This window comes from Melitaea cinxia, chromosome 23 (assembly GCF_905220565.1).
Source record: "Melitaea cinxia chromosome 23, ilMelCinx1.1, whole genome shotgun sequence".
Lineage (NCBI taxonomy): Eukaryota > Metazoa > Arthropoda > Insecta > Lepidoptera > Nymphalidae > Melitaea > Melitaea cinxia.
Window position 1 is genome coordinate 8,432,456 of NC_059416.1, and position 144,179 is coordinate 8,576,634.

The window sequence follows — 144,179 nt, forward strand, 5'->3', positions numbered from 1 at the left end:
TTACTTTCGCCCCCAAAACGAATGCAATTGACAATGTTAAGAGATCGTTGCGTTTGTTATTAAGCATTTGTTGGTTATCATTTGCATTTACTTCATAGCCATAAGTCGCATGTGCATCATCATCATCATCATCATTTCAGCCTATCACTGCCGGACATAGGCCTCCACAAGTTCACGCCAAAAATGATGTGAACTCATGTGTGTTACCCCTAGTCATCACGCTGGACAGGCGGGTTGGTGACCGCAGGGCTGGCTTTGTCGCACCGAAGACGCTGCTGCCCGTCTACGGCCTGTGTGTTTTATTGCCAGTAAATTGGATGGTTATCCCGCCATCGGTCGGCTTTTTAAGTTCCAAGGTGGTAGTGGAATTGTGTTATCCCTTAGTCGCCTCTTACAACACCCACGGGAAGAGAGGGGGTGGCTATATTCTTCATTGCCGCAACCACAGAGCATGTGCATACTTATAAATAATTTTTAAATCTCGACGCTAATTTTGTACGACGTGTATCAATAGTTTTCTGTATTATAATGGTTTCAGGATTTCATTGGGTGCTGTGTGGCTACGGCACTAAAGAATTTAGCCACCCCCTCTCTTCCCGTGGGTGTCGTAAGAGGCGACTAAAGGATAACAAGGTTCCACAACCACCTTGGAACTTAAGAAGCCGACCGATGGCGGGATAACCATCCAACTGCTTGCTGGCTTTGAAATACACAGGCCGAAGACGGGCAGCAGCGTCTTCGGTGCGACAAAGCCAGTACTGCGGTCACCAACCCGCCTGCCCAGCGTGGTGACTATGGGCAAAACACATGAGTTCACTGAGAAACTAAGATACAGCAGGCATACAAAGTAAAAAGTACCATTTTAACTTCAGTATCGATTATTGAATATCGTTAAAATAAAAATTTTCAAAAAACATTTAATATAAAAGTATACATTTGGACTACTGCGGTTTTAAAGGTCATGTAAATTTTGATCAAGATCTAGGCGTTTGTATTAATGTTAGTTGGGTTTTTGGGAACCTCAACACAGGATAGTGAAAACATTCGAGTATTAAACATTGTCATTATACATTTACGTATTCATCCACCTACTCGTAATTTTGCACGTACGCCGGACATTGAAACAACAATATATATAATTATAAAAAAAAATCTAACATATTTATGAACTACATAAAGAATATTACAGTTATTGTTCGATGATACGCAACAGTTACTCGTAACGAATGTATAAAATGCAATCATTCTTATAATAAACGTTCAAAAACTTTCGTTTAACAAAACGACAACGACAACAGACAGATAGATACTGAGTGAAGTTGTCAAAATCGACAAAAAAAAAGTTCAATTGCGCGGGCTTTCTACTATTACACTTTCACTATCAAATGCGTATCTAGTTTTATATATCTGTCTCTTTCGTTTTCGTCGTCATTTTATGTTCTCTGTCCCTGTCTTACAATGTCAATAAAGAAATAAAATAAAATTAAGTGTTACACAATTTTCAGTTACGTTACAGAAATAAATGAATTATATTTTAAAGAGAATAATTTTTATATGATATTGTGACATTATTCGCGTGGATTTTAAAATATCCTACTGGTTTTAAGGCAAAAATTTAACTAAATGGTTGTTAGTTATGTTTTTTTTTTTTGGATAGGTGCATGATGTTTTACATCCTATTGCAATGTCAGATTTTAACAGATCAGCTGTTTAATCATCAAAATCTTTAATAATTATTTTTCATTATACCTTTAAAACTGACTATCGATTAGCCTTGATACTTCAGTGACATTTGAAGATTAGTTACTCGGGAATAAAGATCTTTTTGGAAATTCTGGAGGATAAGGAAGTCTTATAGGAGATATGGACGTGTTATCTCTTACATAACTTAATAACCCTGGCTTGCCATCTAGCCTATAATAAATTTAGAAATTGTTCTATGCGATAAGGTCGCCTTTTGTATATTTTTTGTTAGTATAATATAAACAATAATAATGAATCCTAGTAACTATTCAGTTCCTGAAGTGCAACTTAAGTAAAACATTAAGAAAACCAAGATATTCTTGTCTGAAAATGTAATTAACCTAATTATAAAACTGTGCGTAATCAATTTTGTTTTTTAATTAAGTTCTTTATACTAAAAAATATCAATTACTTCTATTTCCGCTACGGAACACACAGAGACAGGGTTAATGTTAGCTAGCACGACGTCTTCGTTACGTATCGTTAGTTCTTGTCAAAGAATATCATTATATAGTTTGCAGATGTTAAATACCAACATAAAATTAAATTTATTTATTTATTATTATTAGATGTACCTATACAAAGTTTAACTAAAAATTTGATTTTTTACTAAACGAAAATAATATATACAGTCTTCTTTTATAAAAAAAATTGTAACCTAAGCATTAAGACATGTTACCGCCTAGGTCGTCCCTTAGACAAAAAACCCAGACCGGTTGTTGTCAAATTTACGGATGTCGCAGTTCACGATATGGTTTGGTTTACCAAGACTAAGCTTAAGGGTACCGGGATTACTCTGTCCGAGTTTTTGACCAGGTCTCGTCATGAGGTCTTTTTAGAGGCAAGACAACGCTTTGGAGTAGTCAACTGCTGGACTCGAGATGGCATCATACATATTATTGCGGCGAATGGTGTACGTCACAAAGCCGAGTGCCTCTCAGACCTTGAAGGCATCTCCTGTTCAACACCTCAGAAATCTCCGTTGCTTGAGAAGACCACATCGACCAAGACTGTCGACCTAAAGAGACCGGTCTCGCGCACAAGAAGAATCGCAAAACAAAGTAATACCTTAAGACTTTTTTTCTATTTTCCACTTGTTACATTTTATTGTTATTAATAATTGTATACCTTTTAGCATTGTTCTTTATTTTCTTGTGGCGGTATACAAAAAATTTGTTTAACTTCATTCTATTTACATCCTTACTTTACGGTATATTTATAATTCGTGTTTGTTTTGTTTCATATTCTTAGGCTTCTTAATTTACTACTGTTGTTGTTCGACACTGACAATGACAGTTTGACAATGACAGATGTCAGTGATTCGGAAATCATATAATGTCTTCCTTTCCACTACGCTACGCTTCGGCAGTGCATATAGTACTAAATACTTACTACATTATTTAATTATTATTTATTTTTCTTTTTTATTATTATAATTTTATTTATCAATTTTTATTATGATTTTTCTCTCGATCTTTATTAATTATGTGGTTTTGCTTTATTAAATCTGTCATCGTCTTTCACTTGTTATGTACTAAGTGTATAACTTATTTTATTTTTTTCCAATAGCTGGCGGGCGTTTGCACGGTACCTTAGATGCTTATAATCTTTTATTTACATGCTTATATTAATTTATTATATATTTAATCATTTATTAATTTTAAAATTTATTTTATTTTTATAATTGTACATATTTTAATTTATTTTATTTATCGTCAATGGCAATTAATGACAGCGACAACTCTTTTCACTCCTTTTCTTCCTCTACCGAAGTACACAGTAATGACTCTAGTTTCCACAGCCTACCATCTCTTAGCGATAATCTCGAATCACACTTTCGCGATCTATCTAAAAACCTAAACATAGTACATATTAATGCGCAAAGTATTCCCGCTCACTATCCTGACTTATTAACTACATTTCAAAGTAACTATGTTCATGCGATCTTGGTATCTGAATCTTGGCTCAAACCTTGCTTACATTCTACTTCCTACTCCCTCCCTGGATTTCATCTCATACGTAGTGATCGTATAGGTCGGCCAGGGGGAGGCGTTGCCATTTACCTTCGTCCTTATATTCCTTATACAATCATTAGTAATTCAATATCCTGTGACGGACATGGACCTGATCATCTCTTTGTCGAAATCACTCTTTCGCATACCAAGTTGCTTTTGGGCGTATATTATAACCCATCACTCACTGTCGATTATTTTGCTTCATTTGAAAACCTTTTGGAAATGTATACGCCTCTTTATAGCCATACGGTGGTGATGGGAGATCTTAATACCTGCCTCCTTAAACGCGACGGGAGATCTTCACGTCTTTACTCCCTTGTTAATTCCGTCAATCTGCATATCCTACCCTTGCAAGCTACCCACTACCTTCCTAATTGTGCTCCATCCCTTCTAGACCTTATCCTTGTTTCTTCACCTGACCATGTTGAAAAGCATGGTCAATGCTCAGCCAACGCATTCTCCTACCATGATCTCATATATATATCATATAAATTAAGACCCCCTAGAGCAAAGTCAAGGATCCTTCTGCAGCGTAATTTTGGTGGCATGGATTTGGACAGACTTCGTGAGGATGCTGCCGGGATTGATTGGTCGACGGTATTTAACGCGTCTGGGGTTGATGAAAAATTGTCAAATTTCAATTCCCTTCTCATCAAATTATTTGATATTCACGCCCCTATACGCCCTGTTCGTATCAAGCATCTTCCTGCTCCTTGGCTGACCGACGAGATCAAAGCTTTGCAGGAGCAGAGAAACAGGGCTAAAGCGAGGTACAAGTCCGATCCGAACTCACAAAATTTGGAGAGGTATAGGAAGGTTCGAAATCGCTGCAACATGGCTTGTAGAGACGCACAACGACGCCATATCCATAAATCTGTCCTCGAGGAAGCAGACTGTGCCAAGGTATGGAAATTCCTCAAGTCACTCGGAGTTGGCAAATTCAAGCAATCCATTCCTACAGATTTTATTGACATTAATGGCCTTAACAGTTACTTTACTAACCCATGTACTATCGATAGTACCACTAAATCTGATACCATTATCAAACTTTCAGCCTTACGTACTCCTTTTGAGTTTTCATCTTTTAACTTTAGTCAATTATCTGAGTGTGGTGTTAAAGAGCATGTACTTGCTGTCAGCTCCAATGCTGTGGGCTGTGACTCCATTAGCCGAAAAATGATCATTCCTATCATTGACTATATCGTTCCTGCCTTAACTCATATCTTCAACTATTCCTTCGCATCTAGTACTTTTCCCTCCTGTTGGAAAAACGCCCATATTATTCCTTTACCTAAGAAATCCAATCCATCTGGCTTCTCCGATTTCCGCCCAATATCTATCCTAACTTTCTTGTCCAAGGTTCTAGAGCGTCTTGTTCACCAACAGTTAACATCATTTCTTTCCTTAAACAATCTTCTAAATCCATTTCAATCCGGCTTTCGGAGGGGTCATAGCACGGTAACAGCACTTGTCAAAATCTCTGACGACATCAGACACGCAATGGACGATCGAAAACTTACGGTTCTGGCTTTACTTGATTTTAGTAATGCCTTTAATACCGTGGACTTCGATATACTGTTGTCTGTGTTAGGTTCCTTTAACATATCTCCACCAGTAATTGACTGGTTTCAAAGTTACTTGTATGGGCGTCGGCAGCGTTTGCAAGTTCAAGATACTTTCTCTGACTGGGCTAACGTATTTGCTGGCGTACCGCAAGGTGGCGTGTTGTCTCCTCTTCTTTTCTCTTTATTTATAAATTTAGTAACTACCAACTTATCTTCTCTCTATCACCTGTATGCAGACGATCTTCAAATATACACTCACTCTAAGCTGGCTGATCTACCCACGAGTATCCACCAACTAAATAATGACTTGGACCTTATTTTTAAATGGAGTAACGCGTACGGGTTAAAAGTTAATCCTGCTAAGTCTCAAGTGATTATCGTGGGTAGTCCAAAGCTAGTCAGTAGCATTGATTGGTTACTTTTACCTCCTGTACTCTTCAACAAAGTTGTTTTGAACGTCAGTGATAAAGTGAAAAATCTAGGAATAACTTTCGATCGTCATCTCTCTTGGTCACCTCAATTAACTGAGCTAAGCCGGAAATTGTTTGCAGCCGTCGGTTCACTCCGTCGACTCCAGTACTTTCTTCCCTTGCCTACCAAGATTGCGCTGGCACAATCACTACTTTTACCAATCCTTGACTATGCAGATACGTGTTTTCTGGATCTCAAAGAGGAGCAACTAAATAAGCTTGAGCGTCTTCAAAATCTCTGTATAAGGTTCATATTTGGTCTTCGTAAATATGACCACGTCTCCGATTTTCGCAGTAAACTCAAGTGGCTCCCAATTCGCCTTCGCAGGAATACCCATGTACTTACTCTACTCTACTGTGTTCTTTTTAATCCTAATGCCCCTCATTACCTTAAAGAACGGTTTACGTTTCTTTGCGATTCCCATGAGCGCTCCCTCAGATCTGAATCCAATTTGCTTCTGAAAATTCCTCCCCATTCTACCTCCTTCTACTCCAATTCATTCACTGTTAATGCTGCCCGTCTGTGGAACTCTCTTCCGCTTTCAATAAAACAAGCTCCAACTCAAGCTTGTTTCAAGCAACGCCTTAAAAAGCATTATATGTCGCTCATTAAGTCATAACTGTCGCGATTTGTAGTTTACTTTGTGTACATATATGTATATATTTATGTGTGTGTGTGTGTGTGTGTATATATGTATATATTTTTATATGTGTATGTATGCATGTATGTATGTATGTATGTATGTATGTTTATGTGTGTGTATATGTATATTATATAGTATACATTAAAATATTTACTTATTTATATGTTTTTTTTTCTTTAATAATTATGTAAGTCTATCATATCGTAGTTTTTATCTATTTATTATTGATTTTTCCTCCTTAATTTGTGCACACTTCTAACCGCTGCTACTGTATCGTGTCCAGTACCCAAAGGTTATCTGGAATAAATCGCTATTTAGCGATAAGATCGCCTTTGTACATCTTGTATTGTATCTTTCTTTATATGTGTCTGTATTTTGGTGTACGTTAAGAATAAAAAAATAAAAAAAAAATAACCTGTTTAAATGTAACTGACATTATTATCATTTATTTAAGATGCGTGTAGCTTTGGATGAATTCGTAAAACTATTTTACTCACACTTTTCGCTTATATGTAATTTATATATTATACATACATGTACAAGTATGAAATTCAATGATGACGGAATGATAGAGAAGTTATGCATTACTAATCATAGAGAGATTAACGGTGTACTTAATACAAGTATGCCCCGATAAGATGACTATTTGTAAAAGATGCCTTTTATTAAAAAGTAAATGTCGAATTTAAATGAGACCATTAAACAAGCATCAAATTTTTATTAAAACAAGAAACATCAATATCGATATACCAAGTAAAAATTATTTATTTATTTATTTTTTAAAGGTTAACCAACAAAGGATACATTAATAATAGTTTCTAACATATGAGCTTACAATAGGATGTCTATGTTCTAACATAAATGTCGTGAGGTATAATACAACGTAATTCGTATAATAATTAAATATGTTGATTAATTATGTCTTTTATCGTTCCTGACTTCATTCTACGTATACAAGACATTTCACACGATCTGCATTAAAAGTTTGTAATTTTTATAAAGTACTCTACAAATAATTAGCTTTCCATAATATTTTGCTTCTTGTAATATACTACTTTACGTGTAGGTATAATACTGTCATAGTCCAAGTCACTTCTGTATATTTTATTCTTTGAAGGAAATCGTGCATTAAGTGGGCGAGTGTCGTGTTACTTTTCATTCCTACATTTATTTGCACTTCCTAATTAACCATTACGTGCCATATTATACTTAATAGATTTTAAATATAGTTTATTAACGTAATGTATGGTTTTAATGGGTGTTACTTAATTACCCACTTAAATTGAATTAGTTATGTAAATGGTATCAAAAGACAAATATTTTTATCGAGATAAGAATTGTATAAAGCAATTTTGATATAAGGTAAGATTTTCATTTAAATAAATATATGAAAATTTGTTTTTTTTTTGTTATATATATTTATATCTTATTGGAGATATTTCTTTTTGGAGAGATATAATTTTGCTGTTAGTTTGTTTTAATTCGCGTTAATTATAACGTTTTCACCATTAATAGGTCTGCGAAGGAGGTCTGATGTTGTACTGATTGTAATTGTATTGTCTCACTTTACTGTTCGCAAATTGAAGTAAAATCTGGGACTCGCTGTCCCTAAAGTTAACGAGAAAATTAAAGAGGGCTTACAAACCAGGCCAAGCATAATCAGATGGCGTAAAAAGTTACTTTTGGTGAATTGAATAAATAATTATAGCACGTGATTGTTTTGATCGCTTATCTTCTATAAAAAAAAGTAAATGACGAAAAAAAAACATAACTATTCAAAATAGATTTATTCAAACCTTCCACACCACCTTCAAATTGTTATCTTACAAATTAATTTTTTTATTGTAGTTAAAAGTGAACTAAATTAGTGTATTAGTGAAACTCTACTCAAGACTCTAAGTAGAGACTTATAGCAATAAAATATGTATAATAAAGTTGATTTTTGTGTAGTCTATATAATAAATAATAAATTAATAAATATCTTATAACATACACGGTTATCAGTTCCCATGTTACCAACTTAATGCTTGTGTTACAAGTAACAGCCTAAAATCTAAAACTGTTATAAGTATGTTTTTGATAAATATACACAGAATAAATACATATATAAACACACAAACATATTATATACACATATTACTACCGGACACAGACGGGAATCAAACCCGCAACCCGCGGAACAGAAAGCAGGGTCAGTACAAACTGCGCTAACGGGTTAGTCATATACTATTATTATTATTATCGGTTTTGCGTAATTTTAAATAAAGGAAGTAAGTTATCATATATTAAAAACGAAATACAAATATCTTCAAAGTATTTTTAGAAAGCCACATTATCTTAAATAAAATAGGCTGTAAAATATCTCGTTAAAGCTGTCGGTAGCGGAACTAGTAGCCATAAATGTAAATAGAGTGAAATTACGAGTTATCGCGGTTAAGTATAATTCAAACGTTATATCTATAAACTAGCGACCCGCCCCGGCTTCGCACGGGTGTATAAACTATCAGTGTTTCTCTACTATATGCATGTATTATAGACATAAGCCAGAAACATAAGTTAGAAACAACTATTATGACACTCCATTTACTTACTTAAACTTTAATTAAAACTGAAAGCCAAGTTAAAGTTAAGTAAAGTTAATAAGAAACAAACCGAAGTAAAATTCGTATATGGTGGGAGGTTATTTTATTCGTGCAAATTGTAATTTATATATTTTTTAATATTTTTTTTAGTATTAAATTCCGTGGGCCTTAAGGAACATACAAAAAAATAAAATCGCCGAATTGGTCGAGCCATTCTAGAGTTATGCGCTTAGTAACATTTATTTTTATTTTTATATATACAAAAGCGTAAGTATTTACTGTTTTCAATTTTTTTTTTGTTTTTCGAGGACGTTTGACACCGAAGTCCTCCCATGACTATAGTTGCTTTAAATTATCCGAAACGTCAGGCTTTAAAAACTTAATAATCCGCGATAAAATCCGAAAAAGTTGTATCATTATAATGACTGAAATTCGCGAAAACATTAGAAAACACTATGTGAGCGTAGGTATATTTCTAACAATTAATTATCCTCGACAAAACCTTCCAATGAGTTGGGAAATAGTCCGGTTTAATTGTCAGTCTTAATTTTTTTGTTTCTTTTGCTTTAAAAAGATTTTATGGCAAAATTATTAAAGTCTGGAAAATTTACTATATCGATTTGGAAGAAATAAAAATGTCATAATATACCATTTCCAAGACACTTTGTCTATTGCATTAATATTTGTATGCCTAATGACACAAAGACTTTTTTTACAATGATAAATGTTTTTCGAATCTAATATAAATTATTTAGCAATAAGAAACTATAATAGTAATCAAAATATATCATACACATAAATTGGTAAGCACACATTACCCCTTCACCACAGCCGGTTAGTTATTAGCCATTATGAAAACCGTATTGTATGCAGCATCTGATGCGGTGATAATCGTAACTCCGGCAGGCAAAAGTTAGCATAATTTGGTTACACAAACAAACGGCTATGACGTCATAAAAGCTCTATACTCGCAGCTATGCGTGTACTGTTCAGAGAGTAATATAATTAAACAAAGAGGAAAATTGCCAATTTCTGTTTACGTAGATAGGTATGTACTCTAAAGTGACGGCGCGTTGGCGCAACGGTCACAGCACTGGTTTGTGGCTGTTCGGCTGGCGGTAGCGGGTTCGATCACGGCACATAACAAACGTTTGTATAGGCCATACATATGTTTGCCGTGGTCTGGGTGTTTGTATAGTCCTTGTGCACGTTACGCCATCGGTCCCGGTTGTTTTCATGTACACCTGATAACGAGCGTTACTAATAGTAGGGAATATATCTGCCAACCCGCGTTGGTGGATTGGAGTTCTGATCCTTCTCCTACATGGAGAAAGTGGCCTATGCTGATACGTTCTATAAGTTAACTTTTTCATCTTGAGAGATTCTAAAAATTCGTGTCCCTTTGAGAAATGACTATTTAGTTCTTATTCTGTTATAGCACATTTATAGCATAAGTTTTCATTAGATTATAATTTTATTTTACTTCTCGCTCTATACAAGTTATACTAAGTTGGCGTACAAGCATACGATCCCGTAGCACAGCTTATAGACTTCAGAACAACCATAACAAGAGCGTGGCCGACCCTAATTCTGACAGCTCCAGGAGCTCTGGCTACATTACTCAGAATAGGAACATGATACTACTTAAAGGTAGTGTTATTCAGCTGTAATCTACTTTAAGGTTGTGGTACTTCTTCAGTCGGGCTGCTCCAAATTTGAACAGGATATTTCCTGCTACAGCCTACCTCAAAAAAGCAATTATTTTGAATAATATTTCAACCATACAAATCTTATTAGATAGTAAATTTTGTTCTATTTAGAGAATATCTAGGTTAAGTCAATAATGGTAGTTCACCGTAATATCGGAAAAACAGTTCATTAAGCTTTGCTTCATTCTGATTTGTATTTATAATTTTCAACATATTCATGATTAAAAGGATAATAGATAAAAACTGGGCAGAGAAAGAATTAAAAACGTAAATACAATAGCTTTATTATTTCCAAGTCACAGTTATATTTTATAGGTTAAGCATAATTTATTGATATGTGCATGCAAAAGAACTAAAGTAGTAATTTTGACTTACTATATAAAATGTGTACTGTGTGGCTACGGTACTAAAGAATATAGCCACCCCCTCTTTTCCCGTGGGTGTCGTAAGAGGCGACTAAGGGATAACACAGTTCCGCTACCACCGTGGAACTTAAAAAGCCGACCGATGGCGGCATAACCATCCAACTCCTGGCTTTGAAATACACAGGCCGAAGACGGACAGCAGCGTCTTCGGTGTGACAAAGCCAGCCTTGCGGTCACCAACCCGCCTGCCCAGCGTGGTGACTATGGGCAAAACACATGAGTTCACGTTATTTTTGGCGTAACCTATGTATACAGTCCATATATCCATGGATTGTATAGGCTGTAATAATAATGATGATATAAAATGTAATGTGAGGTGAAAATGTAACAAATCATACTACAAGCACGTAACTTAAAATACTAACACTAGTGTCGTCTAGGCATATCAAAATTTTGCAGTCAAGTTGGGAAATTCCTCCTAAATTTGATTCTCATAAAAGATGAAAACATATCAGAAAATATGATTATGCATTGGTTATAGCCACTTGATCAGCAGATCCAATTGAAGTACTAACATCGGTTAAGCTTCAGTTTAATGTAATAGGCTTAAATCTTGAATAACGTGCAGTTACTTTATTATGTATCTTAATTTGGTTGTGAATAAAATATATTAGTTTATATTCTTATGCGTGACTAAAGATGGGTAACTAGGCGTGGCTTGAATAATCTCTATATCCATGTAGCGTTAGAATAGAAATTACTGTCTCAGGGAAATAATAATAATAATAATAATGACATTTATTTCGGGACTAGCCTATATAGTGTTAGTAACAATGTTTCTTATAACCTAGTGTTAGTACAATACCAGAGAATAAATTTAAAATAGTTTTTATATTTATACATTTTTTTTAAATCACACGGAGTTTTATCCAATGTCACAATAATAATTACACAGATAGTAAAAATAATACAAGGGTAGGCTGAAAAGTTCGTAGGCACAGACGCCGCTACTAGTATTCAATCCATATGATTTTTAGTTAACTCTAGCCTTCAAAATACACGTGATAAAAATGAGTTACTTATTGTATGTATTGTATTACACCGTATAACTTTTTATTGGGTGTACCGATTTTGGTGATTTTTATTTTCATCGAAAGATGATGCTTGTCGTGTATTTCGATTTAAATTTCATCGCGATTTGATGACTGCTTTTTGAGTAATATTTGTTAGCGCGTATTTACTTGACTATTTTTTCGTGCACCTACTTTTTATTACTTGTCGATGTAATTTAAATTAGTTTTTTTTTTAATTTACGATCAAACACAATTTAATATGTTGCAGAATATTTGTGTTATAATGACAGCAGTGCTATAAAATGTAGGGTACAGTAAAGTGTCGACGCTGCTGAACTTCAAATATTTCAAATGTCAAAGTAAAGACGACGATATTAGCTCTTGATTAACTTGCATAAGCATTGTGGGACACATTATGCGTATGTCACAAATAATAAATCGAAACTATACCCAATACCATTGAAATTGATTCAATCATTTTGAAATGTATGAGCAATGTTCGCCCACCAAATATATTACAGGAAAATTTTCTCAGAAAAATACACCGTCAAAATAACTTTATGAAATTCCGATCAGTAATTACATAAAAATCGTAAACATATACTAAATATAATAAAATGCATTTATTCTGCAATGAGGCGATTACAGATTTTTTTTTTACAATTTATTTTACATTTTTTTTTACATTTTTTAATTTTTTTTTACACTTTTTACATTTTTTTAAACAATTTTATTATAATTTTTTTGACATTCATTAAGACGAATGTAAAAAAAACTAAATTAAAAAAAAAAGTAAAATAAAATAAATTAAAAGCTCCTTATTCGCGCTTCCTTCATTCCAGTTTTCACTATTCGCGGATTAAAAAATTGTTACCCAATTCCTTTATTCGCGGCTAAAGATTTCTTTATTCGCGGATCTAAGCGGTACGAAAAGAATTCTAATATGTATTAAGAATGGCCAATGAGCTTTGTGATTTCTTTATGAAAATTGATCTATCTATGGAACGAAGTCTTATTTTTAAGAGGCAAATTGCTAATGCCACTGCTGAATATGAGTTTGAACTGAAAGAGCTTTTAAAAACTGCCAAGCAAGAAAAAATTACAAAATTCTTTAAGCCGTTGCTGACGGCTGAAGATAATAATTGATTAGTATGGTCAAAAACTTCAATTAAATTGTTTTTTTTTATATGTTTGTTTTTTATTTTGTACGTATAAAATACCATGAACGTATATAATCCCATATAAAATACCATTCCATATTCACGGTTTCTGTATTCGCGGCATATTTACGGAACATATACCCCGCGAATGAAGAGCTTTTACTGTACATCATAAAAAATGAATAATAAATATTAAAAAAATAATTAAAATAATGAATAATAAATAAATAATTAGTGAATATATGTGAATAGAATGTGTTTGAAAATGTCCTATTACATATTACATTATATTAAATTAGGTTTCATTTTGTTTCAAAGTTCTAAATGATTACAAGTTAGTAGTACTAAGTTATTACTTTGAAATATAGCTGAAAACTTATTCAACTCTCTTAATATTAAGAGTTGGCGTATGTCTTTCAATATATTACACGTCCCTTTCATACAAATTATTTAAATTAAGTTCGGATACAACTACGAAATCATAACTCGTCTGTTATTAATGAATGTTTTTATATTAAAAAGGGCTATCTTGTGATAGGATTTAATTTTATTAAGCCGTTTGAATAGTATAAATTTACATTACACATTTACAGACATTTAAATGTCCTAGTACTTACGTCTGAATATATTCTCTACGTATAAAATTAATTAGAAAATCCGAGACGGTTTAACCCCGGTTCTACTTGCACGGACTCCATTAGTTTCTCAGTTCATTAGTTGATACTATAGTACCTTGCGATGATTTATAGCCCAAATTAGAATCTTATAAGTTGTGATATGACATTCTTTTAGATTTGTCCGTGAATACAAAATACGAAAGAATAATTATACTGGCTCAAAAATGAATGAAACATACACCATAACTAGCTTCTTTAAAATTTTGAAAATTGAATGTATAGATTTTTTATAATATTAGTATGTACTCTATAGTGTATGTAGAAATATACATATGAATTTTTCCCTCCTGTAATAGTCCTCAATGAAAAATCCTCATGTTTTTTTAAAAACATATATTTTTGGATAGCTCTCGTAGCTTAAAATTTTAGTGCTAAGTTTATCGGATTGATTGAATTTGATGTTTTTTTAAGATACATAGCACTAAAGAAGACTGCTGACTAAAGATAATTAATTGGTCAAGAACTGTTAAAAATCTAGTTTAAATATATAAATTTTTTGAAAATATTATTACGATATATACATATATTTGTATTTAGCATGGAGTGATCACATAGAATATTGTGTGAAATATTTAAAGCGCAAATTGAAATAAGAAACGTTGGAAGTGTGTATTAGGATATTTTAGTACTTCGAAGAATCATTCAAAAGACAAAAGCATAAATTGTGGGAAGTTAGAGTTGCAAAGTGAATAAAATGTTCAAAGTCGTATCAATGGAATTCTCATCATTCATCATATATGGTATGTAACGATGTCTGTGGATATCTTGTAACGCGTAAAATTAAATCTAAAATGCCTTTATTCATAATTTTCGAAATTTTCCTTTGAGTAATGTATGTACTAAGTGTGATTGTATTTGATTAAACATTATGTTACAAATGGAGAAATAAAAGAATAAGTATGAAATAAGCCGAATGTACATTTATTTTTTTGTATTTCTATACTTACGTAAGTTATTCATAAAATCTGTTAACTTTTTATATTGTCTTTTTAAAAATTCTAATTCTGTCTTAATTTTTTTTTTATATCAAAGTTTGGATATTTTTTTGCAACCAGTACTCTTGAAAGTAAAATGCGATTTGACTAGACCTATTAAATGAAACCATGTAACGCGTAATGCGATGTTTTTGCGACGAATCGATCCTCAATATTGTACCTTAAATTTATACAGATTAGATCGATCGCACACGAAGTGGAAAAAGTATTTCAAATACTGATAAATAAATAGGAACACACAAGTAAACGGTAAGTTAAAAAAATATCGCACACACGGTTCATGGAGACCAGTGCAGCGTGACGGAGAATAAAAATCATAGACGGATCAGAACAGGACTCATTGACGAACAAACCACCGATGTAGGTGGTCCGCACCCGTGACCCACAAATGGATTTGGTGACAACGTGTGAGTGCTGGTGATAAAGACAAAGTGACAATATGATTCCTTTAATATTTGTCGTCGCGTCCGCGCTGCTGGGACAGGCTCGATCGGGTCCTGTTGAACTTAACTGCAGTGATAATGCCACTTGTATAGATCACATGGCGAAGGAGTTTGTAAGAAGTTTGAGAGAGCAGAAAACGATAAAACTCTTCGATTTGTTTACGATTGAACCGTTAGGTAACAGGCAAGGGAGGTCTAATAAAGATCCCTTAACAAGATTGATAACAACACACGCGATTAGTTTCGACTGGAACGATTTCACGTTCAGATTCTCCAATCCTGAAGATAGGAGCGATGCATTGGATTTAGAAGTTTTTGAAAGCAGAAGTGTCAAAGGTTTGTACTTGCTTAGAATTTGTCAACCCAAAAAATATAATGACTAACAGAAGGATAACTACCATTTATCTCATTCCTAATTTTGATTTGCTTGAATTTAAGAATAGTCTACTACTAATTTGGCAAATAAAATACAGAAATCATATACCAACTTTCATAAAATAAAGTTGAATAAAAATTCCGGTTACATTTTTTTCTTGTTTAATAGGCTATAATTTCAGTCTTAAAAGACTTAAGATTTGATAAAAATAATTGGTAGTTATCAACTTATAACTGACTTAATATTTTGTAGGCGTAACGTATCTTCATTTTCTGGAATGGAAAAGCGTAAAGATATAATTGTGATAAAATATTCACTTATGATGATAACATCACAAGTAAAAGGTAGTAAGTAACATCATAATTAATGATGGAAACTGTAATTCATATCTTGCATGTTAGATTACCTATCACGTCAGTTTTTATTTATAGCCTAAAATGTTTAAGATTTTAGATATTTTAAGAGCATATTAATTAGTTACTGTTTTAAAAACAGATATACGTTTTGTCTTCATTATTATTTCTTAGGTATAATAAATCTTAAGATTTTGTAACGCTTAAAAATCTTAAAAAAAATATGTTAATTTATTTTTCCATTTCCATTTTTTGGAATACCCAAATTCGAAATTTATCCGTTAGTACCCGGTTGACCGAGCTAAGCTCGGTATTTTTAGTAAATCGTGTTTTTTGGAAATCATAAAGTATAAATACGAATTACATATTGATAAAATATGAATAATATTTTTAGATTTTACCGACATAATAATAAAAAATAAGAACAGTCTATTTAAATAAAAAATAGCGAGTGCAATTAGAAAAAGAAAAAGAAAAAATAATTGATCAGGGACATGTGGATTTGAACCATGATCTTCTCGGTTGATCCCGAGCGGCCGATTTCCCACCGAGCTATTTCAACTACATTGACTTATGCGAAATTTACCTTCGTATTCTAACGATATTTTTTTCAATTCCTAAAAACAGGGATAAAACGACATTTCCTGAAAATGAATCCTAGCTAGATAGATTTATCTCCCCCGAAAACCCCTAAATACTAAATTTTATGAAAATCGTTGGAGCCGTTTCCGAGATTCAGATTCTATATATATATATATATATACAAGAATTGCTCGTTTAATAGTATAAGATAAGGGAAGTTATGTGTTATTTTTGATGGGCAATATTTCTTCAACTGCAATTATTTTTGTTCTTGGTATAAATAAAGCAAATGATTCGGTTTGTGTTTAAAAACTAAAATTAATTCAAGTTCCAATTCGAAATTATGTTACTGAAAATTTCACGAATATATAATATAAAACATTTCACATACAATCTCCGAAAAAATGTTTGGAGATCCGTGTTTGGCATTAATACATTTTAAATCAGATTCCATTTCGTGTTTTCCAATAATATTTCCAGGTAACGCGATGCACATAATTAGCACAGTTAATTAATGATGTTCCTACTTTCTTTAGCGTGAATTCCGTTTCAGCGGTTTTCTCATATCACGTGGAGAGAAATCTTTACGCGTCTGACTTTTGATAATATTATTTGTAACGGAACTACAGTACTTTAGTTTTGTTCAATATATTTCTATTATTTTATCATTCAAAGATTTTAGACCATGAATTGTTTAAATTAATTAAATTGGTGAAAAAATTTCTAGGCTACGTGTGAAAATTTTAAAATATTTTCTTAGTGATTCGACTTTCTTTCTTTCTATGTCCAGTAGTGGGATGCTACAAGCTTAATCAATCAGTCGATAAAACAATTTTTGGGCATATTATAGCTGCCATTTCTTTCCATTTGATTTTCTCTAATGGTTAAATGATGAAAATCTACATACCTATTCACAGGCTTTTTTACTTTAAGTATTATAATTATCATAGAGCTTTTTTCACTTAAGAAATATTTTAAAATGATATTTCAAATTGCAATTATAAATACTTCAATGATTTTCATAATCTTTAATAGGCTAAACTTTCTACGTAGGCATAAACACACATTTAAAATTAACATATTAAAAACGTTTTTGGTTTTTTTTTTTATTTGCAACCAAACACAATTATTAGCTAAACCTGTGTGAAAAATTATCGTTAAAATTTTATTTCTTAACGTTTTGATAACCTTTGATATTTTTGTTTTTTTTTTATATTTATAAAAAAAAACTAGTAATGAAGACAACGCACGTCCTTTAGCGCTGTTTTTTAACGATAAAAAAAACACAGAAAGGGAAAAACACAGTTTTGACGATTTTTTTTTTATTTACATCGAAAATCACAGTAGACCTTATGCCATGTAACGACAAAGCAGATTATTAGATTTCACAAAAAAAATGAAATCATATTAAATATAATAAAAATGAAGGTAGATAGGATAGAAAGAAAAGAGGAGAATGATATTACGCTGTGAATGTTTACGTTGCACAACATTAAACTTAATTTTCAATAAAAATTATATTATTTTGATTTTTCATTGCACAAATATTTATTATTAATCTGATTTGGTAAAATTATTTTTAACTTTTGGCATTTTCGTTACACATTTGTATATTCATTATGTGGATGGGCTGCTTATTATTCTAGTCTAAGGGATTGAGTCTTTTGGTCCATCCTATATACTCCTATTATTATTTATAACGTTGTTACGATTTGAGTAGTCAAATAAACTTTTTAAGTGTTTAACGCAAAAACTACAAATTCAATTCAAATGACGATTAATAATGTAAATTGCTGATAATGATAAAAAAGCAACTACCTTTATCATCAATATTCCATCAGATCGGGCATAATGAAGGCGAAATAGCAAAAAGGCAGACAGTAAAACAGCATATATATTGTATACTAGCTGACCCCGCAAACGTTTCTTTGCCATATATGTTATTAACCCGCTTAATCCCCCCCCCCCTTATAGCTTAGGGGTATGAAAAATAGATGTTGGCCGATTCTCAGACCTACCCAATATGCCCACAAAATTTTATTAAAATCTGTCGAACCGTTTCGGAGGAGTTCAATGTTTAACACCATGACACGAGAATTTTATATATTAGAAGATTGAATATTGTTACGATATACTAAAGTCATACTTATTCTAGTAAATACATACCGTATAATCTCTTTAAGGGTGAGCCAACACACGGGTTCTAGGTCATATTGACTCAAGACCTACTGTTGACAATACCTGTAGCTAAACATCGGAGCTATGTCAATAACTACTACGTACTCGTATCAAGGGTGTTATGGATATGATATTCCGTATTTGAATATATTTGAAGTTACGGCAGATTTTCGAAATGTCTGTTATTTTAGGACAGTTTCGGTTACGGATATTATAGTACTAAGACACCAGCGACCCGCCCCAGCTTCGCACAGTTGCAAAAACACAAACAAACAAAACCATCAGTGTTCCTCTACTATATTATGTATGTATTTTATATATACATATATATATATATATATATATATATATATATATATATATATATATATATAAACCTTTCTCTGGACTCACTCTATTTACTAAAGAAAACAGCATCAAAATCCGTTGCGTAGTTTTAAAGATCTTAGCATAAAGACAGCGAAAAGCGACTTTGTTTTATACTATATAATGATTATCAAAGTAAGAGAAAATAATATAAATAAATAGTATTCAACTCAAGGAATGTGCGCAACTACGTCGGTGTATGTTGTTTAGACGGGGCATAAAAAATATTTCATAAAAAGTTTTATTTTGACTCCGTTTATATCTATCTAGGTGTTTGTGCAGTCTTTGAGGGTCTACCCACCGTGCCTCGAAGAGCACTTTAAGCCGTCGGTCCCGGTTGATATTATGTACACCTGATAGCGATCGTTACTCATAGTAGGGATATATATCCGCCAACCCGCATTGGAGCAGCGTGGTGGATTAAGCTCTGATCCTTCTCCTACATGGGGAAAGAGGCCTATGCCCAGTAGTGGAATATTACAGGCTGAAGCGATATCTATTAACCTGTTATATCGAGTTTGGTTAAAGTTCTCCATAACATACTTACTACGCATGTAGACTACAAAAATCATGATACTAGTGAAAATCTAAAAATAAATAGTGCTAAAATACGCGTTGAAAACGGATATATTTCAACAAAAGTATTATGATATGAATAATTCACAAAGTTTTCTAACTATTGCATTTTATCACGCAACTTTGTTACAATATGAACACAAGTAGTACACTGATCTGACAATGTTACATCCGGTATCTAAACTATCTTTGTTTGAACGTTACAAATGAAAATAGCATAATTTTTTGACAACATTTCGTTCCTATCTAATTATCATGTCATTATTCTATTTTTTTCTTTCTTTTTTGTGACTGGCCTGTCTCTAATTACTAGGTATTTTATGTCAAAAAGTCGTAGTTTTTTGTATAATATTTAGAATGCTTCTCATTTTACAAATTATAATCGTATGAAATATGTATATATTTCAAATCATGTCACTACAATGGTATATTATTGTTTTACAATCTTAGCAAGCTTAGAGTATTCCATTTACTATTTGTAATTTATATGGACTCAGGAACCTTTTTGGCTCATGCAAAACACTTTGCTGTAGATCATGACATGATCAAATGCATAGTTTACGATTCTATAAAGGACACACAGGGAAACATTCATTTTATATATATATACATATAGATATGAAGCTAATTAGATATGTTGATTCTGCTGACAACAATCAGAAACTCCATAAAGTTTGTCACGTCTTGCATGAATTTCGCAGTTTTTTCATGAAATATATTTTAAAATTTAAAACGAATGCAACGGATGTCATTGTGTCTGAGCTTTGCTTCTGAAAGGTTTTTAAAATATCATAAACTACTGATAGTAAAATTTAACGATGTCGTAAAGCTTACGAGCAATACTCTAATGTTAGCGTTAAGATATTGTCTTGATCTTTTGTAGACACGTTTTAAAAGTTCACCAACTGGTTATATATCAATTTAATTTAATATATTTTAATTTAGATTTATAAGTGAAGTTATTTAGCATTTATCTCGTATCACATTTCCGACCGTGATGCCTCTGATATGTACGCGCCTAACAACCGGAAGTTGCGGGTTCGATTCCTGCTCGGACCGGACATTTGTATTTCTTCAGCAAATTTCTTTCACGTATGGATGTCTGTCAATGTGGTTCTCCCCACCGTGCCTCGGAGAGCACGTTAAGCCGTCGGTCCCGGTTGTTATCATGTACACCTGATAGCGATCGTTACTCATAGTAGGGAATATATCCGCCAACCCGCATTGGAGCAGCGTGGTGGATTAAGCTCTGACCCTTCTCCTACACCGGAAAAGAGGCCTTTGCCCAGTAGTGGTGTGGTAGGGATCCACATACGTTTACTTTATTTTTGAATTTGAATTTAGAACACATTCCGTGTAAACTGGTAATAATTCTAAAGAAATCAATAACAAAAATAGAAATATGATTGATTTTATATTAAGAAGACTTAGTCATCACATTTTTAATCTAATATTCTTTTTAGTTCATCTGTGTTAGTAAAATTTTCCTTTGATATAAATTTTAATCTCGTAACATAAATATTAGCTTTTCTTTCTCGTGTAGTATTAAATTCTTAAATTTGTAATCAAATTGTAATCTAAATTTCACGTCTATACAAGGAATTCTTAGTAAAGCGATCACATCTATCTCTGATGTTTAGCTAAATCGTTTGTATGTCAAGGATACCCTTTTAATTAAATTGTTATATACGTCTTCGATATACATATTTACAATAATACATATCATCATACTTGTTATAGTATATAAAGCTACTGATATTGTACTGATTTTACATACGTGTAAAGGTTATTAGCGTACGTATTACACGTCAATATTGACCAAGTTAGAATCAACTAAAACACTAAATATTTCTTACTAGTTTTAAAATTTAAAGGTGGATAAAAAGAAATTTCCAGAACTTTCCAATATAAGATACTCACGATCGTGTCTATCTGTGTTCTAAATTTCACGGCAATCATTTAATCCGTTGAGGCGTGGAAGCACGAACAAACAAACTCACTTTCAAGTTTTTAGTATCGAAGAGTTAATTATGATAATCTTATTACATGTTAACGCAATGGTCACAGAACTAGCTTATGGATTTTGCGCTGGCGATTATGACCTCTACTCCCGCACGTGGCATACATTTGTATTAATTAGTCAAATAGATGTTTAAAATGGTCTTGGTGTTTATGCATATTGTATGTTTTTGTACCCTCGATACTAAATCCGAGCGGGGGCCGTTGAGTGCAAGGCGTTTATTTAGTCATTTATTTATATTACAGATGTTTCGGATGAGGTTCCGAAGAAATCAAAAGGCAAGGATGAGGAAGAAGTAATTGAAGACAAACGAGTTCATATTCGGCCGATCAGTAAGTACTTTTAAAAATAAACAAATATGTCTAACACAACACACACGCCTATTCCGATTTATATACATAGAGATTTTTGGAATGGTGTACGTATAAATAAGACATATAATACATATTATACCTAACCTCGGGTGGGAATTTAACCTAAAACCTTTAAAGATAACTTTCAACTGGAAACTTCCTGCTCAAAATGTGCAGCTAAATAATATTGTTTTCAAGCAGTGTTGTGTTTCTATTGGTGGGTAAGGTGACCAGAGCTCCTTGGGGAAATTGCGGATGGGGACGGCAACGCGCTTGCGATGCCTCTGGTGTTGTAGACATTTATAATCCGAGCCGTGCCGAGCGTGAGCCGTAAGCTTCTATGGGGACCAAGGTAGATAAAAAAAAGATAAGGGTCAAGACAAACTGCATTAACGGGCCTGTCAAATATTCAGTCTAGATAAATAATTGAATAGTATACTTATTAAGAGTGACTTATTCCAATTTCAAATTAATTTTAAGAAGCATTCGGAGACTAATGGTGTTTATCAAAAAATGGTTTAAAAAAATAAATAAAAGTATTTACGAAGTAATAGACGTAAAATTTAATGATATTAGAATTACGTTGAAAAATTCAAGATTAAATAAAATTAAAACTTGTAATTATGTAAATTGGATATTGAAACTATGATATATTTTATCGGATCAATCGTTCGACCAAAGACAAATTAAAGATGCTCGCGTATAATGATTAATGACATTCCTCAGAATTTGATTATTAGATCGGATTCTAGTGATTCAGCGGATTCATTTTTCTTCATAGATTTAAAATCTTTGCTCAACTTTACTTTTTACATTAAAATATAAATCTCACTTTTTCACATGTTTTTTCACACTTTATCAATATCAGTATTTTTTTCTTAATTAACATTAATATTAATGGGTCCCTATTTTTTCTAAGTTATAAGTAATAAGCTATTTATAGACACAATATGAATATCGATTAATTTAAATGGTGTATATCCCTTCTTAGTTATAACTGATTTCTTAACTACTTATAGTTAGAGTTTTAGCTTAAAACATATTGTTTTACAAGTCTTATAAGTGTTTTTGATATCTGATATCTTGTACTTCTGTGTTTGTGTTTGTGATATTACAGTTAGTAATATTAGTCTTTGTACTAAAACAAAGACTTGAAAATGACTTGTTAATAGGTTTAGGAGTATCGAATCGTTTGAACTTCTTTGTATTTTCTGTAAATTCAGACAATTAAAATAATCTCGCTAAACTATATTGATAATGTTTTGTTATCATGATTACAAAATTGTATTGAAGCGTTACAAAGGCAAATTTACTTAAGTTACACTTTCATACTGATATACTGATAAACTAGAATATATAACATGGGGTTACAGTCAATTACAGTGACAAGGTTACAGTGTGATTTGATAACAATAACTATATATTATATTTCTAGGTATAATAATAATTATAAATATCTAACACTCAGCAAGCCAGATTAAGATTAAATTATTTGGTAGAAGTCGAACCTGATCCGCGATTTCTTAAAGCAATAATCAGTTACTGTGACTAATACACGAACCCATTATTAAATTTACCTAAGAATCATTTAATCCTACAAAAATGATATTAGATCTAAAGTCTAACACATTGTCTTTTTATAAATATTCTTCAATAAAAGAACAGTCCTACTAATATTATAAATGTGCGCAAAAACTACTGAACCAACTACTGATCTAGAATAATATATAGGATTATTTTTGTCTCGAAATCACTCGACACTCTTTCCACGAGATCGGAAATTACTCGGATGAAACCGCGTAGCCTAACTAGTCAAAAATATAGCTATAATTTGGTTGAATTTTATGTTTTCTAATAAAGAGATTAATTACTTGTACCTTTATCTAACTAAATTAATGTGTATGTGTGTATGTTTGTGTACAGTTAATTATAAAGTGTGCGTATTTACAGTCTCTAAACTGAATTACGGTCAAATAAAGAACATTTAATATAACAAATCAATAGCAGAGTTTAATTACAGGATAACACCTCAGGCCATTAGTTACACATTAGTAGAGTCCTTTACAGAACTGTGAACATTAAATCTTTTGCTAGAGTGCAAACAGTTCAATAATTAAGTGCTAGCTTGCTTTTCACGGTTTAGTTTTCAAGTCATTAAATTATTATGACTTGTGGATAGAAAATGTAGATCACTATTTTATGTTACATTACAACAATTATTTGTACACTTCCTAATCGCTTTTCTATGCGCTGTCCTATACCCAAAGGTTGTCTGGAAGAAATCGCTCTTTTAGCGATAAGACCGCCTTTGTACATCTTCCTCTAATTGTACTACTTTTGTTTGTATCTTTTAATGGTGAGCAATAAAGAATATTATTATTATTATATACAAACAGGAATTATATGGCTCATAATTTTGAGCAGCCCAACTGGATAAGTACTTTGACATTACAGAAGATTACAGCTAAATAATACTGATCCCAAGTGGTGTTATGTTTCTGTTGCCAGTAAGGTAGCCAGAGCTACTGGCTAGGCTTGGGGTGAGCTTTGGCAATGCGCTTCCGATGCTTCTGATATTGCAGGAGTCCGTAGACTACGGTATCTGGTTACCATCAAGCGGATCGCGTGGCTTCTTTGACGTTACCTGTATTAAAACAATAACCGCTGTGTAGTACTAGTATGGGTGTCGTAAGAGGCGACTAAGGGATAACACAGTTCCACTACTACCTTGAAACTTAAAAAGGCGACCGATGTCGGGATAACCATCCAACTGCTGGCTTTGAAATACACAGGCCGAAGACGGGCAGCAGCGTCTTCGGTGCGACAAATACAGTCCTGCGGTCAGCAACCCGCCTGCCCAGCGTGGTGACTATGGGCAAAACAAATGAGTTCACGTTATTTTTGGCGTAAACTTGTGAATGTCTATGTCCAGCAGTGGACTGTATAGGCTGTAATGATGATGATGATGATGAGTACTCGTGCGTGTAGGTGCTTAAAACACCGACGGTTTGTGGGTTCGATTCCCGCTCGGGTTTGGATGTCTGTCCTTATGGGTCTCCCCACCATGCCTCAGAAAGCACATTAAGCCGTCGGTTTTCGCCATAAATTACCCAAGAGCTATCGCTAGACGTAGTGGGGAATATATCCGCCAATACGTAGTAGAGCAGCGTAGAGGATTAAGCTCCACTCCTTTTCCTACATGGAGAAAAAGTTCTATTCCCAGCAGTGGGATGTTACAGGCTGAATCGTGTAATATCGTATAAAAAAAATGTCGATCTCCGTTTAATTTTGAGGTCAGTTCAAAATTATTTTATAGCTCTGTAAAGAAAGATATTGTAATAAACTAGCAAGTCCTATATTACCTAAGATGTTAAGCTCACTAATCTACAACGATACAATGTTGTTCCTATTATTTGTAGAATACTATGGAAGAAAGAAAGTCTGTTTCATGGATGGTTCGATGTCTGTTTGTTTAATGGGATAGGTACCAGGTGATATATATATATATAGTGCAGAATGATTTGTAACTATCAACGTAAAATCAAAATTATGATTGTGTCATCAGTGTCATTATTTTCAGAAATACTTCGTGAATCATTTATCACAATTATAAATAAAAATTTTCACGTCTCCCTCAACATGTATGTAAAGAGAGTTAGATTTGTAACAAAAAGCCCTGAATCATAGTTTACCCGCGTTCATTCTGATTTCACTGAAATTTTTCGAACACTAAATTTGTCTTTAATAGTCTAAGTATCAAGTTTTATCGTATCTCTTCAGTTACTTTGCCAGAAAAATTTCAACAATCATTTATCCATCAACTCATTATATTTAGCATCAGAAAGAATTATTGTTTTATCCCCAAGAGTTAGATGTCTGATGATAAGTTTTTAAGTGTAGAAAAATCAACTTATATATTAATTTTCCAAATATTCCATTAAGTGATGTTATGAGTTAGTAGTTAGTATGTAAATTTGAAAATCTTAGGATCTCTAAATTTAAGTTAAATGAAAATACTTTAATTCATGTATGTATTAAAGCTGTGAGTCGTCAGTTGATAAAAGCAAACTTGAAGTTTTTATGTGGCCTTGTGATACCACGCTGTTTAAGTTTGATCATTGTTTAGTTGGGTGGCATTTTTAAGTTGCCCCCCTCTAATATAAGCGTGGTTTAATGTAACTTCCACGTTCGTATAAGTCCTTACTTTTAAAAAATTGCAGGTTATTTCATGTTAACACGTTGAAACAAACATATTCTTAAGCTTTATATTAGTATAATCAAAACAAGCCCTTTAATTAACTTTATCAAATCTTTGAGATTCCCTTTACAAGGAAACTATTTAGTATTCAGTCTACAGGACACACAACATATTCAGTATTCTAAGAAAACAAACTCAGAGGAGATATGCTATGTTTTACGAGTTTGAGATGAATTCACTTAATTGTATACAATATTTTACTATTACGAGTATTATAAGATAATTATAACAACTTTAATGAAATATTGTGCGTAGTTGCCCTATATTTATTGTTGATCTGTGTGTATATAAGGACATGCATGTGTATTTCGTTATGGTTCTTGGATGTGGAATTGTGCTCCAGTAATGGGTCATATGCAGGCTAATTTAGTTCGTTACATTTTTTTTATGTAACTAGGTTGGAAAACAAGCGTACGATTCATGTGATATTGATGTGATAAAAATGCGATCACCGTAGCTTATAGACGCCTGCAACACCAGAAGCATCGTAAACGCGTTGCCGACCGTATCTCCGATTCCCTCCAGGAGCTCTGGTCACCTTACTCCCCAAAAGGAAACCAACACTGCTTGAAAACAGTATTATTTAGCTGTGATCTTCTGTAAGGTCGAGGTACTACCCCAGTCGGGCTGCTCCATATTTTGAGCAGAAAATTTCCTACTGTGCTCTACCTCAGTTGAACAATGTGGCTTAATTAACGTGGTTCTTATTAATAAGAACTTAAGTAATAAACTATTCTTCGTATATTAATGTATTTCAAGATATAAATAAATTTTTATAAGTGTAGAAACACAAACTAAAGTGCACTTTATATAATAAGTATATGGTTGATATTTGTCTGTCATTCAATGGACGTTTAAAGTATGATATACGACGAATAATGTTATGTATACTAACTCGGGTGAGACATGGAAATCTACTCAACGCCTGTTGGTTTAGGAAAATCGAATTGTTTGTAAGAATTATGTGATAAGTCTTCTTGACGAGACCAACGGCTTGACGTGCTCTAGAAAAAAGACACAAGACATCAGTTAAACGAACATTAGTAACTATAATAAATAGAACACAAAGTTTTTGTGTGTTCAAAATGGTTGTAAAAATAATCTTTCGTGATCGTTTGAAAAACGGTAAAAGAATTTATTAAATTAAACAAGTTCCAACTTGTGATTGTTGTTCAACAACTAACAAATACACTATTTTCTACTATATATAGATTAACTGAGATGCAGCTAATCTAGCAATTTACCGTTCACAATCTCTTTTATTATTTTTACAACCATTTTGAACACACAAAAACTTTGTGTTCTATTTATTATAGTTACTAATGTTCGTTTAACTGATGTCTTGTGTCTTTTTTCTTGAGCACGTCAAGCCGTTGGTCTCGGTTGTTATCATAAGAACATGATAGCGATCGTTACTCGCACTGGAGCAACGTGGTGGATTAAGCTCTGATCATTTCCCTACATAGGGAAAGAGGCCTATGCCCAGCAGTAGGATATTACAGGCTGAAGCGAAGCGAAGCGTATCTCTTGTGTATACAGATAATTTACAATTTTATCGTGCCCGTATAAACAACCGAAGTTTTACAAGCCAATGATTGTAAAACAATCAAGTCTATAAATATTGCGTTTACGATTGCGATCATGATTTATTTATAGGTAACACGGGATAGATATCATTTTTTTTGTATGTCAATTTTAGAGATCCCTCTCTTAACACTTTGATAGTGGTACTTATCGGGTAGAAAAAAAAACGTAAAAGCTTGACTGTCTTGCGCTAAGGCTATCGTTATATATTTTTTCATTATCCAAGTTTACCATAAAAGATTAGATATAGATTAGATTAGATATTTAAAAAACATTACTGATGACAAATATTAAAAATAAATTAAGGTTTTTTTATTGTCACATTTTCATTCTGTCTTGATAATTATTCTTGTTATAAATAATATTCATATTGTAACCGAAACAGTAGTGGACGTTTTTTTTTTATCTTCAAAAAAATTATATTTCTTTTCGAAAAAAATTACACCCATTTTCATTTACAATACAAAAAAGAGCATCACTTAAAAACCGATGAAAAAAAAAACAATTTTCTTATACAAAACACAAATATTATTAAACCGTTACGGAACACTTCGTACGTCAATACAACTCGAGTTGGGTGATTTTTTATTGCCGTGTTTGCTGCTTTTGGAGTGTGAATAACAAGTTAATTTATAGGCTTTGATTCAGTTCTCTTTCCTTTTTTATTTTTGTTATTTGTCAGTGATTTATATCAATTTGATTTTGAAACAAAATATACGCATCACAGATAAAAGAGAAAACTTCGTTAAATAATATTTCTTAAGTTAAGAATTAATTGTAATATTTTGTTATAATCATTTAAAAATATTTTTGAATTGGCGTAAAAAAATCATATAAATTCCTACTGTTAATGTCTCTTCATTATTTCCTATGCGCCTGTCTACATAGGGCTTTTTTCTTATAACTAGTTAATTTGAATACATCATTTTCATCATCGTTTCAGCCTATCGCAGTCCACTGCTGGACATAGGCCTCCTCAAGTTTACGCCAAAAATGGCGTGAACTCATGTGTTTTGCCCATAGCCACCACGCTGGGCAGGCGGGTTGGTGACTGCATCGCTGTATTTAACCGAAGACGCTGCTGCCTGTCTTCAATCTGTGTATTTCAAAGCCAGTAGTTGGATGGTTATCCCGCCATCGGTCGGCTTTTTAAGTTCCAAGGTGGTAGTGGAACTGTGTTATGCCTTAGTCGCCTTTTACGACACCCACGGGAATAGAGGGAGTGGTAATATTCTTTACTGCCGTAACCACACGGCAGGCACAATTTGAATACACTGTTTATTTACTATGATTTAATTGATCAATGGTCGTGGCGAAATACCTTACTTCACAGCATGTTTGCTATCAAATATAGAGACAGTTGTATTATAATATCGGTTACTGGAGCGTCACTAATCGAAGTAATAAATAAAACAGATTAATTTAAATCACTTTAAACGAATATCACTTTAGTTACCTATAAACAAAAGGTCGTAATTACTCGCGTCGCGTCGTTATCTTTTGTTTGAATAAATCTTTTTACCTCATTTATCTGGTTTAGTAGTTGCGTTTATTGTTTTCAGCTTTACTGAGATAGGGCACAGCAGGAATTTCCTGCTTAAAATATGGAGCAGCCCGACTGGGGTAGTACCTTGACCTTACAGAAGATCACAGCAAAATAATACTGTTTTCAAGCAGTATTGTGTTCCTGTTGGTGAGTAAGGTGACCAGAGCTCCTGGGGGGATCGGGGATTGGGTCGGTAACGCGCTTGCGATGCTTCTGGTGTTGCGGGCGTCTATAAGCTACGGTAATCGCTTACCATCAGGTGAGCCGTACGCTTGTTTGCCGACCTAGTTTAAGTGTCATAAAAAAAAACCATTCATTATTGAAATAACTTTTCAAAGCAAAATCACAGGAATACCATATTTTTAAATTTCAATGTAAGTTATTTTTAAGTGTATTATTGTAAACATTTTTGAATATCATATCAAAAATTGACCGCTCCAGCGGGGTTCGAACCCGCGCCTCCGACATACCGTGTCGGCGCTCTAGCCAATTAAGCTATGGAACGATGCACCCGCTCGAGCGAAATTTTCGATATGATAATTTTTAATTTCGGTTTTAAGCGAACCGTGGCGCCGTCTATAGTGAGCTCTTTACAGAAACCCGTAACTATTCAAAGTTTCATATTACAATGAAAATCTTTGACAGGAGACGACACCATGCTATTTTTAATATCGAAGATTTTATTTTTTTGTGTTACCCACATTAGGAATTCTAAACATTTTTGAATATCATATCAAAAATTGACCGCTCCAGCGGGGTTCGAACCCGCGCCTCCGACATACCGTGTCGGCGCTCTAGCCAATTAAGCTATGGAACGATGCACCCGCTCGAGCGAAATTTTCGATATGATAATTTTTAATTTCGGTTTTAAGCGAACCGTGGCGCCGTCTATAGTGAGCTCTTTACAGAAACCCGTAACTATTCAAAGTTTCATATTACAATGAAAATCTTTGACAGGAGACGACACCATGCTATTTTTAATATCTAAGATTTTATTTTTTTGTGTTACCCACATTAGGAATTCTAAACATTTTTGAATATCATATCAAAAATTGACCGCTCCAGCGGGGTTCGAACCCGCGCCTCCGACATACCGTGTCGGCGCTCTAGCCAATTAAACTATGGAACGATGCACCCGCTCGAGCGAAATTTTCGATATGATAATTTTTAATTTCGGTTTTAAGCGAACCGTGGCGCCGTCTATAGTGAGCTCTTTACAGAAACCCGTAACTATTCAAAGTTTCATATTACAATGAAAATCTTTGACAGGAGACGACACCATGCTATTTTTAATATCTAAGATTTTATTTTTTTGTGTTACCCACATTAGGAATTCTAAACATTTTTGAATATCATATCAAAAATTGACCGCTCCAGCGGGGTTCGAACCCGCGCCTCCGACATACCGTGTCGGCGCTCTAGCCAATTAAGCTATGGCACGATGCACCCGCTCGAGCGAAATTTTCGATATGATAATTTTTAATTTCGGTTTTAAGCGAACCGTGGCGCCGTCTATAGTGAGCTCTTTACAGAAACCCGTAACTATTCAAAGTTTCATATTACAATGAAAATCTTTGACAGGAGACGACACCATGCTATTTTTAATATCTAAGATTTTATTTTTTTTGTGTTACCCACATTAGGAATTCTAAACATTTTTGAATATCATATCAAAAATTATTCGGTTTTAAGGAGCGGTCAATTTTTGATATGATATTCAAAAATGTTTAGAATTCCTAATGTGGGTAACACAAAAAAATAAAATCTTAGATATTAAAAATAGCATGGTGTCGTCTCCTGTCAAAGATTTTCATTGTAATATGAAACTTTGAATAGTTACGGGTTTCTGTAAAGAGCTCACTATAGACGGCGCCACGGTTCGCTTAAAACCGAAATTAAAAATTATCATATCGAAAATTTCGCTCGAGCGGGTGCATCGTTCCATAGCTTAATTGGCTAGAGCGCCGACACGGTATGTCGGAGGCGCGGGTTCGAACCCCGCTGGAGCGGTCAATTTTTGATATGATATTCAAAAATGTTTAGAATTCCTAATGTGGGTAACACAAAAAAAATAAAATCTTAGATATTAAAAATAGCATGGTGTCGTCTCCTGTCAAAGATTTTCATTGTAATATGAAACTTTGAATAGTTACGGGTTTCTGTAAAGAGCTCACTATAGACGGCGCCACGGTTCGCTTAAAACCGAAATTAAAAATTATCATATCGAAAATTTCGCTCGAGCGGGTGCATCGTTCCATAGCTTAATTGGCTAGAGCGCCGACACGGTATGTCGGAGGCGCGGGTTCGAACCCCGCTGGAGCGGTCAATTTTTGATATGATATTCAAAAATGTTTAGAATTCCTAATGTGGGTAACACAAAAAAATAAAATCTTAGATGTATTATTGTAATTAAAAGTAATCATATGCTAAAACCACAGACCACAGAAATACTGTTGGCTACGCTTGTTCTGAAGCAAAACACGTACGATGCCGTCTCCATATACTCCGTGGCTAAAACTCATATAATACTTTTTCATACATGATATATGTATAACTTTTATATTTCTACGCTTTTGATGTACAAATATTAGATTGAGGAAAAACTTCTTCGTATTTTATATAGAAATTCAAGGTAAGATTTCACAAAAGTTTCTTTCAATAATTATAATACTATATAATATATACGATTTCATCAATTCCAGTCAAACTTTCTCAATTCTATTAAAATGAAACAACTTTTTCGGATTTTATCGCGGTTTATTAAGTTTTTTAAATGCCCAATGCTTCGGATACTTTACAGCAACCATGGTTACGGGAGGACTCTCTTTCAATTTTATATAATAAAGTGGCTAAAGATGTATGTAGTCGGACGTTGTCGAGATGAAAGACACATTTCCTTTTTTAAAGTAAAACTTTGAAATCTACCGATTTTTTTTCTTTGATTTACCTATTTCGGCGGACAGAAAAACGAATGAAAAGTGGCGGGAAACCTTTATTTCCAATTTTTTATATATTTGGTTTTTAAAATGTCACTTTTTCATAACATTATGAATCACTAGCTAATAATTTAAAAACCAGCCAGTAAAAACACTACAACCAAAAAGATTTCATTGCAACTTTTTACTTGAAAATAAGAAAATAATTTTCCCCGACCTATTATATCGTTTAAATGCTTTAATTTAAAAATATACCACGGCGACATAGAAACGCAGACAAAGGCATATGTTTTATTTCTATACGACTAGGTCGGTAAACAAGCGTACGGTTCATCTGGTGGTAACCAGTTACCGTAGCCTATAGACACCTGGTGCTGTACCAGAACTCACTCATGGTTCACTCAACACAGGAACAGCACTACTTAAGATCAGTATTATTTAGCTGTGATCTTCTGCAAGACAAATTTGTTAATCAAAGCGGCTGCTCTAGATTTTGAGCAGGATATTTCCTACGGCGTCCTATCCAATGATATCTCAATATTTGAATATTGATCAAACTTTTTGATTTTAGAAGAATATAGGCTGCAAAACAACATTACGTGTTTGAGTAGGTTGGCAAACTTAAACGACCGTATATGGATAATGACATATTAAAAAGGCAATAGTAAGCGAACCACCCGGCACTATCGAATGAAAACATATATTGAGAGACGTACGAGTATGCAGATAAAATTAAAAAATCAAATCAAATATATACACAAAGTATTAATCAAAACTAATCAAATTGTTTTAATTATACAGTTCCATAATTGACAGTCAGTCTGTCAGTTCAGCCTATTGCAGTTCACTGCTGGACATAGGACTCCCCAAGTTCACGCCAGACATCCCTGTTTTCCGTAATCCTCATCCAGCTTACACCGGAAATCTTACGCAGATCTTCGGTCCAATGAGCCGGAGGACATTCCACACTACGTTTGCTAAGACGCGGTCTCCACTCCAGGCCCCGTCTGCTCCAACGGCCATCGGTCCTGCAACACAGATGACCAGCCCACTGCCACTTCAACTTGCTAATTCTATGGGCTATGTCGGTTACTTTCGTTGTCTCGCGGATAGTCTCATTTCTAATCCTATCTTTGAGAGAAACTCCAAGCATAGCCCGTTCCATTGCACGTTGAGCGATTTTAAACTTGCTTACCCAACTCATCCAACGTCTCCGCAAAGATGACGACATCGTCGTCGAAACGAAGGTGAGAAATGTATTCACCGTTGACGTTGATGCCTTGTTTCCCCCAATCCAAGGTCTTAAAAACATCCTTCAGCGCAGTGGTAAACAGTTTCGGTAATATTAAATCTCCCTGTCTTACCCCACGCCGGAGGGAAATAGGTCTTGTTCTCTGGTCCGGGATATGAACGGTCATCGTCGCCACGTCATACTTACATCTCAGTACCTCGATATATCGCCAGTAGATATGACATCTCTGCAGAAAGTCCAGGACAGCTCAGGTCACGACAGAGTCGAAGGCTTTCTTGTAGTCCACAAATGCCATACACAGTGGCTGATTATATTCTTCTGTATTTTGAATAATCTACCGAACGGTATGGATGTAATATGTTGTGCTGTAGCCATTTCGAAACCCAGCCTGCTCTGGTGGATGGAATTCGTCGAGTCCTCTGGCGAGACGATTCGCTGTTCAAATACGAGAGATATTGCTAGTCTTATTGAGCAGAATAGGGGGTCCAAACTTTTCCAAAGACCACTGGGGAGAAGCCTTCTTGCAAAGCGTTAAACAGCGGATAGCAGAACCGTTTGCTCTCGCCTTCAGATCTGAGAGGAGGTTGAAAATTTTTATGGACAGTTGTACTCATCGAACGCACGCAAGCCTGTGACTTCTGACACCGAAGATCCACGGGCACCGTTGTTGCGGTATTATTCGGAGTGTATCCCGGACTTCGAAGAAGATGAGATTAGTGCAGCGCTCGGGCAGCTTAAAAACAGAATGGGCCCCGGGGGATGACGGAATTACCACTGAGCTCCTTAAAGCCGCAGGGCGACCTGTCCTTATCCTCTTTTCAGATGAATTTTGCTTTGTTCATACACACTATTATTATGTTTATTTTTATTTTAAAATTTACACCCACGGGCTCAAAATGCCCATGCCTTTTGTTAAACATGCATTATAATTATATTAATACCACAGGTGATTTGTCATACAAACTACAGGTCGACAGTCCTGTGACTGCCTAGTAAAACTAGGACGGACCACTACTATTATGTTGCAGTAATTAATTCGCTTCCATAAATAATGTTGATCAGTTCTATTCGCATTTAATTAAAATCGAAAATACCTTTATATAAATTACAAAACGGTACCTGCCATTTTGTTTGAATAGAGATATTGATATTATCCTATACATAATGTCATATTATAGAACACATTTTCTTTGGAGCGGGCTCCATAAATTTAATTAAAAGAAAACTTAGTAAATTTTTAAACTTTTTCTCTCTAAGTATAACTATACTATTAGCTGGTACCTGCTACGTTGTTTGCTTTACATTAGTACATAGTAGCATAGAAATTGTATATCCCATATCTTAACCCCTTCAAACATTTTTCACAATAAAAGGAAGCATGCCATTTTCTAGAGTCTGCTCTATTCCTGAACCCATTAAAATCCATTTAGTGACAGAAAGAGTTAGCATTGCATTAATAATATTAGTATGGTTATAATCTCCAAAGTCCAGTTATAAAATCGTCACTTAATTATTTACAGAGAGAAGGCGACACAGGCGAAAAGTGATACAGGCGGTAATCCCTCTACTCTTCGGCATGAAGTCAGCTGCAGTAGTCATATTTGCGTTGTTCATGGTCTCAGTGATCACCATCAAAGCGTTCTTAGCCAGTAAGATGGCACTGATGGTCACGGTTGGAATGGCCCTGAAGAAGTTGTATGAAAGCTATGGTACCGGGTAAGTGTCGCGCAAAATCGTTTTTATTTTCAATCAAAGAATATTATACATTTCGCATGATTTAGAAGTATATGCTTAGATAATGATTTTAATGTAATGATAATTTTTTGTCTGGGTTTATTGGGAACAAGTTTAAGTATATCTTCTACATTAAAAAAAAGAGAGACATTAAAAAAATCTAAGTAAGACAGATTTAAATGTTTTGGACTATTGAGCAAATAATTTCTAAAAACCATAAAAGAGATATTTGGATATAGAGATATTGATACTTAAAAGCTATAATTAATAAAACTGAGTCTGTTCCTATAACGTACTAGCTTTAATCATATCTAACAGATGGCAATTTGAATCTTTTTGGAATTAACTATCTCAAGTACAAAATTAAACGATAAATTAATAATAAATAACACACTTTTTTCTCGAAGAATAGAAATTTCTAACAAATCATCCGTATTGAAAACGGAAAACTGCAGGAAAGTGGATAAAAAAGATTCATGTTGTTGTCTATATTTATGGAATTTTAATAAGTTGCTTGCATGACTGTACTGACTTTTTTACCGTACCGACTGTACCGATTTGCAGACACGCACAGAGTGTAAATACATACATATTTAATCAATGTGATTTCACCGGACTTGTTGAAGTGTATACTATTTCTTGACGAAATAATAAAAATAATTGCACAATAGAAATTTATTGGCTTTTTTAACTATGAAGACAACTTAATTATTTGGCTTCTTGTGGTGATTACTGTTGATTAACTTATGTCATATTTTATACATATATATATATTATATTGATACAGTAACAACTGACATTATAAATTCTGTCAATATAATATCAGCCAGCTCAGGACAGATTTTTCAAGGATTTTGGACTTTGACTTATGAAAAAGGTGATCGACCGAGACTTGACTGGTGAGCGTGTCAATTCATGTTGGTCAATAGCCAACACCACTCACGTACATTTATTTGCATTCCAGCGTCGGTTTGCAAAACCACCCATACCTTTACTCACAATATCCCATCGATTTTCCGAGCGCCTCATCGCACGCATACTCCGTTAGCGGAGTGAGCCCACAGTTCGCATCTCCAGAGATGTATAGCCCGACAGGATTGGCTACACACTCGCACTCACACGATTTGCTTCAAAACGACGCGAGTGCTCAGCAGTCGCAACAGGCGCCCTCTGTACTTGTGAACTCGACAAGAGCATCGGAAAGATGGGACGGTAAGTCGAAACTGCTCAGATATCTTGAACCCGTCGTTGACAAAATCCGGAGCTTCGTCGATCCAATTGCGAGTGTATTTTACGACGCGATGCCAGCGACTTTCAGAGGTCTCAATTCTGATGTGTCTACAGCAAAGAGTGTAGAACCAGAAGTTGAAGAAAAAGTAAAGCGCCCAAGGGAGATACTAGTACCACAACCTAGACACATAGCACAAAGGAAGATGACTCAAAGAAAATCACCGAGACAAAAGACAAAGAAATATGTAGAATTTAAAATAGATTTAGATAAATTGAGACACAGTAAGGATTTTCTTGATTATATTAAAACTAAAAAGTATAAATTTAACTATCCACATACATATTATTACCCTCGAATCAGATATTATATCAACCCGAATACGTTTACTCAATTACCAAATAATAATAGACTCATCCCTAATAGAAAACCAGTCTTGCGCAATATTTTAATCAATAATATCCGCAACAATATCTCTGCAACTACTCCTAGTGATATTATACCTTTAGAACCGAGTGATTGGAAACCAATTGTTGTATTTAATGTAAATAGTACTACTAATCAAAATACCAATAAAACTGAGAAAATTCGTCGAAAGAAAGTTATCAAAAAACGCAAGAGAATAAAAAGAAGCTTGGATACACATACATCGATAAAATCATCTGATGTTTTATTGGGAAATACTATTGATTCAAATGACAAAAGAGACTTTGTTACAAATAGTGCTACAACAAAAAGAGGTTTTTGGGAATATTTTACTGATCCTTTTACAGCTTTTATAAAAGAAGCAGACGGGTATACTAAAAAATTAATACATAATTCATTAAAGTCTAAGAAACCACCGAAATACTACACTATTACTTATAATTTATTAATGTTATGTCTAGATGCTATTGACGGTTTAGTCGAAGTTCATGAAGTGATTCATAACCATCTAAGTGATGATGATGATGACATAAAACTAAAAACAAAGAAAAAGATTAAGAAGAAAAAGAAACCGATTTTAACGCCACACAAAAATAATACTTTAATAATACAATAGCCATAAATCATTTTTAATTTCTCAGTTGATTATTTACGATTTTCAAAATTTTTATATTTTAGTATTATTGGTGATGGAGTTTTGTTGCTAACAAGAATATTTGTTTTGTAAATGTGTAGTATTTATGGGTCTTTTGTAAATATCAATAAAAATGTACGTCTACTTATTTGTAATTAAAAATTATTTGATTACACTTAATAATTTTGATTATTCAAAAATGCGATTATGGAGAAAACTATTGAGTGTAATTGTGTTTCTCACAAATCAACCATTTTAATTGATATTTGCATCGTTTTAAATTTCTGTTGTATTATGCAGGGTTCCGGCGACGTCCAATGTTTTATGGAACCTCGCGCGCTACTTCAGAATCCTTTTCGGGATACCAGAATCGCCGCTAACCGCTCCATCCATGACTATGCCTATGTATGCTTTGCCTCAAATGCAGAACGATTTGCAAAGCCACATGTTTAGCCCATCGATGGCTATGCCAACAGCTCAGTAACAAAATTGGACATTGCATCAAATTTATCGGATCAAGTAGCGTTATTTAGTTCACATTCTGCTAAATGTCAGATTACCACGTAGCTTCTGCTTGATCCTGATAAATTTACGATAATACGTGGTGATCTGACATTTAGCAAAGAGTTATCGCAGGCGCAGTGTTTTAAGTTTCTGGACTGAACTTAAAAATTGGACTCTCTCTTAATTCTTGAACTTGAATGTCCAGATAATTTAAGGTACTGCGTTCTTGTTTGAATATTTTGAGACTGAATCTAAATCCTGTGGTTTATTAGACTAATTCTGAGGTATTATAAGCGCGAGCCCGTCGACTTTATTTTTAAATAGTTACAATAGTTAATTTATTTTAGGTTATTGTAATAAGACTTATTTATTCAGCACTTATGTGAAATAAAAAATATAAAATTGAAATTTGTGTTTTTTCTTCTATTCTATATATAATATCATCTTATGATTAAATAATCTTAGGATTGAGATAAAGTAAATCACAAAGCGTTTTTACAATATAAGGTATTACGATATCTACTCGTAAAATCGAATATGAGATCATATAAAAAGTGTGTTAGAAAATAAAATCTTATTTATTTCAAATTACATTTACTTGATGTTATTATTATTTTTCTTTGTGAAAAAAATAAATATTTCCAATAAGTGAAATATTATCGTATCTATAATATTAAATTTATCCTAAGGTTGTTATTTGAATTCGAATATTTTGTTATAATAGTGATTTTTTTTTTATCTTGTTTCTTTACCAATATTAAAATATTTTGTCAAAATTATTATGAAAAATTTTCTTTTACTGAAAGATTGAGAACGTTATTTATAGCTTCTGGGAATACTTCTATAAACGAATAAAATTGCAATTTTTCGTAGAAAATTATCGTCTGAGAAGATAAAAAGTATATATCGATTTTTCTTGAGCTAACAAAATTAAATTGAAGAGTTTTCTGAAATAAGCTTAACCTATTGATAGTTTTAAAGAGCTCTGAAGTACTGACATTTTTATATTGAATATTATGACAGAGAAACTATTAGTAAATATAGATGGAATTTTCACTGGATTTTATTGCGAATTTATAAATGAATATTTAACGTGTTTTGTTCTTTAATTATTATTTTTTAAATAAATTTAGGAAATGACAAAAAACATAGGGTATATATACTTACAGTTTTATTATACCAATAAAACGAATTAATAGTTGCAATAAATCCTTTATTCAAGGTTTAGCGTAATTACCAATTTCTCCCGAATCATTTTGCTCAGCCCACTCTTCGTTGTGATACCGATGGGAGTCAGTGAACACCTCGTATTTGACGTCATTTAGCTGTGATCATAATTAAATTAGAAATCTCATTTAAGTTCCAGAAAGAAAAGGTCACTTCAGAGTTTAATAAACTAAATAATTAAAAATGTGTCGAGAAAAATTCAGACCTGGGGCCGCTAGTTTCTTATATTACTTACTTTTTCCGAAAATCATTTCATGCTAATAGTTGAAGAAAACCTTGAGAGTGCTCCAGAAGAAATTTTGACAGTTATTTGTAAACCTATGCGAAACAACATGAAAGTTAGTGGTCCAACTCCTCCTTTTACGTTAGAATCCTCAGCCCAACATCGGAACACCAGACATAAGATTAGGATGCGGATTGTTAAAGTACATACATACAATACATTGGGCTCCTAGCACGCCTCCTCGCTCTCCGAGCACGAAAGTATAAATGCAAGGTACAGTCGGAAGACCCACTAAGACAGACACTGAGACCGGAAATAAATATTTTTACAAATTAATTTGTAGGTACACGACAGGCGAACCAGAGTGGTCGTCGTACTATGCAGTCTTAATGAACTTAATTATTTACTACATTCGTAATTACATAGTTGTAACTAGTTTAATTAATTGCTATGATAAATTACTATTTTAATTAATTTCCTCGCTAGGATAACATGCAAGGAACCAGTTAATAATGAAAATATTTAGATATTATTTTTATGAAAAATAAATAAAAATTAAAGGAATTTGTTTTTTAATTTTACATAAAATAATTAGATAAGTTTAATATCTTTATACTTAGTTATTTAAATAAGAATCAAATAATTTTTAGATTTTATTAGATTTTTGAAAGTGAAACCCAACAATAAGCATATTATTTGAAAATTATAAATATTATTGGAACGATTTTTTTTGTAATCAAATATTAAAGTCTTTGATAATCCTTCAATTTTAAATTTAATTTAGGTAGGTAATATACACATGAAGCGTGTAATACAATTTGCCAAACAAAATAAAAAAGCTAAAATTTTTTTTAAACATATTGATATTGAAATATAATTCATATCAATTAAACCCGATGAGAGCGACTAACCCGGATGTAAAAAACTGTAAAGCGCTATTTTATTGTATTTGAAAATATTCTGAGGTAAGTAGGAAACATGTCGTTCAAAATCATAGTAGACTACGATTTTAGATGCACCTTAAGCACTCAAGCAGTGTTGTGCTCCTGCAGTGAGTAAGGTAGCCAGATCTACTGCAATGCTGGTCGGCAAGGCGTTTGCAATATTCCAGGTATTGCAGCTGTTAATAGGTCATGGTAACCACTAGCCATCAGGCAGAACATACGCTGTTTGAGTACCTTATTTATTTTGGTTTTTTAAGCATATAAAGCATGCAACATAACATAATGCATGTCATATTGCGGCTTCCATGACGGTCACATACAACCAAAATATTTCGTGATATATTTTGATCTCATGAGAAAAAATTCATTTGATTATTAAGACTAGTAAGTAAGGGCGAAATTTGACCACAATTAATTTAATTTTTTTTTTTGCAAATCGTAACATTTCAATATAATATTGTTATTTTTAAATTTAATAATATAATAGAACCAACTAAATCAAACATTATTTTTCTAAGAATTATACATATTTACAATTAACAACTTAAGAACTAAACACAGATACTTACAGATAGTTTTAGTACAAATCAAGTCCGCGTGGAAAGCGCGTAGTGCCAAGAATAATCATTATAGATACTTACAGATAGTTTTAGTACAAATCAAGTCCGCGTGGAAAGCGCGTAGTGCCAAGAATAATCATTATAGATACTTACAGATAGTTTTAATATAATATGTAATAATAAACAAAAGAGTATATATGCGTGTGTGTGTGTGTCAAATACATGGTAGTGTGTTTAACGTTTTCTATTGATTTAATGTATTTTATGCATAATTTAAAAAAAAATTAGCATTCTGCACTCCTTCTCTATATAAACTATAAGAGTGCGAAATTTTATACGCCTCCGTCCGCGAAATTTTCGTAAAAAGGGGTACAAAGTTTTTCTTTCACGTATTAATGTATAGAAAAAGATTTCAATGTTGCAAGTATCGATATTTTGATACATTGTAAGTAAACAGGAAGTATCTTCACAGATTTCGTTGAGCAGAACCGTTTTCAAACGTTTCAAACGTGTTCCGTGTAATGATAGTCAGCACGTGTATTGATAGTCATACCAAAAATTCGCAGAATTCAAATGGTAAGGTTACTACTACTTACTAAATTACATATTTAGAGAAGGTACTATTGAAAAATTCAGCGTTTACTTTACACTTAAGGTTAAACACTATTTTAATATGAATTCAACAGCTACTCGCGGTGTGGCCGCGTACATAGTTTCGTGATGTTCTTTTCAATTTAATTTTTAATAGTATGGTTTTAGTTTACAGGCTGTTTTCAACTTTACGTATTTTTATACCATACATATACTTCAAGAGCGTGTCAAATATTTGCGATTTTATCATATTAATAGCTGAACCTGCAAACGTTGTTTTGTCATATATGTTATTAACCCCCTTTATCCCCCCCTCCCCTCATAAATTAGGGGGATGAAAAATAGATGTTGTTTGATTCTCAGACCTACCCAATATGCACACGAAATTTCATGAGAATCGGTCAAGCCGTTTCGGAGGAGTTTAACTACAAACACCGCGACACGAGAATTTTATATATTAGATTATAAATAACACTCTTAATAAATTATAGCAAATATTCACCGAGGTAACTTTGCAAATAATTTTTAATTGCACAGTTACCTCAGTGAGTATTATTATGTTATCATTGAGAGTGTTATTTATATTGAATTTATTTTCATTAATAATTAAGGTCGCATTTTATTTTGAATTGGACCCTTTTTAAATCTAGTGGTGAGTTTTTTCGAAAAAGAGTTCTGTGTTATTAATTTAGAGTTGCATAACATTATTATTCATTTTGATAAAATATCCATGTGACGATTTAAGAATATAATAATAATCTATAATATAAAAATGAGTCGCTGAATGTGTTGCTAAGTGCAAAACTCGAGAACGGTTGGACCGATTTCGCTAATTCTTTTTTTTAAATATTCCTTGAAGTACGAGGATGGTTCTTACGGAGAGAAAAATTCTAAAAAAAAAAATTCAAATTTCCTGAAAAAGTCTAAAAACAACACTTTTCTATACTCCCATACAAAAGATTTGTGATAATACTTAAAAGTCAATTTGAACTTTAATACCATACGATAAAGTTTGTGTTAGGCGATACGAAGTTCGCCGGGTCAGCTAGTAATAAATAAATAAAATTAATAAACACGATTGTCTGTTCCTATGGTAAGCAACTTAATGCTTGTGTTATATAAAGGTAACAGTCGACTGACATAGCTAAATAAAATTTTTAAAATTTTTTTTTTTTTTTTTTTTATATATTTACACAATACACACACGGTCGTCTGTTCCTAAAGTAAGCAACTTAATGCTTGTGTTATAGGTTACAGCCGACTGGTATATAGATACATATTTTTTTTTCGATAAACATACTTATAAATAATACATACATAAATATATAAATAAATATTTATATTACACCCAGACTCGGGGTGGGAATCGAACCCACAACCCTCGGAGCAGAAAGCAGGGTCACTACAAACTGCGCCAACGGGCTAGTCAATTATAAACAGTTTAATAGATATATTCATAAATAAATATAAACATTACACCCAGACTCAGGTGATAGATAATTGAACCCTCAACTCAAAAATTGAACCAACGGGCTAGTTATTAATATTTTCACTAATTCTTCATAAAATAATTTATCTCGCATATATCTTACTGATAGGCTATTGGCAGAAGGTTAAAGAGGACCTTAGGACCCGTTTCACTTGGACTAATAAACTAAGGATTTTAGATTCACAGGTTGAAAATAGAAATATTTAAATATTTGTCAAATAAGGTAAGGATTAAATGTTAAAAAACAGGCCATTGATATACTCGTAGTAATTTTATAATTCTTAAAAAAGTTTGCCTGGTGGAGATTATTGTAGTTAAATCAAATCACATCTCTGCGTTACACTTTTCAGTTACTTTTATTTATTTTAATCCATAAAAATCAAAGTAATTACAACAAAGTTTTTTTTTCTATCTATTTGTTAGTCTTAATACATGGAAAGTATAAAATGTTTGCAGTTACAGTCCCTAGAAGTGACCCTTTGGCTATTTTATTCTTTTAAACTATTATAAGTAAGTTGTGAATAATCATAACAAATCGACAAGTAATACCCCATATACGCTTACTATTTTGTATTTCGAATAGATCCTGTTATTAGATAATATACAAATAGTGTTACTCACCCACATGCTTTTACTATACGATCACGCATTGTGACGTGACAACAGACGCGGAAATTTGAAGATATCATTGTTGGAACCACTCAGCTGAGAATAACTGAGATATATTTTGGTAATCTTGAAGGGCTTACATTGTGTTGCTAGTTTGTATTTGAGTCTTATTTAAATTATATTTCACTACGAGTTTCGAGGGTTTCCCTCGATTTCTCTGGGATGCCATCATCAGATCCTGGTTTTCTTATCATGGTACCACACTTGGGATATCTTCTTTCCAACATAAAAAGAATTATCAAAATCGGTTCATAAACGACGAAGTTATCCCCGAACATACGTAATATACCGTGTATATATATACACGGTCGAATTGAGTAACCTCCTCCATTTTTGAAGTCGTTTAAAAATAAATGTCATTACCTACAATAAATAAACAAATGAACAAACAATCACACTCAGCGGCTCTCACCAGGATTTACTCGTGTGTTGAGGATCTGGAAACATACACGACACAAGCACAAATGTATATCAAGACAAATACCTTATTGGCATATTTAAATGTTTGCTGTGATCGTGAATAGAATCAAGGACTGCCAGCACAACAACTGATGCTGGGTCCGCTGCGCTAACGTATCGTCAAATAATATGACGTTAATGATTAAGATATATAGAAATTAATAAAGTGGTAAAATTTAACGTAGTTTTTAATTTTATAAAGATAGTCGGTATTAGAAAGTATTATGTTAATGTAAATTATGGTACTTACGTACAAATTCATTCATCTATACTAATATTATAAAGAGGAATGATTTGTTTGTTTGTTTGTTTTCATTGAATAGCTCCGAAACTACTGAATCGATTTGATAAATTCTTTCACTTTTGGGAAGCTATCCTATCCGCGGGTGACATGGGCTATACTATATTTTCAAAAAAATAGTGGAAAAAAATATATTGATTTTTTTGTTAAATACCCATGCGAAACCGGGACGGGATGCTAGTTACATATAAATTCAATTTTAATATAAAGTCTATTTTAATAAAATAACGTTTAATATTAAATGAAGTAAAGTGCAAAAAGAAAATTATTAATTTCTGTCACGCTATTAAGATTGGCCACGTGCAAGACAGAAATTAACTTAACACGCTACAATATACACAAATATAATACGTGAATGTGTGGCACGTGCCTTTAATCATTATAATTATGTTAATTATAAATTTTGAATTTCAAAAGAAAGAAAACTTACCTAATAATATTTTGTGTGGTTACACAACGTAGTAACTGAACGATAATTATAAAATACCACGCAAAAGTATCACTTATTATTTTCATTACAAAACATAGTATCCTACGTTTGCTTTTTCGATGCTTTAAAATTCGTTGCGGAAAGCATACAATTGTTACGTCAAGTTACTTTTATTCCTATCCTTTTCCGTTGCTCATTTAGAACAAAAGGTTAAATCCGAAACTGAAAAAGATCGTTTGGGTAAATCTACAGAAAACTACAGCAGATTAGCAGGATTATTTTTTATAGTATAAAATTGGCAAGCAAGCGAACGGTCCATCTGGTAGTAGACGGATACCGTAGCCTTTTGGCACCTGCATGCCCGAAGTAAGCGTGTTGCCGTCCTTATCCTCAGCGGAGCTCTAAAGCAGTAATATGTAGCTGCGATCTTCTTTAAGATTCAGGTGTGCCACCAGTCGGGCTGTTCCATACTTTGAGCATGATATTTCCTGATATGCACTAACTGAATGTACTGTGTACTACCTCAATTAGAAGATCTAGAAATATTTACTACTAATCATTAATAAGTAACGTAAGCGACATCTATCATAGACGCATGTTTAAGAGAAAAAAACTAAAAAATAATAAGTCTTAAGTTGTCGTAAGGTCGTTGTAGTAATTTTTTCGTGAAAGATAAATATATATATTTATATATACCGTAAATTTCGAAGACATCTTTACAATGTCAGATAGATTATTTAATTATATTTGACCTTTGATAATTTTAGACAGACATCTGACAATTGAAAATTCACTATCATTAAATTCTGTCTCAGGTCGTTTCGTAGGTAGTTTATAAATATAACGTCTAGCCTGTTTTTTTCGATAATTTATTTTATAGTGCTTGAGAGACATTAACTTAAGTATATCAAATATCAAATGGAACGTTATTGCTAGTCACTACAAATGAAATGAAAAAAAAAATCTTCAAATGAGTGCTTTATAAATTACTAGCTTCACCCGCGTAGGTCGCTCCCTTTACTCCTATTAAAATAACGCCCCCCACTCAAATTAATCCGTAAATAAATTTTTATTTATATTTATTTTTATTAGGTATTGTATAATATGTACATTATGTATGTCTTTTATATAAATATGTATTTAATATGTATGTGTATATTCTTACATAAGTAGTGATGTGTATATTTGTATTCTGTGTGTGTGCAGTATATATTGTATGATGTTATGAATATTACTTTATTAGCTCATTATTTACTTTTTTGTAATTTTTTTGTACTTTCTTTGCCTGCTACATAACATTAGTTCTCACTATCGCAGGTTGGCTGGATGAGATTTCTTCTAGAGATAAGTCCAACGTAGCTAGCTAAATGTGTATACAATAGATTTACAAAAATTTTAAGTGCAAAACAGAATATAAAACATATAGCTTATATCACTCAGTGATAATGTAGTATTCTCCTGATGTAAAATTCTTTATTTTTAAAATCGGTCCACCTATTTTTGAGTTCATACTGTACAAACAAAAAATTAAAAAAAAATCTTAAAATATAATTAGCTGGTAGTGACTGGATGGCGTAAGAGGGAGATCGGGACTTGCGGGAACCCTGGAGAAGGCTTACGTCCAGCCTCAGGGAAAGTTGCCGGATCTCCTACTGGGTGCGTCCCCTAGGTGGCAGATGGGGGAATGCCACTCGCCTGGTTCCAGCGAGTGGTTGCGGTCTTAGGTCCTGGACCCCCGTGGACCAAAAACTGGCGGACGGATAGGGTGGGTGGTTCGGTCGCGGTAATAACCAACGACAAAAAAGGAGATTCATGTTAAAAATGTACGATTAGTGTTTTTATATACCTATTCGCTGATATCATCGTCTATTGTAATTCTGTAAACAAGGAAAAGGATTAGGTAAAATCGTATTTCCGTTTTGAAAGGCCTCTCCAAACATCGTTGGTGCCATATTTACCTTATCTGAACACGTTGATGGAATCTTACGAAATTCGAGGAAACTCGCGAAATTCCGTTTATTTAAAGGTATGTATAGCGATTCATCTGAAGATTTTAAGCGTTTTTTTAATCATTTGAAATGCATCATATCTAATTAGTCTCGTAAAAACATGATGGTCGTACATAATAAAAAGTTATTCGATATTTTTTGTTGCTGTTAGTTATGACTACGAATAAATAGTATTTACAACTTTTTTAATTTGTAATCAACTTCAGAAATCTGTAAGTACATAATAAAATTTAGTTTGTTTTATTAACCGACTTCCAAAAAAGGAGGAGGTTCTCAATTCGACTGTATATTTTTTTTATGTATGTTAGTTACATCAGAACTTTTGACCGTGTGGACCGATTTCGACAATTTTTTTTTTTTAATTGAAAGGTGGTGTGTGTCAATTGGTTCCATTTAAATTTATTTGAGATCTAACAACTACTTTTCGAGTTATATCTAATAATGCGTTTTTACTTGACGCTTTTTTCGTCGACCTACGTTGTATTATACCGCATAACTTTCTACTGGATGTACCGATTTTGATAATTCTATTTTTGTTGGAAAGCAGATATCCCTAGTTTAGTACCATGATAAGGAAACCAGGATCTGATGATGAAATGCCAAAGAAATCGAGGGAAACTCTTGAAAATCTGCAATAACTTTTTATTGGGTGTACCGATTTCAATAATTTTTAATTTAATCGAAAGCTGATGTTTGTCATGTGGTCATATATACATTTTATCGAGATCTGATAACTACTTTTTGAGTAATCTTTGATAACGCGTAGTTACTTGACTATTTTCGTCGTATATTTCGTCGTATTTCGTCGATCTACGTTGTATTAATCGTCGACGTAATTGAAGTCGGTTTTTTTCGTTTGCGAGCAAACACAATTATATCTTAGAAACTAGTTTATATCTGCATAATTTAGCTCGATATTAACAAGCAAGATGTGTTTTCAGACATCCTTTGTATGTATTGTTAGGTAATTTGTTTATCGAATAATTGTATTTGCAGGCAAACGAAAAAAAATCGACTTCAATTGTATCGACAAGTAATACAATGTAGGTAGATGAAAAAATAGTCAAGTAAATACGCATTATCAAAGTCTAAACTTTATTATTCCAAAAGTTGTAATCAGATCTCGATGAAATTTAAATATGACCACATAATAAACATCGGCTTTCGATTTAATTAAAAATCATTAAAATCGGTACACCTAGTAAAAAGTTATACAGATTTTCGAAAGTTTCCCTCGTTTTCTCTAGGATCCCTTCATCAGATCCTGGTTTCCTTAGCACGGTACCACACCGGGGATATATCCTTTCCAACAAAAAAAAAAATTATCAAAATCGGTTCATAAACGACAAAGTTATCCCCGAACATAGATAAAAAATATATATATATGTACGGTCGAATTGAGTAACCTTCTCTTTTTTTGAAGTCGGTTAAAAAGGTACTATTTTCGCCGAAAATATATAATTACGCTGTCTCTGTATTGTTTTGTTAAATTTAAGGGAAAATCTTTTGTTATATTAAATTGTTTTCTAAATAGCCCGTTAGTGCAGTTTATAGTAACCATGGTTTCTGCTCCGGGGGTTGTGCGTTCGGTTCCCACCCAGATTCTGGGTGTCATATATATATTTATTAATTTATGTAGTCTTTATATGTATGTTTATCGAAAAAATATGTAGCTATACCAGTCGGCTGCTACCTATAACACAAGCATTAAGGTGCGTACTTTAGGTACAGACGACCGTGTGTGTATTGTAGATTATTATATATATTATTATTTATATTTATATATTTTTAATCATATACTAATATTAAAGTGAGGTTATTGTTACATCAGGAAATTAAAGGACAATTAATATGTTATTAATATAGGATAAAATAAAATAAAAAATAAATTAGTGAATATTAAATTTAATCCACAATAAATAACCATTAGTATATAGCTTATGTTTTTTTAAATATAAATGCGTTAACAGCTATGTACAAGTTAGTAAGTAAAAGTATATAAATAAATAAATAAATAAATAAACATTATTTACAATCGTTACCAAGTCGTGTACTATGACGAAGTTAACAAGAACTAATTTTTAACTGCAAGTCTTCGGTGATCATGTATTGCGACTAATTTTTTTTCCGTAGGTATATTAAATTTAGTTTCTGTTAACTTTGCCAAATGGCTGTTGTTCCTTTGTTAGTTGGGGGTTGAACCGTTATGGTTTATAGTCTCCATCAGGACCCAATTCACCAATATGATTTAGTCCTTTTTGATGATAGCCTGAAAAGTATTCGTATATTAGTTCTTACAAAACAAAGGTTACCGTATTAGTTAAGGTGAGGTTAAATTACTATTACGTTAAGTGACTTATTTAAAATGTATTTTAATATAAAACTCGACGTGCTGTATCGTATTTGCAATATTATTATAATGATCATAGTACATAGTAATATAGAGATATGACATACGTACACAGATATATCTACAATAGCTAAGTGCAAAAAATATAGTTATTTTCATGCACTCGGATAAAACAGAAAATTTTCGAACAGTGCGTAAAAATAAAGATTATATACAAAGGATTATATAAGTAGGATCTAAGACAGGGACGTCAAAGATACGGCGCGCGATCGTAATGTGTCCCAGAAAGAATAATCATGACTTCACTGGATTCCTCTACGGACCTGGCCCGCCTACACATTCTAAATTTAATATTTGGCCCTCTACAAAATTGATTTTGACACGACTGATCAAAGATTTTGTATATTTAAAGTAAATCGAGAGCATGCATGAGAATCATTATCTATTCTTATTTAAGATGTCAAATAAAAAACAATTATTTTTAAACAGTAATTTACTCATGCATTTTAATTATATATTTCAATAATCCATGCAATCGACTGGTAAAAATAGAATATTTGATGTATCCACGACTAACTCAAGATTAGTTGTGTACATTGAATAAGATATAGTAGGTATTACTAATACTTTCTAATTTAATGTAAATAGGATTTTTTCGTTTATTATTTTCTGCTTTTCTGGGAATAAACAGATTTTTGGGTAACAACTGTTTTATTTGTAACCCAAATGTTACCGTTCCTCTTTATTAATATAATAAAAAAGATACGGCATGATATAAATATGAAACTAGAAATACTTACAAGCTAAAACATTTTTACCAGTCGATGTTATTAGCAAATGAACACTTAATTAAATAAGTGCATGCAATAACGGGCATTCCACATCATGCTTAAAAAAATCCATGCATATCTTTAGTCGGTCACCTGAGGAGAGAACAATTTCTTCAGGCCGATGATCGTGGCGAGGAGAAGGGCAATCTTAGAGATCAGAAGGGCCTTTCCTACCATCAGGTAGAGACCCTTGAAGGTCAGTGCACCTAGGAGACCGAACTTCATTGCTGCAGCCGCCAGGAACGGACCAATATTCTTATTCCTGGCTCTTCCACTCTCAATTGCCTTGTGGGCCTTCAGTGATACTCCTGTGAAAAAGGATAGCTTTATTATAACTAAAGTTGCACAAATGTTTGGTATGACATACATCAAAGTAATCTAATATAGCCTGCTATATAAAATATGGGTGACACCCCTACGTGTCTTAAATACAAAAATACAAGTTTCTGAAATATTATAATTAAATACATGTTTACACCAAAATAATTTCTTTAAGAGATATACTGAAAAGCACCTTCTACCGCATAACTAAAGTTGTTATATTACATTTTGTCGTCACAAAGTTAATTAATGTATTTTCGAGGTAAGTTTTCGTACATTTTACAATAAAATTTGTTGAATTTTACTTTTCCACTTAAAAATTTTATTCTACCGAGCTCTAGAGATCAGAATCTAATATTCGTACAAATGTTCGTTTCCAGCAAACGTTCGTAACTAGTGAACCAGAACTATCATGATGACGTTTTAATGTGACGCCATAATTATATAGTTGGAACTTAAAACTAGTTTTTGCCTTGGAAAAATGTTCAGTTCCCGTGGGATATACTTTGATATAGATTGGATAGAAATTGAGATTAGTAGCTAGTAAACTCGGCACCAAATAATGAATCTGTAAGCACGTTTTCGTAATTAGTGTACCTAATTAAAGTAGAAAATTGATCGTATTTACTCGTTGCTTCATTATATGTTAGTGGTTTGATTTTCGTTTAATTAGCAGTTAGAATTATTATTATTTACAGTTTGACGCCGCGTTGGCGCAGCGGTCACAGCCATGGATTGTATCTGTTGCGCTGGCGGTTGCGGGTTTGATTGCTGTGGTCTGGGTGTTTGTGCAATCCTAGTGAGTTTCCCCACCGTGCCTCGGAGAGCACTTTAAGCCGTGGGTCCCGGTTGTTATCATGATCAAAACTGATAGTGATCGTTTCTCATAGTAGGGAATATACCCGCCAACCCGCATTGGAGCAGCGTGGTGGATTAAGCTCTGATCCTTCCCCAACATGGGCAAAAAGGCCTATGCTCAGTAGTGGCATATTACAGGCTGAAACGAGTTCTTAAATTTTAATACTGTAAGAACCTTTTATAGAGTTCAGAAAAATCCGTCGCTATGATCCATCCGACGCTATGAGTATCTTTTCTTTTTGACAATAGGACTATTCTGTTTCAATATTATTTAAACCGACAATAGGTAATAATTTATATATATATCACTAGCTGACCCAGCCACCCGTTGTTATGGCTTTATATTTAAACGCGCCATCTACCGGATATCCGTGCAACTTAGATGCCAAACAGCCATCTATTAGGATTTTATAGAACTAACCGATAAATACATACTACAGTCGTATACTAAACTTTTAATTTGCAATAATAGATCAATAATTGAGATAAAAAACTACCTTTTCTCCCAAGTTGGATCAAATTACAGATTCTTACGAAATTTGATAAAAATTGGTTCAGTAGTTTCGGAGTTTATCGCTAACATACACCGTGAAACGAAATTTTTATATAATTATATAGATATATAGATTTGTATAATTAGGAATTAAATTCTTGAAAACCTCTGAACCTGTAATGAATAGGCAACAAAGCTAATGCTGATATTTATTGAATATCTTTTGTAAATTATATTAAAATGTTCCTTGTTTATAAATGTGCTTTATTCAGAAAATAAATCCAATTTGCCAAAACATTGAATTTAGTTAAGCCCTTAAAATGCTTGTTACAGCTATAAATGGCCCTTGACAGCTAATAATTCAAGTTAACTGAGTAGATTTAACAACGAGAGGCTTATTGAAAAACAAATTTTGCAATTTTTTATTTTATTTTAATGACAACGGCGTTTCGAGTAAAAAAAATATGGTCAGTTATTATATAATGCAACTTATAGTTCGAGTTAGTTTGATTGTTTCAACGCGCTGATCTAACTACTTGTTCAAATAAAAAATATATTTTTGTGTTTGATAGTAAATTTACAGAGCATATCTTATATATAAAATTTTCGTGTCACAATGTTAGTTACAATACTCCTCCGTAACGACTGGACGATTTTGTGTGCATATCGGGAAGTCTGAGAATCAGCTAACATCTATTTTTCATACTTCTAAGTTATAAAGAGGGGATAAGGGGACTAATAACATATATGGCAAAATAACGTTTACGGTGTCAGCTAGTATTATATATAATATTTTAACTTACATACGTAAACGTACTAAAACACATTAAATTAGTTTGTGGTTTTTCCTCAAATAAATGCGGGTTAAGCTTTTTTATAGTAACAGTTTTATACTTTCGCGGCGACTATAAACACTTTGACTTACCGTATTAGTTTTTTCTATTTCATAGTATCAAATAATTCTACAAATTTTAGGCGTGCACTACTCATCAAATCGGTCAGATATATTAAAAAAAAAAAAAAAAAAAACAAGCAGTTAGTTCTGGTAGTAAATAAGTTCACCTAGACGCTAGATTTTATTATAAATATTTTTTTCAAATTAATTATCTTAAAAATTATGTGCTATGGTCTAAATGTTCCTAATCACGCTTCGTATACCATGTTAACGTATTTCCCTCGTTATACTAACCGTTAACGCCAGAAAGTAGGCTCTAGTTCATTGCAACTTTGAAAACAAAATTATAATACAAAATTCTCGGACAATTCTAGACGTAATTTATTTAAAAAAACATTTTTAAATACTACCCGAAAAAGTTTTTCCGTTTGTCTAACTTGTTACGATTTTTCAACTTAAATACTTTCGTAGGTCTTTTTTAAATATTTATTTAAAAACAGGTGTTTCAATTTCGTTGCTAAAACTAAACGAAATTTTAAATACTTTAAGTTTTTTTTTTGTTTAACTAGAAAAACTTTGCTAATTTTTTTCTTTTCTTTTTAAGCCTTAAAAAGAGGCTCGACAAGTTTTATTACAACATTTGAATACTTTGAAAGAGATAAAAGCCTTCGTAATTGTTATTATAAAATTTATGTTTACAGTTTATGGATTTTTTTAAAGCTGATAAATATATATAACTGTTATGTATTTTATTTATTACTATATTATTTCGAATAGTTAATTAAAAGTTACAAAAATCATAAACACCAGGGTTGTCAAAGCATTAGCGTTGTAAAAATTTCATATTCGTGTTTTATCTTCCTACGTGACCGAATTTTTTTTTTTTTTTTTTATGTCACTAGGTCGGCAAACAAGCGTACGGCTCACCTGATGGTAAGCGATTACCGTAGCTTATAGACACCTGCAACACCAGAAGCATCGCAAGCGCGTTGCCGACCTAATCCCCAATCCCTCCAGGAGCTCTGGTCACCTTACTCACCAACAGGAACACAATACTGCTTGAAAACAGTATTATTTAGCTGTGATCTTTTGCATTTGTGTGAATTTGCGTGAATTTGCATGAATACTTTTTGGTTTTGTTATTGCATTACATACCTACTTATAACATGTATATGTGGTTAGTATAGAAAAAATTAGTCCGTCTAAAGAGAGATCTCTAACCGTAACTTTTTACTTTCCATCTGATAAATCAATATCAAAGGTGACCATAAAAAACATCAGAGACATGGTTTTGTCATTATGACACAACTTAAAAAATTTGAAGTATCAAATACGCACCAACACCCAAAGTGCCATCCTTTTCTTTCTTGCCAGCAATGACAACGTCAGCGTTGTCCAAAAGTCTGTATCTCAACGAACGGGTTGTGGCGAAGTTCCAGAGCTTGTCTAGGATAACCTGTTGCGCCTGGTCTTCTAGTGTGGTACCAGCCCGCGCCAAAGTCTCTGGCCTAATTGGCATCTCAGCTGCGGCACCGTTGCTGAAAAAAATCGAATCTTAAATTAAAATATGATAAATTTTTTTTTTTTCTTAATTTTATGCATTATTCGGTTGTTAGGGCCGTGTTTTTATAACATATTTACTTTTTATTATTTAACTATTTTGGTTTTGATTTTTTTAAGTCTATTCTTTGTTTTTACTTTTTTAATTTTTTGTTGACTTTTCAATTTGTTAATTGCTTTCAAATAAACGCGAATAATAATCATAAATCTGCGAATCACAATCAAATACGATTCCGAATTTAAAACATTTGGTGAATGAAATCATTCTTTTTGATAAATAGAAACTACCTTCAAAATGAAAATAAAATTACTATCGCAATTTTTAAAAGAACTTTTACTTAATTATTCTGATGAATTTGATTTATAATAACATTTGTGTATTGAAAATGGTATAAGTATAATTATAAAATTAACAAGTCTATAAATTGCAATTAATTTTTTTACAAACGTTTTGTTACATAAATTTACCAAAAAAAAAAAAAAAAAATCGTCATGATCATATAGACAGATATAATACAATGAAAACTATGTTTTTTTATTGCGTTTACAAGGCGCAACGTCACTATTCAAAAAGATTTTATTTTTCTTCTATTAAGGGAAAAAACTCTGATTGGTTAAAATTGAAACACGATAAAAGCCTACAATCAAGTTAACAGTAATTGTAAAGCTGAAAGTTTTTTTGTGTCAAAGTAATTGGTAACCTTATACGAGTGTATGTACAATTGCACATACAATCTGAATATTACTTGCTTCAAATTGATACTAATAGTTCTAGCTCACTTCACACACATCAGCCTATCGCAGTCCACTTCTGGACATAGGCCTCCACAAGTTATGGTTATAGAAACTTTATTCTCATAAAGAATTATAATAAATTCAATTGATTCATGAGAAATTTACCTACATAAACAATTTGCAATTTATAACATTAGTATTACTGCGAATCCAATACAAAAGAAAAAACAATACTAAAGTGGGTAGAAATCTAACATTCAGCGAACACAGCGATTGATTGCGTGGAATATACATGGATCAAACAAAGAGCAGAAGTGACATGGCATTTCAGGGCACTTAAGTTAATTTATAATTTTATATATGTTTTTAATTTCTAATAATTTTAATTTTATTCAGCAATTGTTTATTATAAGTTTTTAATATGTTTGTAATGATTGTCAGTTCTTTACATCACTAGAAACTATTATACAATTTGACGCCTTCAAACAAGATATTTTTTGCACCGTAGTTAGTTCTTGGTGCTCGACATATAAGGCTCTACGCGCTCCTCAAGGGAATATTTCGTACTGGCATTTTTTAGTGAACTTAATTTATGTATGATTGTTCGTTAAAAATTTTCTCATGAATACATGAGAAATGAATATCATCATGAATATGTATTGTACGTTTAAATTTGAATAACATTCAATAATTTAGTTTTTTCGTATAATTTTTTCGTACGCGTTAAGTAGTTAGGATTAAATATTACCTTCTACAGTTTATTTTGAGTTCTTTGCATTAAATTTAAATTGGATTTTGCAGCTGCGCAAAACACACACTTCAGCCTATTGCAGTCCACTGTTGGATATAGGTCTCCACAAGTTTGCGTCTAAAATGGTGCGAACTCATGTGTTTTGCCTAGAGTCACCACGCTGGGCAGGCGGGTTAGTGACCGCAGGGCTGGCTTTGTCGCACCGAAGACGCTGTTGCCCGTCTTTGGCCTTGATTTTTTTTTTTGATAATTATTAACACATCACACTCAACGGATCCTCAGTGAGATTTTCTCCTGTGTTGGGGGTCCGGAAACACATACAATACACAAACACAACGCCCAGACCACGACTAACATCTGTATGGTCGATACAAATGTCTGTCGTGAGGGGGAATCGAACCCGTAACAGCCAGTGCTATTACCACTGTGCTAACGCGCCGCAGTTGGATAGTTATCCCACCACCAGGCGGCTTCTTAAGTTCCAAGGTGGTAGTGGAACTGTGTTATTCCTTAGTCGCCTCTCACGACACCCACAGGAAGAGAGGGGTTGGCTATATTCTTCATTGCTGCAACCATATAGCTAGCTCACTAAAATTATCGACTAAAAATACTATAGATAATCACAGATACAAAATTATAGATAAATTATCATGGTATGAAATACTACATTACTCGCTTGTTACCCTCGATAAGATTTCAACTTGTAACCAGAATAACCTACGACTATGATTGTAATATTTTGTGATAGACATTCAATATTATAGTATTTTAAATTATTTTATTTTAAGCCTTATTTCACAATTTGACAAATTAAATAATTTTTGTGAAAGAAAATATAATTTCAAGTGACAATTAGTCTTTTAATTGTTTTATCAAGCAAATTATTTTAGAAAGAAACATTTCGTAATCATTAATAGTTTTTAGATGTTTTTATTTTTATCTTGTTAAATAATTATTTAACCAATTATAATTGTTTATCTTATTTACGTAAAACCGAGTTACATTTAATAGCTAGTTTAGAAATTATTATAAATAACAATAATTGATACAACAAAATTTGTTATTACGGCAATTTTTCTTCATCGGTTTGAAGAAAATGACCAAGGTACCGAGAAAAAGATTTATTTATTATAGTTAGTCGATCCATTATCTTAGATAAAATTTCAAAGTAATTTTCTTTAATTTTGGTTTATAAAATATAAAAAAAAAAAATTTCATTTTAATTTTAATGATAATAATGTTCTTTATTAAACAACACGTCATATTTCATACACGTATTTTCTAAATATTATAGATAATCTGTATATATATATATATCATTCATTTATATGTGTATATATATATATATATATATATATATACATAAAAATGAATGTTTTTCTGTATGTCCTTTATACATAGAATCGTAAGCTATCCATTTGATTATGTCATGATATTCAGCAAAGTGTTGTGTATGAGCCCACAAAGGTTTCTGAGTTGGTATGACCAAAACAATAATAATAATAAAAAGGGTAGCAACGCGCGCAGGGCGCGAAAAAGTTGTTTTATTATAACGAGTAAAATTCGCGTAAAGATTTGAAAACAAAAATATGTTAGTCTTCAACTTGTACTCGTTCTCGTTATCGTAGTGACAAATTATTGAAATAAAACTCTTAATAGCTGAAAATAGTTATACCCGTCTGAAATAATTATAAAGATCCACCTTTTGAACAAATAATATTTGTTACAGTTGTAAATCTATATAAATAAAAATTAATGTTACTAAGCGCATAACTTGAGAATCGCTCGACCGATTCGGTTAATTTCTTTTTGTCTGTTCCTTAAGGCCCAGGGAAGGTTTAAATATGGTAAAACCGGGAGAGATGCCGCAGTAGGATAGATGCCTCATGTTCTAAAAACGTAACATCCCGAACTTACAAATAAAAATTAATCGCATAAGTAGGAGTCGAAGTCACCCCGTACCTCAGATATCCACAGATATTCGTGTGGCAAGGACGCGTTCGGATCGTGTGTGCAATTTTCTCCGTGGCGAAATTTACAAACACGTCAAAGTTTTAAAGGTTAGTATTTAAGGTTGTATAATTTTATAAATAGTACTAAATTCCGTTATATTTTTTATCACGTCTATATACAGTGTCATTGAGTCTGCATATAGTTGTAAATAGATGCTATTTTGTTTATAATTTATTTAAAAAATACGTGGGCATCTATCCCAATCACAAAGGATAGTTGCCCTAATGTTTTGAGGTATAGGTGCTCTTAGGGGCATATCCCTTCATTCACCATATATAAAGTAAGTTTATATGTATAATTTTTTTTGTGTCTGTTATATTTTTTATGTATTTACGTATATTTATGTTTGGATGTTTTACTGATTCTAGCAGAACTATGCCACGAAAATATAAAAGAAAGGAAGAAATGCGAGCTCGAGTATGTTCTTGGACTATAGAAAACCTACAGTCAGCTTTCGATGAGAAAGTATGATTGTGTATGTATTGTGTATATATTTTTTTATGTAGTATATATGTATATATTTATTTGTATATATGTATGTGTATGTATATTGTGTGTATATGTATGTGTATATGTATATTTACTTCTATTAATATCGTACTGCTTATTAACTATATGCCAATTCTTTATCAACTGTTTGTACACTTCCCTACCGCTTCTCTTTTTCTTCGCTATGTCCTATGCCCAAAGGTTGTCTGGAAGAAATCGCTCTTAGCGATAAGACCGCCTGTGTACATCTTTCTTTTCATGTATCACTTTTGTTGTAATGTTTCTTTGTGGTGTACAATAAAGAGTATTTATTATTATTATTTATTATTATTGTGCAATGTGCATGTTGACATTTGATATGAATATTTTAGACCAACAATTAAGAATTTATACTTTTGTTGAATAAATGCTTGTAAAATTTAATTAAATTTATATATATATATATATATATATATATATATTGTTGAAACTTAAGAATTTATATTTTAGTTAAACAAAAGCTCTAAAAATTTAATTATGTATAGTAATCTGTGTGATATAAAAATTATATTCTAATTATAACAATTAAAAGATATAAAAAAAACACAAATTTTTTTTTTATTGCTATGGCCCATGTTTCTTGGAGACAATCGATGTTTTAGGAGTAGAACTAACCTAACCTAACCTAACATTTGGTTTGGGTTTTTCGTTTACACGGCTTAAAGGGCACCTATCCTACTCACTATTTTCATGACGGGGCAACTATCCATATAGGTAGGCATCTATCCTCAAAAAAAAGGGTTCACGAAAAGCTAATTTCTGCTTAATCTGCATTGGCTAGGTTGAAAAAAAATAGTCATAATTCAACATAAAGAATTGAGCTAGCTACATTAATAAAAACTATTCGTATAAAAACCATATTTTTAAAATTAGGTGACTATTTCAAAAAGTGAGGCATCTATCCCGGTTTTACCGGTTTTAATTTTTTTTTTTAATTTTTACCATTAACTTTGACACAACGAAGTTCCCATACCTTTTCATCATTAAGGTATTCATTGATGTTATAATAAGCTTTCTACATAAAGTTCGTAAAGTCCTCAAAGGTATTGAAAAACTTTTTGTGATAAATTGATTTAAGTAGAAATATTTGAATTCAAACTCCAATTAGTGTTTTTTAACAATGAGGAATTGCTCTTTGGTCCTCAAAATCTCTTAAACTTATTGCAAGGATATCGACGTCTGTTCCACAGGTTGGCAGTAATGCCTTTTTTAGGTAACAGCTGGCTGATACAGATACATATTTTTTGTAATAATCGTTCACATAAATAACACCCACATAAATAAATAGGTACACATATTATTTACGACCAGACTCGGGGCAGGAATAAAACCCACATTCCTCGCTGGAGAAAGTATTTTTGTTCCCAGGAAAAATACTGTTCTATTTTAATTGAAAATTTGTTGGTTTATATCCTAGTATCAAATCTTTGTTCAGCACTTGAGCACGTACATTTGTTTGTTCGCTATTGGTACTTGGTTGCATTTGGCCAAATAAAAAGAAAAGAAAACGCAACTACGAGATAAATATAATAAGTACAAAATATTTCAATATAATTTTTTTAACGTCAAAAGTATAGTAAAGTAGTAATGTTTTTTTAAAGTCACTTTGAATACTTCTTATTTTATGATACCAACGCAGTAACATCAAACTCGCAGCTCATTAGTCACCCATGAGTTTAGATAGGGTCCGCATCGTCACCGAAATATTTGGAGTCCCGTAAAATGATACTTAAAATTAATATATAACTAATAATAATTAGCAATGGTCACACTGGATTGCGGTTGTTTCTCTGGCGGTCAAAACCCGCACATGGAGTACACTTGTATTTGCCATACATACATACATATATGGATGTTTGATGTGGCCTGGCAATTTGTGTTTTGTGTATTTCCAACCCCATGATACAAGAATAAATTGGGCAGTCGAGTGTAAGGCGTTTATTTATTATTTCAAACGTACCTCTCATCAACAATCATCAAGTCATCAGACAGCTGGAAGGCAGCGGTTCTCAACATTCTGTCAACATATCCAACGAGCTCAATCGCGATACAGGAGGATGTCTCCCGCGACGCGCATTTGTTTGCCAGACCGTGTTTTAGCGTTTCTTCTGATGTTGACATCTGGAAGAAAAATTTCAAATATTATTAATTGTTTTTAACTGAGTTCCAATAAAAGGAGAAACTGCTCAATATGACTGTATTTTTTAATGTATTTTACCTCAGAACTTTTTACTGGATAGACCGATTTTGATGATTCTTTTTTTAATCGAATGGTAGTGCTTGTGTGGTTCCATTTTATTTTAATAGAGATCTGATGACAATTTTTTCAGTGATCTTTGATAACGCGTATTTACTTGACCATGTTTTCGTCTACCTACGTTGTATTATTTGTTTAATGTAGTGCGTGTAGAGGCCTGAAACACCGACGGTTTACGGATGTACGTGTTACGGATTCGGTTCGATATTTGTATTCGTTCAAATATTTGTTTCCAGTTTGGATATCTGTCCTTGTGGGTCGGCCCACCTTGCCTCGGAGAGCACATTAAGCTGTCAGTCCCGGCTATTATCATAAATACCTGATAGCGATCGTTACTTATAATAGGCGACATATCCGCCAATCCGCAGTGGAGCAGTGAGGTGGATTAAGCTCCAATCCTTCTCCTGTACGGAGAAAGAAGCCTATACCCAGTAGTGGGATATTACAGGCTGAATCGTGATTGATTTTGATTTTTTTGTTTGCGAGTAAACATCAATAAAATAGGTATTTTAACTAAATTTTCTTTATTACAACGTTGGCACATCACATTATATTGTACAATAACGTAGACGTAACTAGTAACTACATTTGTATGGGTTTAAATAATGTAATTAATTTAAAATAGTATAGTTTTTGTAAGGAAGATTAATGGAGAGTGAAATTTGGTACCTACTAAGTAGTAGGTACCAAAGTAAGGTAGTGGATTTGTTAGTTGTCTAGTTGGGTTAAAATAATGTAATTAATTTAAATTAGTGTAGTTTTCTTAAGGAAGATTAATGAAGAATAAAATTTGTTACTAAGTTTATTAAATCATTAAGGACTGTTATTATTTTCGTTAAAATTACGATGATAATATAACAAAAAACATAAGCCCTCATCTGTTTGTATAATATTTAATTTTGCTCTTACTGAAATTCTATTTTCAAATTCCTTTTCAAGATATTAAAGAGGGTAGGTATTATGTATAGATAATAACGAATACAAATTTGTATTAAATTTGTATTTTATTTTTACATTAGATACAGATAATATACTATTCTGTATATATATATATATATATATATATATATATATATATATATATATATATATATATACAGAATAGTATATAAATATATAAGTTATATACAAATTGATTTTATTGAAGTTTATTTATATCATACGAAAATCTAATAAAGGTTGATGTCTATATTAATTTAAATGTGAACTTTAATTCATCAAACATTAAAATTTAACAAAAATTAACAAAAAATATAAGTTTGAACATAATTAACGGGTTGTTCGCCTTATGCTAGTATTAAGTCTAGTAGCGAGTAATTTAGTAGCTAAAATACTCGCTTCTGCATCAAAATCGTACGCACTTCGTTCGAGTATAGTTTACAAGTGAATGGTGTTTCTTAAGATGAACAGCTTACAGCGCAATAAAGTAAATAAATTAATTAAGTTAATCTTAACGGCGATTTTAGAAGAGGTAGATGAGGAAATTTGTGTGATTAATAAAAATAAGCTATGGGTTCGAAAATAAATAAATATATAAATAAACGCCTCACACACAACGGACCCCACTAGGATTTTCGGATTATTTATGTGTCGGGGTCCGAAACGACACAAAATACACAAGCACAAACGCCCAGACTACGGCAAACATCTGTATGGCCAATACAAACGTTTGCCATGCGCACGGATCGAACCCGAAACCGTCAGCGCAACAACCACAAACCAGTGCTGTGTCCGTTGCGCCAGCGCGTCGTCGATGGATCAATGAAAGGAATAAACTAGGAGCTACTAAATATCTTCTGAAGGAACTAGCACTGGAATATCCCAAAGAATACTCCGATAGTTTGAGAAGGTCTGAAAGTTGTGTACATTTTCTGTTAATGAAAATACACTCTCAAATTTTTGCCGTAACTAATGAACTCGGCTAATTCGACAGGATCGGACTTGTTCAGCCGGTGTAACGTGTAACGTAACGAGTTCATTAATTTAGTAGATTTTCCTACTCACATTTTTGCAAACTGGGGGCCTTATATGAAAATCGATTCTTAAGGAATAAACTCTTAAATACGCACATAAAATGTTTATTTAACACTTTTTTTATTTTGAATTTGGGAAAACAATAAGTAACTTATCCAACATTTAATTTATATAGAACATTCTTACCAACACGCACCTTAACAGTAAAGATTAACATGCTTAATGCATACATAGACACTCACACAAACATAATACACCTACATTAATTTTAATACAACTACGAGCATACGGCTTACCGGTATAAGCGGTCACCGTAACCTATAGACATCTGCAACACCAGAAGCATCGCAACCCTAACCCTAATCCCCCCAGGAGCTTTGGTCACCTCACTCACCACAGGAACACAACACTGGCTGAAAGCAGTTTTATTTGCCTGTGATCTACTGTAAGATCGAGTTACTTCTTCAGTCAGGCTATCCATAATTTTGAGCAGGATATTGCAATGAATTCACAAGGGCTGCTATTGCTTTATTAAACTATCTAAGTGTGTACTATCACATTATATAATTAACCTGAAATGTTAGTATGTATATGACAATAAATAATAAAAAAATAAAATAAACCGGGTGCCTAGATCACTTGTTTATTGCACACACAAGTTTACTACATATACTACAAATAGAAGTTATAGGAATATTTTATTTGCACAGGTTTGAATTATGGGAATATATTTCATAACATAATATCATAAATTTTACCACGAATATAAGCGCTGCCAAGTTTCATGAAAGTATTATTGGAAAATGTCTTAAAGTATGCCAAAAAGCTTCATATTTAGTATTTAAGTGAACGAAAATTTTACTTATTACTTTAGCTTAATATTATTATTTTTTCACGACAATAATTAATTTCAAAAAAGTTCGTAAAAAATATTTTATACTGATTATTAACACATAAACATTTTTACCTTTCAAAATTTTACAATATTACACATATTTAGAACACAGAGCTTAAAAACTACTACTACTACTATACTATTTATCCTAACCAAACCGCCCACTTACGGTCACTAACCCGCCTGTCCAGCGTGGTGACTATGGGTAACAGACATGAATCACACCATTTTTGGCGTGAACTTGTGGAGGCCTATGTTCAACAGTGGACTGTGATAAGCTGAAATGATGATGATGATGATGATGATGATGATGATGATGATCATGATTTATCCTAATTTTTAATAAACATCTAAACCACCACAAATATTTTTCCTCTTATAATATGCCTAGTTCTACACGGAAAAAGAAATTCTATTCAATAAACGCATATATTAATAAGATTAAATTAATAAAATTTTGATCACTTATAAAAACAATCACACCTAAATAGCAAACGACAGATTCATTTTCAATTTCGAAATAATATAAGCCCTAATAAACTAATTTTAAACCAGCATGTTTCGAATAGCTTGTTGGGATTGCCTTTACTGTCAATAGAAGAATGAATATTAGGTATCTGAAGATATTATCGGTCTAATAAAACTCAAATTAACTTTAGCACAAATTTATCCATCCTCAAAAGCACTTTTACGAGTTCTAAAGTACGGCATGAAGAAAATTAATTCGATTTAAAAGATACTCTTACGTATTTTAAATTGAATGCAAATGTTTGAAAAGTCTTTTAAATTTCTTCCTTAAACGTTTTCCTTTCAGATATATTAATTTCCTGCTTTGCGTTCCTTTTTAAAGAATTTATTCATAAAAAACATATAATTTGATAATTTGATACTAAATATCTATCTTACTAATATTATAAATATCTTAAAGAAAAAAAAAATATAACTTTTATAAATATAAATATATATATACGGTCACCAACCCGTCTGCCCAGCGTGGTGACTATGGGCAAAACACATGAGTTCACGTTATTTTTAGCGTAAACTTTTGGAGGCCTATGTCCAGCAGTGGACTGTATAGGCTGTAATGATGATGATGATATATATATATATATATATATATATATATATATATATATATATATATATATATATATGTGTGTGTGTGTGTGTGTGTGTGTGTGAAGGTGTAATGTATAATAAAAAAATTCATAGAATATGTTATTTCTTATTTAAGAGATATTTAAAAAAATGTCGTCAATACAATCCCAATATTATAAGTTATTAATCTAATCTTTACAGGTTGGGTGCACAATTTTTGGATCTTCCGGAAGTTGATTAATAAATTCCCGACAAACTGTGTCTTTTATATTTGATGTTATAGCAACAAACATAACAGCTTTAGTTTTAAAGGTAAAGCCCTAAGTTGTGAAATATTGATTTTGTACTGTATTTAAAAATGTATGTTTAAGAAAATATGCCTCAAGAGATACCTGTTCTGGGTCTGTGTTCTTTCAAGTCAAAATATTGCTTTAGGCTGTGTCAAACTCAAATTCATTATCGCCTGTAACCTGCAGCCAAAAGTAACGTTATCGAAAAATATTTTTTAAATCAGACAAGAAAGTTATCAAATATTTGAATTTATATAATATAACTTTATTTACCAACCGTACATAGCGAATTGCGTAACCGACTTCATATAATTGATTACAATAAAGGTTCTGGTAAAAGCGCTAACAAATGACAACTTTATTCGATGAAGGACTAAATTCCATTGACAGTATTAAATAAATTAGTTGAGACGTTTTCAGATTTACAGAAGCGTCTAGTTTCAGAATTGGTCTCCTTTGATAGATCGATGGTTAATAAAAGTTTATAAAGGAAAAAATATAAAAATATTTTACACATTTTTATATATCACTAAAGTAACAAACGAGCGTACGGTCAGCAGATAATAAGCAGTTATAGACTCCTGTGGATGCCACGCTGGCGGTTGCGGTTTCGATCACCGCACATGACAAACATTTGTATTGGCCATACAGGTGTTTGCCGTGGTCTGGGTGTTTGTGCAGACCTTGTGGGTCGCCCCACCGTGCCTCGGAGAGCACTTTAAGCCGTCGGTCCCGGTTCTTATCATGTACACCTGATAGCGATCGTTACTCATAGTAAGAAATATATCCGCCAACCCGCATTGGAGCAGCGTGGTGGATTAAGCTCTGATCCTTCTCCTACATGGGGAAAGAGGCCTATGCCCAGTAGTGGGATATTAAAGCGTGGACTCCTGCAACATCAGGTGCTGCAAAAGCGCGTTGCCGACCCTATCCCCGATCTTTCCCAGGAGCTCTGGCCACCTTACTCACCACAGGAACATAAAACCACTTAAGATCATTCTTATTTGACCATGTTCTTCTAAAATATTGTGGTACTCCTCTAGTGAGGCAGATTATGAGTAAGATATTTTATGCTATTCCTTCCCTAAGAGAGCTTTTGAGGTAGTACTTGAGGTACCTACCTCAGTAAGATTCCCTTATAGCATGTATGCCTTCATTCATTGTGATCTGAGCTTTTGTGTTGGTGTTGTCTATGTTTCTGGTTTCCTGACACAGAGTTCTCATCTTACCAGAAGGAATTTAGTACTGAGCCTTTATATTTATAAACTGTATTCTTCCTTTTTACTACTTAATTCAAATCCATACCAATTCTATAAAACTAGTTTTAAACCCGCTATCTTGAACTGAATCGAAACTCAATTCGTTTAAGTCTTTGTACGAATTCCTTTATAGTGAGTTAGCAGTTAAAGTGTTTAACGTGAAACTAATATACATCACGTATCTGGTTTATTTATTGACAAAAGCAGGAGAATATAACTTTAATTGAAAGAAATAATTTTAAAGAGAAAGGCGTGTTAATTACTTACTATACAGATTCTTAATATTTTTTTCTAGTTGAGTTCTACCTGGCTACAAAGTAGTTGGCCAATAATATTTTAAAAAAATGTACTTAGTATTTTTATTCAATTAAATAATTGTATATGCTTGTAAATGAAAAAAAAAACTGACTTCAATAATAATAATAATTAATTAAAAACGCATTATTAAGGATAACACAAAAAAAAACATCCGTTAGGTGTCGATAAAATTTAAACAAAAGCACATGACAAGCACCAGCATTATTTTCATAAAAAAAAAGAATTGTTAAAACCGGTATACATAGTAAAAAGTTATTAAGTAATAAGCGCACATAAAAAAATGTAGTCGAATTAAAAATAATTCCTAAGGGAGGACCTTTACCCAGTCCTAAAAGTATACGAAACGCCAGGGATGTAAAAAACCTAACAAATCGGGATAAAATCCGAAAAACTTATTTCATTATAATAAAACAATATCCTCTCAAAATTTCAAACTTTCCTTAATAACTGGTTTAGTCAATTATCAGTCCGTATTCATTACAAAATTGGTTGTAATCTAGGGTAGTAAACGAGGACACAACTTTAGCTGATAGATATATAATCAAGTAAAAGTTAATCCCTATTGTCTTCGAAGTATTGACTGATTTCCAATCTCAGTGATTAGAAATTATCGAGAGTTCTTATAAATACCACAATAAAATACTCTCATAGTTCACTTCTTTTATTGTGGTTAGCAACAGTGAAGAAAAACATTTTTCTTATTAAAATTAAATACTTATTGAGAGACGTAAATATAACCATATTATTTGTACAAATAAAAATTAATTGCCGAAATGTATATACGCGCGTAACTTCCAAACGACTCCGCTAAATTGTATAATCATTTTTTGTATAAATGGCAAACAAAAAAAAAACAGATTTCAATTACATTGACAAGTAATACAACATAGGTAGACGAAAAAATAGTCAAGTAAATACGCATTATCAAAGATTACTCAAAAAGTTGTAATCAGATCTCGATGAAATGTGACCACATGATAAACATCGGCTTTCGATTAAATTAAAAATCATCAAAATCGGTACTCCCAATAAAAACTTATGCGGATTTTCGAGGGTTTCCCTCGATTTATCTGGGATCCAATCATCAGATCCTGGTTTTCTTATCATGGTTCCACACTTAGTATATCTCCTTTCCATCAAAAAAGAATGATCGAAATCGGTTAAAAAAAGTAAAAATATTTTTGAAGTCGGTTAAAAAAATTATTACATTTAATATGTTTTTTTTTTTTGAATCAAAGCCTTCTTAATCAATTCAAAATCTTTAAGAAGAGAGGGTGGAGTATTCTGTGGTATTTTGAATCCACCAGTGTGTCTTAATAGACAATTCCCATAATATAACTAGCTAACACTGTTGCTTTGAAAAGTTAAGTAATTTTAAATTTATTTTCAATTAATATTTACTTTTATAACTGATAAAATATAATTAACGAAACGACATAGTCTATGCTGGGAATAGAGGAGTTCTAGTTTTCCACTTTCCACATGAATGTGACTGTTTCATAAGGTTGCAAGGCTTAAGAGTTAGCGAATTGATACCTTAAAAAAAAAGAAACTAGTGTGTCTTTGACCACACGACTGAAGTAAAGCTTCTGCATAATAGGCCTGCACTGTGTCTTAGATATGCGAAACGTAATTGGCTCTGAAACAAAAAAGAGAAAAAGAAACTGTGTGCTCGCACCTCTCTCTTTTGCTCCGTTCACCTCATCTGATCACACTCTTCGTAACGTTCTCATCACGCATTCATCAGCTTACTCCCTAAGTCAAATGTGCATAAAGTCACAAATACACTCGAGTCACTCCCATAAGCGCCGGTAGGGATATACTTAGCAGTATTACGTTTTACACATAAAAAATAAACAAAAGTATTTCCCAATTATACTTAAAAACAAGTGATTTTTATTTAATTTCCGCTACGGCGTGTGGCTTTACTCTTGGCGCTCAAAGTGCATCTCTAGACTTTTAATTACGGGCGTCAGTAACGACGTATTAATATAAATTAGGTCAATGGAGAAAGCGACATTGGTATTACATTTCAACCGTAACCCATCGATTACCAACTTTCGTGCGTTTTTTTTTCCAAGTAAAAAGTATGCCTTGGATACAAAACATTACGTTATAATCAACTCTATGCCCCTTGCGTTATCTGCGATCGAATTTCACATTTACGATGCTTATTGGTATGAGAAGCTAGAAAATTTCATTTTTTAAAGGATTTGATAGAATTGGACAAAAACCTTCATAAATAATAATTATATTTGCTCGCAAACGAAAAAACCGACTTCATTTACTTCGACTTCTTAATTAGACGCTCGAACAGTTAGTTAATCTTCGAAAATAAAACCATGGTAACACGAAATTCGTTCAACTAGTCAAATATAATTAGGCATGGCATTGGTGTGTGAAATATATAACTACTGTTGTATATAATATTGTGTAATAATTATGTTGTTTTATTACATTTATTAGTGATTGAACCTCTAATGTCACTGTGTAAATTATACTGCTCTCAAGCACTAGCAGTATTGTGTTCCTGTGGTGAGTAAGGTGACTAGATCTCATAGGGGAGATTGGGGCTAGGGTCGACTACGCGCTCTATATGCTACGGTAATCGCTTACTGTGAGGTGAGCCCTACGTTTATTTGCCGATCTAGTTATCTCTATAATAAAAAATATAGAACATAAACATTGTTCGATTTTTTTTCGAGGTTAACTTTCTAAAAAAAAATGTTTTACCTGATACTTGTGCTAGTAAAAAAATTAAATCTACTAAAGTTAGTCAAACTGTAGTCATCATGATACGTACCTATTTTTAATAATAATTTAATTTCATATATGCAATTTAAAATTATTTTTAATTTAAAATACTGATTGTTATACAAAACGTGATATATTTTTTTATATGAAAGAAAGAAAAAAAAAACTTTTTTATCGCCCTACCAGTACAAATGTTAAAATGACACATACATTATAACATATAATAATACAGAATAATATATAATAACACACACACACACACACACATATATATATATATATATATATATATCATACATATTTAATAGAACAGTCTCAGTAAGTAATTACAAACATAATCTCATAATCCATCGTGACCACTCAATTTGATTAAGAGATTACGGCCAAATAATACGAAATACTAATAAACGTAGCTTTATTGACATAATAGCTATCCAGTGTTTTTATTCAATTACTAGCTGTGCCCGCAACTTCATCCGCATGAAATAGTGACTTGGACATTTTTTTTGGGTGTATCTTTTGGTTTATTTCAAATTATAAACACCTTCGTTCGGGTTCACACATTCAACGTGTTCACATGTTCAACGTTATTCTTTCAATTGGCATAACTTTTTTATTTATAAATCGATTAACATGAAATAAACACTAAATATTAAGTAAAGCTTATTACAATATATAAGTGAAAACTGCATCTAAATCGGATTAACAGCTTCTGCGTTAACGCGCACAAACATATTACATTGACATTTTTATTATATGATATACCTATAATAAAATCGTAGCAATTATTGTACATTGAAAATTTTATGAAAAAGTTTTCAGTACCTATATTCGTGTGGTATTTATAATCCTGTAATTTTTTTTTTATTATTTTCCGTATAAACTTTCGCGGTCATTTAAACATCACATCACTCCTTGTCGCCGATTGTATAACGATCGCGGTAGCAAAGTATTGAACTTCAACAAAAAATACTATGACAATTGGTTATAGACCAGATCTTAGTGCTTTGAAACGTAATAGTAAGATTTAGTTGAAGCAGTTATTAATATGTAGTGGTAGATAGTAGTAGATGTTTTAATGGAAAAGTACAAAAAAACTACGCGATTTTCCTAGTTTTGTAATAACAGTAATTGAACAATAAAACAGTGATCTCTTTTATTATTGTATAAAATTATTAAGCGTAGTACGAATAAAATGAACATCAAATGGATCATAGAAGTAATTGTTGTTGGATGTGACAATCAACAAATTATATTACAATATAATATTAATGGAAATGAATGTTTGAAAGATTTATCACTACACATATTATGTCAGTAATGTCGTAAACATTTATTCATATATCTGTAATTTCGTATATATTTTACACTTTCGATAACTTTTGCCGTGTAATGGGGTCGGAAAACAAATTGGACAAAATATGGCGATTGAAGCGAATATTAAAAATACGAAAAATCATACCAATCAAAAAATGTAAACAATTTTCTTTTGTTCTACTGGTTCGAGGTGAAAAATTTATTTACATTTGATATATTAAGTCTGTTAAATCGATGAAGTTTATAGGCTATATTTTATCATACTTAAATAAAAACAAAGCACCCTTCTTAAAGCCAAAACCATTTCCCAGACAATCGTGTGCTAGTGTTTATTGGGTTTTTATTTTCAAACTATAAAATTTTTAATTTATGGCACTTAGATGATAATTGTATAAATAAGTTAGGTAATACATTTTAACCACTGTCATTAATTTTATTTCCAATGCTTTTTATTCAAGTGGCTTAATACATATATATTGTTACTAACACAATACAAAACCCAACTTAAACTCTCAAACAATGAAGGGATAGAGAACTAAGACAACTATCGTTAATTAAGTCACGTATTGTTTCTTCTTTTCAATGGATGCTTGAAAACCTTGGCCGTCGTATCCGTTTGGTGAAAAAACAAGGTAATATTGCCAAAATAAGATTTTATCAATATTTGTATTTTTTAACTATAGAATTTTAAAAAGACATATATGAATCAGAACGAGGATCTACGATGTGCTATGAAAATAAATTGGAGCTTAGGTTCAATAAATGCAAAAGCATAAGCTTCACTAAAAAAAAAATGGTAAGCAGTTTCACGTATTTCCTTTGTGACTCAGATATTGATAAAGTACAAAATATAAGAGACCTGGGTGTAACAATAGACGATAAGCTACACTTGGACCCTTGCATATATAACATTATTAGTAAAGCCTTTCAAATGTACACATTCCTCTACTGAATTCAGAAATCCATCCACACTCGTGTATTTTTTAGGCCCTTAATAAGATCACAACTTGAATACGCCGTTGCTATCTGGAATCCATTCTACATTAAATATGGGATAAGCTTAGAAAAGGTATAGAAGAAGTTTTTACGTCACGTGAATTACAAATGTTATCCTAAACGTATGCCTTATGAGTTGCTTGTAAGGAATTACAAACTGCTTGACTTGAAATCTAGACGACTGCAACTAGAAGCTATTTTTACGATCTTTGTAATAATAAGTATGATTGTATGAACATTGTAAGCTAAATTAGATAGTCTGTGCCTTCGCGCGCTCATTTGCGACCATCCTGCCGTTGACCGCATTTATCTTTATATTAGAGCTTTGATTGATACTACAACAATCTTTTCAGCTTAGTTATTATCCTATTTAGTTAACGCTACACTACATAAATCTATACTAATATTATAAAACTCAAAAGTTTGTTTGTTTAAACGCATGTCTCAACAACAACCGGTTCGAAATGAAAAATTATTTTTGTGTTGTACCAAGTAACCTGTTACCAAGATTGGCTTGGTTATTGTTTTTTTTAAGTAAAACTTCTTTAAGCACACTTGACTTGGGGAATAAGCTGGTAAATGTATGACGAGAGCGTTACGATTACTAAAAGTAGTTGAAAGGGAGATATATATTAGTGAAAATAGAAACAGACATATGTTTCGTAAGTTTTACTTTAGTCTGGTCTAAAGTATTCTCGTTTTTTTCCTTAAATGAATGCGCATGGAACCGCGGGGCTATACCCTATACCCTAGTACTTGTATTAATTAACTTGAACTCATCATAAATGTCGCAATATTTACAGAAAATTATAATGAATTACGTTACAATAATTAAGTAGAATTTAACACGATAAGCCTTAACTAGCTCGTTCGTCTCCCCACAGTTACGCCCCAACGACCACCTGTATGATATCTACGATTACTGACTTTCATCTGAAATAAATTGTAATACATAATCTTAATAAAACTGTGTCAATAAATTTTTATTTAGTTATTATCTAGCTGTGGCCGTTATTTAATTTTTATAGAAATAATTTCTAAATAAATAAAATAACCAAAAATCCTGACATGGACGCTATGGATAGATATGAATATATATATATATATATATATATATATATATATATATATATATATATATAAAATCAATTGCTGTTCGTTTGTCTCGCCAAAACTCGATATTGGCTGGACCGATTTGGCAAATTATTTGCTCTTTAAATATTTGTTAAAGTTCTGGAAATGTTTAAAAGGTGAAAAACGTAAATTATAATTAATGGAAAATACTAAAAACGACAATTTAATTTTCCAATACAAAATGTTCCTAGCTGTGAAACATCTGTCTTTTGTCAAAAGAATTGTCACTTGGTTGTCAAATATTTAAAGGAACGTTCAGAAAGTATTTAGTCCATATTTTATCACTATATATGCAGTAATACTTTTCACAAATACATGTAGATGGTACAAAGTCCACCAGGTCACCTAGTTGCGTACTATATCATTTTTTTTTACTTAATGAGTAAAAAAAAAGTTACAACTAATTAGCGAAACTAGTTACAGCTTAATAATGTTTAAATCTATATATGTACCAATATGTAATGGAGATATTGTCTTATCTGCGTTAATTTCTACATAATTTTACATGTATAAATAGTCGTGTATTACATTTAACGACGCAAAGAAATATTGTATAATTCATTAGTGAAAGAAATCTCAGTAAAATGTCTCGTGCCTAACCACGCGTTGGAAATCAGTCATTGTTTTTATACAAGATTTTACATTTTAAACAGACTATTTTATTGTTACCTGGTAACTTCGCTAAATAGAATTGATTAATTATTACAATTACATTGCTGGTTTTATTTATTTTATATTTTATTTTAAATATGTGTGTGTGTGTTTATTTGTGTATGTTTTGATGAATCAACGGATAGAAAAAAATGTGTCTTAATCAAAAGGTTTACCGTGTCATCAGCAACGTAAGAATACCGCAATATATCGAAGAAACCTTCACAGCTATAAAGAAAATGTAAGTCCTGTATGTATATTTATAAATCCGCTGAGGAGCTACACCGATTGTTCTTATCCTTATTATTATTCCATAGAAGATATTTAAATCTTTAATAAAACATAGAACATTTGTATGCTTTTATATTCATTTAATTATATATTTTTTTTATTGTTGTTTGAAATAATTTTAAAGATATAATGATTCTAAATATTTGTTAGTTACTATAAACAACTAGTTTATCATTTCAACTATAAATCAAAGTTATTTTTTGTAAGTGCTGTGTACTTCTTTAAGTGACAAATAAATATATAAATGATTAAATAATAACTGTGTTTGAACACAAATGAAAAAAACTGACATAAATTACATCGACAAGTAATATAACGTAGGTAGAAGAAAAAATAATAAATTAAATAGGCGTTAAGATTACTCACAAAGTATTAATTGGGTCGCGATCAAATTTAAATGGGACCAGATGAAGAGAATTAGCTTTCGGATAAAAAAAAATATCGACATCGTTCCAACCAGTCAAAAGTTTCGAGGCATAATACAACATCGGTGGATAAAAAAATAGTCAATACGCATCATTAGATATAACTCCAAAAGAACTAGTCAGATGTCGATTAAATTTAAATAGGACCACATGACAAGCCTTTTCGATTAAATTGTACCATTTCGTAGTATTTATATGTAATTAAAATCGAATGTGAATGTTTTCTAGTCCGAAAATGTAATTATTATTCTAATTAATTAATTAACTGTAAATAATGTAGTTGATCAAAATTTAATACATATTTCAGAATTAATATTTTTGCTTAATGTAATCTTTATTATTAATTTAGTAACTTTAGACTTTATGACGTAATGAAAGATTTTTTTTATAGAGATTGTTACAACTATATTTGTTTACGAACTATAATAATCATAATATAATTTAAGTTTAAGAAATCATATTTAAATTCAAATTTAATATGATACTTCATAATATAGAAAGTTTTAACAACATAGTTATTTGCTTGTTCGAACAGAATAACTACTATAATAATAACATATAAACAAAACTAATCAGACAATTAAAATAACAGCTCACCTCATTGTCAATCTCGTTCGATCTTACGGTCCCGACAATCAAAATAGTTAACAAAAAGCTCTTCATTTTTTTTTATCGATAATGTCCTTCACTTCACTAGCACCGTGTGCACTTATCGATATATACACAGTTTGACAACCGCTGCACTAACGGCAAATGCAGAAATGCGTAAAGTTGAACTGTTTTATATGTGCATGCATGGATGAACATGCAGTGGGGAACGCTAATGCATGTTAGTTTCTAGTTTATCTATGAGAAAATCTTTTCAAAATTTATTATAAATTTATTTTGAAAGATAAGCTTTATAAATATTATATTTAACAATATTTACAAAATAATTCATTTTTGATAAAAAAGAAATTATAACATTTTTGTAAATAATATTTTGGAAATGTTATACACAAGATATTAGATTATTTTTTTTTATAATATATTGCAAGAGTTATTAATAACATATATTTGAGTATGCATACAAATAATCTATGTCAAGAAAATAACGTAAGTATATGATTACCTTTAGTTTTATATATATATATATATATATATAAATATATTTTTTTGAGAAAAAATTAGGTTTTGTTATACAGTGACCACGTCACCTTACTTTTAGTTAATTTCGTCGACTACGAAAAATAATTTATCAATTCGACTGTATTTTTTATGTGTGTTACCTCATAACTTCTTCTTGGGTAAACTGATTTCGATTATTCTTTTTTTATTCGAAAAGTAACGCTTGTCATGTGGTCCCAATTAAATTTAATCGAGTTTTGACATGTGCTTTCGAGTTACCTCTAATAATGTGTATTTACTTGACTATTTTTTCGTATATCTACGTTGTATTACTGATCGATGTAATGAAAGTCGATTAGGTCGGGGTTTGTTATTGTCAAGAAAATATTTGTGTGAATAAAATAAAAAAGGTTATATTTACTAAAAATGGAGGTCGGCTAGTTATAAATAAAAGGAAAATCGTTGAAATACGATACACATCTATACTTCTTAAGTTACACACGAAGAAATTTTTAATAAACAGGTCAGACGGACTCACCTCAATCTTACCGAAGCGATTTAAATATTGTTTTATTTTAAATAAACTTATTTTTTTAATAAATTAATTAAAATGCATTATTACTTTGGAGGTGCTGTGTGGCTACGGCACTAAAGAATTTAGCCACCCCCTCTCTTCCCGTGGGTGTCGTAAGAGGCGACTAAGGGATAACAAGGTTCCACAACCACCTTGGAACTTAAGAAGCCGACCGATGGCGGGATAACCATCCAACTGCTGGCTTTGAAATACACAGGCCGAAGACGGGCAGCAGCGTCTTCGGTGCGACAAAGCTAGTACTGCGGTCACCAACCCGCCTGCCCAGCGTGGTGACTATGGGCAAAACACATGAGTTCACGTTATTTTTGGCGTAAACTTGTGGAGGCCTATGTCCAGCAGTGGACTGTATAGGCTGTAATGATGATTACTTTGGAGATCCAAAATTCTAACATTATTTCTTGTGAGAGCTATGCTAGCAGTAAAATATTCACACTTCAGCCTATCGCATTCCACTGCTGGACATAGGCCTCCCCAAGTTCGCGCCGGACATCCCGGTCTTCCGCAATCCTCATCCAGCCTACACCGGCAATCTTACGTAGATCGTCGGTCCAACGGGCCGGAGGACGTCCCACACTGCGTTTGCCAAGACGCGGTCTCCACTCTAGGACCCGTCTACTCAAACGGCCATCGGTCCTGCGACACAGATGACTTCATACACTTCGTCGAGTCTTCACTTCGAAGATTCAGCAATGCTTGAAGACAAAAGTTTTCAAGCAATGCGTCCTGCCTGTGTTAACATACGGAGCCGAGACGTGGACACTGACGAAGGGACTGGTCCACAAGTTTAAGGTCGTTCAACGTGCAATGGAACGGGCTATGCTTGGGGTCTCTCTCAAAGATAGGATTAGACGTAGCCCACAGAATTAGCAAGTTGAAGTGGCAGTGGGCTGGTCATCTGTGTCGCAGTAAAATATTATTATTACTTATTTCAGATAATTAAAATAATTAAATTTTTGAAATCGACTTCTGCTAAAGTTAAAGCAGGCCGTTATAAAACCTTGTTTTACATATATTACAGGTACAATCAAAATAATTTAATTGTAAATAGTAATAATTTGCAAATTAATTAATAAAAGTGCGTTTTTTTTATATAAATATACTTTAAAACATTATACTAAATCTCATAAGCTGTATGCATTTAGTCTGTAACATCCCACTGCTTAAGGGCATAAGCCTCTATTTTGGTGTAGGTAAAGGATAAGCTACGGTATAAATAAATATATCCACTGAATTTACAAATATTAAAACTGAATGTAAGTGAAACCACGCGACGCGATAAAACTTAAACCGTTTCCAATATAGGTTCTACTTAAATGACTTAGTCTGTAACTGTTATTTTTTAAATGAGCCGTTATTTTAAACAATTTTTAATAATAGCTATTAATTGTATCGTACCAATATTTTTAACCTCCAAAAAAGGAGGAGGTTCTCAATTCGACTGTATTTTTTTTTTTTATGTATGTTACATCAGAACTTTTGACTGGGTGGAGCGATTTCGACAAATTTTCTTTTAATCGAAAGGTGGTGTGTGCCAATTGGTCCCATTTAAATTTGTTTGAGATCTAATAACTACTTTTCAAGCTATATCTAATAATGCGTTTTTACTTGACGCTTTTTTCGTCGACCTACGTTGTATTATACGACATAACTTTCTACTAGATGTACCGATTTTGATAATTCTTTTTTTGTTGGAAAGGAGATATCTCAAGTTTAGTACCATGATAAGGAAACCAGGACCTCATGATGGGATCCCAGAGAAATTGATGGAAATTGTTGAAAATCCGCAATAACCTTTTACTGGGTGTACCGATTTTGATAATTCTTTTTTGTTAGAAAGGGAATATCTTTAGTTTGGTACCATGATAAGGAAACCAGGCTCTGATGATGGGATCCTAAAGAAATCGAGGGAACTTCTTGAAAATCCGCAATAACTTTTTACTGGGTGTACCGATTTTAATAATTTTTAATTTATTCGAAAGCTGATGTTTGTCATGTGGTCACATATAAATTTTATTGAGATCTGATAACTACTTTTTGAGTAATATTTCATAACGCGCAGTAACTTGACCATTTTTTCGTCGATCTACGTTGTACTACTCGTCGATGTAATTGAAGTCGGTTTTTTTTCGTTTGCGAGCAAACACAATTATTATCACCATTCTATAGATAATAAAAACGTTTAAAAATGTTTATTTTATACAAAATAAATGGAAAATGGTTTCATTGTTAGAAGGGGGTTTATCGTATCAGTATATGTTTTCATGCAAGCTTTTGACATTTATGCTTACTTTTATCATTTAGACACTAGGTGATTCTACATAAGGCGTTCTGACTTATCCTTTGTCAAACACTAACCTAATTGTAGCGTTTTCTGAAAAGTTACTAATTTTTTTACAATTTCCTCAATCTTTCTTACCATGATTGTCTTCGGAAATGTATATCAAATCTGAAAAACAAAAATTAACACAACCGGTCTGCTCATTCTCGAGTGCTGCGCTTAGCAAAAAATTAGCGATGCATTTTATCTATATAGTTATAATTGATGATATTATAATTTACGACAAAAAGTATCTGCTAAATATAATTGAAAAAGTCTTATAGACTGTATCTAGTCTATACTAATATCATAAAGCTGAAGAGTTTGTTGGTTTGTTTGTTTGTCTAATAATTATTAACTAATTAATATTAATCTATTATCTATTTAATATTAAATCATTCCAGGAACTAACTACTTGTTTTCGAATTGAATTTTCATTATATTTACCCAGGTCTATTTACGGAGGCAGCTTATAACCGATATAAAATTTTAAAGCCTTGTTGCCACAAATGTATCTCAATGTAGCTCAATTGTATATATTTAAATAAACAAACAAAATCATAACCTAAATAATACTAGATCAATTTAGACTGTTCTTAATAGCAACACTTAGATAGTAAATAATAAACCTCTTCTCATTTCACTGTTACGTTATCTTTACTGCTGTATTATTTTATTCTACCGTCCTCAGACTGAAGGGACGTTAAATTTAAAAAGGAGTTTTCGATAAAATAACAAAAATATTTTCCCACCATTTCCTAAAATCGAAAATGAAAAATTAATACTTCCAATTTATATGATATTCTCAGTTTTCCTATTATTATATTATTTTGCGAATTCGCTACTAAACGATCTTTTTTATATTGACAACTAGTTATTTATTAAACATTTTTTTAAAAGTATATTTCATATCGCTACATACTTAACAATGTTAAAATACAAAAATATAGACAACTCCTTAGTTAGCACCTCTTTTCTTCGTCGACGTTATTCAGAAACAAACCCACGTCTTTCGACGTTTTCGTAATGTAATTGGTTAAATTACGATTTGATGAGACGTTATGTTACATCTATATATGTGTTTAAAATATAACATAAGATATACATATAAGACATACATATAATAGATAAATGGAACAATTTGTATAGAGTTAGTTTCAGCATTACATCTCTTGTTTTTAAATCTTATTTTAATTAAAATTTAAATTTTAAATTAATTGTTAAATTTAATGTTACAGATTGAAATTGATTTCATTTCATTATTATAAATGTACTAATTTATGTTATTATTATTGAATGTTTGTTTTTATGAATTTTATGATTTTTTGTGTGATTATTTAATTAGTTAGACATAAAATTATTATTATTATTTTTATTGCTTTATTGACTTGTTTAAATTATTTGTTAAATTTAATGTTATTTGAATACAAAAATCTGTAGATAGAGGAAGAATTTATGATCAACTTAACTAACGCATTGGGTTCACTGTTATGTTAGTTTTAAGTTTTTTATGCATAAATAAATATTACGAACGACAGATTAGGGAAATCGTAAATTATTATTATACAATAACATTATATCAAAAACTAGCTGTACTCTGCGCACGTTGCGACGTTTTTTTTTTTTTGGTCGTACCAACTCAGAAATCATTGTGGGCTCATTTGCTGAAGATCTTGACATGATCAAATGCATAGTTTACGATTCTATAAGTATTTAGTAAATTTGTATTATAGTTTTTAAACAATCACAAAAATAATCATATATAAAAGTATTGTAATAATATTGTCGGCGGCTCTTCTCATTAACTTTTGTAACTATATAAAACAATTACTGATATTTGACGTTGTTTATTTGACAAATCCTCATCTCCTTTTATTATTTTCTTTATCTTTCTTCCTTAAATTAAATGTCAGTTATAGTTTCAATACAGTTCTGTATTGTTGAAGTTCAACTCTTGAAATATTTTACATAAATTTTATTACCCACATGACACTTAAGCATATAATTATTTAATAGATCTTCAGCTTTATAATACACCAGCCGACCCGTGCCCGTTTGTTATGCAAATATATACTCGTAGTAGTTTTCATCTCGGTCGCATTTCTTCGACTTGATTTACGTATACTATTATTTTTACTGAATTTTTTATTCAATAATAATAAAATATAGCCTATATCACTCCTGAAAAGTGTAGTTTTTTGTTAGCGAAAGAATTTTCACGATCAGATCAGTATTTGCGAAGATTACCCCCTACATACAAACAAAGTTAAAAACTTTACCTCTTTATAACATTAGTATAGATTAGTATAGATAATAATTATATTGTGTAGTAAGCCTTATCGTTATAAACTTTTATGCAAGTGAAAATGTAAAAGACAAAAGTCGTTCGACATACATGCAATGTCAAAGAAAAAATTCATATTGGATTTCGTAAATAACGTGAAATGCAACAATATATTAAATGGAATTTAATAAAATACCACACCGAATATGCCAAACATTACCTAGAATTTCTTGTTATTTCCTTTCCGTGAATTTATAAATTTGGAACACGAATTTTTATTCTACTTAGACATAAACAAAAATTATTACGAGAATAATTTAAAATATATTTTTAGTAAATTTTATTAAAATAAAATTCAATGGGTATAAAATATGATAGCAATTTACTATAGTAAAACCTGTTTTTTATTACAAATAACATTGAATTTTTACATTCAGCAAGTTTTTTGTACGAGTAGTTAAGTCAGTTTACAAAGCTTACCTATCAAAGGTGACAACCCTACCACGAAATTAAAAAAAAAAGTAAATTATAATAATTATACTCATTATAAAACACTAATTACACCCAACAAAAAAGTATATGATTCGAAATTAAAAATAAATGAGAGTCAATACAAAATCATACATAATTCAAGGCACATAACAACTGGTGAAAATGTCACTGAAAAAATTACTTTCGAGCAACGATGCTCTTATAAATAGCCAATGTGGAAAGTAACACGACAGTGTTGTCACGCGATTAGCTGTTAATTAACGCGATATTATGTATATGGTGTACGACTTGTAGGTACACACGAAGAATTGTTTTATTTTACACTGTACGACACACATTGATTATTAATAATTTTATATTTTTTAGCTGATGGCAAGCCGTAACCTATCGATGCTTGCAACGCCAAAAGCATCGCAAGCCCCTTGCCGACTACCCCTAACCCTCCTCAGGAGCTTTGGCTACCTTACTCACCACAGTAGCACTCCTTGAGAATAATAATATTATTTAGCTCTGATTTTCTGTAAGGTCTAGGCACTTCTCCAGATGGGCCAAATTTTGAGTAGAATATATCCCACGTAAGATTGCCGGTGTCAGCTGGATGAGGATTAGGGAAAACCGGCATGTCTGGCGCGGAGGCTTGGAGATACATATGTCCATCAGTGGACTGCGATAGGCTGAAGTGAGTGATACAGGTACATACACGACATAATGTCATAATGTTTTTTTTTTGTGTATTTAATGTTTTGTTTCAACATTTTTTTTCTTGTCTTATAAAATATTATATTATGTTTTGTTTTTATGTGTTAAGTCTTATCGATTATATATCATTAAGACTTTTAAGACTAACAGGTGGCCTCAAGCAGTATTATATAACTTTTTAAATTTGACGATAAATGACATATACGTTGACCATGCAACGTATATGTCATTTATGCGCCTAATACGATCAAGCTAGGTCAAGAGCCCTTTTGTGTCGGACGGCCCAAAAGGAGACGACGACTGGATGTCACGATTGTGGCGCGGCGGTGGACTATGCCCAGCACACCCTCGAGGTGTGCCCGATATGGGCGGCGCTGCGTCGCGATTTGACGACAATCATCACCGCGAGGCTCGGCGACGACGAGTCCTGGACGGCGATGGTCTCCCTCTGCGAGATAGTAATGTCCCAGAAGGAGAACGACGAGCGGATGAGAGAAGAGGCCACCGACGAAGCCTCCGTCCGCAGGCAACGAACGGGGGTGCGTAGGAGGCGCTACTTAATGCGCCTCCAGTAACGCCCCTGTGCTCTTGTCGGGCCGGAATGGAACTCGGTCCTGCTAGACATGTTGTCGTCAGGATTGTTCAAAGGTGAGCCGGACAGTCCCCATGGAGGAGAAGTCTGGCCTTTTCGCCGAGGCCAGCCGGTCATTGGAGGGATCCTGTTGCCTGCGACATATGGTCTAGGACTGCCTACCCGGGCGTCCTGGATATCACCCGTAAATGGGTCCCCCTTCGATACCAAAAAAAAATGTCAAAAGCCCTTGAAGCTTAGAGTTCTCACCCAAAAACTAGCTGATGAGCTGATGGCCTTACTCTCATTATATAATTTTTTTGAGAAATATACACTGCTTGGAGACACAACTTACACAGTGAAAATATGACAAAAATAAAATATAAAAAAAGCAAAGGGAAAAAAAAAACGTAACAAGATATAATTTTATAGGACAAAACCTGTGTTATACAACTGTCGTTACCGTTTTTCGTGTAGATGTCGTACATTGAAGACGTCTTTGTAACAAAAACTAATACGATTAGGATACGTCCATATAAGAGATGTAGGTTTCATTTTTTATTGTTTTAATATTATAGCAAATATAATGAATTGTTATTTTATCATAATTAGCATTTTTTGTATTGTATTGTTAAATGGTATTTTTGTAAACACACACAAAGTATAATTTTGTAAAGTATTCTAAATGAATTGTATTTTTTTATTTTTGTAAACAAAATATTTTTGTTTGAAACCGCTAATCTCAGGAATACTGGTTAGAATTGGAAAAAAAATCTTTATGTGTTGGATAGTCCTTTAACCGAGGAAGTCAAAAGGTAATAATAAAATCACACTTCAACCAATAGGAGCTGTGCATTAATAAAAAATGTTACGAAAACGGGAAAAAATACTATATTTTTGAAAACTTCCGTTGCGTGCGCTGCGTTAACGCTTAAAGCTACCCAAAATTTATTATGTATGACGGATTTAATCGTCATTAAAAATTGTAAAAAAAATTAGGTTTAACTCGTTATAACATTTTTTATGGTAATCAAATTTGTTCTAAAATAATGATTTATTTGCGTAGGTGGTTTTATCGATACATAAATCCTTATCCAAATAGAAAAGTTATTCATCACAAGTGTTTCTTTTTACAATATTGTCTTTGAGATCATTTAATTTCAATGAATATCTTAGAAGAAACAAGCGCACGACTCACCTGATGGTAAGCGACTACCGTAGTTTATAAACATCTGCAACACCCGAAGCATAGCAAGCGCGTTGCCGATCCTATCCCCTATTCCCCCCAGGAGCTCTGGTCACCTTATTCACCAACAGGAACACAACACTGCTTGAAAACAATATTATTTAGCTGGGATGTTCTGTAAGGTCGAGGTACTATCCAAGTTGAGCTGCTCCACATTTTGAGCAGATAATTTCCTCCTGTGCCCTACCTCAGTTAGTTTATCAACATGGCAATTTTATGCAGGTAAACTTTGTTTTTAGAGAATTTAATAATATATAAAAATTTAACTAATTATAATATTTAAATAATTTATTATAAATTAAAAAAAGAAATCTGATAATATGTACTTACTTTACTTAGAAGTCTTAAGTATAGTATTGTTTTGAGATATTAAGCCACCCTTATAACTGAAATGAGCAATAAGAACTTATTTGTATATTTATCGATTTCAAAGCCCAGACTACTAAAAAGGAGCTTATACTGTAAATAAAATAAAAAAGGTGCATAATTATTTTTAAGTTTATTGTTTTTAAAAATACTTTATAATAATGGTTAAATATATTTTTTTATTATATCAGTGATATCAGTGATATTTTTTTTATAAATGGGAAATGTATCTATAGCTTTAGTTTATTGCGTGTTCACAATCAAATGACGAAACCCGTTCGTCAATCAGAAGCTGAGAAAACAATTAATTATTGGTGTTATTTTGTACGAAATTAATTAGATTTTTTTTCTATTTTTAATTGAAAAATATGAATTTGTGTCTTCAATAAGACATGTATCTAATTGTTTCATTTTATTTTGTTAAGCGTTATTTTTTCTATTTTTATTTTATATGTCTACATTTGCAATAAATTATAACGTGACCTATTTCTGTACATTGAAATTATATTATCTTGAAAATTTTTTTAGAGAGTATTCCACAATTTATGCTAGAGTTAGCTTTTATTGACGTGGGGACAGCAAAATATATCTCAAAGTCGGGAGTAGCCTGACTGAGAAAGTACATCGACCTCACACAAGATCACATCTAATTACCACTGCTCTTAAGAAGTGTTGTGTTGCTGTTATGAGTAAGGTGGTCAGAACTACTGGGGACGGTAGAGTCGGCAATGTACTTGCAATGCTCCTGGGGGTGATGGCGTCCATAAGCTACCGTATACGCCTACTATCAAGTAGACCGTATGCTTGTCTTGTCACATTTGTAACGAAAAATTGCTTTTGATACCTAGGAATTTTAATGAAACTGACTACAACCCAAGCTCCTAGCTAGAAGCTACGATACTGGATGCTTTTTATCCTCAAATCCTGTATGGGAAATAGGATGATATTAAGAATTTATAATCACGCCTGCCAAGCGTGGTGACTATGAGCAAAACACACAAGTTCACGCCATTTTTAGCGTGAACTTATGGAGGCTTAAGTCCAGCAGTGGACTGTGATCGGCTGAAATGATGATGATGATTGTAAGCGAAGCAATATTATCTATGACCCATGTACAATATAATCTGTAATGTGGTACAAATTTGTATGTTGGTAAAATGTAAATAATAGTGTAAGGTGTATTGTAACTTTGTAAGTCATTATGGTAGTCGTCCAGTAACCGTCGCTGCGATCGGCACGTTTTAATTAAGTCATTTGTAAAAGCTTCCATCTATCCTCAATAAATATATCTCCTCACACAAATGTTTTCTATCCGTCCAAGATCGACCCTCTACAATGATGATGAAGAATATGTTACATGTGTATCGTTACAACAATTTTTACATACGAATGAATATACCTACGTCCATATAATTATGCAGTGACTTGTTTTTTCTTTTTGTTTGTATTACAAAATTATTTAGTACTAAAAACGTATCGCTAAAAAACTTCTAATCAATATTAATCTCATTCAAAGTATTGTAATCATGTTTTTTTTTTCAGTGGCTGAGGTCGGCTTTGACATGCTGATGTTAGGATAATAGTACCTATTTATGTATAAAATGAATGCATTTAATGTGTCACAGAACTTACTATAAATTGTTTAAGAAATGTTTGTACTAATTTAAACTTTAATTAATGCTGTAAAAATATCTGATTTAGAAAAAATTGTTCTTGTTACTTTTTTTGGACCTTGCTAAAAAAAAATCTATTTCTGTTATATACTTTAGGACAAGTTTACATAAACCTTTTATGAACTAATTGTAAGCTTTGATCTCTATAAAATGAATCATAACTTAGATAGTAGGTACATTAAGTCAGTTAACATTATAGATGGATATATTTTTTTTTTCAAAATTGTACATAATTGTACTGTTATTTTTTTAATTCCACCGATTCATCGTCATAAAGTCATGATTTTTTTATATGAAAATGTTTGTTAGAGGTTTAAACCATTAACTTATAATCTCTTGAACTTGTGTGTAAATAAATGTAGTAATCGTTAAGAGTCATTAGAAGTTACCAAACGCGGTGTCATTCAACGCGAACAATGACTGCTAGAACAAAGTACAAAGCTTTTTTTGCGAATAATATGCGCTAATGATAAACTGTAGAGTGCTATTATATATTTCTTTTAGTATTTATCAAGAACATATTTTCAGACATTATTTTTACCCATATTTTATTTTGGGCGCCTGTGATATTTTTGTAGCAAATTAGCTACGAAGTGATTTTGCTTCCAAAAGTAATGTAGATTTCGACAACAACTGTTGTGCTATAACTATTTTTTTATAAACATACATAGAAATAATACATATATAATAATATAAATACAAATATTATATTACATCCAGACTCGAGCGGGAATCGAACCCGCAATCCGCAGAACAGAAAGCATGGCCACTACAAACTGCGCCAACGGGCTAGTCATAGACAATATATTATATATCTCTAAATATTTCATTTATTAATAATACAAAGGCTAAAAATCAGCTGTGGCTAATACATTTATGTAAAGACTATAAAGAATAAAATAACATTTATATTTAGCGACACAACGTAAAATAATTAGATGTGAATAAACTAATAACTCAGATGGCGTAGGACCGGACGGAGAGGCGAACATTAGGGAAAGCTTATGTCTGGCGGTGGACTTTTAAACATGGATGGTTGGAAACCAAACTAACTTAAAATCGTAAAAAGGCCTATAAAGCAACCCTGTCATTAAATATAGCAGTTTTTCTTTATTTCCAAACTCTCTACTTTTAGACATCAATAAGGTAATGAGTTTTTACTAGGTATGATTAAAGGGTTATGAAATTAGACAACAAATTAAGATACTCGTAAAATGTAGAGTACATAGCGATACTTAGTTAGGAAGAAGTTATAAAATGTCCTTTTAATCTATCGCTTCGTAAAGTACTAACTTATCGTTGAATTTTACGATGGCAATAAAATTCCTTGAATGCAATTCATTACTTCTAAGTCATTATAGTAATAAACTAAACGTCGGTCACGTAAACAATTACATTAAAATCTGAAAAAAAACTCACCAACTGCCTATTTAATCGGTAAATGGCTGTGGAATAAGCGGTAATGGATGTGGAATAATATTTGTAAACCCATATACAACGTTTATTAAACTGGTATCCTTCCTTTTAGGGCTATAGAAATACATGGAAGCATACCAAAAATTAAGGCCGGAGTAAGTACTGCTCATCTATATATATAAAGATTATTCCCTATTTCCCTCGGTCACGCTATCACGCGTGAACGGCTGGGCCGATTTCGCTAATTCTTTTTTTGTTGTGTTTGTTATTGTCAGGAGTAGGTTTCTATGAGAGAAAAATTAAAAAAATTGCGCGGAAAATTAGAAAATTTAAGAATACTTAACAACCATATAAAATTAATTCTAATCTAACCTTAGCGCTTTGGACAATATAAACTTTTCTAATGTAACCTGATGACAATTGACATGTAATTGACAGAATGCGTGCTGCAAATATCATCAAAGAGGATGTAAATCACTTTTTTATATTATTTCTTAAATTAATTATATCAATTCGAATTCAATATTTATGGTTCAGACAGGACAACGTCTGTCGGGCCAGCTAGTTATATTATTTTATATGTCTCATTTATGTGTAATATTTTTTTAAGTTAAATGCAGACAGTAAGATAATACACACACACACACACACACACACACACGCACGCACGCACGCACGCACGCGCGCACGCGCGCACGCGCACACACACACACACAAACAGACACACATTATTCGATTTTTTTAAGTATATGTGTCTTTATTCCAATTACCTGTATACAAAAATGTTAACCAGCAGGTTTTTAAGTATATCGATACATATAATAAAAATTTAACGGATCGCTGTCTGTAAATATAAGATACTAGCTGTGCCCGCGGCTTCGCCCGCGTTGAAATCAGTTTGTCACTAAGTTTTCCCGGCATACTTCCAGTGAAACTCTCATCAAAATCGGCTTAGCCGTTCCGTAAACTTTCCTCTTGAAGTCCTCTCTCTATTGGTGAAACCGCATGAAAATCCATTCAGTAGATTTTGAGGGAATCGATCACATACGCTTTTGGGGACTTTATTTTATAATACAGTAACTGTTGTATTTTTTTATTTCAGTCACTTGAAATGCTTATCACTCTGAGTAACTTTTTCAAAGGCACAATTTAGTATAATTCAATAGTTATTTTTAAAAAACCTCTCTATTTATTTATTACCACATTTTTGGATTTATTTTCAGGCTGCAGTATAAATAACCTATCAGGCGAACTTATAGCTGCTGTATATGTTTCATACAAACTATCGACCCCAATTAAACCCCCTTAGCGGTGGAAGATCGCAAAATCCGGACGTCGTCCGACGTCTTAGCGGACGTCTACTAAATATAATCTACGTCCCTGCCAAATTTCATCGTTGTCCATCTTGGATGAATGGAGATCATCCAGCGGTTTTTGAGTTCTCGTGATGAGTGAGTCAGTGACCTTTCTCTTTTATATATATATTTATATATTATACTTCCTCACGATCTTTAGAGCATACATTTTAAATTTCAAGTCTCTTACCGTAATAACATAAGACTTTCATTCAAACTTCCAACCCCCGTTTTACCCCTTTGAGGGCCGAGTTTCGTAAAATCAGTTCTTAGTAAATGTTCACGCCCTATATGGAACTTACCTGCTAAATTTCAAGTTTGTAGCTGTTATAGTTTCGGAGATTTCGTGATGAGTGAGTCAAGCTACCATCCCCCGTTTTAACCCCAAAAGGGAGTTGATTTCTAAAGATACATTATTTGAACACCTTCTCACTATCTATAGAGCATACATTTTAAATTTCAAGTCTCTTACCTTAATAACATAGGACTTTCATACAAACTTTCAACCCCCGTTTTATCCCCTTAGGGGTCGAGTTTCGTAAAATCAGTTCTTAGTAAATGTCTACGCCTTATAAGGAACCTACCTGCCAAATTTCAAGTTTGTAACTGTTATAGTTTCGGAGATTTCGTGATGAGTGAGTCAACCTACCATCCCCCGTTTTAACCCCAAAAGAGAGTGGATTTCTAAAGACACATTATTTGGACACCTTCTCACTATCTATAGAGCTTACATTTTAAATTTCAAGTCTCAGACTTCAAAAACATAGGAATTTCATACAAACTTCCGACCCCCGTTTTACCCCCTTAGGGGTCGAGTTTCGTAAAATCCGTTCTTAGCGGATACCTACGTCCTATAAGGAGCCTACCTGCCAAATTTCAAGTTTGTAGGTGTTATAGTTTCAGAGATTTCGTGATGAGTGAGTGACCTTTCGCTTTTATATTTATTATAGATTATAGATATGACAAAAAATATTATTGGGATCTTTAGCACCCAAAGAAATGAATGTTAGAATTTTTGTCAGTTTGTCTGTGCGTTTGTGCGTACTAATCTCAGAAACAACTTATCAGATTTAGATGCGATTGATGCTAATATATTGTGGTAAGTTTCACTTCACATTTAGTGTTTGTTTTATGTCAATCGGTTCATAAATAAAAAAGTTGTGCCAATTTAAAGAATCACGTTGAACATGTAAATATCCAAAACGCGGACGAAGTCCCAGGCACAGCTTGTCTATTACAAATGTATAATTAATCCTGCTTTGTGGCTACGGCACTAAAGAATTTAGCCACCCCCTCTCTTCTCGTGGGTGTCGTAAGAGGCGACTAAGGGATAACAAGGTTCCACAACCATCTTGGAACTTAAGAAGCCGACCGATGGCGGGATAACCATCCAACTGCTGGCTTTGAAATACACAGGCCGAAGACGGGCAGTAGCGTCTTCGGTGCGACAAAGCCAATACTGCAGTCACCAACCCGCCTGCCCAGCGTGGTGACTATGGGCAAAACACATGAATTCACGTTATTTTTGGCGTAAACTTGTGGAGGCCTATGCCCAGCAGTGGACTGTATAGGCTGTAATGATTGAATTAATCCTACTCTTAGTATATTGTTATTATTTAATAATTATTACGTAATTTCTTGAATTGTGCAAATTTAATATTTATATGCTATTGGCCTTTTGAGTAATATAAAGAGTATACTTGCTTCTAAATGTTATTACATACATTTAATATTATATTATGAGATAACCGTATAAATCACTCAAACCTTCTCTTGGGCTTACCCAGAATAAAATAAAGTGGTCGTAATAATTTTCCTTTACATATGATAGGTATTTAAATATTTATGAGTTGTAATATAGCCTAGATATGTTCCCTACTATGAGTAACGGTCACTATCAGGTATATATGATAACAATCGGAACCGAGGGCTTAACGTGCTCTCCGAGGCACGGACCCACAAGGACAGGTAACCAAATCGGAAAGAAATATATTTACAAATACAAATATCCATCCTGGACGGGAATCGAACCCGCAAACCGTCGGTGTTTTAGACGACTACTCGCACCACTACACCAGAGCGATCTTTCTGTGTATGTCTATGTATATAAGCACATCACACTAAAATACATAACAACCAACATTGTCAAAAAGTCTATCACTAAGTACTTACCCCATACACTTGTGTAGTAATTAGTAGTAGCGCCTTACAAACTGACAAACCACCCTTTAAATTCATTTTATATATAAAACTAGCGACCCGCCCCGGCTTCGCACGGTTGCTAAAACTTCCAGTATTCCTCTTCTATTATGCATGTATTATACATCTATCATCATTCATAATCTATTAAAAAAAACCGCATCAAAATCCATTGCGTACTTTTAAAGATTTAAGCATACATAGGGACAGAGCAAGCAACATTGTTTTATACTATGTAGTGATGATATTACGTCTTAAATATAGCATCAATAGTATCGTTAAGTTTACGAGTTTCAGAATGCGTTTGAGGGTCGTATAAGATAACTGAAAGTTATTTAAAAAAATTGTAATATTACATAAGCGTTATGTCGCATCTTATTGCTAATGTTGCGGTAATTAGATTTAGATTTTGAATTACGAAATTTGTACCAAACATTCCTTCCTTACATACGTACTTTAGCACCTCATAGCTTCTACAGATGAGAGTCTAAGCAAAATTTCCAAAACCGAACGGTCAGAACTCACGCACAGAGGCGCGGTTACATTAACTGAGATAGGGCACAGCAGGAATTTCTTGCTCAAAATATGGAGCAGCCCGACTGGGGAAGTACCTTGACCTTACAGAAGATCACAGCTAAATAATACTGCTTTCAAGCAGTATTATGTTCCTGTTGATGAGGAAGGTGACCAGAGCTCCTGGGGGGGATTGGGGATTGGGTCGGCAACGCGCTTGCGATGCTTCTGTGTTGCAGGCGTCTATAATAATTGGCAGGCGTATATATAATTTTTTACAAATATAAATCTAACAGCTACATATATAAAGTATAATCAGAGGAATGTGAAACGAATCATCTATATTATGTGAAATATCTTAGACTTATCTTATTGTTGGACGTCGATTTTCGAAAAACTCTTTCCACTCCCACGGAATGCAATGTCTTTCTCGATTTTGTATAACATAATATTTATTCTTAGATATTTCCGCATATTGACATAAAATTTCGCGCTAAACCATCCTCAATATATTCAGAATAAAAATATAAGAAGGGAAAGCCTTAGCAACGGCATAATGTCTTCAATCTCGGTATAAATCCGAGATCAAACTGTAAGAATTTATGAAAAATCAGTAGAAAATTTCATATACAATGTTTGTCGCAAGCAAGGAATGAATTCTAACAGTAAATCTCCAAGAAACATATCTTTTAAGCGTATAGCGCCGCAAGCTACTTCAAACATTGAAAACAAGCCAATTTAATCCAATAGTTGGAGAGCTCACGTGGGGAAAGAAACGACCATGCGAAACCGTATATTCCAGAAATTAAAGCATTGTTGTTCTCTTCGACATATGTTAAGCAATTTAAAATAGCTACTTAATAGTATAAAAAGAATGCCCATAATGCTTTAAAAGGGAAAATTCGTAAAATTGTTAACAATTTAACTAAAATTTTTGTGTATCGATGGTAACTAAGATCAAGAAAACTATGAACTAAACGTACGTACATATAAATACAAAACACTAATACTTGAATCGAAATATATGTGTGATCGTATGTGAAATAATTCTAAGGCTAATATATTTTCACCTATTCTATACAATGTTGAAATTTATTGAATGTACTTGTGAATAGAAGATACATAGAAAAAGCAGTTCTTTGCCAGCAGTAGAAAATTTATTAGCTAATTCAGTTCAATCTAGGAACTTTATTGTATTGACTCATCCTGAATTATAAACTTCTTTGAGAATTTTCTGAAAGTAAAAATAATGTTTGAAATAGTAGAACTAAAAACTTTAAACTAATTATAAATATTAATTAGTATTGACTACACGTAATATTTTCTATGAACTTAGTAAAGGAAGCGGGTGAAAATTGAATTCCAAACAAACTGTAAGCCCTCGAGCAAACTTCTGCAAATAAACTATTATAGCTATAATCCAGCTTATCTAGGAGGTGCACCGTAATTCAACTTCGGATCGAATATGGAATGTTTTTCTTACGCAAAACCATCTTTTATACTTAATCGCATTATACGACTACAGTCATGCAACTTTATGAAAATAAAAGTAGATTTTTTTATAGTTGTCTTCTTGAGTTTTGTTCTTTCTTTGAAATTTTTACTATTCGTATCCAAAAGGAGCAAACGGTCATCTGTCACGTGGCTCCTTGAAATAAACCGGAATAGGTTAACATCACAACATATATTTTCATAAAAAATGTAAAACAGTGACCGCCGTAACGAGAAACAGTAAAAAAGTTATGTGTGTGTCAGCTTAGCGCTTATGGTTTCTATTAAGTTCCCACGAGCTTAAAACCTTTCTTCATAAATATAGCATGCATCGAAAAAACAATTTTAAATATCGAACAAATTAAAAAAAAAAGTGTTATTTTATTAATACACAATATACGATGATAAAATAATCTCAAGAATCCTTCTACGTGCGAAGGAACAACTTTATCTGTATTAATGTAATAATTATGAGAATTAATAAGAACTTTTTAAGTAATTTTCTTTAATGTTTTGATTTGATTGCTAATGATTCACGTTAGAAATACACATTAAGAAACAAAATTATTCAAATCATACCTTTACAAGCCCTTCAAATATCATATGTTCTGTTTCTGTTATATACTTTAAAATTTTACTTATTAAACTCAAAGGACACTACAAGTTTTTCAGTTTTAAAGTCACAATTCAAAGTTGAAAAACTTTCTTTCAAAAGTCGTTAATGTAGAAAAGTAACTTTCGAAAGTCCCTAGCTGTGCCTCGCTAGACTAGACCGAATTTTAAGATGAATGGTATAACTTTTTGAAACTTATTTTGTTTGAAATAAACGAAATATGTCATATATATTTAAAAAGTATTTTAACTCTTGTGAAAGTAGCGGTTCATGGTGTTGCGTATTTTTATTCGAGTGTTGTTTTAATCTATATAAATAAAAATGAACGTTGCTAAGCACATAACTCGAGGATGGCTCGACCAATTCGGCTATTTTTTTTTTTGTGTTCCTTAAGACCCACAGAAGATGTTAATACCGAAAAAAACAATATTATGAACTTTTGACAGAGCGAAGCAGCTCCGGGCAGCTAGTTTATAATATTTTTGTAATTACTTTTGTAAGGGGCGCTAATAAAACGTTCTCTTTAAACATAATATTGTTTCATTTACACAATAACAAGATGTTTATTTTATCTACACTAGACTACTATATCTTCAATTATATTTAAACAAAAAGAAACTTCTCATTAACTAATAGAAAAGCATATAATTATGCGTGAATCAAAGTATTAAGTATTTAGTAATACTAATATAATAATCGTGTATAACCAAAAGGCAGACTGTTGTATGGAAGGACATATTATTATTATTATATTATTTACGTATATTTTTTTAGCTAAAATAATAAGAAATAGGATTAATAAAGATTAATAAATAAAAGCTAATCTTCGTCGATTATATTTAGGTAAAACCAATTCAGATAATATATCCGATAAAAAATTTTTAGACTTATCAGACCTTATTAGACCATAGATTAATATTTTTTTTAACATCAGGTCAAGTTTGCTGCTCAGTATATAACAATTCAGTTCGAATTTTTTTTGCGTAAGATTACGCTTTACCTAACTGTGATTTATGCGATTAAAGCGAAGTGTCGCCGAACCCAGTAATACACGTACTAACATACATACATGCATACTTACGGTATAGTCAAATAAAATAAATTTGACACTTTGATGCAGTGACTATTATATGAAGTTTCTAATAATTCTTACCATTCTTAACCTAAGTTCTTAAGATAATTCTTAAGATATTTAAAACACTTTCTATGTATGTTATGTACACATGTATTTCGTATTTTTTTATATATATTATTATATTTAGCGACAAGGTAAACATTTTCTTAAATAAAAAAAAAACTTAATAAGAAAGGATATTTATTGCACTTACATTTGTGTACAATAACCTATTAATTTAATTAATACTTAAAAACTAATAATAAATTAAATAAATAAATGCTGGAAATACATCAGTCTAAAAAAGTATACAGTCGATAATAATTAAAAGTCGAGTTATGGCAGTATAATACATTTACACATTTGAAAAACCAATAAATAATAAATTTAAAGTCAATAAATGATAATTTTATCAATTTTAATTTTATCAAATAGGATTTTAATGATTAATTAATGCTGAAAATCTTACATGAGTATTTTATGTTTGTTTGTAGTCCACAAGAAATTATAGTAAGAAAGGAGATGGGGACTTTTGGGCCAAAATGTAATGAGTGGAGATATGGTTTAAAAAATTGGTCATATTTTTTTATTTTAAAATATAAAATATCAGCTCAATTCTGAATCTGGAAGCGGAGAAAATTGAGAAAGATAGTTTTTGTCAAATTAAAGCTATAAACAATAACGCGCATTTAAATAAAGTTACATTAATAGCGAAAATATCAATTAATATTTGATAAACCAAAATGATTATCGATTTCGTATTGATTTAAAATTAATCATAATTTTAATGATAGCTTTGACAGCTGACTGACAGTAATAATATGTCCGTCACTCGTTTCGTGTGTACTGTTTTCCAATGCATTCTGAGTCCATTCCTGATATTTATGGTTTCAAGTGTATATTTGTAATGAGTTTTCAAACATTGTTCACTAAATATACCAAACATTGTTGCTACAAGAACTTAGTGATCGGGTTTTTTTATAGATATTGTAACATAACCTCACTTTTACAAAAAGTCTAATAACTCCACTCTCAGATAGCCAAAATATAGATAATTTTCAGCGAGGCATCAATAAGCCTAAATGCATTAATTGATACCATTTTCATTTCATTACATTTTGGCCCAAGAATGTATGGAATCGTATCCATCTCCTTTTTACATAGTAAATAACGTGAATCGTTGAATGTGTTACACAAAACACAAAGACGAGAACACCTGGAGAAATTGTGTATTTTTTCAAGTATTCAAATACTTTATTGTTTCCCACGGAATTAAAAAAAAAGTAAGAAATTACCTAAAACGTAACGATCATTTTAATTTCACGTCCAATAACGTGACAGTTAGCACGATGAGATAATGTCTGTATATATTAAGTACAACATGTTTTCAAAATATGTTGTACTAAATATTTAATTTTTTACATATTTTTTTTTTTTTTTTATTTCTAATGTGCAAACACTGAAGCTGTGAACGAGAAAACCTATCTTTTGAAGCTGTTAAAGAACTAGTCGATTTTACATATCAGATAGCTATTGTTTTATACTATCTTAACTTTAAATAATACACTCCTATGATTACAATAAATAGGAAATAAATAATATAAAGACAAATAACCTTTGTTCAGGCTAGTCCACCAGGTGCAGTTATGTAAACTGGTGAAGCAGTAGGCCTGTGCTTAGAGATCGTGTAGGCTCGGTTCGAAGGCCAATCCTTGCCGTACCCCCGCCCGAGGAGTAGGCGTAACTACTACCGTAGTCAGAGTTGAAGTCGGATGATGAGTCTCCCCCGAAGTAAGAGTAGTGTGTCATTGGATGATGATGCTGAAATACAAAAATATAAATTGTATGTAAACTTGATAAAGAAAATTCCAATCTAAAATTAACATGTTTTGAATAATTGAAAATTTACTTGGTGCAAAACTATTTACCGAATCAAAAAAGATCGTTGAAAGTTCTAAAAGTAAATATAAAAGTAATAAAGTATGATAACACTAAACGTGCTTTTCATTACTATAATGGAACCTTCTATAACTTATTTAAAATAGAGAATCCCATTCTTCAAAATAGTCTCTAATTCTGATAGATAAGCGAAGTACTCATCTGATTATCAAATTTGCATGCGTAAATTTAGACTATATTGATGCACAAAATATTAATGCCGTGCATATAATTATGCACATAATCTATCGTGCGTAATCTATACAAATAAATAAAATTGGAGTGTATATTTGTAATATTAAATAAACCGCTTTTTACTAAATGCATATGGATGTATACACGGTATATGTACCAAAATATAATATTTTACAATTTTTGTCTGTCTGACTGTCTGTTTGTTCCGACTAATCTCTGAAAGAGCTGGACCGATTTTGACGGGACTTTCACTGGCAGATAGCCGATGTAATAAGGAGTAATTTAGGCTACTTTTATTTTAGAAATTTATTTATTTTATAACTCTGCAAACTAAACAATAATTTTTCGTTCAATTCCGCGTGGACGAAGTCGCGGGCACAGCTAGTCCTAGAATAAATGGTGTGTGCTATCGTTATACTAAAATTTGGTCTCGAATTTTTGAAACATAATTTACAACTTCGATGATTGGGTTACGTATTATATAAATAATTTAAAGTTACTTTAAGTTACTTATTATTATGATAATATAGATTTAAATCTACATTCAAGTTATTTTAGAAATATCTTCGGAAAATATTGCACTATTAATATTGAAAACAAAATTGTATTTTTTTTCACGTTCCTTTATATGTCCATTATTATATATTTACATAATGGATTTAAATGAAATTTGCTTCATTCAGATTAATACTAAGAAATAGGATACTGAAAGAAGTGGATACTTTTTATTCTGAAATCATAGCGATAATTTTGGGTGGTAAGCTAACATGTGTAATTAAGAAGTTTCAAAATCAAGCCGTTTTGGATGTAAGAATAGCAACGCTAAAATATGTAAAAGCAAAGACTCTCTCATCTTGCGTGGAAGTTTATATTGTTTACAAATATACACGTAATGAAGGCACGTGCGTCTTCAACGTTTATAATTTTGGATTTATCATGCTTTAGCGATTGGCTTCTGGTTATAGTACTGTGTGTATTTTTAGATCAATGTTGGCTCTTGCCTTCAGATTTTGACGCTGAATTTTTATTGCAACAATTACTACAATGAGAGGTAGTATAATATAGTATGGATCAAGGAGGATAAGAAAATGTTGAGCTATGCCGTAAACATCACTGTGTGTGACGTCACCTGGATCAAATCACATTTACAATTGGTTGTGTACCAACATCTCTCAGGGTCTGTTTTGGATTGCCAGTATAAATTTGACGGATAAAGTAGAGTTAGATAGTTAAAAAGACATAAGATATATTATATATGTCATAAACGTTTATCTGTTATTAAACGTATTCACGTATAGACGAATTTTTTAGCAAATGGTGAAAAAAGTCTTTATACTTATTACTTTGCTCTATAAACTGCTGAATCGCGTTTCATACCCAAATTTTACTTTCCAATATGGTTTTTGAATACATCAAGGCATTAGAATCAAACCAGTAGAAAGTGTTCAACCCCAAAGCCTGTATTGATATGCTCAATTATGCATACTATTGTTCTAGCAAAACTCTTCACTGATTATTTTAATAGCTACTTTTATTTCATTATCAATATCACTTAAAGTACTAGTATTTTAATGTTGGAAATGCTACTCGAATGTTATCTGTAAAAGCCGCGTTTTATCGAGTAGTGTCGATAAGTTCAGGCGTACTCTATTGATTTCAACAAAGTGGTTGTGTACACAATTCGAATAGAATGTTTGCATATCATAGACACAGCGATATACTTCAACCGTAAGCTCTACTTTGCTCTTGCTAGGTCACCTATGGATATCATAAATATTAAAAATACTCTTTACAGTACATCATCATCACATCAGCCTATCGCAGTCCACTGCTGGACATAGGCCTCCAAAATTTCGCGCCAAAAATGGCATGAGTTCATGTGTTTTGCCCGTGGTCACCACACTGGGCAGGCAGGTTGGTGTGACTAGCTGACAGTCTGACTGATTATCAGGCTTTTGATTAAGAATTACCTGATTCATTGGTTTTTATATTCTATCTTTATGTTACTTAGAATTTTATGATATCACCTGAACGTAATGGCTACGGGTATCACATTTATAAAAAGTATATTTATAAAAATATGCTATAAATAAATTAAGTAGCATACATTTGTCTATCTCGACAAGTCAAGTGTCAAGAATCGTGTTGCTTCATATGTTTTTTTTTTTTTGTATTTTAGAAAATTAGGAAATAAAGCGATTTTATCAAACAAAAGATGATCTACGATGTACAAAAATGAAAGACTTAACAATCAAAAAAGTTAAAAGTTTTAAGTATCCACGTTAAATATTGAAGATCATCTGTGAAGCGATAAAGCAAATTTAATATTTCACTGTTCAGTTAAAACTTTTCTTATTTTATATTTTTTAAATTCTTAAGCTAAGGATATCTCCTTGAAACTCCTATTGGCGATCTTTCTCAGCAAACCCTTTTGAGACAAAGTTTTAATCTCTACTTATATTTAATATTATAAGAATAAGTTAAAAATGATAAATATGTTCTAAATATGTGTATATAAATAAAATTGAATCTCTGATATGTATATTCGAACATAATTTCCGGCAGACTGTACTAAATTGGATTTTTTTTGCGTTCGTAATTATCAGAAATACAATACAATGTTTGTATAAAAATATACATATTAATCGAAATATCGCAATATGAAAAAATAAAAAAAACGGCAATTATCCCGTTTTGAGTAAAATTTGTAATGAAAATAACCACGGTAATTTAAAATATTATGCATATATACATGTAACATATATACATGTAACATACTACATACATATTCTATATAAATAAGTAGAAAATAATAAACTGACTAGCCCGATGGCGCGATTTGCAGTGGCTTTACTTTTTGCACCCGGGGCCTGTGAGTTCGATTCCCTAAAGTCTTGGTGTAATATTATGTATTTATCTATATTATGTATTATTTCTATGTAGGTATATTTATCAAAAACAATACATATCTACATAATACAATCATAATATTGCTTAGCTTAGGAACAGACGATCGTATGTGTATGTTAAAGATAAAATAAAATAAAATTTTTTGTTAATAGATCCAAGTACTTTAAATAAATTAAATTTAATCACATGTCCTTAATTAGAATTACATGCTATAAAATATCAGGCACACAGTTTCATATAATTAGGAAAGTCATATTCATCAAATTTAATGATTAAAATTCACGTCTGACTCAAATAAAATATTAATATCTCTATATATTACGTAGCAACATAATAATATACTATATTACCCAAAGGACAGACAGCTAAGTACGAAGCAGGATATAAGATGTCATTTTGTATCCTCGTCACAAAAAGCTCATTGCTTAAGGGATTATAACATTAGTACATGTACATACGTTGTATGTGAGATACATTATTAAGGTATTAGCCGAGCTTTGTAGATATTTTTTCATTACTTTTTTGGAACTACGGATTGGAATTATAATAAGAATTCTTTTAAGTATGGATAGCATATTTATATGAGGGTATAAGAAGGCTATTGGCTACATAACATCATGCTATGACTAATAAATGCAAAGCCTCAAAGGAAAATTTAGTAAAACATGGGAATTTAGTGTAAAATTAGAATAGAATAGAATATACTTTATTGCACACCACTCGGAAAAAAATTACATAAAACAGTTATTTACACATAGAGATAGTAATGTACAAAGGCGGTCTTATCGCTTAGTAGCGATCTCTTCCAGACAACCTTTAGAAATTAGTTCCTTTTATAAGCTTAACGTATGGACTAATATGATTTATTTTAACTATGAGATCGAAATGAACGACAGCAGCAGCTAGTCATTAATGTAGGGTATATTTATATAGCAACTTTGCAGTAGAACATTATGTACTTATAAAGTATATTGATGACAACAGTAACGAAATAAATGAATAAATTTGTGTGAAATTAATTATCCATTTCTTCTCAAAATAATTTTTAATAACTGATTTAGTAAAATTAATTACGAAAAAGCAACAAAATATGTTTCACTGCTTCTACTAAAGTCGTCCAATCATCAAATTTAAGTCTGGTGTTATTTTTTTTTTTGTAAATAAATAAATAATATATATACTTTTAATATCATATTGCTTGTTAACTATATACCAATTCTTTATCAACTGTTTGTACACTTCCCTGCCGCTTCTCTTTTTCTACGTTATGTCCTATGCCCAAAGGTTGTCTGGAAGAAATATCTCTTAGCAATAAGACCGCCTTTATACATCTTTCTTTGCATGTATCACTTTATTTTGTAATGTTTCTTTGTGGGGAACAATAAAGAGTATTTTTATTATTATTATTAAATATATTTACCATACATACGGTCGTCTGTTCCTAAGATAAGCAACTTAAGTCTCGTGTGATGTATTTTAAGAATTCCTTACCTTGCACGCCTTCAATGTGCTGAGCAAACTGGGCAGAAGCAAGGCCGCGACCAACAGTAACTTTTTTAACAGCATTACACCCAGAAGAATGGGAATCAGTAGCATCTTCACCTTAAGTGTCGCCATAAGATTCATAAAGGGTATCATTATCGCTAACCTCTTCTTCTTTCCACGACCTGTAAATTTAAGAAAATACGATGAAAAAGATGGTCAGATGACACTTGATTTAAAAAAAATGTATGTTAGCACTGACCCGTGACTGGCGTTTTCTTTTTAAGAACGTTTGCAATGATAATGAGAAATTAAAATATTCTATTAAATGAATCAAATTACATTTTAATTAAAAAAAACATCAATAGACTCTTGCTATTTGTATCGGTACAGTGAACGTATACTATTATACATATATATTAATAAAGCTAAAAGCGCTGTAAAGTGCCTCTCTCCAGCGTCACTCTGTTATTTTAATACTGCGCTTCTTATGTCGTCTCTTAAGAAGTAAGCTTTAAAACAATTTCCTATAATATTCTTCTTACGGTTCAGACTGTAATATCCCACTATTGAGCATAGGCCTATTTCTCCATGCAGGAGAAGAATCGGAGTTCAATCCACCACGCTGCTTCACTTTTGTTTGGCGGATATGTTCCCTACTATGAGTAACAATCGCTATCAGATATTTATGGTAACAACCGGGACCGACAAATTAACGTACTCTACAAGACACTTTGGGGGATATCCACAAAGACTGGATAAATACCCAGACTTTAACTTTCGTTCGCCCGTCCGGATAACACTTTTCGTAACGCTCTCATCACGCATTCATTAGCTTACTCCCCAAGTCAAGCATGAATAAAGAAGTTTTACTTCAAAAATTCAGTAAGAAGTTTGCCTGTTCGCTACAATAGTTAAATTAATAGTTATAGGTACAAATATTTTTTGACCTAAAAATAAAAATACGACAGTTAAAAAATCAATTATCCAGCTGTTAGTTCCGTCGAACTCGCGAACTCCCACGTCACAACCCAATTACAGCGGCCACACCGTTCGAAGTCTAATTTAAAAAACCGTGTTTATTTGTAATTGTAATTTCACGCTCTTGTTTATTTTTATGGTTGAAATGCATTGATTAGTCGACTTATCAATGCATCAATTTGAAATTCGATATTAAAGTTATTTGGAATTTTTACATTTAGTACTGTAATAATTGAGTTTGTTCTCGCACAAACAAAAACACTGTAATTTACGACAAAAAATACGCATTATTAGATACAACCCAAAATATGCTCATAAAATTACGCTCAAATTTAAATAGAACCACATGACAAGAACCACCTTTTGAGTGTAAAAATAATAATCAAAATTGGTTAACTCAATAAAATGTGACGAGGTAACACACACAAAAAAAAAAACAGTCGATTTGAGAACATCCTGCATTTTGAAGTTTTTTTTTTTTTGATATCGCAGGGTAACCCATTTACGGGTGATATCCAGGATGCCCGGGTAGGCATTCCTAGACCGTATGTCGGCTTAGCACTTGGGGGTGCACTACCGACCAAACCCCTGCGGGAGCCTTCAGCCGCTTTAATTAGAGGGTCCCGGATCTGCAGGCAACAGGATCCCTCCAGCGACAGGCAGGCCTCGGCGAAAAGACCTGACTTCTCCTCCATGGGACTGTCCGGCTCACCTCTGAACAATCCCGACAACGCCATGTCTAGCAGGACCGGGTTCCCATCCCGGCCCGACATGGGCACAGGGGCGTTACTGGAAACGCATTAAGTAGCGCCTCCTACGCACTCCCGTTCATCGCCTGCGGACGGAGGCCTCGTCGGCGGCCCCCTCTCTCATCCGCTCGTCGTTCTCCTTCTTGGACATTACTGTCTCGCAGAAGGAGACCATCGCCTTCCAGGACTCGTCGTCGCCGAGCATCGCGGTGATAACGCTCGGCAGTGACAAGTCCCCTCCGAGGACTGTCGTCAGATCGCGACGTAGCGCCGCCCATCTCGGGCACACCTCGAGGGTGTGCTGGGCAGAGTCCACCGCCGCGCCACAATCGTGACATTCAGTCGTCGGCTCCCTTTGGGCCGTCCGACACAAGTATTCACCAAAGCAGCCGTGCCCGGTGAGAACCTGCGTCAGACGGAAGGTGAGGAGTTTGCGCTTACGGCGCATCCACCGCTCAAGGACCGGGCGCAAGGCAGCCGTTACGCGTGTGCCATACGGCTGCTCCGCCAGGTCCTCCCCCCACCTCCGCATTAGTGCTTCTTGCCCCATCCGGCGCACCCATAGAATCCCGTCCAACGTGGGGTTCTCACCGAGACCTCCTACCCGAGACGTATGAGTAGGTCTCGGCAAGGACCTCCGCCACGATCCTCCATTTTGAAGTAGTTTAGCAAGTTCTAACTGTACGTAATATTTTGTATAATTCCATTATAGTTTCATATGAAGGTCTCGCAAAAATAAATTTATATAGAATAGACATTAAATGACCCTTGACTGACATGACATAATAATATAATTAGTGGAGGAGCAGTACCAAAAATTTTTAAAAGATTTAACTCCACTTTTTTGGCCAAGAAATTCGACATAGCGATTCAACGGGTAAATACTGCCAGTATTCTTGACACTATTCCACGCGGACATGATTTATAAATATTGAGTGCTTAAGCTGTGAAGAATATTCAAACTTATAATTTATATTATTGTAAAATTTCGAAATAAATGTATATTTTTCATTGGATTAAAATAATGAAACTAAGTGAAATGTCTTTATTAATAATCAAGAGAATAATAGACACAGATCATTTTGACTATTTTTACACTTTTATTTAAAAGAAATGCCAAAATTAGACCACATTTTGTAATATATCTAAGATACAGACACACATCTTAAAGGAAAATATGTAATAACACTTTTTACTCATAAAATATTATCAAACTGAGAATTGTTATTCAATATTTGACTCTGAGACTTCAAGTCTATGTCTAAGAGATAATTTAATATATTCCTTATATTAATATTGTTTAAATTAGATTATCCTGCTTTCTTGACTTATTTCCCCAGACGGAGTTGTGATATTATTCGAATCGTAACGATCTCTTACTTTTGACAGTGAACTAAGAGTGATGGATATGTCATTTGTTTTATTTTTATTTATTTTTTTCAATTTAATATTTTACTGTAAATTTTAGAAAAAGTAAGAAAAGAAAAAATTCCGGTCAAGTGCGAGTCAGCCTCGCGCACCGAGGGTTCCGTACAAATAAAAGTAAATAAAAATATTTTTATTAAATGATGTAATCAAAATTTTATGGTTATCGCAATTTTTTCTTTGTCTGCGCTATAATACGCTGCTTTGTACTAAATTTCAAAATTCTAAGTTCACGGAAAGTGCCCTGTAGGTTTTGATTCCCTTGCAAGTGTCGAAAATTTGCAGCATAAACGGCTATGTTTTGATTACGTTGGCTTAGAAGTTTGATTTTATAACAACGCTAAGGGACAATAGATTTGAGTATTTGATAAGTTTTTGTAAAAAAGTGTCTTGACAGACATACGGACAACAAGGTGATCCTATAAGTGTTCCGTTTTTCCTTTTGAGGTACGGAACCTTTAAAAACAGACCACCCTGTCTATATAGAACATATTGATATCAAAAATGCAAACAGCCTTAAAATATATCTAACGTTACTGCAAATTAATAAAAACATGTCTTAAGAAAATTGAGTCATAAATTAGTAATAGCAATTTAACATGTGTATATTTTTTATTTTTTTATTTTCGTTCATAGACGTCTTGGTACCTTTCAATTTTAGTAATATATTTTGAATTATAATATAAGACATGTTACGCTTAAAAACCCTATGATATAAAATCTTCATGCCAATTCCATTCTACTATGTTCTAAGATATCACAGGATGTTACGTCCCAAGATTTTTTGTGATGGGTTACGTCACGACGTGACAATAAAATATTTTCGTTTTGGGACAAAAGAGAGTTATTTGAATGTAATTTATTTTGAAAATATTTAATAAGGGCTTACAGTCAGAAACTTGTATATTTTCATTCCCAAATTATTATTGGAAAATCGTGGGACGCAGCTTAAGCATATACCAATGATGATGAACCATATCTTAAAACATCATTTAATTCATATTCTTAATTATAAGCTGCAAAATACGTTAATTTAAACTTAATTAATTTAAAATTAAGATGCTAAGACGAACATAAATTGAATAAAACCACACAGCAGTATATCTATCTATTTACTTGGGTGGTTCGTGTAAACGAACGACGCTTTAAAATTAAATTAAATATATCCTGTGTAGACAAACACACGTTTCATTAATTTAGTTTATTGAATTATTTTATAGAACTAAGAAAAGGCCATTGGTATATTTTTAATGGAAATCATTATAACGAGGCTTACCTTATGACGGATATTTTTTTAGTAATGGATAAACTAAAAAGAAAAAAACTAACTACAAGACCTGTTTTCCATACGATATGGCATTGATATGTTTTTAAAGATTTAGAATATTTTTCATTACTTTGTACGGGACCTCAGCTATTATCGTTTTGAAACTTCTGAAATGTATAATTAAAAGTGAATGACACAGATTCTTTCTGATTTTAGATTAGATCAGATTATAGAATCTCCTTTCCGAATCCATTATTTTAAAATTAAATACACCATATCTTCATGTAATTACGCGAAACCCGGGATGAACAGAAACTTCCGTACTTGCTTTATTATATAGACTTAATTAAATGGATGGTTATCCGTTTATCGCGAACGAAATCGTGGGTATAGCTAGTTTTCAATATACACAATAAATAGTATAGTTTTGCTCTGCATCGTGAGATTTAGCTTCGTTTACAGTAAGCGCCTGAATTATTGATACAGAAAAATTTTGTTTGATGTTTCTGAATGGCGTACCTCGAAACGTACCATTTGGTTAGCCTCTTAGCACTTCATTTGTGTACAAGTACTGTCGTCACGTTCCTGATACCTTTTTTTTTCATTTATGTAATACTAGCTGACCCGGCAAACTTCGTATCGCCTAACACAAACTTTATCGTATGGTATTAAAGTTCAAATTGACTTTTAAGTATTATCACAAATCTTTTGTATGGGAGTATAGAAAAGTGTTGTTTTTAGACTTTTTCACGAAATTTAAATTTTTTTTTTTAGAATTTTTCTCTCCGTAAGAACCATCCTCGTACTTCAAGGAATATTTTAAAAAAAGAATTAGCGAAATCGGTCTAACCGTTCTCGAGTTTTGCGCTTAGCAACACATTCAGCGACTCATTTTTATATTACAGATGTATAAAATGCGTTAAATATTAAGAGTTAGATTTGCTTATCTCAGTACAGGAGTTACATGAAGAAAAGGCTAACTTTGTAAGATTTTAAGAATGCCTTATTCTCTGATATTTCAACAGAATGTCATTAATGTTGTGGATAACGATATTGAATTAGTAGAATGCTAATACGGTCCTAAAAATATTTTTCGTAATTCCGGATAATGTCCTAAGCTTGACACTGTAAGGCAAAGGTCTTTTCAGTTATAGAAAAGAAAAAGCTTGGTACAGAAGCTTAATGTAACTATTCCGCTAAAGGATTTCGGATTTATATGTCTCTATATTTTGTTTAAAACAAAGACGTTTTATTAGGATACCTCAAATCAAGTGCCAAGCAAATTAGAACCTTGATGTGCCATTATTGAACAATTGCCTCGTGATTGGAATCGACGTCCTTCATAGTAGTTTTTACGTTCACAGTACGTGTGAACTACTCGATTTTTTACCGATGTCAAAAAACGAGGAGGTTCTCATTTCGACTATATTTTTTCGGTGTGGTGGTGGATTTTGTTTTTTAATTCAAAGGTGGTGGTTGGTTCCATTTGAATTTAATCGAGATCTGATGACTACTTTTTGGGTTATCTTGCAAGTTTTTTTGCGAGCAAACAAATATTTACTTTCGAAGCAAAGAAAAAATAAATATTTTTTTTTTTATATATTCTAAAATTCCTTCATAATAATAAAAAATTTCGAAAACAATTCCTTCTAAGAACATGATCCTATTAACGTTTTCAGGAATTTCGTATCCAAATACCAACCAGATACAAACGGGCTTAGAGATAATAAAAAAAATACCATATAAATCAAACCTACGCAAATTGGTTCTTTAATTCCTTACCAAGAGAAGAGTCTGTCCCGTTTTATTAAATTTTTTGTAATATGGTAAGGAGATTGTTAATAAAAAACTTAAGTCGAGTCATTGATAATGCCACTTTATTTTCCGTTCTAAAATCAAATATTTAATTTATACATCTGTTTTTTTTTTTTAAGTTGAACTAGAAGATCCTTGCGGTTTTACCTGCGTTTAAGAATAATTGCTATTTAACTTATAAGCCATAATAGATTCTAATATTTTCAAAGAAATGTGATATAATAAATAAGCAAATGTCTTCAACTAAACAGCTCCTAAGAGTAACTCAATTCTGTATCAAGGTTTTGAAATCACAATTCAAAAGCACAATTGCCAAGGTAAATAAAAATGTCTGTTCGGCCTATAAAAATAAAAAGAATAGAAAATATATAAGAGTAAATAAAAATAAAATATATTTAATAAAAAAAACATAACATAAAACAAGGCTGTATGGTCTTAGATCTTTGCCTTTACAGTTATTTAAACAAAAAATGAATTTATGCTTACATTGCTTTGGAGCGAAATGATAAGTGGCGCGCCATTTTTTTTTAAAGCATATATATCTCAGTCATTAAACATCAGTTGTATCGTTTGTTAAAAAACCGTGTGAAAACAATAATTAAAGTCTGAAATGTTACTATCAAGTGCGAAATGTGAATATAACATCTGAAAGCTACGGAACTAAGCATGGTTACCGCAAGTTGTATCGTTTGTTGATCTTGGAGTCGAGATCGTTTTTATGTACTCCTGTTCGAAAATAACTTATAAAGTTGTGAAACGACGCATGGATTGCACTGCTCGCAGCGCCGGAGCTAAGGTGAAGTCAGACGCGGAGCTCAAAGGTATTATAATAGCTTTAAATTCTTCCTCTAATCTCAAAACTTTAACCATGGATATCTCCATAACCATGGGGTTTCGAAGTGTGGCAGTGTTACCTTGTATAGCTTCCCCTACACCCTCCGCCCCCCACACCCAAAAACCCCATAATTCGGTTTTTCCTAGTCTAGATCTTAGCCTCAAAAGCTTTATCTATTAGATATCATCATCCGTTAAATAGAGTTAACCACAACCTTAGGCGTAACAGGCGCTTAGAGTAATAACTATCCGTCTGTTACGTTGTCTTTTTATCTTTACTGTTGTCTGGGTTAACTTGAAGCATGTTAGAAATGTGAATTAATCATGAAAAGCCTTTAGTAAACAAAACAGACAATTTATTAATATTACGCGGGGAGCACTAATCGTCCAATCAAAACTGTCAACGCTGTATTCAATAAAACTTGACTTTGTGAATTAAGCTTGAAATATAAAAATACTTGAAAATTATTCAAATTGTTTTTTTAGTAAAATAATATCTAATATATAAAATTCTCGTGTCGCGGTGTTTGTAGTTAAACTCCTCCGAAACGGCTTGACCGATTCTCATGAAATTTTGTGTGCATATTGCGTAGGTCTGAGAATTGAACAGCATCTATTTTTCATCCCCCTAAATGTTAAAGGTAGTCCACCCCTATTTTTTTTTAATTTTTAGATAAATTATTTATTTTTTATCTTATTGTAATTTGGTGTTAAAAATACATACAACGCTAAATTTTGACTATATTTAAATGACTATTTTTAAATAGCGTTTAGCGGCAAAACAACGTTTACCGAGTCAGCTAGTATTGTTATAAATAGGTGACTCGACAGGCGTTGTCCTACGATCTGTCAAAACGCATGTAATGTTGAAATATTCGTTATTACAGAACAATTCCAATTTATTATGCAAATTTATTGTTTTTTATCCATTAAGAATCCTCTATAGTATGAGGAAACTTCACAAAATATTAGCTAGATTAGGCCGTTCAAAATTTGGTGCTTAACACATTCCTCGATTCCTTTTTATTTATAAAGATTAATATGATTATGATAAGGAATGTTCTGATTGATGATACTCCTAAATATTACCCTAAAGATAATAAATCGACCTGTCGTTGCTTAATTTTGAAGTGTTAAATACTTCTAAACTTGTGCTCTGTGATTTAAAAAGTCCTGAGAAAACTTTCTGAACTTTAGCGGACTTTTGAAACATATTTAGGAGACTTATGAAATATATATGTATTTGCAAATACGAAGTGGATTGAAGTACTACAACATACGGAGTAGTTTGATGGATTTAGTTTCATCCGTCTTCTTAATAGAAAAGGTCTTTGCCAAGCAAAATGTCATTTACATACATTGACAATACGAATACAACGAGGATGAAGAAAATAATATTATTTTCATACTACAAGTAGTAAACTAATAAAATATTAAACATATTTATATATTATTATTATTATTAATACTTCATTTTTGAAGATACTGCACAAAGATGTTACGTTTCTAAAGTGCAGAACAAAAGTAAATCTTATATGTTAAAAAAAATTTGTGAACTCACCACCATCAAACTCTTGGTCTTCAATGGTCCTTGCGCCTTCCGGCAAATTGACCCTCAAACCCTTCATCTTGAAGAACTCCTTCACCAGGCTCACAAAGTACTTAGCAATTTCTGTCCACTCCGACAAGAAGCCCCTTGGTTCATTCGCTAATAGATCCACTTCCTCATTGAAGGTGAGGTTCTTAAGCGTTTCTTCATCTAACGGTACAAAACTTATCATAGAATTGGCTATTATAGTTTCATTGCTATTTAAATCACCGAAGAAAGTTTTCTTAGCAATTTTCAAGGCTTTATACTTGACGCAAGACATTGCTTCACCTTTTATTAGGCAGCCATCTTTTACGTACCGCATGTATCTATTTTCTGAGCAATCCGAATTATGTACCAAAGTTAGGATTGTTAAGATGATTGTAGACCCTAGTACTATCATGATTTAATATTCTGTAACAATAAATATTTTTTTAAAATATAGTACAATATGATGACCGATCTGGTGTAATGGTGCGTGTGCCGATTCGGCGGCGCCCAAGCACTGGCGGTCGCGGGTTCGTTTCCCGCTCGGGGTGGATATTTGTGTTCATTCAAATGTTTATTTCCGGTCTGGTTGTTAGTCCTTGTGATTTTCCCCACCGTGCCTCGGAGAGCACGTTAAGCTGTTGGTCCCAGTTGCAATCATGTATTTATCCATCATGTATCTTATGATATTTAATACGAATAACATTTTACATTATAGGTTCATTGAAATACTGCTATACTCTTTTAGAGATGGAGAGGATAAAGTTCGCGAAGATTTTGAAGCGTTGTGTTAACCTCGAAACAACTTTTGCATTATAAGTATGTAATTTATGATTCATTACTATCCCCATCATATTTTTTACATTTTTAACCGACTTAAAAAATTGAGATTGCAGAAATAGTGCTGGTAACAGGAGTAGCCTAAGTTAAAAAGTTCCACCGCTACTATTACTTACGGAACCTTTTTAAAAAGAATGGTATATTATAAAATCAACCTCCTTTTGATAAAATCAACAAAATTAAATTTACAAACACTGTTTTTAGTCTATGGATTCAACATTTAAATATTACGAACAAGGCACAAATTGTATTTGCACTGCGTTCATCATAATGTTATGCAAACAACCTCTAAGGAAGGCATATTACATTATACAAGAGTAAATAATGAAATAACCGCCGGGATTCATAGAACTCCTTTCAAGTGTCCTTATGTATGTTTCAAAGATTTCTGCAGACGTTAGACTTTTCATTGTGAAAATTCGCACGACAAATCAATTAAACTACCAACGTAGTTTAGGATAGCTACTTATTTTGGTTGAAGGCTATCAAGTTCAACTTAAAAATATATTGTATCGATTGGGTCTACTAACAAATAGTCAAAGAGTATTCGTGAAAGGACCATGCATGCACGGTCGTCTGTTTCTAAGGTTAGCAACTTAATGTTTATAAGCAGCCGACTGTTATAACTATTTTTTTTTTGATAAATAAACATAGAAAGAGTACTTATATAAATATATAAATGCAAATATTACACCCAGACTTAGGCGTAAATCAAACCCGCAACACGCGGAACGGAAAGCAGGGCTACTACAAACTGCGCTAACGGGCTAGTTAAACTAATGTGAATTACTAAAGAAAATACAAAATTTATTATTACGTTTTCAAAATTAGTATTTATCATGTTAATAGTATAATTTTATGAATGCTAAAATGACTCTGTCTAGTTGTCTACACCATGATGCTTAAAAGTAAAAATCCTTACGAATAACAGTACCTTACAGATTCGAAAATAGTCACTGAAATAGCTGACCAAATCTTTTTTTGGATGGACTTTTATGACCGTTTGGTCGAACGTCGAAGGTCGATCCTCTATTTAGGTATACTGACCGTACCTTGGAAAGTACGTACAACTATCCGTTGTTATCAACACAACTTTTTAACATCGTTATTTATTGATATTAATTCATCCTAAGTAGTAAATGTAACAAATTATTTCTTTTAAGAATCGTACGTCTGCGTAGGGTTGTAAAAAAAATATAGACTTAACAAGCGAATTAGGTAAAGGAAATATTATTAATTAACAATCAACATTTACCTTTGTTAAATATTAAGTAAGGGATAGTTTTAGGTAATGTTTTGGTTGGACAAATTATCTTCTAACGAAGTTCTTGAATACATAAAAGAGTAAGAAAGGTAGGAGACTACATAAAGAGTAGCAATATGTATTATATTATGTACAAAACCTTATGAGTTTGTTTCTTTGTTTGCTTTTTTTAAGGTTTTTTTTAATGATATAGAGATAAAAATATTAAATGTTAATAATTTACATATTTTTATTTAGATCTTTCGACTATTAAAAAGAAAAAAGCATTAGCCAATGAGAGTGTGATTGCGCATCATCATTTAAGCCTGTCACAGTCCACTGCTGGACATAGGCCTCCACAAGTTCACGCCAAAAATGGCGTGAACTCATGTGTTTTGCCTATAGTCACCACGCTGGGCGGGTTGGTGACCGCAGGGCTGGCTTTGTCGCACCGAAGACGCTGCTGCCCGTCTTTGGCCTGTGTGTTTCAAACCCAGCGGTTGGATAGTTATTCCGGCATCAGCCAGCTTTTTAAATTCCAAAGTGGTAGTGGAACTGTGTTATCCCTTAGTCGCCTTTTACGAAACCCACGGTAAGAGAGGGGGTGACTATATTCTTTACTGCCGTAGCCACACAACAAAAAACATAATAAAAAATAATCACTTTTTGAAATATTGCTTTTTAAACATTAAAACAATCAAAATATATATGATTCTGGCTTTATATTTTAGTGCCTTACTTACATTTAGTTTGCATTTCATCTTGCCCGACAAAAGGAAACATTGTGAAAGAAATTTAGACGAATTTATATGCCAAACAACAACGAAATATGTAACAGAATTTATCTTGTTTTAAGGACCAAGTTTTCATATGAAATGTGACTTAAACTAAAACTATGTGGCTTTATAAATTCTGGTTTACCGTTGTTTTGCTCGTAGAGTTTTGTTATTCTTCTGTTCAACTAATTATTACATTGCTACATTTCAGTTGAATTTTAAATTGTTATGGGGAAAAAATTTTATTTAGTGCATGGAATAATATATATATTTTTATAAACAATATAATTATATATTTACTTTTAAAGTGACGCCGCGTTAGCGCAACGGTCACAGCACTGGTTTGTGGCTGTTGCGCTGGCGGTTGTGGGTTCGATCCCTGCACATGACAAACATTTGTACTACTTTCTAGACACAACCTTCTTAATCCTTTTCAGTCTGGTTTCCGCCGTGGTCATAGTACGGCTACTGCTTTAATTAAAATAACGGACGACATCAGAGCTGGTATGGACAATCAACTTGTCACGGTGTTAACATTACTAGACTTCAGTAATGCTTTTAATACTGTTGATTTTGACATACTACTTGCCGTACTTCGTTCTCTGAACATGTCTGCTGAGGTGACTGACTGGTTCCAATCTTACTTGTGTGGTCGTCAGCAACGCATACATGTTGAGGGATACTCCTCTTATTATTATACAATTAATGCTGGCGTGCCGCAAGGTGGCGTGTTGTCCCCTGTATTATTTTCTCTTTTTATTTCTTCTGTCACTAAGCACATTAACTCTCTCTACCATTTGTATGCGGATGACCTCCAAATCTACTCGCAAACTTCTCTTAGTGATCTGCCTAAATGTATTAATTTACTGAATGAGGATCTTATGAATATACAAAATTGGAGTAAATCATTTGGTTTAAAAATCAATCCTTTAAAGACGCAAGTTATTGTCATTGGTAGCCAGAAATTAATATCACGCATTATCTGGTCACAGGTCCCGTCAGTGATTGTTGACGAAATACGTATACCGATAAGCGATCAAGTGAAAAATCTTGGTATTATTTTTGACAAACACCTATCTTGGATACACCAAATAAACTTTATAAGCAAAAAACTGTTTGCAGCAATTGGGTCTCTGAGAAGGTTAAGCAACTTTCTTCCCATTCCCACTAAAGTTATGCTTGCACAGACTCTCCTTTTACCGATTCTTGACTATGCTGATACTAGTTTTGTTAATTTAAATGAGGAACAATTAAATAAACTGGAGCGCTTACAAAATCTCTGTATTCGGTTCATATTTGGTTTACGTAAATATGACCATGTTTCAGAATTTCGCAAACAGCTCAAGTGGCTACCTATCCGACTTCGCAGGAATACACACATTCTGTCTCTCCTTTACTCAATCCTATTTAATCCTCTAACACCTTCCTATCTAAAAAATCGTTTCGAATTTCTTAGTGATACTCACGAAAGATCTCTCCGCTCTGATAATAACCTCATCCTAAAGATTCCATATCATTCTTCAACCTTTTACTCTAAATCTTTCACTGTTGAAGCCTGTCGTCTCTGGAATTCGTTGCCGCTTACTATAAGACGAGCTCAAACATTGGAATCATTCAAGAGGCTAACTAAGGCAATGTACTTGTCATCGTAATATTATTTTATTTTTATTTTTTACTTATTTATTCGTTTATCAATTTATTTTTTTCTCTGTGTATGTATTCTTCTTTGTTATCAAATTATTATGTGTTTTTGTAGGTATTTGTGTACGTGTATATGTGTGTATTTGTGTAGGTGTATTTGTAGGTATATGTATGTATATGTGTATGTATGAATATATATAATATATACTTATGTTTACGTGTATATGTGTGTATTTGTGTAGGTGTATTTGTAGGTATATGTATGTATATGTGTATGTATGAATACATATAATATATACTTATGTTTATGACTGATAGCACTTATTTTGCGCCCATATCCCCAATAACAATCAATTCTAGTCCTCTGCCCAAAGGTTGCCTGGAAGAAATCGCTGCTTTAGCGATAAGGCCGCCTGTTGCAACTAATGCAAATTTATTATTTATTTTTTTACCTAATTAAACTTATTTTACTTTTGTGTTGGTGTGCTAAAGTGTATATAAATAAAATAAATAAAAATTTGTATTGGTCATACAGAATAATGTTTGCCGTAGTCTGGGTGTTTGCCCCGTCCTTGTGGGTCTCCCCACCGTGCCTCGGAGAACACGTTAAGCCGTCGGTCTCGGTTGTTATCATTTACACCTGATAGCGATCGTTACTCATAGTAGGGAATATATCCGCCAATCCGCATTGGAGCAGCGTGGTGGATTAAGCTCTGATCCTTCTCCTACATGGGGAAAGAGGCCTATGCCCAAGAGTGGGATATTACAGGCTGAAGTATTTTAAAGTACTTGGAATATTAAGCATTTGTATTGTGATTTTTAAAAACGAACATTTTTTTCATTATTGTGTCTGTAAACTGCTGAATGAAACTGTTTGAATGATACTTAGCACAATTTGAGACCATACTATAAGCTAGAACATCGAGGTCCCTTTATTCTGTACTGTTCCCTTGGAACAGTTTAGAGACGCCTAAAATAATAGCTAATGAAGTCGCGGGGATAGCTCAAATACTATAAAGTAAACTACAAAAACTAACAAAATTAGTTTTAATAAAAAATAAATCAAGATATAAATATATGAGTAACGTAAGCCAACCGAATGAAAATAATAGTTATACACTCACAAATAACCAAATTCCTTTATAAGTTAAATAAAATTTTATTTGTAACTTCCAAAGTTCAGTATAAAGATATTCGAAGTTTAGTTTACAAAAGTTTACATTGAAAGATTTACAAACCCTTTGCTGTTTCTAAGGAATTGTTTAAACGCGTAAACTTCGATCAGAATGTGCGTAAACTCGATTAGGATGTAATAACCTTTGAATTGTTACGTAATTGATAAAATTAATTAAATTTAATTAATTTGATCTAGAACATAACTTTATAACACCTAACTGTTCTATCGATTTCATACAATCATAATATCATTCGATTATTAACCGATTTCCAAAAAAGGAGGAGGTTCTCAATTCGACTGTTTTTTTTTTAGTATGATACATCAGAACTTTTGACCGGGTAGACCGATTTCGACAAATTTTGTTTTAATCGAAAGGTGGTGTGTGCCAATTGGTCCCATTTAAATTTATTTGAGATCTAACAACTACTTTTCGAGTTATATCTAATAATGCGTTTTTACTTGACGCTTTTTTCGTCGACCCACGTTGTATTATACCGCATAACTTTCTACTGGATATACCGATTTTGATAATTCTTTTTTTGTTGGAAAGGCGATATCCTTAGTTGAGTACCATGATAAGGAAACCAGGATCTGATGATGGAATCCCAGAGAAATCGAGGGAAACTCTCAAAAATCCGCAATAACTTTTTACTGGGTGTACTGATTTCGATAATTTTTAATTTAATCGAAAGTTGAGGTTCATCTTGTGGTCACATATAAATTTTATCGAGATTTAATAACTACTTTTTGAGTAATCTTTGATAACGCGTAATTACTTGACTATTTTTTCGTCGATCTACGTTGTATTACTCGTGAATGTAATTGAAGTCGGTTTGTTTTCATTTGCGAGCAAACACAGTTATTTATTTTTATACTACAGTAAATAAATAAATAAATGTTTACAACATACACACACATCACATCATTTGTTCCTAAAGTAAGCAATGTAATGCTTGTGTTATAGGTAACAGCCGACTGGTATAGCTATATTTTTTTTCAATACATACATGTAAATAAAACATATATAAATAAATATATATTATTATATATCCCAGACAAACTGGGAATTTAACCCACAACCCCCGGAGCAGAAAGCGGGGTCATTACAAAATGCACCAACGGGTTAGTCAAAATAATAGGTATTTAGGTATACTCGTAAGTATTTTTTTTTATGTCACGAGGTCGGCAAATAAGCTTACGGCTCACCTGATGGTAAGCGATTACCATAGCTTATAGACACCTGCAACACCAGAAGCGTCGCAAGCGCGTTGCCGACCCAATCCCCAATCCTCCCAGGAGCTTTGGTCACCTTACTCACCAACAGGAACACAATACTGCTTGAAAACAGTATTATTTTGCTGTGATCTTCTGTAAGGTCGAGGTACTACCCTAGTCGGGCTGCTCCATATTTTGAGCAGGAAATTCCTGCTGTGCCCTACCTCAGTTAAGTTAAAAAGTCTCAGTTAAAATATTAGGTAATTTATGATTACAGATCGATAGTCTTAAAGCCTGCACTGCTTAGAAAGCTAGGACGTTGTGAAGGTACGTACGACTATTTTATGAAGTATAATAATATGCTAAATGTATAAAAAAGACAGTTTTTCTTAAAGAGTGATTGCGAAGTTCTTTTAACATTGATTTTGATTTTTGGATAACACCAACAAATTGTATATTTTTTAAATTCTATTTATGGATACAGTCTAGCCAAGCTCGCACTTTCTTTCCTTTATTATTATTATTTTTTTTTTTTTTTGTATATTATTGTTGTGCTCGTACAATAAGTGTACTAACTTTATGAGTATAAAAGGTTGTGACCATGGCTGGTTATATGACTACATTAATGAAAGTTGGTTAAACTTGCTATCCTAAAACTATAAAATTAAATGCAGTAGAACTTAATATACGGCTGTCTGATTATCACATATATTAATAATAATCATTTCATTAATCCCATATCGTCAGGAACTACGTTGGTGTGTACAATAATAAGTGGCAATTATGTCTACACACAACTGTCTCATTTATTTATTTTTTTCTTTATTCTCTAATACCGATTTTTGATTTTCCTTGATTTTTGAATTTCACTAAATTTTTCAATAAATATTTTGTCGAAAAAAAGTATTTATTGATCCAATTTTGCCGTAACTTATAAACGTTATGTAAACACCTTATTATAAAAGACATTAATTCCGCTTTTGTTGTATATATTAAAATACAAATAGCAGTGAAATATAATTTATTTCATCAGTGAAATTGAAAACGTTTAAATTGAAAATGAACTTGTTGGGATTGACTGTTGCCACGTTTTCAGACTTCAAACAGTTTTAATTGCCAGGAAGTCGAATTTAGCAAATTGTTATAGGTAATTGAAATATTTTATAAATGTGTTTATCGTAAACTAGCGACCCGCCCCGGCTTCGCACGGGTGCAATGCTGATACTAAATATACTACAGAATGGATTTATTTATAGTATGAAGCTAACTTACAGTATGGTTATTAACATAATAACAACAACATTCATATATGCGTCGTTAGGTTACACGTTGTTACAGAATGCGTTGAAGTAATAAAGGTTTACTGATCGTTCCCCGTAGGTGATAGCATGATAATAAGTAGCCTATATGTTGACCCAACTTCTTAATAATATTCGTGCCAAATTTCAAGTAAATCCATGCAGTACTTTTTGAGTTTATCCCGGACATACATACAGACAAGCAGACCAACAGACAAAAATTCTAAAAACTATATTTTTGGCTTCGGTATCGATTGTAGATTACACCCCGAGCATTCTTTTAAAAAAATATTCAATGTACAGTTTTGACTTTCCTACCATTTTATTATATGTATAGTATAGATTCACTTTTTAATATTTAAGTGGACACAGCCTTAGCTCATTTTCTCCTAGTACAAAATAAATGTATTTTAAAAATGAAAATATTAGGTTAAATTGAACACTCCCTTTCTTTATTAATAATTGTATTATCTTTTAAATTGAGAAATATATGACCACGATCAATGTGTTACGTCACACGTCCTTGATTTGATCATAAGAATGCAAGGGAAATATAGGAAAGCGAATGTGGGTATTTAATCTACCGTCGTCAACTTTTGTGGGTAAAAATAGAATTGCCTATTTTTTTATATATAACTAGGTCGGCAAACAAGTGTACGGCTAACTTGGTGTTAAGCTATTACCGTAGCTTATAGACGCTTGCAACACCAGAAGCATCGCAAGCACGTTGCTGACCCTATCCCAAATTCCTCCCAGGAGCTCTGGCCACCTTACTCACCAACAGAAACACAACACTGCTTGTAAACAGTATTATATCTATGATCTTCTCTGTAAGGTCGAGGTACTATTTCAGCCTTTCTGCTCCATATTTTGAGCAGCAAGGCTGTACTCTACCTCAGTTAAATTGTATTTTTTATGTATGTATATGTAAGACAAAATTCATAATTGAAGATTAACACCATATTTTATAAGGATTTCCATGATGATAATTTGGATGAAATTTTTATATAAGAACTTTTCGAAAACCGTATAATGAGTAGAAAAGTTTACTCATTTTTTTATCTGTTTCGTAAAAAGTGCTCACAATTTTTTTTTAAAAATTACCTGGTAAAAATTATGCCGACAGTAAATTTATAATTTTGACGAAACAAATTAACAAACGCACTAGTCGCCACTACGGTTTTCGAAGGTTCCACTCGATTTCTTTGGGATGAAATCATTAGATCCTGGTTTCCTTATCATGATACCACCCCAGTAATATCTCCATGCCAACAAAAAAAAGAATCGTTAAAATCGATTCATAAACGACAAAGTTATCCGCGAACATACATAAAAAAATCGGTCGAATAGAGAAACCTCCCCCTTTTTGAAGTCGCTTAAAAATTACTTTTCAACACACACGCATAGGTCATAGTTGAATTTCACTAACTAATCTTTACACTTAATTATCAACAAAATACACTACCAAACAATTATATAACAATAACAAACATAGAACAAAAGAACCACTTACTGTATGTGTATAACTCGGAAAACACAAAACACTTTTCCTTTTACGAAATATTTTTTTAAACGTGGATGTAAACACTAGCACTGGTGGAGGCTCAATGTCAAGAGAGACGATTGAGACCGTATTTAAATGAATGGCAATCACGGTGGAACAAGATATGATCCGGATCATTTCAACGTACAGACGCCGGCACGCCACTTTCCCCACTTTTATGTTTCTAATAATATAATTACATGCAATTTTTAAAAGAGATAAGTGAACAGCGATATAAAAATTAAAATTTTCTTGTATACGGCTTGAAAATGTAGTTTTATATTTAAAATAGTTTAATAAATAAAATAATAGATAAAAAAAATATATTACAAATTTTCCGTCTTATCATCAAAAAATTTAAGTTAATCTAAATAAAGTTTGCCATTATCTTTAATAATTTAGTTTTTAAATCGTGAATTGTATGTCTAGTATTGTAAATTTTGCAATAAAGTTAAAAATTTGAATAATATGACGTTAAGTTTTTTATTTGACTGTTACTAAGATAAATAGTAATTTTTGTTTTATTATTGAGTACCAAATTATAGAACTAATAATTGTGTTTGCTACCAAACGGAAAAAAACGATTTCAATAAAGTGGATCAGTATCCTATACCCAAAGGTTGTCTGGAAGAAATTGCTCTTTTAGCGATAAGACGACCGCCTTTGTACATCTTCCTCTAATTGTACTACTTTTGTTTGTATTTTTTAATTGTGTGCAATAAAGAATATTATTATTATTATCAGTAATACAACGTAGGTAGGCGAAAAAATAGCTCATTTAGAGCATCATTAGAAATAACTCAAAAATTACTCATCAGGTCTAAATTAAATGTAAATGGGTCTACTCGTGTTGTCCTCCTCAAGCACCAGCTATCGATTAAAAATTAATCAAAGGAAACAAAAAATCGGTACACCTAATAAAGAGTTATGAGGTATATCAAACTTAAGTCGATGAAAATAATAGTCAATTAAATACGGATTATTAGGGATAAATCAAAAGGTAACTGTAAAATCTCAAATAAATTTAAATGAAATCACATTACAAGTGCCATCTTTCGATTGAAAAAGACTCATCGAAATGGTCAACCCAAATTAAGTTAATAAAAAGGAGTTATGAGGTTACACACATAAAAAAATACTATAGTGCACGCCTTAGCTTAATGAATCTTAATGTTATGCTTAATGAGTTCTTAATGAAATAACTTTTTTGGATTTTATCGCAGTTTATTAGGTTTTTATTTTATATAAAAATTTTATCTTCAAAATAAACCAAATGATTCAAAATAAATTTGATAAAAATAATATCTATCTAAATAGGTATGAAAAAAGAGAAACTAATGAACAGTAACATTTATAAATTACATAGTCAGACAAAAATATTCAACGTACATCTTGACAAACATACGTATCTTTTATAGTAAACATTCCCTCAGGTTTCGTAACATAATACACCCCCGTTTCTATTCCTATATAGTTTCACTTGCACTTTCTTCTGGTTGACAAAAGGCGAATGTCCTTTCGCTATTTACTATCGCTTCCCCTTCTATAATAACTATATTGTTTATTTACACATCATTTGCCATCCTTAAAGTTGAATTTATTAATAAAAAAACTATGTGACTATATAATACTTGAAAAGGTTGAAAAAAAACAGTGTAATTGAACAGTACACAAATATTCACAAAAGCATATGATTGATTTCATAATATCCCCCTTTTTTACATCAGCTGAAATGTCATTATAATTATTCTACATAATATAAAAAGGTAAGTGTAGGTAATTACATGTGATAATATACTACAAATAAATAATTCACGAAATTATGGAAATTTTCCTAAATAGAAACCATAAATCTCGAGAAGAGATACGTTAAAAAAATAGTTTTTCAAAGCGTTAATGTAATGATTAACAATGAAAAAAAAATGGATATTTTAATTTTTTTTGTTATCGTTTTTATAGGCTATACAACTGTGATAAGTGACAACAGCTAGAGAAACAAGAATTTCCTCAAACATATTCAGTCGGCCATTTATGACAGATTATTCTTAGAAAATTATATTTTCCTTTAAGTATAAAATGAAAAAAAAATATGTTTTTATTTTTGAAGTTTTACTCTGTTTTCTTTTCTCTTAACTGAGTTATAGATACAGTAGTAATAAGTAATGTTTTTTTTTTTATTATAAAGTTTACAATCTAGTTTGCTAAACCGCAAACATAAAATAGCTGAAAGTAAATTTACGAAAGATATACAAAACTCTAATATATTAAAACCTCGTTATCGATGAAATCAGGTGATAGAAATAGTTACAGTATACTCAAGAAAATTTATTCCATTGAAAGTTCGCTAAAATGTTATTAACCCTTAAAAGTTCAAAGTGAACAAAATCTTTATTGAATCAACGTCTAACATTTTCTACGTGACCAGTAAGTCAACTACGAATCTTAAGTGGTTTAATTTTAAAAGATTATTTTGATCAGTTTAGTTTTCACAACTCGTTAAAAAACTAATATTAAAGTTACCCATCTAAAAGAGTTCGGTAAGACGATGGCATTTGATCTGCGATTAATTTTATCTTACTTCTTGGTCAAGTAACGTTACCTAAACTATCTACGTGTACATTGACCTTAAATTTCTCTTTCCTTTTCTCTCTTTCTTTTTATAATGTGATAATAATTATCATCTAATGAACTATGCATTTTAATTGTTTTAGGATTGTAAATAAGTATACGTTTCACTTCATAGTAACTCGTTACCGTAGTCAAAAAACACCTCAAATATCAAGAGAATCATTAGCGCGTTGCCGATGCCAGCTGTCTACACCGCGCTTAGGTATGCCTATTTCATCCACAACAGGCACACAAGAGAGCAATATTATTTTGCTGTTACCTTTTATAAGGTCGAAGTACCTCCATGTATTTGTATATATCTATGTATTCATATGTTTTTGGTAACAATTGACTAGATAACTTGTCTAAACATTTTTGTAACATTAATTATTATTTTATTACAACTTGCGTTTGTTCGACGCTGGTTAAGGGCATGCCCTATTAATATAAGGCTTAAAGTTTAATTTCCCATACTACTATGAATTGGTTCTACATTTTATTAGAGTTTTTCCAACGCAAAAGCATTTATTTATTATGTGCTCGCGACTTTGTCCGCGTGGAATTAAAAAAAAATAGTTCGGTTCCCAGTTACAAATAAATAAATTTCTAAAATAAAAGTAGCCTAAGTTACTCCTTATATATATCAGCAATTTTCCAGCGAAAGTACCCTGAAAATCAGTTCAGCCGTTTCAGAGATTAGCCGGAACAAACAGACAGATGGACAGACAGACAAAAATTGTAAACAATGTTATTTTCGTATATGTAGCGTGTATACATCCTTATGCATTTAGTAAAAAGCGGTAATTTTAATAGGACAAACGGACACTCCAATTTTATTTATTTGTGTAGATGCTGACTTACAACTGAAAATAAATAAAATTCTCAATCATTCGAAAATAAGCACTTGTCTGAATACAGTTCGTATGTTCATAATTCACGAGTCTATCTATCCACTCAAGTGTCGGCTAACAATTTAATGGACAATGGTTTTATAGTATATTCAGGTACCATGTATCCATGTTTAAGTCAAGGTATCTTTCATGAAGTTTTTTCTTGTAAAGGTCTGTTATTATACTTATTCTTATTATAAGCATATTAAATATTCCACGAAATTAATAATTTTTTAACACAACTAAATGACTGAGATAAATTATGTTCAAACCACAATATCCATTAAAACTTTTTTCATGCTTTCTTTATTTTTATAAAAGGTTTTCACTGTCTCAAATGAACTGTTACGAGCTAACGATTCTTAATGTATATAAGTTAAAGACCATTGCTTACAATAGAACAAATAAAAATGAAAATATAATTTTTTATTTCTTTGGGTAAGTGTCCTAAATATTAAATAATTTTAAAGACCATTGTTTACAATAGAACAAATGAAAATAAAAATATCATTTTTTATTTCTTTGGGTAAGTGTCCTAAATAGGAAATAATGTAGATTTTTTTTGTCAGAATTCGAAAGAGAATATTTTTATTATTTTTTTAATTTTTTACGCTGGTAGAGAGTTCCATTCTCTAGCCGTACGCATCAAGAATCTACTAGCGAATCGCTTAGTGCGTATAGTGGGTATGTCAACCATAAATTTTTAAAGTAAAAATAGTAGTAGTAGTAGGTTTTTTTTAACCTATCGAATATTAAACTCGGATAGAATTGGCGTGTCAGTTATTTTTAAACAACATTCAGATATAGACTCTAGAAATGTATTATAACCTGGTTTGGGCTAGTTGCTTTTACTCAAGGGTTTAAAGTTCTCTGGTCCACGATTTTTTTTAACTTGCTTGTCATCAATTGTAAGCTATTTTATTCCAATTTTCCTTTAATAATTTGAAGACGCTTCCATTAAAATATTTTGTTTAGCAAAGGTAAGTAATATATTCAGCAGAACATTCGTTTCCTTTGAACGTATTAAGCTTACTTATATTTAAATATATGCATCCAGAGATCAAAGAGTACGAAGATCTTTATAACGAATGATGTTTAATTTAGCACTAAAAAAGTCAACAGTTCAGCCATAAAATTTGGCCTTCGAGTTTCGAAAGCTACTAAGAATTGTTTGTATTGAAATCACAATTTTGCGATTGTTTTTAAGATGACTTATGTTTAGTTTTTGTATCCTTGTTTGATGAAGTATAGAAAGAGATTGTGTTATGTAAATTTCAAAATACTTTATTAAGTTTCAATCGTTATCTTTAGTATTATTAAGACAACGATTTTGTTTCTTTACATCTGATGATGCAACAGCATGATATCAAGTTGTGTTTATTTCTCTCAAAAGTACAAAACAAAAATACATAAAAAAGAACATCAAATATTACAGTCACTGCCACATTGGGATTACTTGTATTGTCGAAAACACTTTCTTTCTAATTGAAACAATGAAAATAGTCACTTAAGTAAACTAACAAAAGAAAGAAAGAAAAAAAGAAAGAAAGAAAAAAAGAAAGAAAGAAAAATATTTTATTGTTCACAATAAAAAGATCAAAACAATATAAATACGGTTTACACACCGATATTACGAACAATACCGGAAGCCACTCAGCATTTGTCACACAATTGCAAACAATGGTGAGACGCTGATTTTCAGTGATTCCTCATTGGCACTCGCTTGGAGCGACATCACTAACAGCACTGAACCAAAAACACACTCACACAATTGTAGCTCACTTAAACCACCCACTTAACCGACACCAACATACACCACAAGTACCCTGTACATTTCAGAAAAATATAAACATTCGCAACTGCCACATATCACCTACACCCACAAAAAGAGAGCAGTTCTGTGACCGTTGCATCAACGCGTCGTCTATCGGCATTCTGTTGTTATATCTGCACTAAAACTAAACTAAAAAGAGATTTTTTGTGTAAGTTCTAATTTTATTTTGTAAAAAATACTGTTTCGTTCACAAATAAAATTAAAATATTAATAAAACTTAAAGCAGAATCAAAGTAAACATTTTAGCTTTTAGAAATGCGTTTGATACTTTAACTAAGACATGACAAGATGGATACGTCAAGCGCGATGTAAGCATCGTCGAAAATTATTCAATTTACTTTTTTTTTTGACGAAAACCTTGCTTTTAATATTTTTGCTTATAATTATTACCCGCAACTTCGTAAAACATGAAATTAATTCTCTGTCCGGGCGGCTAGACAGGCCTTTTCTGTCGCTCATTTAGAACAAAAGGTTATTAATAAAAAAGGAGATGCTTAATTCAACTTTATTTTTTTATTTATGGTACCACATAATTTGTATTACGTGTACCGATTTTAGCAATCATTTTATTCAAAAGTTGGTGTTTTTTTTTCTTGAGTACAACTAAAGTTTTTTTTTATAAAAATTTCGATGCGAACGTATCCTTTTGCTTCAAAACACCTTTCCTGTAAAATTATCAACGTAATACTTCGCCTGCTTCAGAAAATTTTATACGAAAGACGAAAATATACGATGCCCATTAATTTCGTATTAGTCACGAACTAGACTTAATATGACCGGATGGAATTTTCCGATACCGTTATCCGGTCGGGCTAGATAACCTTTATATAAAAAAAAAATATGAAAAGTCCCAACGAAATCTTAAACTTTATTTATGCTTCTTTTGATCATGCAAAAAAGACAGCAAGTAATAAAAGTACTTTTAAAAAGACAAGAATAGGATTAAAAAGATTTAGTTCGCCCTGGATAGATAACAATATTATCAGGCTTTGTGATAAGAGAGATTATATATTTTCTAAGTGGAAAAATAGTCTAGATCCAAAAATTAAATTAGATTATAACAAAATTCGAAATAAAATTCATAAACTTTTAGAATACAAAAGAAATAATTATTACGTACAATATATTAATAATAATTTTAGAAACACAAGAAAAATATACAAAATCGTTAACGAAATGTTAGGAAGAATAACACTATCATTAGATATGGCTATACATAGAGCCTTCGATGCACAGGGTATTAATACCAAAGACATGACCGAGAACTTTGCAAGAACATTTGACAGAGCAGTTAAAGACATTATTCCAAAATGTAATTTAAAGTTATCTGATTCTATAGCTACACGTAAAACTTTGGACTCAAGTATATTGTTCAAACGAGCATCAGCAAAATGTGTAAATAAAATAATTAAAGAATTGAACCCAAGAAAAGCTCCAGGCTTGGACAATATTAATATTTCCGATATTAAAGTTATAGGCGACAACATTTCTGGTTCAATTTCAGACTTAATTAATCGTAGTGTTGAAAGTGGTCATTACCCGGATGCTCTAAAAATAGGTTGTATAAGACCAATTCATAAAAAAGGTAAAAAGAATGATTACTCAAATTATCGCCCTATAACACTCCTATCTTCCATAGATAAAATTGTTGAAAAATATGTATCAGAACAGATAAATAGTTTCTACACAAAACATAATGTAATCAATCAAAATCAGTTCGGATTTCAGTCGGGTAAAAGCACTTCATTCCTTTTGTCAAGATTTACCGACGAAGTCAACAAACATCTTAATGACAAAAAAATTGTCTTAGCTCTCTTTATTGATTTCTCCCGTGCTTTTGATACATTGGTACATCGGCAGCTAGTTGACAGATTAGATAATTGTGGAGTACGTGGTCCACTACTGACCTGGTGCAAAAATTACTTCGATAACCGAACCTTTACTGTTAAAGTAGATAATATTTGCAGTAAACATATATCTGTGACTGAGGGTACAGCTCAGGGCTCTGTGCTGGGACCACTTTTCTTTTTAACTTACGTAAATGATATTAACAACTGTATGACTAATAGTACATGTTACCAGTTCGCGGATGATACATGTCTTGTTATGGCTAATAGAAATCTCGAAGCCGCTATAAGCAGTTTACAAGTCGACCTAGATGCCCTAACACGATGGTGTCATGACTCTGGTCTAGTGCTCAATGCAAGTAAAACAAGACTACTGATTATTAAGTCTCCATATATTAAACAATGTCCTATAGAAAATTTGATTGCTCATAACCATGACTGTCTTCACGCAAAAAATAAAGCAAATTGTAAATGCCCAACTATAGAGATTACCCAAACACAGAAATATCTTGGACTTACAATAGATAACAAGTTTAACTGGATTCACCATATTGAACTAGTGTGTGACAAACTAAGACAATTTCTTGCAAATATAACAATACTTAAAAATCGTATACCATTCAAATTAAAAATTATGCTTTACCACGCATTAGGAGAATCCTATATACAATACGGAATTAGTAGTTACGGCCGCACGTATAAAACTTACCTCGATAAAATATATAATCTCCAATTAAGAATATTAAAAACAATAGTGTCACCAAAAATAAAATGTAAATTTTCCAATAACGAATCAGGGCTCTTTAAGCATTGTAAAATTTTACCAGTACATTCCAAAGTAAATTTTATATTGCTTAAAGAACAATTTTTCAATATATCATCAAAAAACATTATTGAACATCCTGTATGCACACGGGCGATCACTGAGAGACAACTACGTACACAGCGCGCTAACAATATGTATGGTGAGCGTACAACTGCTTATATTGTGCCTCGACTTATTAACAACCTACCCGTAGATTTATGCAAAAGTATTTCAAATAGAAATATCAAAAATAAATTAAAACAACATTACTTAAATATTTTGAACTAAACATTTACTTACTTAATTGTATTTTATTGTATTATTGTATTTATTTATAATATTACAAATTGTTTTCTTATTTTCTTATTAAAAGAATTTGAACATTGTCTGTAACCGTTATAAATAATGAATGTGTATAATTAGACTAAGATAGCACAGGTTGAAACCTTAGTGGTTTTTTGTTGCTATTTTTTTTAATATTTCGTGTATTACTACTTTTATAAACGATAATTAAATAAATAATAAAAAATAATAATAATAATATCAAAAAGTCTGTAAATAATTTATCTGCTAGTACGTCATACCACGCCACTACATCACTATAATAAGCTCTAACCCTCTTTCTTTAAATAGAGAATAAGTTTTTGCCTAGCTATGAGCACCATTTTATACTTATACTAGCTGACTCGGCAAACATGTCTTGCCACTCGACGCTATTTAAAAATAGGGGTTGGTGGTAGAAGGGTAAAAATTTACGGTTGTATGTATTTTTCAACGCCAAATCATAATAAAATAAAAAATAAATAATTTATTTAAAAATTAAAAAAAAAAATTAGGGGTGGACTACCCTTAACATTTAGGGGGATGGAAAATAGATTTTGTTCGATTCTCAGACCTACCCAATACGCACACAAAATTTCATGAGGATCGGTCAAGCCGTTTCGGAGGAGTTTAATTACAAACACCGCGACACGAGATTTTTATATGTTAGATATCATAATCAAATTTTAATTTTTGACGGTTACGTCATGCCATTATTCGATTTTAATTGCTTGCCAATATACGTATACCATATATTGTCACCCTGTGCTGTGTGGCTACGATACTAAAGAATTTAGCCACCCCCTCTCTTCCCGTATGTGTCGTAAGAGGCGACTAAGGGATAACAAGGTTCCACAACCACCTTGGAACTTAAGAAGCCGACTGATGGCGGGATAACCATCCCACTGCTGGCTTTGAAATACACAGGCCGAAGATGGGCAGCAGCGTCTTCGGTACGACAAAGCCAGTACTGCGGTCACCAACCCGCCTGCCCAGCGTGGTGACTATGGGCAAAACACATGAGTTCACGTTATTTTTGGCGTAAACTTGTGGAGGCCTATGTAATGATATATTGTCACCCAAAGTGGAGAAGATGAAACTCTGACCCTTTTACTACATGGAGAAAGAGTCCTATGCCCAGAACTATGATGCTACCGACTGTATATACTGACTGTAAATACCGACTGAATATAAAGATTATTTGTCGATTTTTGATATTGAGCTTTTAGCAATGGCCACATTAATTAATATTTAAAGAATATCTGTTAACTTTTGAAAGTGTATTACAGTCCTTATCCTGTTTTAATCTTTATTTATTCGTATATTTTAATTAACGGCTTTCAATAGTGCTAAAATAGAACGGGTGATTTCGCCACTGATCCGTACAATAGGGGAGACACGAAGGAGATCGATCGGTGTGGTCGAGATTAAAACAAAAATAGGATTTCAAAGATCGTTTAAATTAGTAATCTTGTTTACTTTTAAAATATCAAAAAAATACTAATAAATACGAAATACACTACTTTAAACGATAAAAACAAATCTTTAAGCCGATGACGGTTTGTTAAACCTATTTTCATTGACGACGTTTTAAGATTACGTGTTTTAAATAATAATAAATGTAGATTATTTTACTTATACATAAGACGAACTATAGAAACGATTTGTTGAGAAAAAGTTAACGTTAAAATACTTCTAATAAGGTGATTTATATTTCCAATTGAAATACGAGAAACTTTTATATTTAGGTGTTGATTTTTTTCCTTTTGTTAAGCAGCCGGTCCCGGTAGTTATCATAAATACCTAATAGTGATCGTTACACACAGTATTGAACATATCCGCCTACCCGCAGTGAGCAACGTGGTGGATTAAGCTTCAATCCTTCTACTACACGGAGAAAGAGGCCTATGCCCAGCGGTGGGAAATTACAGGCTGAAGCGCTAAATGGTATATCAAGGCATTAACAATGTCTGTCTACATTAGCATACTCAACGAACGGACGGGTAAGCTCGAACTATTAAACCATGGCTTAGTCTTTAGTAATATTGAACTATGTTTAAATTGGCCAGTTGAAGGCCTTTCAGATAGCCGTACCAATTTGCTACGATTTAATTGGTCAAGGGTCGCTAAGTTACAGTGATGAGTTACTATTTTCTGAATAGACTATTAGTACATATAGAGTAAGTTAATTATTTTTTTATTAAAGGTTATTCGATAGAGATAGTAATTAGATCGCCTTTGCGTATCTTACTTTTACATTTTTTTTTCTTTATTAGCAGTAACAGTTATGTCAACGAACTTTTTATCTATCTACCCATCTATTTAAAACTTAATTTTTTTTTTCGAATAGCAGTTTATTAAGGAAATCTAATTTTTTTAAATACCTTTACGTAAAGATTGGAACAAACACAGCCCTTTGGCACAGTTGCACCCTGCTATCTATTCTCCGGGTTGTTAATTACATTCTCATTCCGTACCTGAGTGTATTATAAATATATTTATATACTAGCTGACCCGGCGAACTTCGTATCGCCTAACACAAACTTTATCGTATGGTATTAAAGTTCAAATTGACTTTTAAGTATTATCACAAATCTTTTGTATGGGAGTATAGAAAAGTCTTGTTTTTAGACTTTTTCAGGATTTTTTTTTTTTTGAATTTTTCTCTCCGTAAGAACCATTATCGTACTTCAAGGAATATTTTAAAAAAAGAATTAGCGAAATCGGTCCAACCGTTCTCGAGTTTTGCGCTTAGCAACACATTCAGCGACTCATTTTTATATTATAGATACATGATTTACATTATATACATTGCAAAAAAAAAAAAAAAAACACTTGATATATAACCTAAGCCACAAATATTAAGTTTAAGTTGCCTTACTTATGAACAGACACACGTGTGTGTGTGTGTGTGTGTGTGTGTTTGTGTGTGGGTGGGTGTGTTAAACATATATATTTATTTCTATGAATGTAGAAAAGCTTTGACTTTACAATGTAAATCGTTCTGTCAGAAAGAAAAGTCGTACATTTATAGTCGCGAGATAAGTATAAATTACTCAACATTACGTATGTTTCACGGCGCATAGTAATTTCGTAATGAGGTATCTACCTACATAATACCGTAGAAAGTAAAAACGGTGAAAACTGCCTGTTTTTCATTTAAAATAATTGGATAACACTTTTCCATACTAATATCTTGTCAAGGCCTTTTATTAATAATAATAATACACAATTAGTTTTATAGAAATATACGCTTTTACCCAACTATGAAAATTTTTTTTCGTATTATTTTTTATGTTTAAAATATGTTGCCAAATGCATACTTATTTTAATTGGAGGCATAATAAAAAGCTGTTAATACAGCAGATCTAAGGCCCTTTAAGGTCCTAATAAGGATTACATATCAATTTACTATACGCCTGAATTGCTCGTTGTCTAGGTAAATATAACCCAAAATTTGTCGAAATATAAGATTAAAAAAAAAATATTAAAATCAATCAAAATGATAACGATTGTAAATGGTGACCATGGTGATTTCATTTGTAAGATTTCCTTTAATACACTTATCCACAATCATTTATGCTCATATATATAATATAAAAATATGTATTAAAGCAGCTCTGTAAAATTGCTATAGAAATACGAGTATATGGCTTGAATATACATAAATTTTAATGAAAACGAGGCTTAAAGACCTTTGGTTTTTGTTGTCTTAGACGGTAACTGTTTATATAGAGATTTCTATTACGTGATTTTCAATATTATCTATTAACTATACGGTTCACCTGATAGTAAACAAATACCGTAGCTTATAGACACCTACAACACCAGACGCATCGCAAGCGCGTTGCCGACCCTATTCCCAATTTCTCCTAGGAGCTGGTCACCTTAATCACCACTGGAACACAATACTGCTTGAAAACAGTATTATTTTGCTGTGATCTTCTGTAAGGTCGAGGTTCTACCTCAGTCGGGCTGCTTCCCATTTTGAGCAAGAAATTACCTGCTGTGCCCTACCTCAGTTAAAAAATAATTTGTAAATGAAAAGTAATAACGGGTACCTAAAACCCTATACCTGTTTTAATCTATTTCTGTAACAAATAAAAATAGGTAAAAAAACTTTTTAAGTTAAACGGTTTTATGTTAAACATACATTGCAATGTTTAAGATAAATGTACTAAAAACCAAAAAATAATAAAATAGATACAGTCGTGGGAATTATAAACATATGCATAGACTAGACTAAAATAAAACCGTGGGGCACGTCAATTGTCTACAATCGTTGATTAAAATGTTTGTTTTGTAATGTTACACTATAATTAGGCAGTTGTTCAACCGACAACGATGGACGTGTGATAAGTAGGGCTAGAATGTGGAAACAAACTAGCAAGCTCGATTATAAGCGAGTTTTAGGGTTTCATAGTGGTGAGCGAGTAGTACTTTTATCATATGTTTTGTCGATTAAAGACAAACTACGAGCAGTGAAACGATTCCTCGCCAGCCAGCAGTGTGAATGTCCAACGATAAACTAGTTGAAACATCTCTTTTATTTACATGGAGTGTATAACTATTGGAATTTCCATGAGCAAGAAAATAGTAAGTAATTTCCTCACCGTCTGCGGGCCAACTGCCTATTTTAACGACGAATTAAACGATTCTTCTATCGCACATTAAGTCGATAATTTGTAGACAATTGACGTGCCCCACGGTTTTATTTTAGTCTAGTCTATGCATATGTTTATAATTCCCACGACTGTATCTATTTTATTATTTTTTGGTTTTTAGTACATTTATCTTAAACATTGCAATGTATGTTTAACATAAAACCGTTTAACTTAAAAAGTTTTTTTACCTATTTTTATTTTCTAGTTTTTAGTTTTTATTTCGCATTCTGTTTAATTCATTTAGTGCTTCATTATTGCAAGGCCCATCTTAAATATTGAGGTTGTATAGTGCACTGTATTCTTCTTGTCAAGCCCTTTTATTTGATACCCATATTGGTGGGATTGATAAAAAAATGTTATCAGACATTTGGTAGCGGCGGCCAGCTTAGATTTCAATTTTGCATATTAAATTGTATTCTACTTGTTGAGACCTTTCATTTGATACCCATGTTGATGGGATTGATAAAACCTAAGTTATCCGCCATTTTGTAGAGGCCGCCATCTTGGATTTTAATTTTATATAGTACATTGATTATACTGGTTGAGTATTTTCATTTGATACCCATATTGATGGGATCGATAAAACCTACGTTATCCGCCATTTTGTAACGGCCGCCATCTTGTATTTCAATTTTTTATAGTATATTGTATTCTGCTTGTTGAGCCCTTTCATTTGATACCCATATTGATGGGATTGATAAAACCTACCTTATCCGCCATTTTGTAGCGGCCGCCATCTTGGATTTCAATTTTTTATAGTATATTGTATTCTGCTTGTTGAGCCCTTTCATTTGATACCCATATTGATGAGATTAATAAAACATAAATTATCCGCCATTTTGTAGCGGCGGCCATCTTGAATTTATAATGATAATGAATAAACATAATTGTATTGTCACCAAAATCCAAAGTGTATACAAAATTTCAGATTAATCGGTTGACAGGAAGAGGGTGAAATTTGAATTACTAAATTTGACCCAAGAATAATAAAAAATAAAACAAACGGGGTGAGCTAAATAAAACCGTTTAAAAACAGACAGCGTGGCCGTAACGAAATGGATGAGTAACAATTCAAATTAATTAAATAAAATATAATTAAAAATTATTGAATAACCGCTCTGGTGTAGTGGTGCGTGTAACCTATAAAACACCGATGTTTTGCGGATTCGATTCTCATTAGGGATGGATATTTGCGTAGTGGGATAAGCCCAATCCTTTTTCTACGTGGAGAAAGAGGCCTCTGCTATAATCGTCATTGTAAAGATAACATTATTAATAGAACGTAAAACTATAATTACAATATTCTGTAGATATAAATCTTACTTTTTATGTAACTTGATTTTGATTAGAAAAGTCTTTCGGTTAAAATATCGAGAACAAAATATAAAAAATGACGAAAAGCGTGCCTTATAATACATTTTCTTCTGAATGATAGATGGCGGGGTGAAGACAGAATGATTAGTAAGGGATAGTTACAATTTATTATTAATGTTTATTATCAATATATGATTGACGTTTTGAAGCTTTTCAATCAGTAGAGGATCACATATTTAAAGATTCATTAACGTCTGTATCGTAGTTTTGATGGCTGAAGCGGGTACTTATACGTATACATTTATATAGATCTTTTTTAACTGTGTTTTTTTTTTTATCTGTCACTGATGAATCTGTGATACATCATCTAACTTAACAGAATTCCATTCTAATATAATTCTATTATATATTAACGATTATATGCCCAGAGTAAAGACCGCTTCTTGGCAAACGCAGTGTAGGACGTCCTCCGGCGCGTCGGACTGACGATTTACGTAAGACTAACGGAATAAGGATTGCAGAAAACCGGGATGTCTAGCGCGAACTTGGGGACGCTTACGTCCAGCAGTGGACTGCAATAGGCTGAACTGATGATGACTCATAATTCTATTTATTATCACTAATAGTATAGAACTAAATACTATCAAGACTATAATAAGCTGATACTGGGTGATATTTTTTTATACAACTAGGTCGGCAAACAAGCGTAGGGCTCACCTGATGGTAAGAGATTACCGTAGCCTATAGACGCCTGCAACACAAGCATCGCAAGCGCGTTGCCGACTCTCCCCCAAAACACTACATTCCAAATTCATTTATAAACACAACTGTACAGGAATACCTCAAAAATACTTTAAGAACCTATTAATCTTCTATCTTCTATCTTCTATCTTCTATCTTCTATCTTCTAACTTCTAACTTCTATCTTCTATCTTCTATCTTCTATCTTCTATCTTCTATCTTCTATCTTCTATCTTCTATCTTCTATCTTCTATCTTCTATCTTCTATCTTCTATCTTCTATCTTCTATCTTCTATCTTCTATCTTCTATCTTCTATCTTCTATCTTCTATCTTCTATCTTCTATCTTCTATCTTCTATCTTCTATCTTCTATCTTCTATCTTCTATCTTCTATCTTCTATCTTCTATCTTCTATCTTCTATCTTCTATCTTCTATCTTCTATCTTCTATCTTCTATCTTCTATCTTCTATCTCCTATCTCCTATCTTCTATCTTCTATCTTCTATCTATAATCTATAATCTATAATATATATAAAAGCGAAAGGTCACTCATCACGAAATCTCCGAAACTATAACACCTACAAACTTGAAATTTGGTAAGTAGGCTCTTTATAGGACATAGACATCCGCTAAGAACAGATTTTACGAAACTCGACCCCCAAGGGAGTAAAACGGGGGTTGGAAGTTTGTATGAAAGTCCTATGTTTTTGAAGTAAAAGACTTGAAATTTAAAATGCACGCTCTATAAATGATGAGAAGGTGTTCGAATAATGTATCTTTAGAAATTAACTCCCTTTTGGGGTTAAAATGGGGGATGGTAGGTTGACTCACTTATCACGAAATCTCCGAAACTATAACAGCTATAAACTTAAAATTTGGCAGGTAGGTTCCATATAGGGTGTAAACACCCGCTAAGAACGGATTTTACGAAACTCGACACCTAAGAGGATAAAACGGGGGTCGGAAGTTTGTATGAAAGGCCTAAGTATGTTTTTAAAGTAAGAGACGAAATTTAAAATGTATGCTCTATAAGATGGTGAAAAGGAGTCCAAATAATGCATCGTAATCTATATATATAAAAGAGAAAGGTCACTGACTCACTCATCACGAGAACTCAAAAACCGCTGGATGGTCCATCCATCCAGGATGGACAAAGATGAAATTTAGCAGGAAGGTAGATTATAGTTAGTAAACGTCCGCTAAGAAAGGATTTTTTGATATTCCACTGCTAAGGGCGTTTGATTGGGGTTGATAGTTTGTATCAAACATATACAGCAGCTATAAGTTCGCCTGCTTGGTTATTTATACTGCAGCCTAAAAATAAAACTAAAAATGTGGTGTATAGAGAGGTTTTATAAAAATAACTAATAAATTATACTAAACTGTGCCTTTAAAAAAATTACTCAGCGTGATAAGCATTTCAAGTGACTGAAATAAAAAAATAATTTGCTTAAACATCTTGATAGTAATGCATATCTTCATAACCACGCGAACGTAGTCGCGGGCAACAGTTAGTGTATTATAACAATAAGTCCCCAAAAGTGAATGTGATCGATTTCCTCAAAATTTACTGAACGGCTTTTCATGCGGTTTTACCAATGGAGAGAGGGCTTCAAGAGGAAGGTTTACGGAACGACTAAGCCGATTTTAATAAGGTTTTGAGTTTCACTGGAAGTTTGCCGGGAAAACTTTGTAACTCACTGATTTAAACGCGGGCAAAGCCGCGGGCACAGCTAGTAATTATATATAAATATATTGTTATATTGCGGAAAACCGGAATGTCTTGCGCGAACTCAGTGAGGCCTTTGTCCAGCAGTGGACTGACTGGCTGACTTGATATAACGCTTAAACAGATAGTTGATTCCGTGTTCATCATCATCATCATCTTCACTTTAGCTTGATACAGTCTACTGCTGGTCATAGGCCTCCGCAAGTTCAAGCTCCTCATGTGTGTTTGCCATAGTCACCACGGTGGGCAGGCGGATTGGTGACCGCAGGGCTAGCTTTGTCGCACCGAAGACGTTGCTGTCTGTCTTCAGCCTGTATATTTCAAATCCAGCAGTTGGATGGTTATCCCGCCACCGGTCGGCTTTTTGAGTTCCAAGGTGGTAGTGGAACTATGTTATCTCTTAGTCGCCTCTTACGACACCCACGGGAAGATAGGGGGCGGCTATATATTTTATTGCCGTAACAACACAGATATTTTGTCCAAATGAAAGTCCAGTAATAAAATAATAATTGTGTTTGCTCGCAAACGAAAAAAAAACCGACTTCAATTACATCGAAGAGTAATAATACAACGTAGATCGACGAAAAAATAGTAATACTTTGTTCGTATTCCATATAACGCGACATTATAAAATTGTAGAATTATATAATGTTCTACTGTTATTTCTAACATTTTGTTAGCGATTGTAGGCATAAATTTCATAAAAGGCCCGTCGTCGATTCGCGCGAAGCGCTGACATCGCTTATTACGGCGGGTTTTTTAGTTGAAGCGGATTTATATTGAATTACGGTTTATGACTTTTTTATTAATAATATGTAATGTTCATGTTTTCACACAGCTCCGATGCACGACTGGAGTTTACCCCTTCAGATCAACTGTCTAAATAGGCACAAAAAGGCTTACTAGTCTAAGAAATATATTATTACTATATCAAATTGTAAATAAATGAATCCAATAACGCTATCTATCGGAACCTAATTGCGTTATTAGAAAACGTCTGAACGCCATCTCTAACAAGCTCATTCGTTCAGTAGATTTTACTGTTCAATTTTTTCATTCCGGGGCCTTAAATGAAAATCGATTCTTAAGGAGAAAACTCCAAAAACAGTCAAGTAAATACGCCATATCAGATATAGCTCAAAAAGTTCGAGTCAAATCTCAATTATATTTAAATGGGACCACATGACAAGCACCACCTATCGATTAAAAAAAGAATCATCGATATCGGTCCACCCAGTAAAATAGTAATGAGGTTAATATAACGTTGGTCGACGTAAAATAGCCAAGTAAATACCCAGTATTAGCGATAACTCAAAAATTAAAAGCTCAAATATATTTATAACGAATAAACTGCTACTCTCTACTCTAGTGGAATATTGTAATTTGATCGATAGTGAACGAAGTAATTTCATTAAATTTTGATAGATGGCGTTGTGGCAAAGTATTGAACATGACCACAGTCGTCTTAACATCGTCATGTAAACACGTGTCATCAAAGATTACTCAAAAATTACTCATTATATCTCAATCATATTTAAAACGGACGACATGACAAGTATTAGTTTTTGATTTATACAAAAAAGATCAAAATCAGTGTACCCAGTAAAAAGATATAACGTATAATACAACGTAGGGTGACGAAAAAAACCGTCAAGTAAATACGCAATATTAGATATAACTCACAAACTACTAATCAAATCTCAATTAAATTTGAATGGGACCACGTGACGAATAGTAGCTTTTAATCTGTATAAGAAACGTCAAAATCGGTGCACCCAGTAAAAAGTTATGAGGTATAATACAACGTAAGGTGACGAAAATAATGTCAAGTAAATACGCGTTATCAAAGATTAATCAAAAAGTAGTTATCAGATCGCGATAAAATTTATATGTGACCACATGGTAAACATCAGCTTTCGATTAAAGTAAAAATTATCAAAATCGATACACCCAGTAAAAAGTTATTGCGGATTTTCAAGAATTTCCCTCGATTTCTCTGGGATCCCATCATCAGATCACCAACACGCCAACATGCCAATACGCCAACACGCCAATGGGCCAACACGCCAACACGCCAATGTGCCAATACGCCAACACGCCAACACGCCAACACGCCAATGCGCCAACACGCCAACACGCCAACACGCAAATACGCCAACACGCCAACACGCAAATACGCCAACACGCCAATACGCCAATACGCCAATACGCCAACACGCCAATACGCCAATGCGCCAACACGCCAATACGCCAACACGCCAACACGCCAACACGCCAACACGCCAACACGCCAACAGGCCAACACGCAAACACGCCAATGCGCCAACACGCCAATGTGCCAATATGCCAACACGCCAACACGCCAACACGTTAACACGCAAACACGCCAACACGCCAATGCGCCAATACGCCAACACGCCTACAGGTCAACACGCCAATACGCCAATACGCCAATACGCCAATGTGCCAATACGCCAACACGTCAACAGTCTAACACGCCAACATGCCAACACGCCAATACGCCAACGCGCCAACACGCCAATACGCCAATGCGCCAACACGCCAACACGCCAATATGCCAATACGCCAACACGCGAACACGCCAACACGCAAACACGCCAACAGGTCAACACGCCAATACGCCAATACGCCAATACGCCAATGTGCCAATACGCCAACACGTCAACAGTCCAACACGCCAACATGCCAACACGCCAATACGCCAACGCGCCAACACGCCAATACGCCAATGCGCCAACACGCCAACACGCCAACACGCAAATACGCCAACACGCCAACACGCAAATACGCCAACACGCCAATACGCCAATACGCCAACACGCCAATACGCCAATGCGCCAACACGCCAATACGCCAACACGCCAACACGCCAACACGCCAACACGCCAACACGCCAATGCTCCAACACGCCAATGTGCTAATACGCCAACATGCCAACACGCCAACACGCCAACACGCCAATGCGCCAACACACCAACTCGCCAATGCGCCAACGTGCCAACGCGCCAATGCGCCAACACGACAGGACGCCAACAAAAATAACAAACCTGTTTAATAACGAACCGTTATTTATGATATTATATTTATCCAGGTCCGGAAGAAGCCACTTCGCCATCTAAGGCCATCGTGGCAAGTTTGCCGGGAAAACTTTGTGACTCACGGATTTAAACGCGGGCGAAGCCGTGGGCACAGCTAGTATAAAATATAAATATTATATTTATAATTTGATTTAGATCTATATAGTATCTCTTGATAACGTAAATAACATTTTTGTAAGTTTTGCACTACTCTAAGAATTCTTAGATGGACCTGAATAGCAATTTTTTTTTAGAGAGACTGCACATAATCATTATATGAGCTAAAAAACTAATGTTAGTATTAGTTTAGCTAAGAATATAATAAAGTTACGTTGAACAATGGAGCAGTATGTAACTAATTTATTGAGATATACATACATACGACAACTAATGTTAGAACAAAACTACATGTCATGAGGTATCTAACTTGGTTACTCGATAAAAGATTGTCCCCGACAAATCCGAAATGTATCGAGAAAAGCCGAAGTGTGTAGAAAGTTCTATTTACACCTAATACAATAGCCTTTTTAACCGACTTCAACTCCTTAAGGTTACTCAATTCAACCGTATATATATATATATATAATGTATGTTCGGGGATAACTCTGTCGTTTATGAACCGATTTTGATAATTCTTTTTTTTTTTTTTTTGTTGGAAAGGTGATATCCCTATTTTATAACCATGATAAGGAAACCAGGATATGATGATGGGATCCCAGAGAAATCGAGGGAAACTCTCGAAAATCCGCATAACTTTTTACTGGGTGTACCGATTTTGATAATTTTTAATTTAATCGAAAGCCGATGTTTATCATGTGGTCACATTTAAATTCATCGAGATCTGATTACAGCTTTTAGAGTAATCTTTGAATGTGTAGATAGATAGATAGATAGATACTCTTTATTGTACACAACAACGATCAACACAATGACATATTACAAATAAATAAAAAAACAGTGTACAAAGGCGGTATTATCGCTAGAGTAGCGATCTCTTCCAGACAACCTTTGGGTATATAGGACACAGCGTAGCGAAAAAGCGATAGGGAAGTGTACATAATAGTAAGTGTGTATGTGTATTTACTTGACTATTTTTTCGTCTACTTACGTTGTATTACTTGTCGATATAATTGAAGTCGGTTTTTCTTCGTTTGCCTGCAAACACAATTATTAAAAAAAAAAAATTATATCCAAGTGAAAGTACGTTAGCTAAATCGAAGTTATATAAACTAGTTATTGTTTTTGTAAATCTTTTAAGAGAGAATTTGTTGCCAACAAATAAATAAGTTTTGGCAAACGATAGCGCAGGTTGGCGTTTTTAGCGAGAAAATACAGCATAAGATAAAATATTGTACGAATCTGTTAAAAGGTATACATATTCAGCACGAATACTATTCATAAAAACATTATAATAATGCTTTTCATATTGATGGCAAAACAGTTCTAGTCTACATATAACGTACCTTATTCGTAACGTTCCTTTTCTTTATGAGATGTACTCTCAGGACATTTTATATGTAAAATAAACAAAGTACCTTTTGAAGATCATAAAGGTTTCATACTCAATAGTTGCCAAAGGGGTCTCGTTATTAAGATACCCTTGTCAATCGTCTGTTACAGGGTTGGTTGCTTAAAACTGTAATAGATAGTTTGGTTTTTCGTACAATTTATTATTATATTTCACGGTTAAAATTGATCATATTCGTAAAATAAACAGCAGTTTTCTTAATTGTTTTGCTTACAGATGTAATAAAGTCTATTAAAATTCAAATAAATTTTGATTACCAGCAAAACAACATATAATATAATCCATATAAAGCAAACAATTTGCTGTTTTAATAAAATGTTTATTACCTCTGGCTTTATGTGAAACTTTATTTTATATACTTTTCTTTAGTGATATGAGCAAGCGTTGTGGTAATGTATTTAGATTATTTTGATTTTTTGTTACAATGTAAATATACATCTTGGGCACTTCGCAGTACTTTCTGCTCCACGAGTGTAATATGTAGATTTTTTTATATATCTATTATTTATATGTATATTTATACATATATTAATACGTGATGCAAAAACTTTGAACGAAAATTGCGCGGACGGAGGAGTATGAAATTTCGTACACTTTCTATACTAATATTTAAAATATGTAAAGTTTCTAACTTTGTTTGTATGGAGGGGTTAATCTTCGCTAATACTAATCCGATCATGAAAATTCTTTCACTAAAAGAAAGCTACACTAATCAGGGGTGATATAGGCTATATTAATAGTATATTTAAATCAAGTCGGAGAAATGCGAGCGAGATGAAAACTTTACTATATATTTGCAACAAAAACAATAATAATTAACGCTCAACGAAGTGGACACGGGTCGGCTAGTTGTATATATAGATGAGCTAATAATGCTAATATTTTTTTACTATGCATAAACCTACATTAAATCAATAAAAAAAAACATTACACACATTACCTTGACACACACACGCATATATAATCTTTTGTTTATTATTTGTATTGTCTTTGATAAAAAAACCTTGATAATGTTCAAACTTAGAATTTAAATTAATTATGGTCGAATTACGATCACTGGGTGATCTCTATTTCATTACAAAGTATTTAACTATATCAGTCAGCTGTTATCTACGGCACTAAATTTAACACTTCTTTTTCTCATTATTTTTGTTTAATCTTTCACGCAATGTTATAGTGCTGTTATATGTATTAGCTAATAGTTGAAACTTAACTGATTTCAGTTATTGTAATTAGTCATAATGTAATAATCTAATATATAAAATTCTTGTGTCGCGGTGTTTGTAGTTAAACTCCTCCGAAACGGCTTGACCGATTCTCATGAAATTTTGTGTGCATAACAGGTAGGTCGGAGAATCGAACAACATCTATTTTACATTCCCCTTAGTGAGAAGGCTAATAAAATATATGGCAAAACAACGTTTGCCGGGTCAGCTAGTGTAATATAAAATTGTATGTTTCCCAAATAAAAATAAAATAAAGATAAAAAATTGCCTACCATAGGAACAGACACGCGTGTTTGTATATAAAATATATTTATATATTTATTAAAAAAAATAATTTTATGAATATGACTGTTAAAAAATTAACTGTTCTAAAAAAACTAGGCTAAGGTACTAAATAGTAAATATTTGAACTTTGTTTATTCCTTGCGGATCGTGGAAAATTTTAGTTACTACGCAGTTTTAAGGTTAATCAGAACATAAAAATTGGCGTAGCTCATTAAATTATAATCAATAATTTGTTTAGATACACTAAATAAGAATAAGATATTCTGTTATTTTTTTTCAGTTTTTATTAAAATATTTATTTTAATAACTATTACAATATGTGAAGCGAAAAAATACAGGAAAGAAATCATCAAATACCCAGATAATACATTATTTTGGGTAACGGATTTCTTTGTGAAGGGTTGTAGAAATTTCATAGAAAACTGCCCTGCTTCGTATAGGTAAGTAATATTTTTACAATTAATGTAGAATAATGGAAGTTTATGTCTAGTCAGGAGGGGACCCTCACAATAATTGGAAGTTGACCAGTCATAGGAGAAATTTGATTGGAACAGTGCTCCACTCACGGATAATTTATTTACGAAATGTAACTAATGTTATGCAGCTCGTTTACGGCGGTTTTTTACACCGGTTTTGCGTACTCCCCGTAAGATTTGGTGATTTACAAACATAAATGATCAGACCAGAAACAAATATTTGTATAAACTGGAAGACAAGAAACTTTTCCCAATGGGAGTCAAACCTACAACCATCGTTGTTAACGGGCTATTCTCACTACTACACTAGATAAACTATACCATTTTTTTTTGTTTCTCGTATCAAAACAATAATAATAATAATAATAATAACGCATTTTAAATTCACACAAAATATAACTATATACATACATAATATACAAAAGCAATATAAAATAAAGTGTACCATTAAACGTAACTCTATTACTTTGGTGTTTTATCGCCTTCGAATCTTATATATTCGAAACGTGCTTGGAATTATTATCTCTTTTACAGAATTCAAGAAATATGTGCACGAAGCTATAACGGGCATTACAAGAATTTTCCAAACTATTGCGAGATGCAATATGAAAATTGTAATACTTGGAGGAGTAAGTATTTTGTAATACATTACATCGTGTATTTATATTGTTATGAACATAAACCAATGCTTTAAGCATTTATAGACTAAAACTGTTAAAATGTTAGAACTAAGGGTGAATTTATTGCCTATTTGAATTATTATAATTGTCAATCTTTAATCATCATACCTACACAAAACATACCTACACCTACACACATATCTTTTTGACTAGCCCGTTGGCGCAGTTTGTAGTGACCCTGCTTTCTGCTCCGAGGGTTGTGGGTTCGATTCCCACCCCGAGTCTGGGTGTAATATAAATATTTATTTATATATTTATATATGTATTATTTATAAGTATGTATGTATGTAGTAAAAAAATATGTAGCTATATACCAGTCGGCTGTAACCTATAACACAAGCATTCAGTTGCTTACTTTAGGAACAGACGACCGTGTGTGTATTGTGTAAATATTTATTTATTTATTTATTTATCTACATAGAGACATACATAAGTTAACTTTGTGCATAAATACGTACATATATTCATCATACATACATACACACATAGATGCTATATACATAGCTATGGAAAAGAGACCATGGTACTGAAATTCACTTCATGTTCTACTGTAATTGGGTAATCTTACAAGGTTTTAACACAAAGCTTAATCGTAATATTGTAACTTGTAAATATTATCAAAATTTGTAATAAAGTGTACTCTACATTAACATAGTCCATGTACTGTAGTAATTATATAATTATGTATAATTGTGTTTGCTCGCAAACAAAATAAACGACTTCAAGTAACCGACAACAATCAAAGTAGTCATCAGATCTCGATCCAACTTAAATGGAACTACAAGACATCACCTTTCGATTAAAACAATCATCAAAATTATTTTTAAAGAATAAACTACTAGCCTAGTGGATAATATAGTTCACAGCCTTATAGTAGTATCTGGCCGTGTAACATCATTTGATCGATAGTCCGAACCAAAGTAGTCTTATTGGCTT

General features: G+C 32.5%; 3 protein-coding genes and 1 long non-coding RNA gene across 4 annotated transcripts; 1 reads left to right on the forward strand and 3 right to left on the reverse strand.

Moving 5' to 3' along the window:
- The first annotated feature begins 15,372 nt into the window (after positions 1-15,372).
- LOC123665257 lies at positions 15,373-38,755 on the forward strand. The gene is made up of 5 exons (XM_045599584.1): positions 15,373-15,777; positions 22,138-22,224; positions 35,342-35,537; positions 36,520-36,767; positions 38,144-38,755. The coding sequence occupies exons 1-5, from the start codon at positions 15,438-15,440 to the stop codon at positions 38,221-38,223; spliced, it is 951 nt and encodes a 316-aa protein (XP_045455540.1). The 5' UTR covers positions 15,373-15,437; the 3' UTR covers positions 38,224-38,755.
- A 788-nt stretch (positions 38,756-39,543) lies between these two features.
- On the reverse strand, positions 39,544-81,686 carry LOC123665012. The gene is made up of 6 exons (XM_045599373.1): positions 81,509-81,686; positions 62,561-62,691; positions 60,544-60,704; positions 54,335-54,534; positions 50,523-50,737; positions 39,544-39,672 (listed from the first exon to the last, which is right to left on the reverse strand). Exons 1-6 carry the CDS (start codon positions 81,684-81,686, stop codon positions 39,565-39,567), a joined length of 993 nt encoding a protein of 330 aa, XP_045455329.1. The 3' UTR covers positions 39,544-39,564.
- Positions 81,687-95,937: 14,251 nt separating this feature from the next.
- LOC123665019 lies at positions 95,938-109,802 on the reverse strand. Its single transcript, XM_045599380.1, has 3 exons — positions 109,451-109,802; positions 100,828-101,003; positions 95,938-96,114 (listed from the first exon to the last, which is right to left on the reverse strand). Exons 1-3 carry the CDS (start codon positions 109,800-109,802, stop codon positions 95,938-95,940), a joined length of 705 nt encoding a protein of 234 aa, XP_045455336.1.
- A 1,143-nt stretch (positions 109,803-110,945) lies between these two features.
- LOC123665243 lies at positions 110,946-116,287 on the reverse strand. The gene is made up of 3 exons (XR_006745015.1): positions 116,204-116,287; positions 111,979-111,985; positions 110,946-111,004 (listed from the first exon to the last, which is right to left on the reverse strand). It is a non-coding gene; the product is annotated as an uncharacterized LOC123665243 (long non-coding RNA).
- Positions 116,288-144,179: the final 27,892 nt, after the last annotated feature.

Coding starts and splice junctions, on each gene's coding strand:
- LOC123665257 (XM_045599584.1), top strand. CDS start 15,438: ATGATTCCTTTAATATTTGTCGTCGCGTCCGCGCTGCTGGGACAGGCT. Junction 22,225..35,341: donor AGTTCATATTCGGCCGATCA/GTAAGTACTTTT, acceptor AATTATTTACAG/AGAGAAGGCGACACAGGCGA. Junction 35,538..36,519: donor TATGAAAGCTATGGTACCGG/GTAAGTGTCGCG, acceptor TTTGCATTCCAG/CGTCGGTTTGCAAAACCACC.
- LOC123665012 (XM_045599373.1), bottom strand. CDS start 81,686: ATGTATCTCCAAGCCTCCGCGCCAGACATGCCGGTTTTCCCTAATCCT. Junction 60,705..62,560: donor GCGCAACGGACACAGCACTG/GTTTGTGGTTGT, acceptor TTTTTCTTCCAG/ATGTCAACATCAGAAGAAAC. Junction 54,535..60,543: donor TTGATGATTGTTGATGAGAG/GTACGTTTGAAA, acceptor GATTTTTTTCAG/CAACGGTGCCGCAGCTGAGA.
- LOC123665019 (XM_045599380.1), bottom strand. CDS start 109,802: ATGCGGTACGTAAAAGATGGCTGCCTAATAAAAGGTGAAGCAATGTCT. Junction 101,004..109,450: donor AGACCAAGAGTTTGATGGTG/GTGAGTTCACAA, acceptor TTAAATTTACAG/GTCGTGGAAAGAAGAAGAGG. Junction 96,115..100,827: donor GCACATTGAAGGCGTGCAAG/GTAAGGAATTCT, acceptor TTTGTATTTCAG/CATCATCATCCAATGACACA.